The sequence below is a fragment of the Oncorhynchus clarkii genome, chromosome 2 (assembly GCF_045791955.1).
Source record: "Oncorhynchus clarkii lewisi isolate Uvic-CL-2024 chromosome 2, UVic_Ocla_1.0, whole genome shotgun sequence".
In the NCBI taxonomy this organism is placed as follows: Eukaryota; Metazoa; Chordata; class Actinopteri; order Salmoniformes; family Salmonidae; genus Oncorhynchus; species Oncorhynchus clarkii.
Genome location: NC_092148.1, coordinates 96,731,642 through 96,853,496, shown reverse-complemented (window position 1 = coordinate 96,853,496; position 121,855 = coordinate 96,731,642). Strand labels below are relative to the sequence as shown.

The window sequence follows — 121,855 nt, the reverse complement described above, 5'->3', positions numbered from 1 at the left end:
GCATCACTCCTCCATTGAATGCCTGGAGCTGTTTGGCATCACTCCTCCATTGAATGCCTGGAGCTGTTTGGCATCACTCCTCCATGGAACAAAAATATCATCAATGTACCGTTTCCACATAATGATGTCAGGCAATATTTGTTTTATTGAAAGGATTGATAATGGACTGTTTCTCCATGTAACCCACATACACATCAGCATAGTTAGGAGCCATGGGGGATCCCATAGCAGTACCCTTCGTCTGAATAAAGAAATCATGTAGAAACATGAACTAGTTGTGTGTGAGTACCATTTCAGACAATGTTATAATGCAGCATTGGAAGGTAGTTCATTAGGGTCACGTTGCAGAAGAAAATGTTCCATAGCTTCAATACCGCCCTCGTGTGGAATATTAGTGTATAACGACTCAACATCAAAAGTAACTAACAAAGTATTCTCAGGGAGAGGATCAAGAGATTCAATAATATAGTTCATAATACTGGTGTCCTTTAAGAGGGGAGCTATTCTGAGACCATACTGCTGGTGTCCTTTAGGGAGGGGAGCTGTTCTGAGACCATACTGCTGGTGTCCTTTACAAAGGAGGAGAGCTGTTCTGAGACCATACTGCTGGTGTCCTTTAGGAGGGGAGCTTTTCTGAGACCATACTGCTGGTGTCCTTTAGGAGGGGAGCTGTTCTGAGACCATACTGCTGGTGTCCTTTACAAAGGAGGAGAGCTGTTCTGAGACCATACTGCTTGTGTCCTTTAGGAGGGGAGCTGTTCTGAGACCATACTGCTGGTGTCCTTTACAAAAGAGGGGAGCTGTTCTGAGACCATACTGCTGGTGTCCTTTAGGAGAGGAGCTGTTCTGAGACCATACTGCTGGTGTCCTTTAGGAGGGGAGCTGTTCTGAGACCATACTGCTGGTGTCCTTTACAAAGGAGGAGAGCTGTTCTGAGACCATACTGCTGGTGTCCTTTACAAAGGAGGGGAGCTGTTCTGAGACCATACTGCTGGTGTCCTTTAGGAGGGGAGCTGTTCTGAGACCATACTGCTGGTGTCCTTTAGGAGGGGAGCTGTTCTGAGACCATACTGCTGGTGTCCTTTACAAAGGAGGGGAGCTGTTCTGAGACCATACTGCTGGTGTCCTTTAGGAGAGGAGCTGTTCTGAGATCATGCTTCTACACCTGCATTGCTTGCTGTTTGGGGTTTTAGGCTGGGTTTCTGTACAGCACTTTGAGATATCAGCTGATGTACGAAGGGCTATATAAATACATTTGATTTGATTTGATTTGATCATACTGCTGGTGTCCTTTAGGAGGGGAGCTGTTCTGAGACCGTTATTGCACCAATGATAGAGGGGCCGTTACTGCACCAATGATAGAGGGGCCGTTACTGCACCAATGATAGAGGGCCGTTACTGCATCAATGATAGAGGGGCCGTTACTGCATCAATGATAGAGGGGCCGTTACTGCATCAATGATAGAGGGGCGTTACTGCATCAATGATAGAGGGGCGTTACTGCATCAATGATAGAGGGGCGTTACTGCATCAATGATAGAGGGGCGTTACTGCATCAATGATAGAGGGGTGTTACTGCATCAATGCCCGCTACAATAGGACACCCTGGAGGTTTTGTAACATTCTTGATTAATTTCGGCTATGTATAAAAAGTGGCAATTTTAGGGTGTCATGTAATTTTTTGGTGATTTGACCAGAACTTAAAAACCCATCTAGAACAGTAAAGATCGTCTTCTGAAATTGGGCAGTGGGGCCACTTCTGAGTTGTGTTATAGCCTGAATTCAAAATGGATTAAGTCTGTTTTTTTCTCACCCATCTACTCAAAATATGTTTAAAAACATATTTGCAAATGTTTTAAAAATGTAATACAGAAACATCTACTTGACATAAGTATTCACACCCCTGAGTCAATACATGGTACAATCACCTTTGGAAAGGATTACAGCTGTGAGTCTTTCTGGGCAAGTCTTTAAGAGCTTTGCACACCTGGATTGTACAATATTTACAGATTATTCTTTTAAAAAAATGTCAAGCTCTGTCAAGTTGGTTGTTGATCATTGTTAGACAACCATTTTCAAGGTCTTGCCATAGATTTTCAAGCCAATTTAATGTTGAAACTGTAACTAGGCCACTCAGGAATATTCAATGTTGTCTTGGTAAACAGTGTATATTTGGCCTTATGTTTTAGGTTATTGTCCAGCTGATAGGTGAATTTGTCTCCCAGTGTCTGTTAGAAAGCAGACGGAACCAGGTTATCTCTAGGATTTTTGCTGTGCTTAGCTCCATTCCATTTCTTTTTACCCTAAAAAACTCTGTAGTCCTTGCCGATGGCAATCATACCCATAACATGATGCAGCCACCAGCATGCGGAGAGTGGTACTCAGTAATGTGTTGTATTGGATTTTCCCCAAACACAACACTTTGTATTCGGGAAATAAAATGTATTTCTTTGCCACATTTTTTGCATTTTTTCTTTAGTGCCTTATTGCAAACAGAATGCATGTTTTGGAATATTTGTATTCTGTACAGGCTTCCTTCTTTTCACTCTGTCAATTAGGTTAGTATTGTGGAGTAACTACAATGTTGATCCATCCTCAGTTTTCTCCTATCACAGCCATTAAACTCTGTAACGGTTTTTAAATCACCATTGGCCTCATGGTGAAATCCCTGAGTGGTTTCCTTCCTCTCCAGCAACTGAGTTAGGAAGGACGCCTGTATCTTTATAGTAACTGGATGTATTAATACACCATCCAAAGTGTATTGTTTGGGGTACAGACATGAGGTAGTCATTCAAAAATCATATTAACACTTTTATTCCACACAGAGTTTTTCCATGCAACTTATTATGTGACTTGTTAAGCACATTTTTACTCCTGAACATATTTAAGCTTGCCATATTGACTTAAAACATTTCAGCTATTACATTTTTATTAATTTGTCTCTAAAAGCACAATTCTACTTGGATGTTATGGCATATGGTGTGTAGGTCAGTTACACACATCTCAATCCATTTTAAATTCAGGCTGTAACACAACTAAATGTGAAAAGAATCAAGGAGTGTGACTACTTTTGAAGCAACCTTTCTCTCCTTTCTGGTCCAGTAACATTGCCTTCAGTTAGAAATAAATCTTAATTTTACAATTACATTTTTGTGATTTAGCAGATGTTCAAAATAACCAGAGTGACTTACAGTAGTGAGGGCATTCATGTTCATACTGGTCCCCTGTGGGAATCGAACTCTCAACACTGTTGCAAATTGCTAAGCTCTACCAACTGAGTCGTACAGGACCCCCAATTACTATGGAGATATATATGTAGCCTAGTAACTGGTTATGTGGCTATCTTATTGGTTTTTGATAGAGGCTACTTGAAAGGTAAGCCTACCTATTAGGAACTTGGTCCACCAGTGACTTATGTCTCTCTAGGCTTGTTGGTGCTCCATCACAGGGAGTCTCTCCCTGATTGAGAACTATAATGTACAGTGCTTTCGGGAAAGTATTCAGGTCCCTTGACCTTTTCCACATGTTGTTATGTTACAGCCTTATTCTAAAATGGATCAAATAAAAACAAATTCCACGTCAATCTACACACAATACCACATAATGACAAACGAAAACAGGTTTTTAGAGATTTCAGATTTCATTTATTAAGTATTCAGACCCTTTGCTATGAGACTCGAAATTGAGCTCAGATGCATCCTGTTTCCGTTGATCATCCTTGAGATGTTTCTACAACTTGATTGGAGTCCACCTGTGGTAAATTCCATTGATTGGACATGATTTGGAAAGGCACACACCTGTCTATTTAAGGTCCCACAGTTGACAGTGCACATCAGAGCAAAAACCAAACCATGAGGTTTAAGGAATTGTCCGTAGAGCTCAGAGACAGGATTGTGTCGAGGCACAGATCAGGGGAAGGGTACCAAACAATGTCTGCAGCATTGAAGGTCCCCAAGAACATAGTGGCCTCCATCATTCTTAAATGGAAGAAGTTTGGAACCATCAATACTCTTCCTAGAGCTGGCCGCCCGACCAAACTGAGAAATTGGGGGGAAAGTATGTTTTTACCTGCTATGTTTACACTATCTGTATGAATATTGATAGCTACTAATCCTGTGCTTCTGTAAAGGGATTATTCTCCTCTAGCTCCCTGCAGCTGGTGTGGGTGTATAGCCAAGGACATGGTGTGACCCGAGATGGAGAGAGCCTGGAGGAGTAGAACAAACCCCTATTTGTTCCTAATCATGTTTGCTTCTGAGAAACTAAGCCAGGGAGGGGTAAACAACACCTGGTGCACATAACCACAAGATGAACCCAAGGTGGTTTATGATGCCTCGATCTGCATGGAAGGGGCCCCTGAGGACCTGGGTTAACCGTGCACAGGGGCGCCTGAGGACCTGGGTTAACCGTGCACTGGGGCCCCTGAGGACCTGGGTTAACCGTGCACAGGGGCGCCTGAGGACCTGGGTTAACCGTGCACAGGGGCGCCTGAGGATCTGGGTTAACCGTGCACTGGGGCCCCTGAGGACCTGGGTTAACCGTGCACTGGGGCCCCTGAGGACCTGGGTTAACCGTGCACAGGGGCCCCTGAGGACCTGGGTTAACCGTGCACAGGGGCCCCTGAGGACCTGGGTTAACCGTGCACAGGGGACACCAAGTGGCTCAAGGAAACCTGCCCTCCACTGAAGGAGAAGCCCGAACTGAGACAGATATATAGGGTGAGTTCCGAGCGAACTGCAGACCTGCCAACATGCAGGTATTTTGCATACCAACTACTCAATACACAGGTACGAGATCAAAGTTAAAAGTATGCAGAAATGAATAGGGATTTAAAAAAATAAATAATTAAAAACATTTGAATAAAAAATAATTCCACTGAGTAAACCTAACATCTCGATTCTCGAGCTGCAACACACAGACATATACAGAGTTTGTGTCAACAGACATGGAGATGAATATCATCATTATTATTGGACGTAGCTACCCCGTAGCTCCCCCTGTTGTGATGGTGAGTTTGCCGACTGTCAGCTGTACATAAACACATGGACAAATCCCTTTTCGACTCCGTGTGTTGGGGAAAGGTTAACACTAATTGTTTCAAGCTAATGTTAGCGAACATAAGATGGACATTCAGTGGGCTCTAAAAGTGCCAGCAGTTCACTCGCAATTGCTAGTGAAAGAAATGAAATGCAAATATGAAAAAGAACTGGTCTCATTTGTGCGAGTGTGATTTACATTTAATTCTGCGTCCCATTAGTTGTATTTTCCACGTAACAATACGAGGATCATGCCACCTGAAACAGTAATTATGATCCACGTCAAAAGCATTACAAAAGTAAAATGATAAATAAACATCTTGGCATTAAATGGAGTCGGGAGTTTAGAAGACTGCGCGACGAAGAGTGAATGAGTGTCCGGTATTAGCTACAGAGTCAATGCTTCTAAAATGTCTTCTCACTAGATTTGCCAGTTGAATCTCCAATTTGCCCCGTGCCTCTGGTACTCTAAAAAGTTGGACAGGGTTGGCAGGTCTGGAACTGCCATCTAACGTTAACATCCAAACCTGGGTGAACCGGATGAACATCCAAACCTGGGTGAACCGGATGAACATCCAAACCTGTGTGGACTAAAAACGCTATAGAAATGAAGAGAATGCATTACAATGATATACTGTATATACAGTTGAAGTCAGAAGTTTACATACACTTAGGTTGGAGTCATTAAAACTCGTTTTCAACCACTCCACAAATTTCTTGTTAACAAACTATACTTTTGGCAAGTCGGTTAGGACATCTACTTTGTGCATGACACAAGTAATTTTTCCAACAATTGTTTACAGACAGATTATTTCACTTATAATTCACTGTATCACAATTCCAGTGGGTCAGAAGATTACATACACTAAGTTGATTGTGCCTTTAAACAGCTTGGAAAATTCCAGAAAATTATGTCATGGATTTAGATGCTTCTGAAAGGCTAATTGACATCATTTGAGTCAATTGGAGGTGTACCTGTGGATGTATTTCAAGGCCTACCTTCAAACTCAGTGCCTCTTTGCTTGACATCATGGGAAATTCAAAAGAAATCAGCCAAGACCTTAGAAATAAATTGTTGACCTCCACAAGTCTGTTTCATCCTTGGGATGCCTGAAGGTACCAAGTTCATCTATAAAAACAATAGTACGCAAGTATAAACACCATGGGACCACGCAGCCGTCATACCGCTCAGGAAGAAGACACGTTCTTTCCCCTAGAGATGAATGTACTTTGGTGCGAAAAGTGCAAATCCATCCCAGAACAACAGCAAATGACCTTCTGAAGATGCTGGAGGAAACAGGTCCAAAAGTATCTATATCCACAGTAAAACAAGTCCTATATCAACATAACCTGAAAGGCCGCTCAGCAAGGAAGAAGCCACTGCTCCAAAACCGCCATAAAATAACCAGAGGTTTGCAACTGCACATGGGGACAAAGATCATACTTTTTGGAGAAATGTTCTTTGATCTGATGAAACAAAAATAGAACTGTTTGGCCATAATGACCATTGTTATGTTTGGAGGAAAAAGGGGGAGGCTTGCAAGCCAAAGAACACCATCCCAACCGTGAAGCACGGGTGTGGCAGCATCATGTTGTGGGGGTGCTTTGCTGCAGGAGGCACTGGTGCACTTCACAAAATAGATGGTGACATGAGGGAGGGAAATTATGTGGATATATATATTGAAGCATCATCTCAAGACATCAGTTAAAGCTTGGTCGCAAATGGGGCTTTCAAATGGACAATGACCCCAAGCATACTTCCAAAGTTGTGGCAAAATGGCTTGAGGACAACAAAGTGAAGCTATTAGAGTGTCCATCACAAAGCACGGACCTCAATCCTATAGGAAATGTGTGGGCAGAACTGAAAAAGCATGTGTGAGCAAGGATGCCTACAAACCTGACTCAGTTACAACAGCTCTGTCAGGAGGAATGGGCCAAAATTCACCCAACTTATTGTGGGAAGCTTGTGGAAGGCTACCCAAAATATTTGTCCCAAGTTAAATAATTTTAAGGCAATGCTACCAAATCCTAATTGAGTGTATGTAAACTTCTGACCCACTGGGAATGTAATGAAAGATATTAAAGCTGAAATAAATCATTATCTCTACTATTATTCTGACATTTCACATTCTTGAAATAAAGTGGTGATCCTAACTGACCTAAAACAGGGACATTTTACTAGGATTAAATGTCAGGAATTGTGAAAAACTGAGTTTAAATGTATTTGGCTAAGGTGTATGTAAACTTCCAACTTCAACTGTGTATATTAGTCATGAATCAATTGGACATTTTTAATAAGAAAGGAAGATGTTCCTAACCAAATAGAGTTTGTTTTGTGTGTTGTTTTTGTTTTCTCAGTGTGTATTAAAGAGAGCAGATTAGGTGGAAGTAGTAGGGCAACTAAGGAAATTAATGAGAAACTGGTGATTAAGTGAAATGTTTTTGTTTCATAGAAGAAGGTGGATAGGATTTAAGTAAGACTTTGAAATAGGTTTCAACAATATTATGAAAATTCAATTAATTAAGTAAATTGAATGACTGTAAAGGAATTGAGTAAGAATGGGAGAACGTCATAACTTAAATAATTTCTGTAAGAAAAGAGGAAGGATAACTGAACTCGTAGAACACGAAGCCTGTAGACTACTGGACGAATGAAAAATAATGACATGATACGCGACAATTAGTTGAAGGAGATTCTAAAAGTATGAAGGATTGACATGAATTGCGCCTGAAAGAAATCTAAAACTACTCTGGAAGTGGAACGCGCAAAACGAGATAATAATGTCGAGAGTATGGGTTTGCCTAAAATATCATTATTTGGGCTATACCGTTGCATGATGAGCGAGGAAGAGGGCTGGTAAAACGAATACATGGAAAAGAAGAAACTGAACTGGGCCGGCAGTGGAAGTATCTGGAAGAGAAATGTATTTTTTGATTATTAACGAGACGAGGACGTGAAGCTGAAAGCTGAAGACGGATATCTTACTAACTAGGCTTGCGTGTGGAGTTCCATTTTACAATCAATTGGATTGATTAAGTGAAGTTTAGGAAACACAAAAAGCGTGTGGGTGCTGTGACCATTCTTCCCAAAGTTCCTGACTGAAATAAATGGCAAAGGTATGTAGAAAATGAGCATTAACCACCGGTGTAGTAATGATGGGAGAATTATTTATGGGTTATATTAGCGGGATATAGTTGTTTAAGGTTGCTTTACATTATATTTATTTTGATGATTGTTTTGTAAGGGAGATGTACTGCTTGAAAAATATTTTCAAATATTGTTTTTTTGTAAGACAATTAGAGTTGAAGTATGTGAAATTTGTTTAAGGGGTATTAATAAAATTATTGTTGTATCTCAGTAGACTCTTTTAGACCTTCCTAAATTTGATAAGATCTACAATTGCTGTAGACTGAAGTTTTACAAAAACTATAACTAAGCTACTGACTGGAGGAGTTGATTTCCAACAATACCATTTTCTGTCTGCCTGCTAGTTGTAGCAGTATTGTAACCGCGATCCTTTGCTTCACGGCACTACCGGTAAAGACTTTAGAATTCTAAGTTTTAACCTCTTGAGTGTAGGGGGCAGTATTTTGATGTTTGGATGAAAAACCTACCCATATTAAACTGCCTATTTCTCAGGCCCTGAATCTAGAATATGCATATAATTGTCAGATTAGGATAGAAAACACTAAAGTTTCCAAAATGGTCAAAAATATTGTCTGTGAGTATTACAGAACTGATATTGCAGGCGAAAACCTGAGGAAAATCAAACCAGGAAGTGGCCTCTATTTTGAAAGCTCCATGTTCCATAGCCTGCCTTCGCTCCATTTAAAGGGATATCAACCAGATTCCTTTTCCCATGACTTCCCCAAGGTGTGAACAGTCTTTAGACATAGTTTCAGGCTTTTATTTTGAAAAATGAGCGAGAAAGATCACATCCCGTCATTGTATGGCTGGGTGCCAGCAGCATTTGTATGTACTACAGCTTGGAGCAGCCATTTTCTCTCTCTCTCCTATTGAAGAAGCTACAGTCCCAGTTGATATATTATTGATTATATATTGTAAAAACAACCTGAGGATTGATTATGAAAAACGTTTGACATGTTTCTGTGGACATTACGGATACTATTTGGAATTTTCCTCTGCTCCGTCGTGACCGCTCGAGCCTGTGGATTTCTGAACATAACGCGCCAAACAAATGGAGGTATTTTGGATATAAAAAATAATCTTTATGGAACAAAAGGAACATTTATTGTGTAACTGGGAGTCTCGTGAGTGCAAACATCCTAAGTTCATCAAAGGTAAGCATTTTAATTTATTGCTTTTCGGACTTTCGTGACCAATCTACTTGGCTGCTAGCTGTTTGTAATATTTTGTCTACTGAGAGAGATGTCCTTACATAAACACTTGGTATGCTTTCGCCGAAAAGCTATTGAAATCTGACACGCCAGGTGGACTAACAACAAGCTAAGCTGTGTTTTGATATATTGCACTTGTGATTGCATGAAAATTAAATATTTTTTGTAATTTCATTTGAATTTGGCGCTGTGCAATTCAGCGGTGGTTGACGAAAATGATCCCGCTAACGGGATGGGTGCATCAATAATTAAAAGTTAATGCTTTGAGCCTTGTGTAGAGAAGGCCTGTGTACAAGATGTGAAAAGGTCTTCCTGATGTAACTGATTCCTGGTTTTCAAGTGAGTTGACACATGTAGTAAGAATAAAACACCCCTGAGGGGCCCTAGTGTTGAGGATCAGCGTGGCAGATGTGTTGTTTGCCTACTCTTACCACCTGGGCGCGGCCCGTCAGGAAGTCCAGGATCCAGTTGCAGAGGGAGGTGTTTAGTCCCAGGGTCCTTAGCTTTGTGATGAGCTTCGTGGGAGCTATGGTGTTCCTTAGTCCTCTCCTGTACTCTCTGTTCACCCACGACTGCGTGGCCAAACACTACTCCAACACTATCATTAGATGTCAATGATAAATCACATCTATTACTCTGATATTTTTGAGTCATACTGAGGACGGTTATTATATTATATTCCTTCGACGATAAACGCAAATCCGACCATCACCCCTGGTGAGACAAAACCACGACTCGTCAGTGAAGAGCACTTTGCCAGTCCTGTCTGGTCCAGCGACGGTGGGTTTGTGCCCATAGGCGACGTTGTTGCCGGTGATGTCTGGTGAGGACCTGCCTTACAACAGGAATGCACAGCCCTCAGTCTAGCCTGTCTCAGCCTATTGTGGACAGTCTGAGCGCTGATGGAGGGATTGTGCATTCCTGGTGTAACTCGGGCAGTTGTTGCCATCCTGTAACTGTCTCGCAGTTGTGATCGGATGTACCGATCCTGTGCAGGTGTTACACGTGGTCTGAGACTGCGAGGAAGATCAACTGTCTGTCCTGTCTCTCTGTAGTGCTATCTTAGGCGTCTCACAGTATGGACATTGCAATGTATTGCCCTGGCCAAATCTGCAGTCCTCATGCCTCCTTACAGCATGCCTAAGGCACATTCATGCAGATGAGCAGGGACCCTGGGCATCTTTCTTTTGGTGTTTTTCATAGTCAGTAAAAAGGCCTCTTTAGTGTCCTAAGTTTTCATAGCTGTTAGTGTCTTAACGACCATTCCACACGTGCATGTTCATTAATTGTTTAGGATTTATTGAACAAGCATGGGAAACAGTGTTTAAACCCATTACAATGAAGATCTGTGAAGTTATTTGGATTTTTACAAATTATCTTTGAAAGACAGGGTCCTGAAAAAGGGACGTTTCTTTTTTTTCCCTGAGTTTATTTGTATTTATTATGGATTCCCATTAGCCAAGGCAGCAACTACTCTATGGTTAGCTGATACAGTGCCTTGCGAAAGTATTCGGCCCCCTTGAACTTTGCGACCTTTTGCCACATTTCAGGCTTCAAACATAAAGATATAAAACTGTATTTTTTTGTGAAGAATCAACAACAAGTGGGACACAATCATGAAGTGGAATGACATTTATTGGATATTTCAAACTTTTTTAACAAATCAAAAACTGAAAAATTGGGCGTGCAAAATTATTCAGCCCCTTTACTTTCAGTGCAGCAAACTCTCTCCAGAAGTTCAGTGAGGATCTCTGAATGATCCAATGTTGACCTAAATGACTAATGATGATAAATACAATCCACCTGTGTGTAATCAAGTCTCCGTATAAATGCACCTGCACTGTGATAGTCTCAGAGGTCCGTTAAAAGCGCAGAGAGCATCATGAAGAACAAGGAACACACCAGGCAGGTCCGAGATACTGTTGTGAAGAAGTTTAAAGCCGGATTTGGATACAGAAAGATTTCCCAAGCTTTAAACATCCCAAGGAGCACTGTGCAAGCGATAATATTGAAATGGAAGGAGTATCAGACCACTGCAAATCTACCAAGACCTGGCCGTCCCTCTAAACTTTCAGCTCATACAAGGAGAAGACTGATCAGAGATGCAGCCAAGAGGCCCATGATCACTCTGGATGAACTGCAGAGATCTACAGCTGAGGTGGGAGACTCTGTCCATAGGACAACAATCAGTCGTGTATTGCACAAATCTGGCCTTTATGGAAGAGTGGCAAGAAGAAAGCCATTTCTTAAAGATATCCATAAAAAGTGTTGTTTAAAGTTTGCCACAAGCCACCTGGGAGACACACCAAACATGTGGAAGAAGGTGCTCTGGTCAGATGAAACCAAAATTGAACTTTTTGGCAACAATGCAAAACGTTATGTTTGGCGTAAAAGCAACACAGCTGAACACACCATCCCCACTGTCAAACATGGTGGTGGCAGCATCATGGTTTGGGCCTGCTTTTCTTCAGCAGGGACAGGGAAGATGGTTAAAATTGATGGGAAGATGGATGGAGCCAAATACAGGACCATTCTGGAAGAAAACCTGATGGAGTCTGCAAAAGACCTGAGACTGGGACGGAGATTTGTCTTCCAACAAGACAATGATCCAAAACATAAAGCAAAATCTACAATGGAATGGTTCAAAAATAAACATATCCAGGTGTTAGAATGGCCAAGTCAAAGTCCAGACCTGAATCCAATCGAGAATCTGTGGAAAGAACTGAAAACTGCTGTTCACAAATGCTCTCCATCCAACCTCACTGAGCTCGAGCTGTTTTGCAAGGAGGAATGGGAAAAAATGTCAGTCTCTCGATGTGCAAAACTGATAGAGACATAGCCCAAAGGACTTACAGCTGTAATCGCAGCAAAAGGTGGCGCTACAAAGTATTAACTTAAGGGGGCTGAATAATTTTGCACGCCCAATTTTTCAGTTTTTGATTTGTTAAAAAAGTTTGAAATATCCAATAAATGTCGTTCCACTTCATGATTGTGTCCCACTTGTTGTTGATTCTTCACAAAAAAATACAGTTTTATATCTTTATGTTTGAAGCCTGAAATGTGGCAAAAGGTCGCAAAGTTCAAGGGGGCCGAATACTTTCGCAAGGCACTGTATGTTAAACACCTGTCCAGGTGATGCAAGATCTGGCAGACGAATGCAGTGTCTGAGCAGAGGCATGCGCCCATTGAGATGAGCACCATGCAAGACCTTAATAGACCAAAAAGCTAAATGACTGCTTGCTCCACACGTCTAAACTTAATTAGACCAAACAGCTCATTTCTGGTTATATTAATTTTGACAATAATTTAGTGGTAAACCCCCCCACCCCCACATACGCTACTTTCTGTTCCTAACTGTAACAAAGACGCTGTGAGTGGAGAAGCAGGCGAAACGTTTAATAAAACAACAACCATTGAACCAGACAACATAACAGTAGCTTCATATCACAGCATCAATACTGCCTGCGGACCTAAGGGAGTGGCGGATAAAGGGGAGGTAATGGAGGTTCATGATGACATGTAGGTGCACGTAATGATGGATCCCAGGACCGGTGGTTGGTAAACCGGCAACGTCGAACTCCAGAGGGGAGTAGACGTGACACTAACATTAAAACTGAAACTAAATAACATGAAAACGAAATAAAATTTTGTATAAAACTAAATATAAAATAGGAAATCGGATCTGAATATGAACTGAAACTGAATTTCAAATAAAAATCTTAAAACAAGTATAAATAACCTTGATACTGAGTGAGAACAGTAGCTTTTCACTGTACATCTATTATTCAACTGCCTTGTTTTCTACTTGGGCTTTTATCACGTTACTTAAAGCAATAAAGTCATTGTTGGTAATAATATTATATTATTCATAAAATAAATAATACATCTCGTTTCACTACTCGCACTTCTTTATACTTAGGTCAGCATTTCTGAAAGTCAAAACCAGACATTTTTAAGTGATTGAAATTCGGCAACATCTCAATTAACATTGTGACTGTGTTGCCAGTCAGAGAGCCTCGGATAGTCATAATCCACTAACAACTCAATGTAGACATTGCTACAGCTTTTAGAAATCAAATGATTGGGATATTTCGATGATGCATTCAAAGGTCCATCGAGCCAGACAGAGACAGGGCTGTTAAGTGCGACCAGTTTGATGGCATATGAAATATTTTGTTGTATGACCAGTAGTTTTATTTTGGGAGCGACTAGGAAAAGAATCTCCCAGATAATAATTGTAATGGTCAGGCTTCTCTGTACCATAGTTTCAGAGTGCCCTAGAGAACAAAGTGAGAACAGATTAGTTAGCGTCATGGTTATATCATTACTACAGGGAAAACGGCCTGCTTCTAGCCCAACCAGGTCAAAATATCTTCTGTGGTTTAACCCAACGAGAGAATGTCACAAGTTGTCTGAGTTAAAACATCTTCTACTGTACAATAAAGTGAATAGCTTAATGTGTTGTTATGGTTCTGGATGGCCAGACAGCTAGCTACAATGACGAGAAGCTGCCATGTGGCGAATAGTAAGTGATTCGTTTCAGCTAGTTTGACCTTGTTATTGATACCATGTCTTGTTTTGAGGTGTTTTCTAATAGAGGTGTCTATTCTAATATGGCTAAAATTTGCTAGCTAGCTAGCTTCATTTATCTTTTCAATAAACATTGGAGACTAAATATTGTTAACATGTTGTCAACAATCTAAGTCAGCCCAGTCTGTTTTGCCCCATATTTGGGCATGTGTCGGTTTTGTTGCGAAACAACCAACTTGTCTATAGCTGATCGCAGGGACCACATTTTACATTCTGAAATTATGTCTTGGGCCATTCTAAAACTACTTGTGCGTCGTTAACCATTTGTTTATACTTCGTTCAGTCATGTAACCTCATTGGCTAGCTAACAACCTGGTAACTTCACCAGTATATACGAACATCTGAGGACACAGAAAGAAAGGAAGAGGGATATCTTCTTCAGGAGGTCAATGATCACAGCAATGAATGAATGACAGATCTCTTGCATGTTGTCATCACAAACCTGAAGTGTTTAAAGGGACAGCGTACAATTTCCAATTCAATGTATCTCAATAGGAAAATTGTGCTTTACACAATGCAGAAACCTAATATTACCAATACTAAAAAATAACTTTTGTAATGTCAATGACAGGTATTAGTATCAACATTTTAGCTTTTATAATAAACACATTTCTTTACCGTGTTACATATTAGTTTCTAGGACACAACACATGCTTCAAAAGTAGAATTCATAAAAGCCTAATATAGGCTGTATCTCTGAATTAAACACATCCTGTTTTCTGGTGCTCCTAAGTTTCATGTGGTGCTCCTAACTTTTTAAAGTTGGGAGCACCAGTGCTACCAATGAAAAATGTTGAAGGGATACTTCTGGATGTTGGCAAAGAAGCACTTTATGTACTTCCCCAGAGTCAAATGAACTCATGGATACCATCTGTATGTCTCTGCATCCAATATGAAGAAAATTAGAGGTAGTTCCGTGAGCCAATGCTAACTAGTGTTAGCGCAATGACTGGACGTCTATGGTATCTACTTGCAAATGCTAGTTAGCGACTTTCTTTAAACTGAAGTATCTATTTAATTTGGAACCATGCCTATAGACTCATCTGGTCAGACACCATGCTGGACAAAAGAGAGGCCTCACACAATCAGCCCCAAAAGAGAGGCCTCACACAATCAGCCCCAAAAGAGAGGCCTCACACAATCAGCCTCAAAAGAGAGGCCTCACACAATCAGACTCAGATGGAAACAGAGCATAATGACTTGATCCTCCAGCATGTGTGTGTATGTTTCTGTGTGTGTGTGTGTGTGTGTGTGTATGCATTTGTGTGTGTGCGTGTACGTTTGGGTGTGTGCGTTTGTGTGTGTGCACTTAATTAGTACAATTTCCTAATAAACATTATCTCATGTTATGAAGCAAACTATTTTGTGGAGGTGTCACCGGCTGAAGCGCCCATATGTATTTGACAAATTGTCAAATTCAATCAATGATAACTCTGTCCTCTAGCAGAACACTCAGCACCAGGAAGACAATAGTGTCAGATGGACACAGGACAGATGATAACTCTGTCCTCTAGCAGAACACTCAGCACCAGGAAGACAAAATAGAGAAGGAACATGGTAGATCCCAGCATCTTGTTCATCCTCCACTTACACACAGCAATACTGATGATGACGAAGAGGAGCATGAGGAAGAGCAACACAATGGCACAGAACAGGCCGTTGGAGCTGACGGGCACCGGAGCAAAACCATGGAACGACGACCACAATAACCACGGGACTGGCAGGCTGGGGAGGGGGGAAGAAAGATATTATTACCTTGTACAGCTAGGTCGACAAATTTTAATCAATTGGACTCATAAACCCTTTTCTCCATAGTCATTTAAGCCTCTTTCTCAGAGCCTCAACCAGTTACAGGATGTTAGCCCATAGTTCTGGGGACTAGTGAACTACATCTAGGAATGTGAATACATTTTGGAGTAGCTTGGTGGTAGTTGAACTGAATTCAAATGTTGGTAGTGTTTTCAGTAGTTAACAGCTGTTTTACCATGTAGTGGTGTATCTAACTACTGGAACTACACACTACTGTTTTACCATGTAGCGGTGTAGCTAACTACTGGAACTACACACTACTGTTTTACCACGTAGCGGTGTAGCTACCTACTGGAACTACACTCTACTGTTTTACCATGTAGCGGTGTAGCTAACTACTGGAACTACACTCTACTGTTTTACCATGTAGCGGTGTAGCTAAGTACTGGAACTACACACTACTGTTTTACCATGTAGCGGTGTAGCTAAGTACTGGAACTACACACTACTGTTTTACCACGTAGCGGTGTAGCTAACTACTGGAACTACACACTACTGTTTTACCATGTAGCGGTGTAGCTACCTACTGGAACTACACTCTACTGTTTTACCATGTAGCGGTGTAGCTAAGTACTGGAACTACACACTACTGTTTTACCACGTAGCGGTGTAGCTAACTACTGGAACTACATACTGTTTTACCATGTAGCGGTGTAGCTAACTACTGAAAATGCATACTACCCATAAATAAAATATGGGTGAACTAAGCAATAATTAATTTTATTTTTCTGCAACAGACCTTCCTACTTCTCACTTAAAACATCGTTTTTGTGTTTAATAGGCCAAATTACACATTTGGTTAACATCTGAATCCAGAGCAGGGGTGTCATGCCCTTAGGGGGCACATGCTCCCTCAAATAGGACAGCCGGTAGCCTAGCGGTTAGCGCGTTGGGCCAGGAACTGAAAGGTTTGTCTGGAATACCCTAGCTGAAAATGTGAACACTATGTGGATGTGCCCTTGATCAAGGCACTTGAGCATAATATCACTGGATAAGAGCGTTGACTAAAATGTAATTTGACCTGTTTTTTTGTTACATTTTTTAATATTTCTCTGTAATAACACTAACCACATAGCAATTTTATGAAGTTGGCTTTAGCTCGATAGGTTCCCAACCTCATAAGTAGCTACCAAGAAGACATTTCATGTTATCAATCAAGTTAGAGTAGCTATCTTGTCTAACCATCTTAACTGGCATTCCTGCTGGAAAGGTTCATAGACTTTAGAAAGCGGGCAATAACTACATGAACTGAATAAGACTCACATTCCTTTCAATCTTTTACCCAGATATTAGCAGAGTTTAGTTTCTTTATATAAAAAAAATAACCACCAGTCAGGAAGATACAGACAGCTCATGAGGTATGCTTAGATACGCATAAAAATATACATTTTTTAAAAATAGTATGAAGCATGATTATGGCTCCAGATTGCAGGGAAAATCCCCAGCTCCAGAGTAATCTGGAGTAATCTTTGTAGTCTGACATTCCAGATTGAGATATGGTAATTTATAACTAAGTAGTTTGGGATGTAGGGAACTAGCTTTTAAAATGAATTTGAGTTAAGTAAACTTAATTTTTCTTAAGGGTAGCTTTAGTGTAGTTTAACATCATTCAGTGTGAAGGTGATGGCACTCACCCCATGGTGATGTCGAAGATGTTGGAGCCCACAGAACTGGACACAGCCATATCCCCCAGTCCTTTACGGGCCACAATAACACTAGTGATGAGGTCAGGGATGGACGTTCCTGCAGCCAGGATGGTTAGGCCCATGATCTCCTCTGAGATGCCTATGGTCTCTCCCACCTGACAGAAACAGGGTGTTGTGTTAGGTTCTAATAGGAACAGTTTGTTATATTTGACTCAGTAGTGGTAGTGAGAGGAACACTGGGTGTTGGTTCTAATAGTGTTCTATTTGACTCAGTAGTGGTAGTGAGAGTAACACTGGGTCTTGGTTCTAATAGTGTTTGACTCAGTAGCGGTAGTGAGAGTAACACTGGGTGTTCGTTCTAATAGTTTGTTCTATTTGACTCAGTAGTGGTAGTGAGTAACACTGGATGTTGGTTCTAATAGTTTGTTCTTTTTGACTCAGTAGTGGTAGTGAGAGTAACACTGGGTGTTGGTTCTAATAGTGTTATTTGACTCAATAGTGGTAGTGAGAGTAACACTGGGTGTTGGTTGTAATAGTTTGTTCTATTTGACTCAGTAGCGGTAGTGAGAGTAACACTGGGTGTTGGTTCTAATAGTGTTCTATTTGACTCAGTAGTGGTAGTGAGAGTAACACTGGGTCTTGGTTCTAATAGTGTTTGACTCAGTAGCGGTAGTGAGAGTAACACTGGGTGTTCGTTCTAATAGTTTGTTCTATTTGACTCAGTAGTGGTAGTGAGTAACACTGGATGTTGGTTCTAATAGTTTGTTCTTTTTGACTCAGTAGTGGTAGTGAGAGTAACACTGGGTGTTGGTTGTAATAGTGTTATTTGACTCAATAGTGGTAGTGAGAGTAACACTGGGTGTTGGTTGTAATAGTTTGTTCTATTTGACTCAGTAGCGGTAGTGAGAGTAACACTGGGTGTTGGTTCTAATAGTGTTCTATTTGACTCAGTAGTGGTAGTGAGAGTAACACTGGATGTTGGTTCTAATAGTTTGTTCTTTTTGACTCAGTAGTGGTAGTGAGAGTAACACTGGGTCTTGGTTCTAATAGTGTTTGACTCAGTAGCGGTAGTGAGAGTAACACTGGGTGTTCGTTCTAATAGTTTGTTCTATTTGACTCAGTAGTGGTAGTGAGTAACACTGGATGTTGGTTCTAATAGTTTGTTCTTTTTGACTCAGTAGTGGTAGTGAGTAACACTGGGTGTTGGTTGTAATAGTTTGTTCTATTTGACTCAGTAGCGGTAGTGAGAGTAACACTGGGTATTGGTTCTAATAGTTTGTTCTATTTGACTCAGTAGCGGTAGTGAGAGTAACACTGGGTGTTGGTTCTAATAGTTTGTTCTATTTGACTCTATTTGACGGTAGTGCCAAAAGGAAGACTACCTCTTCTACCAGCCTTCTTTAATTATTCTACTATTCTTGTTCATTAGACTCATACAAAAGCCTGGGGATGCAGTTAGTATAACTTACCTGATGTGCCCACCACACCATGAGGTAGGAGAAGACGGCGATCCATAGGATAGACCCCAGGAAGGTGATCACAAAAAACCTCTTATATATCTGCAGAACAGATAGAGAAAAACAATGTCTTCTGTCACTGCCTAACTGAGGTATACTTCCACCATACAGTTTGAAAGACTCAGGGACAGTAAATGACAACATCAAATACAGGCAAGGATTATAGGAATTTGAGTAAGTCACTTCCACCAGTTCTATCAGTTCCACCAGTTCTATCAGTTCCACCAGTTCCACTAGTTCTATGAGTTCTATCAGTTCCATCAGTTCCATCAGTTCCATCAGTTCCACTAGTTCCATCAGTTCCACTGGTTCCATCAGTTCCATCAGTTCCACTAGTTCCATCAGTTCCACTAGTTCCATCAGTTCCACTAGTTCCATCAGTTCCACTGGTTCCATCAGTTCCATCAGTTCCACTGGTTCCATCAGTTCCACTAGTTCCATCAGTTCCACTAGTTCCATCAGTTCCATCAGTTCCACTAGTTCCACTAGTTCCATCAGTTCCACTAGTTCTATGAGTTCTATCAGTTCTATCAGTTCTATCAGTTCTATCAGTTCCATCAGTTCCACTAGTTCCATCAGTTCCACCAGTTCCACTAGTTCCACTAGTTCCACTAGTTCTATGAGTTCTATCAGTTCTATCAGTTCCATCAGTTCCATCAGTTCCACTAGTTCCATCAGTTCCACTAGTTCCATCAGTTCCACTGGTTCCATCAGTTCCACTAGTTCCACTAGTTCCATCAGTTCCACTAGTTCCATCAGTTCCATCAGTTCCACTAGTTCCATCAGTTCCACTAGTTCCACTAGTTCCATCAGTTCCACTAGTTCCATCAGTTCCATCAGTTCCACTGGTTCCATCAGTTCCATCAGTTCCACTGGTTCCATCAGTTCCACTAGTTCCACTAGTTCCATCAGTTCCACTAGTTCCATCAGTTCCATCAGTTCCATCAGTTCCATCAGTTCCACCAGTTATTTCAGTTCCACTAGTTATTTCAGTTCCACTAGTTATTTCAGTTCCACTAGTTATTTCAGTTCCACTAGTTATTTCAGTTCTATCAGTTCCACCAGTTCCACTAGTTCCATTAGTTCCATTAGTTCCATCAGTTCCACTAGTTCTATCCGTTCCATCAGTTCCTTTAGTTCCATCAGTTCCACTAGTTCTATCTGTTCTATCAGGTCCACTAGTTCTATCAGTTCTATCAGGTACACTAGTTCCACCAGTTCCATCAGTTCCACTAGTTCTGTCAGTTCCATCAGTTCCACTAGTTCTATCAGTTCCAAAAGTTATCAGTTCCACTAGTTCTATCAGTTCTATCAGTTCCACTAGTTCTATCAGTTCCACTAGTTCTATCAGTTCCACTAGTTCTATCAGTTCCACTAGTTCCATCAGTTCCACTAGTTCTATCAGTTCCACTAGTTCTATCAGTTCCACTAGTTCTATCAGTTCCACTAGTTATATCAGTTCCACTAGTTATATCAGTTCCATCAGTTCCACTAGTTCCATCAGTTCCACTAGTTCCATCAGTTCCACTAGTTCCATCAGTTCCATCAGTTCCACTAGTTATTTCAGTTCCACTAGTTATTTCAGTTCCACTAGTTATTCAGTTCTATCAGTTCCACTAGTTCTATCAGTTCCACTAGTTCTATCAGTTCCACTAGTTCTATCAGTTCCACTAGTTCTATCAGTTCCACTAGTTCTATCAGTTCCATCAGTTCCACTAGTTCTATCAGTTCCATCAGTTCCACTAGTTATTTCAGTTCCACTAGTTATTTCAGTTCCACTAGTTATTTCAGTTCCACTAGTTATTTCAGTTCTATCAGTTCCACTAGTTCCATCAGTTCCACTAGTTCTATCAGTTCTCAGTTCCACTAGTTCCATCAGTTCCACTAGTTCTATCAGTTCTCAGTTCCACTAGTTCTATCAGTTCCATCAGTTCCATCGGTTCCACTAGTTCCATCAGTTCCACTAGTTCCATCAGTTCCACTAGTTCTATCAGTTCCATCAGTTCCACTAGTTCTATCAGTTCCAAAAGTTCTGTCAGTTCTATCAGTTCCACTAGTTCCATCAGTTCCACTAGTTCTATCAGTTCTCAGTTCCACTAGTTCCATCAGTTCCACTAGTTCTATCAGTTCTCAGTTCCACTAGTTCCATCAGTTCCATCAGTTCCATCAGTTCCACTAGTTCTATCAGTTCTCAGTTCCACTAGTTCTATCAGTTCCATCAGTTCCATCAGTTCCACTAGTTCCATCAGTTCCACTAGTTCCATCAGTTCCACTAGTTCTATCAGTTCCATCAGTTCCACTAGTTCTATCAGTTCCAAAAGTTCTGTCAGTTCTATCAGTTCCACTAGTTCTATCAGTTCCACTAGTTCCATCAGTTCCACTAGTTCCATCAGTTCCATCAGGTCCACTAGTTCTATCAGTTCTATCAGTTCCACTAGTTCTATCAGTTCCACTAGTTCTTTCAGTTCCATCAGTTCCATCAGTTCCATCAGTTCCACTGGTTCCATCAGTTCCATCAGTTCCACTAGTTCCATCAGTTCCACTAGTTCCATCAGTTCCACTGGTTCCATCAGTTCCATCAGTTCCACTAGTTCCATCAGTTCCACTAGTTCCATCAGTTCCACTGGTTCCATCAGTTCCATCAGTTCCACTGGTTCCATCAGTTCCACTAGTTCCATCAGTTCCACTAGTTCCATCAGTTCCATCAGTTCCACTAGTTCCATCAGTTCCAATAGTTCCATCAGTTCTATCAGTTCCACTAGTTCTATCAGTTCCACTAGTTCCATCATGTCCATCAGTTCCACCAGTTATTTCAGTTCCACTAGTTATTTCAGTTCCACTAGTTATTTCAGTTCCACTAGTTATTTCAGTTCTATCAGTTCCACCAGTTCCACTAGTTCCATTAGTTCCATTAGTTCCATCAGTTCCACTAGTTCTATCCGTTCCATCAGTTCCATTAGTTCTATCTGTTCTATCAGGTACACTAGTTCCACCAGTTCCATCAGTTCCACTAGTTCTGTCAGTTCCATCAGTTCCACTAGTTCTATCAGTTCCAAAAGTTATCAGTTCCACTAGTTCTATCAGTTCTATCAGTTCCACTAGTTCTATCAGTTCCACTAGTTCTATCAGTTCCACTAGTTCTATCAGTTCCACTAGTTCTATCAGTTCCACTAGTTCCATCAGTTCCACTAGTTCTATCAGTTCCACTAGTTCTATCAGTTCCACTAGTTCCATCAGTTCTCAGTTCCACTAGTTCCATCAGTTCCACTTGTTCCATCAGTTCCACTAGTTCCATCAGTTCCATCAGTTCCACTAGTTATTTCAGTTCCACTAGTTATTTCAGTTCCACTAGTTATTCAGTTCTATCAGTTCCACTAGTTCTATCAGTTCCACTAGTTCCATCAGTTCCACTAGTTCTATCAGTTCTCAGTTCCACTAGTTCCATCAGTTCCACTAGTTCTATCAGTTCTCAGTTCCACTAGTTCCATCAGTTCCATCAGTTCCATCAGTTCCACTAGTTCTATCAGTTCTCAGTTCCACTAGTTCTATCAGTTCCATCAGTTCCATCAGTTCCACTAGTTCCATCAGTTCCACTAGTTCCATCAGTTCCACTAGTTCTATCAGTTCCATCAGTTCCACTAGTTCTATCAGTTCCAAAAGTTCTGTCAGTTCTATCAGTTCCACTAGTTCCATCAGTTCCACTAGTTCTATCAGTTCTCAGTTCCACTAGTTCCATCAGTTCCACTAGTTCTATCAGTTCTCAGTTCCACTAGTTCCATCAGTTCCATCAGTTCCATCAGTTCCACTAGTTCTATCAGTTCTCAGTTCCACTAGTTCTATCAGTTCCATCAGTTCCATCAGTTCCACTAGTTCCATCAGTTCCACTAGTTCCATCAGTTCCACTAGTTCTATCAGTTCCATCAGTTCCACTAGTTCTATCAGTTCCAAAAGTTCTGTCAGTTCTATCAGTTCCACTAGTTCCATCAGTTCCACTAGTTCCATCAGTTCCACTAGTTCCATCAGTTCCATCAGGTCCACTAGTTCTATCAGTTCTATCAGTTCCACTAGTTCTATCAGTTCCACTAGTTCTTTCAGTTCCATCAGTTCCATCAGTTCCATCAGTTCCACTGGTTCCATCAGTTCCATCAGTTCCACTAGTTCCATCAGTTCCACTAGTTCCATCAGTTCCACTGGTTCCATCAGTTCCATCAGTTCCACTAGTTCCATCAGTTCCACTAGTTCCATCAGTTCCACTAGTTCCATCAGTTCCACTGGTTCCATCAGTTCCATCAGTTCCACTGGTTCCATCAGTTCCACTAGTTCCATCAGTTCCACTAGTTCCATCAGTTCCATCAGTTCCACTAGTTCCATCAGTTCCAATAGTTCCATCAGTTCTATCAGTTCCACTAGTTCTATCAGTTCCACTAGTTCCATCATGTCCATCAGTTCCACCAGTTATTTCAGTTCCACTAGTTATTTCAGTTCCACTAGTTATTTCAGTTCCACTAGTTATTTCAGTTCTATCAGTTCCACCAGTTCCACTAGTTCCATTAGTTCCATTAGTTCCATCAGTTCCACTAGTTCTATCCGTTCCATCAGTTCCATTAGTTCTATCTGTTCTATCAGGTACACTAGTTCCACCAGTTCCATCAGTTCCACTAGTTCTGTCAGTTCCATCAGTTCCACTAGTTCTATCAGTTCCAAAAGTTATCAGTTCCACTAGTTCTATCAGTTCTATCAGTTCCACTAGTTCTATCAGTTCCACTAGTTCTATCAGTTCCACTAGTTCTATCAGTTCCACTAGTTCCATCAGTTCCACTAGTTCTATCAGTTCCACTAGTTCTATCAGTTCCACTAGTTCCATCAGTTCTCAGTTCCACTAGTTCCATCAGTTCCACTAGTTCCATCAGTTCCACTAGTTCCATCAGTTCCATCAGTTCCACTAGTTATTTCAGTTCCACTAGTTATTTCAGTTCCACTAGTTATTCAGTTCTATCAGTTCCACTAGTTCTATCAGTTCCACTAGTTCCATCAATTCCATCAGTTCCACTAGTTCCATCAGTTCCATCAGTTCCACTAGTTCCACTAGTTCCATCAGTTCCACTAGTTCCATCAGTTCCATCAGTTCCACTGGTTCCATCAGTTCCATCAGTTCCACTGGTTCCATCAGTTCCACTAGTTCCACTAGTTCCATCAGTTCCACTAGTTCCATCAGTTCCATCAGTTCCATCAGTTCCATCAGTTCCACCAGTTATTTCAGTTCCACTAGTTATTTCAGTTCCACTAGTTATATCAGTTCCACTAGTTATTTCAGTTCTATCAGTTCCACCAGTTCCACTAGTTCCATTAGTTCCATTAGTTCCATCAGTTCCACTAGTTCTATCCGTTCCATCAGTTCCTTTAGTTCCATCAGTTCCACTAGTTCTATCTGTTCTATCAGGTCCACTAGTTCTATCAGTTCTATCAGGTACACTAGTTCCACCAGTTCCATCAGTTCCACTAGTTCTGTCAGTTCCATCAGTTCCACTAGTTCTATCAGTTCCAAAAGTTATCAGTTCCACTAGTTCTATCAGTTCTATCAGTTCCACTAGTTCTATCAGTTCCACTAGTTCTATCAGTTCCACTAGTTCTATCAGTTCCACTAGTTCCATCAGTTCCACTAGTTCTATCAGTTCCACTAGTTCTATCAGTTCCACTAGTTATATCAGTTCCATCAGTTCCACTAGTTCTATCAGTTCCACTAGTTATATCAGTTCCATCAGTTCCACTAGTTCCATCAGTTCCACTAGTTCCATCAGTTCCACTAGTTCCATCAGTTCCATCAGTTCCACTAGTTATTTCAGTTCCACTAGTTATTTCAGTTCCACTAGTTATTCAGTTCTATCAGTTCCACTAGTTCTATCAGTTCCACTAGTTCTATCAGTTCCACTAGTTCTATCAGTTCCACTAGTTCTATCAGTTCCACTAGTTCTATCAGTTCCATCAGTTCCATCAGTTCCACTAGTTCTATCAGTTCCATCAGTTCCACTAGTTATTTCAGTTCCACTAGTTATTTCAGTTCCACTAGTTATTTCAGTTCCACTAGTTATTTCAGTTCTATCAGTTCCACTAGTTCCATCAGTTCCACTAGTTCTATCAGTTCTCAGTTCCACTAGTTCCATCAGTTCCATCAGTTCCATCAGTTCCACTAGTTCTATCAGTTCTCAGTTCCACTAGTTCTATCAGTTCCATCAGTTCCATCAGTTCCACTAGTTCCATCAGTTCCACTAGTTCCATCAGTTCCACTAGTTCTATCAGTTCCATCAGTTCCACTAGTTCTATCAGTTCCAAAAGTTCTGTCAGTTCTATCAGTTCCACTAGTTCCATCAGTTCCACTAGTTCTATCAGTTCTCAGTTCCACTAGTTCCATCAGTTCCACTAGTTCTATCAGTTCTCAGTTCCACTAGTTCCATCAGTTCCATCAGTTCCATCAGTTCCACTAGTTCTATCAGTTCTCAGTTCCATCAGTTCCACTAGTTCTATCAGTTCTCAGTTCCACTAGTTCCATCAGTTCCATCAGTTCCATCAGTTCCACTAGTTCTATCAGTTCTCAGTTCCATCAGTTCCATCAGTTCCACTAGTTCCATCAGTTCCACTAGTTCCATCAGTTCCACTAGTTCCATCAGTTCCACTAGTTCCATCAGTTCCACTAGTTCTATCAGTTCCATCAGTTCCACTAGTTCTATCAGTTCCAAAAGTTCTGTCAGTTCTATCAGTTCCACTAGTTCTATCAGTTCCACTAGTTCCATCAGTTCCACTAGTTCCATCAGTTCCATCAGGTCCACTAGTTCTATCAGTTCTATCAGTTCCACTAGTTCTATCAGTTCCACTAGTTCTTTCAGTTCCATCAGTTCCATCAGTTCCATCAGTTCCACTGGTTCCATCAGTTCCATCAGTTCCACTAGTTCCATCAGTTCCACTAGTTCCATCAGTTCCACTGGTTCCATCAGTTCCATCAGTTCCACTAGTTCCATCAGTTCCACTAGTTCCATCAGTTCCACTAGTTCCATCAGTTCCACTGGTTCCATCAGTTCCATCAGTTCCACTGGTTCCATCAGTTCCACTAGTTCCACTAGTTCCATCAGTTCCATCAGTTCCACTAGTTCCATCAGTTCCAATAGTTCCACTAGTTCTATCAGTTCCACTAGTTCTATCAGTTCCACTAGTTCCATCATGTCCATCAGTTCCACCAGTTATTTCAGTTCCACTAGTTATTTCAGTTCCACTAGTTATTTCAGTTCCACTAGTTATTTCAGTTCTATCAGTTCCACCAGTTCCACTAGTTCCATTAGTTCCATTAGTTCCATCAGTTCCACTAGTTCTATCAGTTCTCAGTTCCACTAGTTCCATCAGTTCCACTAGTTCTATCAGTTCTCAGTTCCACTAGTTCCATCAGTTCCATCAGTTCCATCAGTTCCACTAGTTCTATTAGTTCTCAGTTCCACTAGTTCTATCAGTTCCATCAGTTCCATCAGTTCCACTAGTTCCATCAGTTCCACTAGTTCCATCAGTTCCACTAGTTCTATCAGTTCCATCAGTTCCACTAGTTCTATCAGTTCCAAAAGTTCTGTCAGTTCTATCAGTTCCACTAGTTCTATCAGTTCCACTAGTTCCATCAGTTCCACTAGTTCCATCAGTTCCATCAGGTCCACTAGTTCTATCAGTTCTATCAGTTCCACTAGTTCTATCAGTTCCACTAGTTCTTTCAGTTCCATCAGTTCCATCAGTTCCATCAGTTCCACTGGTTCCATCAGTTCCATCAGTTCCACTAGTTCCATCAGTTCCACTAGTTCCATCAGTTCCACTGGTTCCATCAGTTCCATCAGTTCCACTAGTTCCATCAGTTCCACTAGTTCCATCAGTTCCACTAGTTCCATCAGTTCCACTGGTTCCATCAGTTCCATCAGTTCCACTGGTTCCATCAGTTCCACTAGTTCCATCAGTTCCACTAGTTCCATCAGTTCCATCAGTTCCACTAGTTCCATCAGTTCCAATAGTTCCATCAGTTCTATCAGTTCCACTAGTTCTATCAGTTCCACTAGTTCCATCATGTCCATCAGTTCCACCAGTTATTTCAGTTCCACTAGTTATTTCAGTTCCACAAGTTATTTCAGTTCCACTAGTTATTTCAGTTCTATCAGTTCCACCAGTTCCACTAGTTCCATTAGTTCCATTAGTTCCATCAGTTCCACTAGTTCTATCCGTTCCATCAGTTCCATTAGTTCTATCTGTTCTATCAGGTACACTAGTTCCACCAGTTCCATCAGTTCCACTAGTTCTGTCAGTTCCATCAGTTCCACTAGTTCTATCAGTTCCAAAAGTTATCAGTTCCACTAGTTCTATCAGTTCTATCAGTTCCACTAGTTCTATCAGTTCCACTAGTTCTATCAGTTCCACTAGTTCTATCAGTTCCACTAGTTCCATCAGTTCCACTAGTTCCATCAGTTCCACTAGTTCTATCAGTTCCACTAGTTCTATCAGTTCCACTAGTTCCATCAGTTCTCAGTTCCACTAGTTCCATCAGTTCCACTAGTTCCATCAGTTCCACTAGTTCCATCAGTTCCATCAGTTCCACTAGTTATTTCAGTTCCACTAGTTATTTCAGTTCCACTAGTTATTCAGTTCTATCAGTTCCACTAGTTCTATCAGTTCCACTAGTTCTATCAGTTCCACTAGTTCTATCAGTTCCATCAGTTCCACTAGTTCTATCCGTTCCATCAGTTCCACTAGTTCTATCAGTTCCATCAGTTCCACTAGTTCCATCAGTTCCACTAGTTCCATCAGTTCCACTAGTTCTATCAGTTCCATCAGTTCCACTAGTTCTATCAGTTCCAAAAGTTCTGTCAGTTCTATCAGTTCCACTAGTTCTATCAGTTCCACTAGTTCCATCAGTTCCACTAGTTCCATCAGTTCCATCAGGTCCACTAGTTCTATCAGTTCTATCAGTTCCACTAGTTCTATCAGTTCCACTAGTTCTTTCAGTTCCATCAGTTCCATCAGTTCCATCAGTTCCACTGGTTCCATCAGTTCCATCAGTTCCACTAGTTCCATCAGTTCCACTAGTTCCATCAGTTCCACTGGTTCCATCAGTTCCATCAGTTCCACTAGTTCCATCAGTTCCACTAGTTCCATCAGTTCCACTAGTTCCATCAGTTCCACTGGTTCCATCAGTTCCATCAGTTCCACTGGTTCCATCAGTTCCACTAGTTCCATCAGTTCCACTAGTTCCATCAGTTCCATCAGTTCCACTAGTTCCATCAGTTCCAATAGTTCCATCAGTTCTATCAGTTCCACTAGTTCTATCAGTTCCACTAGTTCCATCATGTCCATCAGTTCCACCAGTTATTTCAGTTCCACTAGTTATTTCAGTTCCACAAGTTATTTCAGTTCCACTAGTTATTTCAGTTCTATCAGTTCCACCAGTTCCACTAGTTCCATTAGTTCCATTAGTTCCATCAGTTCCACTAGTTCTATCCGTTCCATCAGTTCCATTAGTTCTATCTGTTCTATCAGGTACACTAGTTCCACCAGTTCCATCAGTTCCACTAGTTCTGTCAGTTCCATCAGTTCCACTAGTTCTATCAGTTCCAAAAGTTATCAGTTCCACTAGTTCTATCAGTTCTATCAGTTCCACTAGTTCTATCAGTTCCACTAGTTCTATCAGTTCCACTAGTTCTATCAGTTCCACTAGTTCCATCAGTTCCACTAGTTCCATCAGTTCCACTAGTTCTATCAGTTCCACTAGTTCTATCAGTTCCACTAGTTCCATCAGTTCTCAGTTCCACTAGTTCCATCAGTTCCACTAGTTCCATCAGTTCCACTAGTTCCATCAGTTCCATCAGTTCCACTAGTTATTTCAGTTCCACTAGTTATTTCAGTTCCACTAGTTATTCAGTTCTATCAGTTCCACTAGTTCTATCAGTTCCACTAGTTCTATCAGTTCCACTAGTTCTATCAGTTCCATCAGTTCCACTAGTTCTATCCGTTCCATCAGTTCCACTAGTTCTATCAGTTCCATCAGTTCCACTAGTTATTTCAGTTCCACTAGTTATTTCAGTTCCATTAGTTATTTCAGTTCCACTAGTTATTTCAGTTCTATCAGTTCCACTAGTTCCATCAGTTCCACTAGTTCTATCAGTTCTCAGTTCCACTAGTTCCATCAGTTCCACTAGTTCTGTCAGTTCCATCAGTTCCACTAGTTCTATCAGTTCCAAAAGTTATCAGTTCCACTAGTTCTATCAGTTCTATCAGTTCCACTAGTTCTATCAGTTCCACTAGTTCCATCAGTTCCACTAGTTCCATCAGTTCCATCAGTTCCACTAGTTATTTCAGTTCCACTAGTTATTTCAGTTCCACTAGTTATTCAGTTCTATCAGTTCCACTAGTTCTATCAGTTCCACTAGTTCTATCAGTTCCACTAGTTCTATCAGTTCCATCAGTTCCACTAGTTCTATCCGTTCCATCAGTTCCACTAGTTCTATCAGTTCCATCAGTTCCACTAGTTATTTCAGTTCCACTAGTTATTTCAGTTCCACTAGTTATTTCAGTTCCACTAGTTATTTCAGTTCTATCAGTTCCACTAGTTCCATCAGTTCCACTAGTTCTATCAGTTCTCAGTTCCACAAGTTCCATCAGTTCCACTAGTTCTATCAGTTCTCAGTTCCACTAGTTCCATCAGTTCCATCAGTTCCACTAGTTCTATCAGTTCTCAGTTCCACTAGTTCTAACAGTTCCATCAGTTCTATCAATTCCTCTAGTTCCATCAGTTCCACTAGTTCCATCAGTTCCACTAGTTCTATCAGTTCCATCAGTTCCACTAGTTCTATCAGTTCCAAAAGTTCTGTCAGTTCTATCAGTTCCACTAGTTCTATCAGTTCCACTAGTTCCATCAGTTCCACTAGTTCCATCAGTTCCATCAGGTCCACTAGTTCTATCAGTTCTATCAGTTCCACTAGTTCTATCAGTTCCACTAGTTCTTTCAGTTCCATCAGTTCCACTAGTTCTATCAGTTGACCTAGTTCTTTCAGTTCTATCAGTTCCACTAGTTCTCAGTTCCACTAGTTCTCAGTTCCACTAGTTCTCAGTTCCACTAGTTCTATCAGGTACACTAGTTCTATCAGTTCTATCAGTTCCCCCCATTCTATCAGTTCCCCCTTCTATCAGTTCTCAGTTCCACTAGTTATTTCAGTTCCACTAGTTATATCAGTTCCACTATTTCTTTCAGTTCTATCAGTTCCACTAGTTCCATCAGTTCCACTAGTTCCATCAGTTCCACTAGTTCTATCAGTTCTATCAGTTCCCCCCATTCTATCAGTTCCCCCCTTCTATCAGTTCTCAGTTCCACTAGTTCTTTCAGTTCCACTAGTTTTATCAGTTCCATCAGTTCCACTAGTTCCATCAGTTCCACTAGTTCCATCAGTTCCACTAGTTCTTTCAGTTCCATCAGTTCCACTAGTTCTATCAGTTCCACTAGTTCTTTCAGTTCCATCAGTTCCACTAGTTCTTTCAGTTCCACTAGTTCTATCAGTTCCACTAGTTCTATCAGTTTTATCAGTTCCCCCCATTCTATCAGTTCCCCCCTACTATCAGTTCTCAGTTCCACTAGTTCCATCAATTCCACTAGTTCCATCAGTTCCACTAGTTCCATCAGTTCCATCAGTTCCACTAGTTCCATCAGTTCCACTAGTTCCATCAGTTCTATCAGTTCCACTAGTTCTATCAGTTCCACTAGTTCTATCAGTTCCACTAGTTCTATCAGTTCCACTGGTTCCATCAGTTCCATCAGTTCCACTAGTTCCATCAGTTCCATCAGTTCCACCAGTTCCACTAGTTATTTCAGTTCCACTAGTTATTTCAGTTCCACTAGTTATTTCAGTTCCACTAGTTATTTCAGTTCTATCAGTTCCACCAGTTCCACTAGTTCCACTAGTTCCATCAGTTCCACTAGTTCTATCCGTTCCATCAGTTCCACTAGTTCTATCAGTTCTCAGTTCCACTAGTTCTATCAGTTCCATCAGTTCCATTAGTTCCATCAGTTCCACTAGTTCTATCTGTTCTATCAGGTCCACTAGTTCTATCAGTTCTATCAGATACACTAGTTCCACCAGTTCCATCAGTTCCACTAGTTCTGTCAGTTCCATCAGTTCCACTAGTTCTATCAGTTCCAAAAGTTCTCAGTTCCACTAGTTCTATCAGTTCTATCCGTTCCACTAGTTCTATCAGTTCTATCAGTTCCACTAGTTCTATCAGTTCCACTAGTTCTATCAGTTCCACTAGTTCTATCAGTTCCACTAGTTCCACTAGTTCCATCAGTTCCACTAGTTCCATCAGTTCCACTAGTTCCATCAGTTCCACTAGTTCCATCAGTTCCATCAGTTCCACTAGTTATTTCAGTTCTATCAGTTCCACCAGTTCCACTAGTTCCATCAGTTCCACTAGTTCTATCCGTTCCATCAGTTCCACTAGTTCTATCAGTTCTCAGTTCCACTAGTTCTATCAGTTCCATCAGTTCCATTAGTTCCATCAGTTCCACTAGTTCTATCTGTTCTATCAGGTCCACTAGTTCTATCAGTTCTATTAGATACACTAGTTCCACCAGTTCCATCAGTTCCACTAGTTCTGTCAGTTCCATCAGTTCCACTAGTTCTATCAGTTCCAAAAGTTCTCAGTTCCACTAGTTCTATCAGTTCTATCCGTTCCACTAGTTCTATCAGTTCTATCAGTTCCACTAGTTCTATCAGTTCCACTAGTTCTATCAGTTCCACTAGTTCTATCAGTTCCACTAGTTCCATCAGTTCCATCAGTTCCACTAGTTCCATCAGTTCCACTAGTTCCATCAGTTCATTCAGTTCCACTAGTTATTCAGTTCTATCAGTTCCACTAGTTCTATCAGTTCCACTAGTTCTATCAGTTCCACTAGTTCTATCAGTTCCACTAGTTCTATCCGTTCCATCAGTTCCACTAGTTCTATCAGTTCCATCAGTTCCACTAGTTATTTCAGTTCCACTAGTTATTTCAGTTCCACTAGTTATTTCAGTTCCATCAGTTCCACTAGTTCCATCAGTTCCACTAGTTCTATCAGTTCCATCAGTTCCACTAGTTCTATCAGTTCCAAAAGTTCCGTCAGTTCTATCAGTTCCACTAGTTCTATCAGTTCCACTAGTTCCATCAGTTCCACTAGTTCCATCAGTTCCATCAGGTCCACTAGTTCCATCAGTTCCATCAGGTCCACTAGTTCCATCAGTTCCATCAGGTCCACTAGTTCTATCAGTTCTATCAGTTCCACTAGTTCTATCAGTTCCCCCCTTCTATCAGTTCCACTAGTTCTTTCAGTTCCATCAGTTCCACTAGTTCTCAGTTCCACTAGTTCTCAGTTCCACTAGTTCTATCAGGTACACTAGTTCTATCAGTTCTATCAGTTCCCCCTTCTATCAGTTCTCAGTTCCACTAGTTCTTTCAGTTCCACTAGTTTTATCAGTTCCACTATTTCTTTCAGTTCTATCAGTTCCTCTAGTTCCATCAGTTCCACTAGTTCCATAAGTTCCACTAGTTCCATCAGTTCCACTAGTTCTCAGTTCCACTAGTTCCATCAGTTCCACCCCTTCTATCAGTTCCACTAGTTCTATCAGTTCTCAGTTCCACTAGTTCTTTCAGTTCCATCAGTTCCACTAGTTCTATCAGTTCCACTAGTTCTATCAGTTCTATCAGTTCCCCCCTTCTATCAGTTCAGTTCCACTAGTTATTTCAGTTCCACTAGTTCTATCAGTTCCACTATTACTTTCAGTTCTATCAGTTCTCAGTTCCACTAGTTCTTTCAGTTCCATCAGTTCCACTAGTTTTTTCAGTTCGATCAGGTCCACTAGTTCTATCAGGTCCACCAGTTCCATCAGGTCCACTAGTTCCATCGGGTCCACTAGTTCTATCAGTTCTATCAGTTCCACTAGTTCTTTCAGTTCCATCAGTTCCACCCCTTCTACCAGTTCCACTAGTTCTATCAGTTCTCAGTTCCACTAGTTCTATCAGTTCTCAGTTCCACTAGTTCTTTCAGTACTCAGTTCCACTAGTTCTTTCAGTTCTATCAGTTCCACTAGTTCTTTCAGTTCCATCAGTTCCACTAGTTCTTTCAGTTCCACTAGTTCCTTCAGTTCTATCAGTTCCACTAGTTCCATCAGTTCCATCAGTTCCACTTGTTCCACTAGTTCTATCAGGTCCACCAGTTCCATCAGTTCCACTAGTTCTTTCAGTTCCATCAGTTCCACTAGTTCCATCAGTTCCATCAGGTCCACTAGTTCCATCAGGTCCACTAGTTCCATCAGGTCCACTAGTTCCATCAGGTCCACTAGTTCCATCAGGTCCATTAGTTCTACCAGGTCCACTAGTTCTACCAGTTCTACCAGTTACACTAGTTCTACCAGTTCCACTAGTTCTACCAGTTCCACTAGTTCCTTCAGGTCCACTAGTTCCTTCAGTTCCATCAGTTCCACTAGTTATTTCAGTTCCACTAGTTCTTTCAGTTCCACTAGTTCTTTCAGTTCCACTAGTTCTTTTAGTTCCACTAGTTCCTTCAGTTCCACTAGTTCCTTCAGTTCCATCAGTTCTATCAGTTCCACTAGTTCTATCAGTTCCAAAAGTTCCATCAGTTCCACTAGTTCTATCAGTTCCAAAAGTTCCATCAGTTCCAAAAGTTCCATCAGTTCCACTAGTTCTATCAGTTCCACTAGTTCTATCAGTTCCACTAGTTCTATCAGTTCCATCAGTTCCAAAAGTTCCATCAGTTCCACTAGTTCCATCAGTTCTATCAGGTCCACTAGTTCCATCAGTTCCACTAGTTCCATCAGTTCTATCAGGTCCACTAGTTCCATCAGTTCCACTAGTTCCATCAGTTCTATCAGGTCCACTCGTTCCACCAGTTCTATCAGTTCCATCAGTTCCATCAGTTCCACTAGTTCTACTAGTTCCTTCAGTTCCAATTGTTCCATCAGTTCCATCAGTTCCATCAGATCCATCAGTTCCATCAGTTCCACTAGTTCCACTAGTTCTATCAGGTCCACTAGTTCCATCAGTTCCATCAGTTCCACTTCTTCCACTAGTTCTATCAGGTCCACTAGTTCCATCAGTTCTATCAGGTCCACTAGTTCTATCAGTTCTATCAATTCCACTAGTTCTATCAGTTCCACTAGTTCTATCAGTTCCACTAGTTCCATCAGTTCCAAAAGTTCCATCAGTTCCAAAAGTTCCATCAGTTCCAAAAGTTCCATCAGTTCTAAAAGTTCTATCAGTTCCAAAAGTTCCATCAGTTCCACTAGTTCTATCAGTTTCATCAGTTCCAAAAGTTCCATCAGTTCCACTAGTTCCATCAGGTCCACTAGTTCCATCAGTTCCACTAGTTCCTTCAGTTCCATCAGTTCCACTAGTTCCATCAGTTCCATCAGTTCCACTAGTTCCACTAGTTCCATCAGTTCCACTAGTTCCACTAGTTCTATCAGGTCCACTAGTTCCACCAGTTCCATCAGTTCCACTAGTTCTATCAGTTCCACTAGTTCTACCAGTTCCACTAGTTCTATCAGTTCCACTAATTCTACCAGTTCCACTAGTTCTACCAGTTCCACTAGTTCTTTCAGTTCCATAAGTTCCACTAGTTCTTTCAGTTCCATCAGTTCCACCCCTTCTATCAGTTCCACCCCTTCTATCAGTTCCACTAGTTCTATCAGTTCCACTAGTTCTATCAGTTCCACTAGTTCCATCAGTTCCACTAGTTCCATCAGTTCCACAAGTTCCATCAGGTCCACTAGTTCCATCAGGTCCACTAGTTCCATCTTCCATCAGGTCCACTAGTTCCATCAGGTCCACTAGTTCCACTAGTTCTACCAGGTCCACTAGTTCCACTAGTTCTATCAGGTCCACTAGTTCCACTAGTTCTATCAGGTCCACTAGTTCCACCAGTTCCACCAGTTCCATCAGTTCCACTAGTTCCATCAGTTCCACTAGTTCCATCAGTTCCACTAGTTCTTTCAGTTCCATCAGTTCCACTAGTTCTTTCAGTTCTATCAGTTCCATCAGTTCCACTAGTTCCATCAGTTCCATCAGTTCCATCAATTCCACCAGTTCTATCAGTTCCACCAGTTCTATCAGTTCCACTAGTTCTATCAGTTCCACTAGTTCTATCAGTTCCAAAAGTTCCACTAGTTCCTTCAGTTCCACTAGTTATATAATTTCTCAGTACCACTAGGTCTATCAGTTCCAAAAGTTCCATTAGTTCCATCAGTTCCAAAAGTTCTATCAGTTCCACTAGTTCTTTCAGTTCTTTCAGTTCCACTAGTTCTTTCAGTTCTATCAGTTCCATCAGTTCCACTAGTTCTATCAGTTCCACTAGTTCTATCAATTCCAAAAGTTCCGTCAGTTCTATCGGTTCCACCAGTTCCACTGGTTCCACCGGTTCCACCAGTTCCACTAGTTACATCAGTTCCACTAGTTCTCAGTTCCATCAGTTCCACTAGTTCTATCAGTTCTATCAGTTCCACTAGTTCTATCAGTTCCACTAGTTCTTTCAGTTCCATCAGTTCCACTAGTTCTTTCAGTTCCATCAGTTCCACTAGTTCTTTCAGTTCCATCAGTTCCACTAGTTCTTTCAGTTCCATCAGTTCCACTAGTTCTTTCAGTTCCATCAGTTCCACCCCTTCTATCAGGTCCATCAGTTCCACTAGTTCTTTCAGTTCCATCAGTTCCACTAGTTCTTTCAGTTCTATCAGTTCCACTAGTTCTTTCAGTTCTATCGGTTCTATCAGTTCCATCAGTTCCACTAGTTCTATCAGTTCCACTAGTTCCATCAGTTCCACTAGTTCCTTCAGTTCCATCAGTTCCACTAGTTCCATCAGTTCCATCAGTTCCACTAGTTCCACTAGTTCCATCAGTTCCACTAGTTCCACTAGTTCTATCAGGTCCACTAGTTCCACCAGTTCCATCAGTTCCACTAGTTCTATCAGTTCCACTAGTTCTACCAGTTCCACTAGTTCTATCAGTTCCACTAATTCTACCAGTTCCACTAGTTCTACCAGTTCCACTAGTTCTTTCAGTTCCATAAGTTCCACTAGTTCTTTCAGTTCCATCAGTTCCACCCCTTCTATCAGTTCCACCCCTTCTATCAGTTCCACTAGTTCTATCAGTTCCACTAGTTCTATCAGTTCCACTAGTTCCATCAGTTCCACTAGTTCCATCAGTTCCACAAGTTCCATCAGGTCCACTAGTTCCATCAGGTCCACTAGTTCCATCTTCCATCAGGTCCACTAGTTCCATCAGGTCCACTAGTTCCACTAGTTCTACCAGGTCCACTAGTTCCACTAGTTCTATCAGGTCCACTAGTTCCACTAGTTCTATCAGGTCCACTAGTTCCACCAGTTCCACCAGTTCCATCAGTTCCACTAGTTCCATCAGTTCCACTAGTTCCATCAGTTCCACTAGTTCTTTCAGTTCCATCAGTTCCACTAGTTCTTTCAGTTCTATCAGTTCCATCAGTTCCACTAGTTCCATCAGTTCCATCAGTTCCATCAATTCCACCAGTTCTATCAGTTCCACCAGTTCTATCAGTTCCACTAGTTCTATCAGTTCCACTAGTTCTATCAGTTCCAAAAGTTCCACTAGTTCCTTCAGTTCCACTAGTTATATAATTTCTCAGTACCACTAGGTCTATCAGTTCCAAAAGTTCCATTAGTTCCATCAGTTCCAAAAGTTCTATCAGTTCCACTAGTTCTTTCAGTTCTTTCAGTTCCACTAGTTCTTTCAGTTCTATCAGTTCCATCAGTTCCACTAGTTCTATCAGTTCCACTAGTTCTATCAATTCCAAAAGTTCCGTCAGTTCTATCGGTTCCACCAGTTCCACTGGTTCCACCGGTTCCACCAGTTCCACTAGTTACATCAGTTCCACTAGTTCTCAGTTCCATCAGTTCCACTAGTTCTATCAGTTCTATCAGTTCCACTAGTTCTATCAGTTCCACTAGTTCTTTCAGTTCCATCAGTTCCACTAGTTCTTTCAGTTCCATCAGTTCCACTAGTTCTTTCAGTTCCATCAGTTCCACTAGTTCTTTCAGTTCCATCAGTTCCACTAGTTCTTTCAGTTCCATCAGTTCCACCCCTTCTATCAGGTCCATCAGTTCCACTAGTTCTTTCAGTTCCATCAGTTCCACTAGTTCTTTCAGTTCTATCAGTTCCACTAGTTCTTTCAGTTCTATCGGTTCTATCAGTTCCATCAGTTCCACTAGTTCTATCAGTTCCACTAGTTCTATCAGTTCCACTAGTTCTATCATTTCTCAGTACCACTAGTTCTATCAGTTCCAAAAGTTCTATCAGTTCCACTAGTTCTTTCAGTTCTATCAGTTCCATCAGTTCCACTAGTTCTATCAGTTCCAAAAGTTCCATCAGTTCCGTCAGTTCTATCGGTTCCACCAGTTCCACTGGTTCCACTCGTTCCACCAGTTCCACTAGTTCCACTAGTTCCATCAGTTCTACTAGTTACATCAGTTCCACTAGTTCTATCAGTTCCATCAGTTCCACTAGTTCTATCAGTTCCATCAGTTCCACTAGTTCTATCAGTTCTATCAGTTCCACTAGTTCTATCAGTTCCATCAGTTCCACTAGTTCTATCAGTTCCACTAGTTCTATCAGTTCCACTAGTTCTTTCAGTTCCATCAGTTCCACTAGTTCTTTCAGTTCCATCAGTTCCACTAGTTCTTTCAGTTCCATCAGTTTCACTAGTTATTTCAGTTCCATCTGTTCCACTAGTTCTTTCAGTTCCATCAGTTCCACCCCTTCTATCAGGTCCATCAGTTCCACTAGTTCTTTCAGTTCCATCAGTTCCACTAGTTCATTCAGTTCTATCAGTTCCACTAGTTCTTTCAGTTCTATCAGTTCTATCAGTTCCATCAGTTCCATCAGTTCCACTAGTTCTATCAGTTCCACTAGTTCTATCAGTTCCACTAGTTCTATCAGTTCCACTAGTTCTATCAGTTCCACTAGTTCTATCAGTTCCAAAAGTTCCACTAGTTCTATCAGTTCCACTAGTTCTATCATTTCTCAGTACCACTAGTTCTATCAGTTCCAAAAGTTCCATTAGTTCTATCAGTTCCAAAAGTTCTATCAGTTCCACTAGTTATTTCAGTTCTATCAGTTCCATCAGTTCCACTAGTTCTATCAGTTCCACTAGTTCTATCAGTTCCAAAAGTTCCATAATTTCCTTCAGTTCTATCGGTTCCACCAGTTCCACTGGTTCTACCGGTTCCACCAGTTCCACTAGTTCCACCAGTTCCACTAGTTCCATCAGTTCTACTAGTTACATCGGTTCCACTAGTTCTCAGTTCCATCAGTTCCACTAGTTCTATCAGTTCTATCAGTTCCACTAGTTCTATCAGTTCCACTAGTTCCTTCAGTTCCATCAGTTCCACTAGTTATTTCAGTTCCACTAGTTCTTTCAGTTCCACTAGTTCTTTCAGTTCCACTAGTTCTTTTAGTTCCACTAGTTCCTTCAGTTCCACTAGTTCCTTCAGTTCCATCAGTTCTATCAGTTCCACTAGTTCTATCAGTTCCAAAAGTTCCATCAGTTCCACTAGTTCTATCAGTTCCAAAAGTTCCATCAGTTCCACTAGTTCTATCAGTTCCAAAAGTTCCATCAGTTCCAAAAGTTCCATCAGTTCCACTAGTTCTATCAGTTCCACTAGTTCTATCAGTTCCACTAGTTCTATCAGTTCCATCAGTTCCAAAAGTTCCATCAGTTCCACTAGTTCCATCAGTTCTATCAGGTCCACTAGTTCCATCAGTTCCACTAGTTCCATCAGTTCTATCAGGTCCACTAGTTCCATCAGTTCCACTAGTTCCATCAGTTCTATCAGGTCCACTCGTTCCACCAGTTCTATCAGTTCCATCAGTTCCATCAGTTCCACTAGTTCTACTAGTTCCTTCAGTTCCAATTGTTCCATCAGTTCCATCAGTTCCATCAGATCCATCAGTTCCATCAGTTCCACTAGTTCCACTAGTTCTATCAGGTCCACTAGTTCCATCAGTTCCATCAGTTCCACTTCTTCCACTAGTTCTATCAGGTCCACTAGTTCTATCAGTTCTATCAGGTCCACTAGTTCTATCAGTTCTATCAGTTCCACTAGTTCTATCAGTTCCACTAGTTCTATCAGTTCCACTAGTTCCATCAGTTCCACTAGTTCCATCAGTTCCAAAAGTTCCATCAGTTCCAAAAGTTCCATCAGTTCCAAAAGTTCCATCAGTTCTAAAAGTTCTATCAGTTCCAAAAGTTCCATCAGTTCCACTAGTTCTATCAGTTTCATCAGTTCCAAAAGTTCCATCAGTTCCACTAGTTCCATCAGGTCCACTAGTTCCATCAGTTCCACTAGTTCCTTCAGTTCTATCAGTTCCACTAGTTCCATCAGTTCCATCAGTTCCATCAGTTCCACTAGTTCCACTAGTTCCATCAGTTCCACTAGTTCCACTAGTTCTATCAGGTCCACTAGTTCCACCAGTTCCATCAGTTCCACTAGTTCTATCAGTTCCACTAGTTCTTTCAGTTCCATAAGTTCCACTAGTTCTTTCAGTTCCATCAGTTCCACCCCTTCTATCAGTTCCACCCCTTCTATCAGTTCCACTAGTTCTATCAGTTCCACTAGTTCTATCAGTTCCACTAGTTCTTTCAGTTCTATCAGTTCCACTAGTTCTTTCAGTTCTATCAGTTCCATCAGTTCCACTAGTTCTATCAGTTCCACTAGTTCTATCAATTCCAAAAGTTCCATAAGTTCCGTCAGTTCTATCGGTTCCACCAGTTCCACTGGTTCCACCGGTTCCACCAGTTCCACTAGTTACATCAGTTCCACTAGTTCTCAGTTCCATCAGTTCCACTAGTTCTATCAGTTCTATCAGTTCCACTAGTTCTATCAGTTCCACTAGTTCTTTCAGTTCCATCAGTTCCACTAGTTCTTTCAGTTCCATCAGTTCCACTAGTTCTTTCAGTTCCATCAGTTCCACTAGTTCTTTCAGTTCCATCAGTTCCACCCCTTCTATCAGGTCCATCAGTTCCACTAGTTCTTTCAGTTCCATCAGTTCCACTAGTTCTTTCAGTTCTATCAGTTCCACTAGTTCTTTCAGTTCTATCGGTTCTATCAGTTCCATCAGTTCCACTAGTTCTATCAGTTCCACTAGTTCTATCAGTTCCACTAGTTCTATCAGTTCCAAAAGTTCCACTAGTTCTATCAGTTCCACTAGTTCTATCATTTCTCAGTACCACTAGTTCTATCAGTTCCAAAAGTTCTATCAGTTCCACTAGTTCTTTCAGTTCTATCAGTTCCATCAGTTCCACTAGTTCTATCAGGTCCACTAGTTCCACCAGTTCCATCAGTTCCACTAGTTCTATCAGTTCCACTAGTTCTACCAGTTCCACTAGTTCTATCAGTTCCACTAATTCTACCAGTTCCACTAGTTCTACCAGTTCCACTAGTTCTTTCAGTTCCATAAGTTCCACTAGTTCTTTCAGTTCCATCAGTTCCACCCCTTCTATCAGTTCCACCCCTTCTATCAGTTCCACCCCTTCTATCAGTTCCACTAGTTCTATCAGTTCCACTAGTTCTATCAGTTCCACTAGTTCTATCAGTTCCACTAGTTCCATCAGTTCCACTAGTTCCATCAGTTCCACTAGTTCCATCAGGTCCACTAGTTCCATCAGGTCCACTAGTTCCATCTTCCATCAGGTCCACTAGTTCCATCAGGTCCACTAGTTCCACTAGTTCTACCAGGTCCACTAGTTCCACTAGTTCTACCAGGTCCACTAGTTCCACTAGTTCTATCAGGTCCACTAGTTCCACCAGTTCCACCAGTTCCATCAGTTCCACTAGTTCCATCAGTTCCACTAGTTCCATCAGTTCCACTAGTTCTTTCAGTTCCATCAGTTCCACTAGTTCTTTCAGTTCTATCAGTTCCATCAGTTCCACTAGTTCCATCAGTTCCATCAGTTCCATCAATTCCACCAGTTCTATCAGTTCCACCAGTTCTATCAGTTCCACTAGTTCTATCAGTTCCACTAGTTCTATCAGTTCCAAAAGTTCCACTAGTTCCTTCAGTTCCACTAGTTATATAATTTCTCAGTACCACTAGTTCTATCAGTTCCAAAAGTTCCATTAGTTCCATCAGTTCCAAAAGTTCTATCAGTTCCACTAGTTCTTTCAGTTCTATCAGTTCCACTAGTTCTTTCAGTTCTATCAGTTCCATCAGTTCCACTAGTTCTATCAGTTCCACTAGTTCTATCAATTCCAAAAGTTCCATAAGTTCCGTCAGTTCTATCGGTTCCACCAGTTCCACTGGTTCCACCGGTTCCACCAGTTCCACTAGTTACATCAGTTCCACTAGTTCTCAGTTCCGTCAGTTCCACTAGTTCTATCAGTTCTATCAGTTCCACTAGTTCTATCAGTTCCACTAGTTCTTTCAGTTCCATCAGTTCCACTAGTTCTTTCAGTTCCATCAGTTCCACTAGTTCTATCAGTTCTATCAGTTCCACTAGTTCCATCAGTTCCACTAGTTCTTTCAGTTCCATCAGTTCCACCCCTTCTATCAGGTCCATCAGTTCCACTAGTTCTTTCAGTTCCATCAGTTCCACTAGTTCTTTCAGTTCTATCAGTTCCACTAGTTCTTTCAGTTCTATCGGTTCTATCAGTTCCATCAGTTCCACTAGTTCTATCAGTTCCACTAGTTCTATCAGTTCCACTAGTTCTATCAGTTCCAAAAGTTCCACTAGTTCTATCAGTTCCACTAGTTCTATCAGTTCCACTAGTTCTATCATTTCTCAGTACCACTAGTTCTATCAGTTCCAAAAGTTCTATCAGTTCCACTAGTTCTTTCAGTTCTATCAGTTCCATCAGTTCCACTAGTTCTATCAGTTCCAAAAGTTCCATCAGTTCCGTCAGTTCTATCGGTTCCACCAGTTCCACTGGTTCCACTGGTTCCACCAGTTCCACTAGTTCCACTAGTTCCATCAGTTCTACTAGTTACATCAGTTCCACTAGTTCTCAGTTCCACTAGTTCTATCAGTTCCATCAGTTCCACTAGTTCTATCAGTTCTATCAGTTCCACTAGTTCTATCAGTTCCATCAGTTCCACTAGTTCTATCAGTTCTATCAGTTCCACTAGTTCTATCAGTTCCACTAGTTCTTTCAGTTCCATCAGTTCCACTAGTTCTTTCAGTTCCATCAGTTCCACTAGTTCTTTCAGTTCCATCAGTTCCACTAGTTATTTCAGTTCCATCAGTTCCACTAGTTATTTCAGTTCCATCTGTTCCAGTAGTTCTTTCAGTTCCATCAGTTCCACCCCTTCTATCAGGTCCATCAGTTCCACTAGTTCTTTCAGTTCCATCAGTTCCACTAGTTCATTCAGTTCTATCAGTTCCACTAGTTCTTTCAGTTCTATCAGTTCCATCAGTTCCATCAGTTCCACTAGTTATATCAGTTCCACTAGTTCTATCAGTTCCACTAGTTCTATCAGTTCCACTAGTTCTATCAGTTCCACTAGTTATATCAGTTCCACTAGTTCTATCAGTTCCAAAAGTTCCACTAGTTCTATCAGTTCCACTAGTTCTATCATTTCTCAGTACCACTAGTTCTATCAGTTCCAAAAGTTCCATTAGTTCTATCAGTTCCAAAAGTTCTATCAGTTCCACTAGTTATTTCAGTTCTATCAGTTCCATCAGTTCCACTAGTTCTATCAGTTCCACTAGTTCTATCAGTTCCAAAAGTTCCATAATTTCCTTCAGTTCTATCGGTTCCACCAGTTCCACTGGTTCTACCGGTTCCACCAGTTCCACTAGTTCCACCAGTTCCACTAGTTCCATCAGTTCTACTAGTTACATCGGTTCCACTAGTTCTCAGTTCCATCAGTTCCACTAGTTCTATCAGTTCTATCAGTTCCACTAGTTCTATCAGTTCCACTAGTTCTTTCAGTTCCATCAGTTCCACTAGTTCTTTCAGTTCCATCAGTTCCACTAGTTCTTTCAGTTCCATCAGTTCCACTAGTTATTTCAGTACCATCAGATCCACTAGTTCTTTCAGTTCCATCAGTTCCACTAGTTTTTTCAGTTCCATCAGTTCCACCCCTTCTATCAGTTCCACCCCTTCTATCCGTTCCACCCCTTCTATCAGTTCCACCCCTTCTATCAGTTCCACTAGTTCTATCAGTTCCACTAGTTCTATCAGGTCCACTAGTTCCATCAGGTCCACTAGTTCCATCAGGTCCACTAGTTCCATCAGGTCCACTAGTTCGATCAGGTCCACTAGTTCGATCAGGTCCACTAGTTCCATCAGGTCCACTAGTTCCATCAGGTCCACTAGTTCCATCAGGTCTACTAGTTCCATCAGGTCTACTAGTTCCATCAGGTCCATCAGTTCCACTAGTTAATTCAGTTCCACTAGTTCTTTCAGTTCCATCAGTTCCATCAGTTCCACTAGTTCTATCAGTTCTATCAGTTCTATAAGGTCCACTTGTTCCACCAGTTCCATCAGTTCCACTAGTTCCTTCAGTTCTATCAGTTCTATCAGGTCCACTTGTTCCACCAGTTCCATCAGTTCCACTAGTTCTTTCAGTTCTATCAGTTCTATCAGTTCCACTAGTTCCATCAGTTCCACTAGTTCTATCAGTTCCACTAGTTCTATCAGTTCCAAAAGTTCCACTAGTTCTATCAGTTCCACTAGTTCTATCAGTTCCACTAGTTCTATCATTTCTCAGTACCACTAGTTCCATCAGTTCCACTAGTTCTTTCAGTTCCATCAGTTCCACTAGTTCTTTCAGTTCCATCAGTTCCACTAGTTATTTCAGTTCCATCTGTTCCACTAGTTCTTTCAGTTCCATCAGTTCCACCCCTTCTATCAGGTCCATCAGTTCCACTAGTTCTTTCAGTTCCATCAGTTCCACTAGTTCATTCAGTTCTATCAGTTCCACTAGTTCTTTCAGTTCCATCAGTTCCACTAGTTCATTCAGTTCTATCAGTTCCATCAGTTCCATCAGTTCCACTAGTTCTATCAGTTCCACTAGTTCTATCAGTTCCACTAGTTCTATCAGTTCCACTAGTTCTATCAGTTCCAAAAGTTCCACTAGTTCTATCAGTTCCACTAGTTCTATCAGTTCCAAAAGTTCCATTAGTTCTATCAGTTCCAAAAGTTCTATCAGTTCCACTAGTTATTTCAGTTCTATCAGTTCCATCAGTTCCACTAGTTCTATCAGTTCCACTAGTTCTATCAGTTCCAAAAGTTCCATAATTTCCTTCAGTTCTATCGGTTCCACCAATTCCACTGGTTCTACCGGTTCCACCAGTTCCACTAGTTCCACCAGTTCCACTAGTTCCACCAGTTCCACTAGTTCCATCAGTTCTACTAGTTACATCGGTTCCACTAGTTCTCAGTTCCATCAGTTCCACTAGTTCTATCAGTTCTATCAGTTCCACTAGTTCTATCAGTTCCACTAGTTCTTTCAGTTCCATCAGTTCCACTAGTTCTTTCAGTTCCATCAGTTCCACTAGTTATTTCAGTTCCATCAGTTCCACTAGTTCTTTCAGTTCCATCAGATCCACTAGTTCTTTCAGTTCCATCAGTTCCACTAGTTCTTTCAGTTCCATCAGTTCCACCCCTTCTATCAGTTCCACCCCTTCTATCAGTTCCACCCCTTCTATCAGTTCCACCCCTTCTATCAGTTCCACTAGTTCTATCAGTTCCACTAGTTCTATCAGGTCCACTAGTTCGAACAGGTCCACTAGTTCCATCAGGTCCACTAGTTCCATCAGGTCCACTAGTTCCATCAGGTCCACTAGTTCCATCAGGTCCACTAGTTCCATCAGGTCCACTAGTTCCATCAGGTCTACTAGTTCCATCAGGTCTACTAGTTCCATCAGGTCCATCAGTTCCACTAGTTAATTCAGTTCCACTAGTTCTTTCAGTTCCATCAGTTCCATCAGTTCCACTAGTTCTATCAGTTCTATCAGTTCTATAAGGTCCACTTGTTCCACCAGTTCCATCAGTTCCACTAGTTCCTTCAGTTCTATCAGTTCTATCAGGTCCACTTGTTCCACCAGTTCCATCAGTTCCACTAGTTCTTTCAGTTCTATCAGTTCTATCAGTTCCACTAGTTCCATCAGTTCCACTAGTTCTATCAGTTCCACTAGTTCTATCAGTTCCTAAAGTTCCACTAGTTCTATCAGTTCCTAAAGTTCCACTAGTTCTATCAGTTCCACTAGTTCTATCAGTTCCACTAGTTCTATCATTTCTCAGTACCACTAGTTCTATCAGTTCCAAAAGTTCTATCAGTTCCAAAAGTTCTATCAGTTCCACTAGTTCTTTCAGTTCTATCAGTTCTATCAGTTCTCAGTTCCACTAGTTCTATCAGTTCCACTAGTTCTATCAGTTCCTCTAGTTCTATCAGTTCCACTAGTTCTATCAGTTCCAAAAGTTCCACTAGTTCCAAAAGTTCCACTAGTTCTATCAGTTCCACTAGTTCTATCATTTCTCAGTACCACTAGTTCTATCAGTTCCAAAAGTTCCATTATTTCCATCAGTTCCAAAAGTTCCATTATTTCCATCAGTTCCATCAGTTCTATCAGTTCCATCAGTTCCACTAGTTCTATCGGTTCCACTAGTTCTATCAGTTCCGTCAGTTCCGTCAGTTCCGTCAGTTCTATTGGTTCCACCAGTTCCGTTGGTTCTATCAGTTCCACTAGTTCTATCATTTCTCAGTACCACTAGTTCTATCAGTTCCAAAAGTTCCATTATTTCCATAAGTTCCAAAAGTTCCATTATTTCCATCAGTTCCGAAAGTTCTATCAGTTCCACTAGTTCTTTCAGTTCTATCAGTTCCATCAGTTCCACTAGTTCTATCGGTTCCACTAGTTCTATCAGTTCCGTCAGTTCCGTCAGTTCCGTCAGTTCTATTGGTTCCACCAGTTCCACTGGTTCCACCGGTTCCACCAGTTCCACTAGTTCCACTAGTTCCATCAGTTCTACTAGTTCCATCAGTTCCACTAGTTCTCAGTTCCATCAGTTCCACTAGTTCTATCAGTTCTATCAGTTCCACTAGTTCCATCAGGTCCACTAGTTCTATCAGTTCTATCAGTTCCACTAGTTCTTTCAGTTCCATCAGGTCCACTAGTTCTTTCAGTTCCATCAGGTCCACTAGTTCTTTCAGTTCCATCAGGTCCACTAGTTCTCAGTTCTATCAGTTCCACTAGTTCTATCAGTTCCACTAGTTCTATCAGTTCCACTAGTTCTATCAGTTCCACTAGTTCTTTCAGTTCTACTTGTTCTATCAGTTCTATCAGTTCCATCAGTTCCACTAGTTCTTTCAGTTCTATCAGGTCCACTAGTTCCATCAGTTCCACGAGGTCCATTGGTTCCACGAGGTCCATTGGTTCCACCAGTTCCACCAGTTCCATCAGTTCTATTAGATCCACCAGTTCTCAGTTCCATCGGTTCCACTGGTTCCGTCAGTTCCACCAGTTCTATTTAGTTCCACCAGTTCCGTTGGTTCTGTCAGTTCCACTGGTTCCGTCAGTTCCATCAGTTGTATAATTTCCACTAGTTCTATCAGTTCTCAGTTCCACTGGCTCCATCAGTCCTATCAGTTCCATAGAACTATCAGTTCCACCAGTTCCATCAGTTTCTTCAGTTCCACTGGTTCCAATAGTACTTGAGTTGACTTGAACTTTGCTGTCCATGGTCAACTTTCATTTTTTTCCAAACTACATAAGGTGCTGTCTGTGGGTATGTGTGTGTGTTGGTGGGTGTGTGTGTTTGTATGGGTGTGTGTGGGTGTGTGTGGGCCTTACCGGGTTACGGACGTCGGGCACGGTGAGCCACAGAGGGAAGACTATAGGCAGGAGGAACAGATAGGTGGCCTGTTTACATCTGGTGTCCGGCCACACCAAAGACAGAGGCTTGTCATCAAGGTCATCATCTTCCTCATCTTCCTCATCGTCATCTTCATCAGAACTTTCCTCATCAGAACTTTCCTCATCAGAACTATCTTCATCACTGTCGTCATCATCCTCATCATCCTCACTACAAGACGAACCAACTGCTGCCGATTTGTCCTCCTATAAGGAAGGAAGGGGGAGGGGGAAGGAGGGAGAGGGAGGAAGGAGAGGGAGGGGGAGAGAGGGGGTTGGAGGGAGTGGTCAGGGGGGGAGAGATTGATGGAGAGAGGGAAGGAGATGAAGAACGAGAGAGGAGAAAAGAGGTGGAGGGAGAGAGAGGGAGCTGTTACCTTGAGTCCCCCTAGTGATGTACTGTATGTATTGATAGGAAATGTATTGTCATTGTCTTGTACCATCTGACCCTCTGGCTGCTCCTTCTTCGTCTCCTCCTCCTTGGTTGGGGCTGGAGCAGGGGCTGGAACTGGGGCGGCTGAGGGTGCAGGGACAGCTGGTTCTTTGTCTGGACAGATGGTAAAGGGGGGGGGGGGGGGCTGGTCAGAACAGCAGCAGCACTATCCTATCAGTTCAACCAACTCAAACATCATATGTGGGAATTTCCATATTAAAACCCCCCTAGAGTTGATGTCTGCGACTCCGCTTGAATCTAAATAGCATAATAATAAAAATATCCCCATCAAAATCCATCAGTTTAAGCTAGAGAGATGTTTTTTTAATGGGCTGTGTCCACAGCAGCTGCTTATGTCAGCCTTCCGCATCTGAGGTGGAAAGGGACCGAGTTACAGCAACGTTTGTCAGACCATGAGACATCCCGAAAATCAGTCTTCTCAGGAAAAAATCTGTAGTGTCGGAACGGTTTGGTCTATGGACGACCCTCACGACACTAGTCTGAAGGTAACCGGTTACCAGTTTAAAATATGTATGGAAGTACACTGCATTTGGAAAGCATTCAGACCCCTGGACTTTTTCCACATTTTGTTACGTGACAGACATATTCTAAAATGGATTAAATCGTTTTTTCCCCCCTCATCAATCTACACACAATATCGACAAAAGCAAATACATGAACATTTTTTTTTAGCAAATGTATAAAAAATAAAGAACTGAAATATTTCATTTAGTATTCCGACCCTTTACTCAGTACTTTGTTGATGCACCTTTGGCAGCGATTACAGCCTTGAGTCTTCTCCGGTATGACGCTACAAGCTTGGCACAACTGTATTTGGGGAGTTTCTCCCATTCTTCTCTACATATCCTCTCAAGCTCTGTCAGGTTGGATGGGGAGCATCACTGTACAGTTATTTTCAGGTCTCTCCAGAGATGTTTGATCGGATTCAAGTCCCGGCTCTGGCTGGGTCCCTCAAGGACATTCAGAGACTTGTCCTGAAGCCACTCCTGCGTTGTCTTGGCTGTGTTCTTAGGTTCATTGTCCTGTTGGAAGGGGAACCTTAGTCCCAGTCTGATGTCCTGAGTTCTGTACCAGGTTTTCATCAAGGATCTCTCTGTACTTTGCGCCTTTCATCTTTCCTCAATCTTGACTAGTCTCCCAGTTCCTGCCACTTAAAAACATCCCCACAGCATAATGCTGCTACCACCATGCTTCCCCAGTAGGGATGGTGCCAGGTTTCCTCCCGACATGATGCTTGTCTTTCAGGCCAAAGATTTCAATCTTGGTTTCATCTTACCAGAGAATCTTGTTTCTCATGGTCTGAGAGTCCTTCAGGTGCCTTTTGGCAAATTCCACATTTGAGATTCTTCAAAGTAGCCACCCTTTGCATTAATGACAGCTTTGCACACTCTTGGCATTCTCTCAACCAGCTTCATGAGGAATGCTTTACCAACAGTCTTGAAAGAGTTCCCACACATGCTGACCACTTCCTGGCTGCTTTTCCTTCACTCTGCGGTCCAACTCATCCTAAACCATCTCAATTGGGTTGAGGTTGATTGATTGTGGAGTTCGGTCATCTGATGCAGCACTCCATCACTCTCCTTCTTGGTAAGATAGCCCTTACACGGCCTGGAGTTGTATTTTGGGTCATTGTCCTGTTGAAAAACAAATGATAGTCCCACTAAGCGCAAACCAGATGGCATGGCATATCGCTGCAGAATGCGGTTGTAGACTTGCTGGTTAAGTGTGCCTTGAATTCTAAATAATCAGACAGTGTCACAAGAAAAGCGCCATCACACCTCCTCCTCCATGCTTCATGGTGGAAACCACACATGCAGAGATCATCCGTTCACCTACTCTGCGTCTCACAAAGACACGGCGGTTGGAACCAAAAATCTCAAATTTGGTCTCCAGGCCAAAGGACAGATTCCCACTTGTCTAATGTCCATTGCTTGTGATTCTTGGCACAATCAAGACTCTTATAATTGGTGTCCTTTAGTAGTGTGAACTCTTCTGAACAGTTGATGTTGAGATGTGTCCATTACTTGAACTCTGTGAAGCATTTATTTGGGCTGCAATTTCTGAGTCTGGTAACTCTTATGAACTTATCCTCTGCAGCTGAGGTAACTCTGGGTCTTCCTTCCCTGTGGCGGTCCTCATGAGAGCCAGTTTCATCATAGCGCTTGATGTTTTTGCGACTGCACTTGAAGAAACTTTCAAAGTTCTTAATGTTCTGCATTGATTGGCTTTCATGTCTTATAGTAATGATGGACTGTTGTTTCTCTTTGCTTATTTGAGCTGCTCTTGCCATAATATGGACTTGGTCTTTTGCCAAAGAGGGCTATCTTCTGTATACCACCCCTACCTTGTCACAACAACTGATTGGCTCAAACGCATTAAGAAGGAAAGAAATTCCACAAATTGACTTTTAACAAGGCACACCTGTTAATTAAAATGCATTCCAGGTGACTAGCTCATGACGCTGGTTGAGAGAATTCCAAGAGTGTGCAGAGCTGTCATCAAGGCAAAGGGTGGCTACTTTGAAGAATCTGAAATATACTTTCATTTTTTTAAACACTTTTTGGTTACTACATGATTCCATATGTGTTATTTCATAGTTATGCTGTCTTTACTATTGTTCTACAATGTAGAAAATAAAAAAAATAAAGAAAAATCCTTGAATGAGTAGGTGTGTCCAAACTGTTGACTGGTACTGTGTTTTTATTTTATATAAGGTGACCTAAAATTCTAAATTAATTAGCTAAAGGGTCCTTGGCGTGACCACCTTAAAACAATTCCCTATGTTAGGTTGGTAGAACCATCCCCCCCAGGCTTACAATAAAATCAAATGTTTTTTTTTGTGTCACATATGCCAAATACAGCACTTTACAGTGAAATGCTTACTTACATGCACTTAACCAACAATGCAGTTTTAAAAATTACAAAAAAAAAGAATAAGAAATGAAGGTAACAAATAAAGGGCAGCAGTAAAATAACAGTAGCGAGGCTATATACAGGGTATTACGGTACAGAGTCAATGTGGAGGCTATATACAGGGTATTACGGTACAGAGTCAATGTGGAGGCTATATACAGGGGGTACCGGTTCAGAGTCAATGTGGAGGCTATATACAGGGTATTACGGTACAGAGTCAGTGTGGAGGCTATATACAGGGTGTTACGTACAGAGTCAATGTGGAGGCTATATACAGGGTGTTACGGTACAGAGTCAATGTGGAGGCTATATACAGAGTGTTACGGTACAGAGTCAATGTGGAGGCTATATACAGGGTGTTACAGTACAGAGTCAATGTGGAGGCTATATACAGGGGGTATTGGTACAGAGTCAGTGTGGAGGCTATATACAGGGGGTACTGGTACAGAGTCAGTGTGGAGGCTATATACAGGGGGTACCGGTACAGAGTCAATGTGGAGGCTATATACAGAGTGTTACGGTACAGAATCAATGTGGAGGCTATATACAGGGGGTATTGGTACAGAGTCAATGTGGAGGCTATATACAGGGGGTACCGGTACATAGTCAATGTGGAGGCTATATACAGGGGGTACCGGTACAGAGTCAATGTGGAGGCTATATACAGGGTATTACGGTACAGAGTCAATGTGGAGGCTATATACAGGGTGTTACGGTACAGAGTCAAAGTGGAGGCTATATACAGGGTGTTACGGTACAGAGTCAATGTGGAGGCTATATACAGGGGGTACCGGTACAGAGTCAATGTGGAGGCTATATACAGGGGGTACTGGTACAGAGTCAATGTGGAGGCTATATACAGGGTATTACGGTACAGAGTCAATGTGGAGGCTATATACAGGGGGTACTGGTACAGAGTCAGTGTGGAGGCTATATACAGGGGGTACAGGTACAGAGTCAACGTGGAGGCTATATACAGGGGGTACCGGTACAGAGTCAATGTGGAGGCTATATACAGGGGGTACAGGTACAGAGTCAATGTGGAGGCTATATACAGGGAGTACTGGTACAGAGTCAATGTGGAGGTTATATACATGGGGTACTGGTTAGTCAAGGTAATATGTACATGTAGGTAGAGTTAAAGTGACTATGCATAGATAACAGAGTAGCAGCAGCGTAGAAGGGGGGGGGGGGTGAGGTGGAAGTCAGTGTACAGAGTCAGTGTGGAGACTATATACAGGGGGTACTGGTACAGAGTCAGTGTGGAGGCTATATACAGGGTATTACGGTACAGAGTCAATGTGGAGGCTATATACAGGGGGTACTGGTACAGAGTCAGTGTGGAGGCTATATACAGGGGGTACTGGTACAGAGTCAATGTGGAGGCTATATACAGGGGGTACTGGTACAGAGTCAATGTGGAGGCTATATACAGGGTATTACGGTACAGAGTCAATGTGGAGGCTATATACAGGGGGTACTGGTACAGAGTCAGTGTGGAGGCTATATACAGGGTATTACGGTACAGAGTCAATGTGGAGGCTATATACAGGGGGTACTGGTACAGAGTCAATGTGTAGGCTATATACAGGGTATTACGGTACAGAGTCAATGTGGAGGCTATATACAGGGAGTACTGGTACAGAGTCAGTGTGGAGGCTATATACAAGGGGTACTGGTACAGAGTCAATGTGGAGGCTATATACAGGGGGTACTGGTACAGAGTCAATGTGGAGGCTATATACAGGGGGTACCGGTACAGAGTCAATGTGGAGGCTATATACAGGGGGTACTAGTACAAAGTCAATGTGGAGGCTATATACAGGGGGTACAGGTACAGAGTCAATGTGGAGGCTATATACAGGGGGTACCGGTACAGAGTCATTGTGGAGGCTATATACAGAGGGTACAGGTACAGAGTCAATGTGGAGGCTATATACAGGGGGTACTAGTACAAAGTCAATGTGGAGGCTATATACAGGGAGTACTGGTACAGAGTCAATGTGGAGGTTATATACATGGGGTACTGGTTAGTCAAGGTAATATGTACATGTAGGTAGAGTTAAAGTGACTATGCATAGATAACAGAGTAGCAGCAGCGTAGAAGAGGGGGGGGGGGGTGAGGTGGAAGAATCATAATGAGTTGGGTAACATAGATAATTAAGATGTCCTATCTGCATAATATGCTGATGTCAGATACTTATTATAATGTATCCCTTTGGACTCTGGTGTTGGCAGTTGCACTTCTTCGCTCAGCTGGGGCTCAGTCACCTGGGGCCCAGAGAGGGGAGAGGTCAGGCTTGTCTTTCACATGTTCCTGGTGCTATGCAGAATATCATTCTTAAACCACGTGAAGGGAGGTTGTGATTAATGGGGAACCAATTACTGGTTTCCACAATGTCTGTGCGCCAGTCACTCCCTCCTTTGGCCTTGGGGGAGATAAGGTCTGAGACTAGATGTGTGGGGTAGTGTTTGGAGTTGACGTTTTTGTGCTATGAAATACCAGGAACGAGATTAGAACCTCGTCTTAAGGGCCAAACTGAACGATAATTTATAGCGAATGCTATCTGGCTACGGGATACTCCTTTCTCATTTAAAAAGTCTCCCCTTGTGACTCATTCTATGTATATGTTGTTCGTCAAGTAGGTTGAAAGGGGTGTATCCTGGCTCTCAAAGACCTTTGTAGTTTTGTCTTGGGGCTTTTCAACGGATCGTCAGAAACGGTGATTAGTCTAAATGCCATCACTATTGCAAAGCTCTCATTGTTAAAGATTTAGTTTAAGTATAACTGACTTGTGTGATAAGTTTGTCTCTCCTCATTTAATAGTAAAGAAGTGAACTATCACAGGGGGCAAATAGTCTGAGTAGCCATTTTAATAGGTGTTCAGGAGTCTTTTGGAGTCATTCTAGGGGGTTATCAATCTGTCTATGTAACGGATGTGAAACGGCTAGCTTAGTTAGCGGTGCACGCTAAATAGCGTTTCAATCGGTGACGTCACTTGCTCTGAGACCTTGAAGTAGTAGTTCCCTTTGCTCAGCAAGGGCCGCGGCTTTTGTGGAGCGATGGGTAACGATGCTTCGTGGGTGACTCTTGATGATGTGTGCAGAGGGTCCCTGGTTCGTGCCCGGGTATGGGCGAGGGGACGGTCTAAAGTCATACTGTTACATCTACTCTTTCAATTCAGGGTAAATTAGCAATAATTGCCATTTGTAAGAGGGAACATAGTTATACTCTATTGTGTACAGACCTGGACAAAGACAAAACCAGAGTTGGAATGGATTTTCATGTGTCATTTCATGGTCCAAGGCTCTCCTAAAGCAGAATGATTTTATCCAGAGGACAACAGCTCCACCTGCTGGCAGGTAGCAGTAACCTCTCCTACAGCAGAATGATTTTATCCAGAGGACAACAGCTCCACCTGCTGGCAGGTAGCAGTAACCTCTCCTACAGCAGAATGCCTTTATCCAGAGGACAACAGCTCCACCTGCTGGCAGGTAGCAGTAACCTCTCCTACAGCAGAATGATTTTATCCAGAGGACAACAGCTCCACCTGCTGGCAGGTAGCAGTAACCTCTCCTACAGCAGAATGCCTTTATCCAGAGGATAAACACACGTAACCGCCTTTCTGAAGCGTTTTACCCAGTTGCACCACCTAGTGGAGACACTTCAGACTTTGTCTTACAGATCCTCATCTGCTACACACTGAGTGAACAAAACATTAGGAACAACTTCCTAATATTGAGTTGTCCCCCCACCCTCCTTCAGAACAGCCTCAATTGTGCCCAGTTGGCAGGAACTGATGAGTGTGAAATCCTGCAGCGCTGCAGTTCTTAACTCTCCAACTGTCAGCTAAATCTTTTGTTTCACCCTCTGAATGGCACACATACAATTAATGTCTCCATTGTCTCAAGGGTTAAAAGACCTTTAACCTGTCTCCTCCCCTTATCTACACTGATTGAAGAGGATTTATAACAGTTGACATCAATAAGGGATCTCTTCAGCTGGTCTTTCACCTGGTCAGTCTACGTCATGGAAAGAGCAGGTGTTCTTAATGTTTTGTACTCTGTATATCCACCACCTCAGCATCAGAACTCCTCATTTCTTTGTGTCCAGCTCACCTTTAGGTTTGTCTGTCGTTGCTGTCCCCATGGCAATGCCGTTTAGAAAGGTTGCCTTTTCTTTTTAAACTTCACTGCAAACAAGGCAAGCAGACTGTATTTCGGAGAATAACTCGCTAGTCTGCAGTAAAATAACTTTGATGAATGGAATCTTGATGCAACTACTTGATCATTAGCAACACATTACTGTACGTGACAGTCTGAAGACACACTACTCTACGTGACAGTCTGAAGACACACTACTCTACGTGACAGTCTGAAGACACACTACTCTACGTGACAGTCTGAAGACACACTACTCTACGTGACAGTCTGAAGACACACTACTCTACGTGACAGTCTGAAGACGCATTACTGTACGTGACAGTCTGAAGACACATTACTGTACGTGACAGTCTGAAGACACACTACTCTACGTGACAGTCTGAAGACACACTACTCTACGTGACAGTCTGAAGACACACTACTCTACGTGACAGTCTGAAGACACACTACTCTACGTGACAGTCTGAAGACACATTACTGTACGTGACAGTCTGAAGACACATTACTGTACGTGACAGTCTGAAGACGCATTACTGTACGTGACAGTCTGAAGACGCACTACTCTACGTGACAGTCTGAAGACACACTACTGTACGTGACAGTCTGAAGACACACTACTCTACGTGACAGTCTGAAGACACATTACTGTACGTGACAGTCTGAAGACACACTACTCTACGTGACAGTCTGAAGACACACTACTCTACGTGACAGTCTGAAGACACACTACTCTACGTGACAGTCTGAAGACGCACTACTCTACGTGACAGTCTGAAGACGCATTACTGTACGTGACAGTCTGAAGACACATTACTGTACGTGACAGTCTGAAGACACATTACTGTACGTGACAGTCTGAAGACACATTACTGTACGTGACAGTCTGAAGACACACTACTCTACGTGACAGTCTGAAGACACACTACTCTACGTGACAGTCTGAAGACACACTACTCTACGTGACAGTCTGAAGACACACTACTCTACGTGACAGTCTGAAGACACACTACTCTACGTGACAGTCTGAAGACACACTACTCTACGTGACAGTCTGAAGACACATTACTCTACGTGACAGTCTGAAGACACATTACTCTACGTGACAGTCTGAAGACACACTACTGTACTTGAGTCTGAAGACACACTACTGTACTTGACAGTCTGAAGACACACTACTGTACTTGACTGTTACGTACGCCTCTAGGAAGAGGGAACACAATACCCTGCTACAACTAAACTCCCTGTGGAGTGAAAGATGTATGGGACTGTAGGTGGAGGTAAAGAGGTATGGACTGTAGGTGCTAGCACCAACGATGTTGGGATGAAACAGTCAGAGATCACCAAGCGCAACATAGCTTCAGCGTGTAAATCAGCTAGAAAGATGTGTCGGCATCGAGTAATTGTCTCTGGCCCCCTCCCAGTTATAGGGAGTGATGAGCTCTACAGCAGAGTCTCACAACTCAATCGCTGGTTGAAAACTGTTTTCTGCCCCTCCCAAAAGATAGAATTTGTAGATAATTGGCCCTCTTTCTGGGACTCACCCACAAACAGGACCAAGCCTGGCCTGTTGAGGAGTGACAGACTCTATATCCTAGAGGGGTGCTCTCATCTTATCTACCAACATAGACAGGGCTCTAACTCCCCTAGCTCCACAATGAAATAGGGTGCAGGCCAGGCAGCAGGCTGTTAGCCAGCCTGCCAGCATAGTGGAGTCTGCCACTAGCACAGTCAGTGTAGTCAGCTCAGCTATTCCCATTGAGACCGTGTCTGTGCCTCGACCTAGGTTGGGCAAAACTAAACATGGCGGTGTTCGCCTTAGCAATCTCACTGGAATAAAGACCTCCTCCATTCCTGTCATTATTGAAAGAGATCATGATACCTCACATCTCATAATAGGGTTACTTAATGTTAGATCTCTTACTTCAAAGGCAGTTATAGTCAATGAAGTAATTACTGATCATAATCTTGATGTGATTGTCCTGACTGAAACATGGCTTAAGCCTGATGAATGTACTGTGTTAAGAGGCCTCACCTCCTTGTTACACTAGTGACCATATCCCCTGCGCATCCTGCAAAGGCGGGGGTGTTGCTAACATTTACGATAGCACATTTAAATTTACCAACAAAAATGACGTTTTCGTCTTTTGAGCTTCTAGGCATGAAATCTATGCAGCCTACTCAATCACTTTTTATAGCTACTGTTTACAGGCCTCCTGGGCCATATACAGCGTTCCTCACTGAGTTCCCTGAATTCCTATCCGACCTTGTAGTCATGGCAGATAATATTCAATTTTTTTATGACTTTAATATTCACATGGAAGTCCACAGACCCACTCCAAAAGGCTTTTGGAGCCATCATCGACTCAGTGGGTTTTGTCCAACATGTCTCTGGACCTACTCACTGTCACAGTCATACTCTGGACCTAGTTTTGTCTCGTGGAATAAATGTTGTGGTTCTTAATGTTTTTCCTCATAATCCTGGACTATCTGTCCACCATTTTATTATGTTTGCAATCGCAACAAACAATCTGCTCAGACCCCAACCAAGGAGCATCAAAAGTCATGCTACAAATTCTCAGACAACACAAAGATTCCTAGATGCCCTTCCACAGGACACTGTGGCCCCATCCGACAATAACCCGGGACAGGGCCAAACATGTAGGATATAACCCCACCCACTTTGCGAAAGCACAGCCCCCACACAACTGGAGGGATATCAACAGACCACCAACTTACTACCTGAGACAAGGCTGAGTATAGCCCACAAAGATCTCCTCCACCACACGAGCCTGAGGGGACGGACCGGATAGGAAGATCATTTTTTTCCAGATTTTTGCAATGTTACGAAGAATCAAAAAATTGTCTGTGAAAAATTATTGATATGTTTGCCAAAAGAGAGATCACGGTCCAGAGTAATGCAGAGGTCCTTCACAGTTTTATTTGAGACGACTAATTGATTAATTGTCAGATCCAACAGTAGAACTCTTTATTTCTTGGGATCTAGAACTTGCGTGTCTATTTTGTCTGTTTAAAAGTAAAACATTTCCTGTCATCCACTTTGTTATGTCTGAAACACATGCTTCCAGGGTAAGACATTTTTGGGCTTCACCATATTTCATCGAAATGTACAGCTGTGTGTCGTCCGCATAGCAGTGAAAGATGTGTTTCCAAATGACATCAACAACAGGTAGAAAATACAGTGCCTTTAGAAAGTATTCAGACCCCGCAAAATAAATGTCCTATGCTACACACAATAACCCATTATGACAAAGCAAAAACAGTTTTTTAGAAGTTTTAGCAAGTGTATTAAAAATTAAAAACAGAAGTCCCTTGTTTACATAAATATTCAGACCCTTTGCTATGAGACTCAAAATTGAGGTGCATCCTGTTTCCATTCATCATCCATGAGATGTTTTTACAACTTGATTGGAGTCCACCTGTGGTAAATTCAATTGATTGGACACCATTTGGAAAGACACACACCTGTCTATATAAGGTCCCACAGTTGTCAGTGCATGTCAGAGCAAAAAGCAAACCATGAGGTCAAAGGAATTGTCCATAGAGCTCTGAGAGAGGATTGTGTTGAGGCACAGATCTGGGGAAGAACCTTCCAGAAGGACAACCATATCTGCAGCACTCCTCCAATCAGGCCTTTATGGTAGAGTGGCCAGATGGAAGCCACTCCTCAGTAAAAGGTGCATGATTTTCTGGTCTGCTGAAACCAAGATTGAACAACTCTTTGGCATGAATGTCAAGCGTCACGTCTGAAGTGAACCTGGCACCATCCGTATGGTGAATCATGGTGGTGGCAGCATTATGTTGTGGGGATGTTTTTTAGCGGCAGAGACTGGGAGACTAGTCAGGATTGAGGCCAAGATGAACGGAGCAAAGTACAGAGAGATCCTTGATGAAAACCTGCTCCAGAGCGCTCAGGACCTCAGACCCGTCCGAAGTTTCACCTTCTGAAAGGACAATGATCCTAAGCACACAGCCAAGACAATGCAGGAGCGGCTTTGGGACAAGTCTCTGACTGTCCTTGAGGGGCCCAGCAAGAACCCGGACTCGAACCCGATTGAACATCTCTGAAGAGACCTGAAAATAGCTGTGCAGCAACGCTTCCCATCCAACCTGACAGGGCTTGAGAGGATCTGCAGAGAAGAATGGGAGAATCTCCCCAAATACAGGTGTGCCAAGCCTGCAGCGTCATAACCAAGACGTCTCGATGCTGTAATTGCTGCCAAAGGTGCTTCAACAAAGTACTGAGTAAAGCAGTGGTCACCAACCTTTTCTAAGTCAAGATCACCTTCACAGTCGAAAAGCAAGCTGAGATCTACTGCTCAGACTTTTTATTTTTTATTTTTTACATTAACCTCACACAAAGAGTTTTGTAGGAATGAGGTTTGGGCAGTAGGCCTAGTACATTAACACAGCATATTGGCTATGTGATCGGCCTTCCAATATTGTTAATCAGACCATATTATATTTCAAAACTCAAGCTTTGATAACAAAATAGATCAGTTGGTTTAGCACTTGTGAGGCCCTGTGGAGCCTGAATTGAAATAATTTGCCTTTTAATTTAACTGGACTGATGGTACCTGCATCTGATGGTCAACGAGGTCAACTCACGACGTCAGTGATCTTCAGGTCAAAAAGTCAGAGCTCTAGAAAGATGCCTGAGATTCTGACTTGGAATTCCGAGTTGGATTATCGTTCAAAATGATTTTTCCCAACCACCTCTCACGGCCCCTGCTCCCTCCTTCCTTTCCTCTGGTGAGATTGTATATTCTACAGAAATATTTGGGGATCTACTAGGAATGCCTTGAAGATCGACCGGTTGGCGACCACTGGAGTCAAGGGTCTGAATACTAATGTAAATGTTATATTTCATTTATATATATGTGTGCAATAATGTATAAAAACCTATTTTTGCTTTGTCATTAGGGGGCAGATTGAGGTGATGAGGGAAATCTGTTTTTTAATCCATTTCAGAATAAGGCTGTAAAACAAGAAAAAAGAGGTCTGAATACTTTCCAAAGTACAGGGAAAACAATAGTGGTCCTAAAACGTATCCTTGAGGAATGCCGAAACGTACAATTGATTTGTCAGGTGACAAATCATTTACAGAGACAAACTGATATCTTTCCGACAGATAAGATCTAAACCAGGCCAGAACTTGTCCGTGTAGACCAATTTGAGTTTCCAATCTCTCCAAAATAATGTGGTGATTGATGGTATCAAAAGCAGCACTAAGGTCTGGGAGCACAAGGACAGATGCAGAGCCTCAGTCTGATGCCATTAAAAGGTCATTTACCACCTTCACAAGTGCAGTCTCAGTGCTATGATGGGGTCTAAAACCAGACTGAAGCATTGTTTGTTTTCAGGAAGGAAGTGAGTCGCTGCGCAACAGCTTTTAGATTTTTTTTGAGAGGATTGGGAGATTCAATATATGTCGATAGTTTAAAAAAAAACATTTTCTGGGTCAAGGTTTGGCTTTTTCAGGAGAGGCTTTATCACTGCCACTTTTAACGAGCTTGGTCCACATCTGGTGGAGAGGGAGCCGTTTATTATGTTCAACATACAAGGGCCAAGCACAGGAAGCAGCTCTATCAGTAGTCTAGTTGGAATTGGGTCCCTATCTGAGCGCTGGTGGTCTACTGTACTGCTGTATGGATAATCAAGGGATTGAAATGACATCAAATCAAATTATATTTGTCACATGCGCCTAATACAACAGTGAAATGCTTACTTACAAGCCCTTAACCGACAATACAGTTTAGAAGAGAATTGAAAAATAACAAATAGTTAAAGTGCAACAATAAAATAACAGTAACAAGGCTATTTTCAGGCTGTTACGGTACAGAGTCAATGTGGAGGCTATATACAGGGTATTACGGTACAGAGTCAATGTGGAGGCTATATACAGGGTTTTACGGTACAGAGTCAATGTGGAGGCTGTATACAGGGTTTTACGGTACAGAGTCAATGTGGAGGCTGTTACGGTACAGAGTCAAGTGGAGGCTATATACAGGGTGTTACGGTACAGAGTCAATGTGGAGGCTATATACAGGCTGTTACGGTACAGAGTCAATGTGGAGGCTATATACAGGGTATTACGGTACAGTCAATGTGGAGGCTATATACAGGGTGTTACGGTACAGAGTCAATGTGGAGGCTATATACAGGGGTACCGGTTAGTCGAGGTAATTTAGATAATATGTACATCTAGTTAGAGGTAAAGTGACAATGCATAGATAATAAACAGAGAAGTGCAGGGGGGGGGGTCAATGCAAATAGTCCCGGTAGCCATTTGATTAGCTTGTGGGTAGAAGCTGTTAAGAAGCCTTTTGGACCTAGACTTGGCGCTCCGGTACCGATTGCCGCGTGGTACCAGAGAAAACAGTCTATGACTAGTGTGGCTGGAGTCCATTTTTAGGGACTTCCTCTGACACCGCTTGGTATTGAGGTCTGAAAGCATGGCAGGAAGCTTGGCCCCAGTGATGTACTGGACTGTACGTACTACCTTCTGTAGTGCCTTGCGGTCGGAGGCCGAGCAGCTGCCATACCAGGCGGTGATGCAACCAGATGCTCTCGATGGTGCAGCTGTATAACATTTTGAGGATCTGAGGACCCATGACAATACTTTCCAGTCTCCTGAGGGGGAATAGGCATTGTCGTGCCCTCTTCATAACTGTCTTGGTGTGTTTGGACCATGATAGTTCGTTGAAGCTCTCAACCTGCTCTACTGCAACCCCGTCGATGAGAATGGGGGTGTGCTCGGCCTAAGTGACGCATACACATCCCCAACCACCCATACTCATCCCCAACCACCCATACTCATCCCCAACCACCCATGCTCATCCCCAACCACCCATGCTCATCCCCAACCACCCATGCTCATCCCCAACCACCCATGCTCATCCCCAACCACCCATGCTCATCCCCAACCACCCATGCTCATCCCCAACCACCCATACACATCCCCAACCACCCATGCTCATCCCCAACCACCCATACACATCCCCAACCACCCATGCTCATCCCCAACAATCAATACTCATCCCCAACCACCCATACTCATCCCCAACCACCCATACACATCCCCAAACACACACACACACATCCCCAACCACCCATACACATCCCCAACCACCACAACATCCCCAAACAAACACACACATCCCCAACCACCCATACACATCGTCTACCAACCAAAGTGTTAGTTTTGTCTGTGTTACTGGATAGTGTTGTGTTGTCTGTGTTACTGGATAGTGTTTCCTGTGTTGTGTTTGCTGTTTCACTATTCTGATGTGGATCCTGATTGTCTGGTTGCGTCCCAAGTGTTAACCTATTCCCTACCTAGTGTATGTCAGATGTAGTGCACTGTTTAGGGAATAGGGTGCCATTTCTGTCCCTATGTGACCACTTGTCTACTATACTGTAGTGCTGTATGAATGAGAGCCTTGTTGAGGTGATAAACTGACACAGGCATTAATCTGCTTAGGACCAATCTGGATTTAGTGCTAGCCAAAGCTTAACGTGGAACACTTTGATAATTAATCACACTGACTGACTGAGAGAAGGACAAAGGCACTCCGTCTATATCAACAGGTTTCACTGTTTTGGTATGGGTCAGAGTGAACAAATATCATACTACAGTATATACTGTTTAATGTTAATATAGAAACATTGTAAGAAGTTATCATACTATTGATAGCTGTAGTGGCAGGTACAAAGTCATTTCTTATGCCACTTTTAAATTGACACAGTTTACCCAGCAAGCTAAACTGTTTACAACACATTTAAAATGTGTCCAAAAATAAACACAATGTCAATTTGAAATATTTCAAACACTTATTGCATGTGATTAAGACTGCTTGGAGTGAAAGATAAGGGATCTGGTCCATTCAATTGGGTCCATTGCACCAGACGATCTCAGTCAAGCCCAGCTAAACTATTTGAAATGATGTGTGATAGTATTTGAACTCATGTCTGTTGTCTTTTCTAGAAGGTAACCTACTGTTTCCCAGGGGGTCTAGTGTGTGAATCATCAGCTTGTACATGGTGTTCCTCATGGTGGAGTTGTGAAGAGAGGCTGAACTTCCTCCTCTCTGGAGGACAGGCTTCAACTGGGGGGAGATCAAGAGAGAGAGAGAGAGAGTGGTGAGACCAAGAGCGAGAGAGAGAGAGATAGAGAGAGGGAGGGGTGAGACCGAGAGAGAGAAGGGTGAGACCGAGAGAGAGGGGTGAGACCAAGAGAGAGAGAGAGAGGGGTGAGACCAAGAGAGAGAGAGGGGTGAGATCAAGAGAGAGGGAGGGGTGAGAGCAAGGGAGAGGGAGGGGTGAGCTCAAGGGAGAGGGAGGGGTGAGCTCAAGGGAGAGGGAGGGGTGAGCTCAAGGGAGAGGGAGGGGTGAGCTCAAGGGAGAGGGAGGGGCGAGCTCAAGGGAGAGGGAGGGGCGAGCTCAAGGGAGAGGGAGGGGTAAGCTCAAGGGAGAGGGAAGGGTGAGCTCAAGGGAGAGGGAGGGGTGAGCTCAAGGGAGAGGGAGGGGTGAGCTCAAGGGAGAGGGAGGGCTGAGCTCAAGGGAGAGGGAGGGGTGAGATCAAGAGAGAGGGAGGGGTGAGCTCAAGAGAGAGGGAGAGGTGAGACCAAGAGAGAGGGAGAGAGAGAGAGAAGGGTGAGACCAAGAGAGAGAGGGGTGAGATCAAGAGAGGAGTGGTGAGAGCAAGAGAGAGGGAGGGGTGAGCTCAAGGGAGAGGGAGGGGTGAGCTCAAGAGAGAGGGAGGGGTGAGCTCAAGAGAGAGGGAGAGGTGAGACCAAGAGAGAGGGAGAGAGAGAGAGAAGGGTGAGACCAAGAGAGAGAGGGGTGAGATCAAGAGAGGAGTGGTGAGAGCAAGAGAGAGGGAGGGGTGAGATCAAGAGAGAGGGAGGGGTGAGATCAAACTTTGTGAAATATGTTGTAGCGTAAGTTCAGTAAGTGTGGTGTTCAGTAAGTGTGGTGTTCAGTAAGTGTGGTGTTCAGTCAGTGTGGTGTTCAGTAAGTGTGGTGTTCAGTATATACAGTGCCTTGCGAAAGTATTCTGCCCCCTTGAACTTTGCACGCCCAATTTTCAGTTTTTGATTTGTTAAAAAAGTTTGAAATATCCAATAAATGTCGTTCCACTTCATGATGGTGTCCCACTTGTTGTTGATTCTTCACAAAAAAATACAGTTTTATATCTTTATGTTTGAAGCCTGAAATGTGGCAAAAGGTCGCAAAGTTCAAGGGGGCCGAATACTTTCGCAAGGCACTGTATGTGACAAGCAACCATCAAAATTAGATGAAAAAACAAATAAAACAGCACATCACAGCACAACGCTGACAATGTGAGACTCAGGATATCAGGGCCTCAGGAAAGCAAATTATTAGTGACGTATGGAATGGTAGGCTGAAGTGTATACAGGGTTTATTCTTATTTTAAAGTGTATTTTTTTAATGTATAGTGTATTCGGAAAGTATTGAGACCCCTTGACTTTTTCCACATTTTGCTACGTTACTGCCTTATTCTAAAATGGATTAAATTGTTTATTTTCCTCATCAATCTACACCGTGTGGTGCCAGGACAACAACCTCTCCCTCAACGTGATCAAGACAAAGGAGATGATTGTGGACACCAGGAAAAAGAGGATCGAGCACTCCCCCATTCTCAGCGACGGGGTTGCAGTGGAGCAGGTTGAGAGCTTCAAGTTCCTTGGCGTCCACATAATCAACAAACTAACATGGCCCAAGCACACCAAGACAGTCGTGAAGAGAGCTCGACAAAACCTATTCCCCCTCAGGAGACTGAAAAGATTTGGCATGAGTCTTCAGATCCTCAAAAGGTTATACAGCTGCACCATTGGTTGCATCACTGCCTGGTATGGCAACTGCTCCGTCTAGGTCCAAAAGGCTTCTAAACAGCTTCTACCCCAAGCCGTAAGACTCCTGAACACCTAATCAAATGGCTACTCAAATGACTATAATGACAAAGAATAAAAGGTTTTTAGACATTTTTGCAAATATGTAAATGTGATATTACATTTTTTCAATTTTAACACAAGTATTCAGACCCTTTACTCAGTACTTTGTTTAAGCACCTATGGCAGCGATTACAGACTCGAGTCTTCTTGGGTATTACGCTGCAAGCTTGGCACACATGTATTTGGGGAGTAGCTCCCATTCTTCTCTGCAGATCCTCTCATGCTTTATCAGGTTGGATGGAGAGCGCCACTGCACAGTTATTTTCAGGTCTCTCCAGCGATGTTTGATCATGTTCAAGTCCGGGCTCTGGCTGGGCCACTCAAGGACATTTAGAGACTTGTCCCAAAGCCACTCCTGTGTTGTCTTGGCTGTGTGCTTAGGATTGTCGTCCTGTTGGAAGGTGAACCTTTGCCCCAGTCTGAGTTCTGAGCGCTCTGGAGCAGGTTTTCATCAAGGATCTCTCTGTACTTTGCTCCGTTCATCTTTCCCTTGATCCTGACTATTCTCCCAGTCCCTGCCGCTGAAAAACATTCCCACATCCCCATGCTGCCACCACCATGCTTCTCTGTAGGGATGGTGCCAGGTTTCCTCCAGACGTGATGCTTTGCATTCAGGCCAAAGAGTTCCATCTTGGTTTCATCAGACCAGAGAATCTTGTTTCTCAGCGTCTGAGAGTCCTTTAGGTGCTTTTTTGGCAAACTCCAAGGGGGCCATGTGCCTTTTACTGAGGAGTGGCTTCTGTCTGGCTTCTGTCTGGCTACTACTCTGTACCATAAAGGCCTGATTGGTGGAGTGCTGCAGAGATTGTTGTCCTTCTGGAAGGTTCTCCCATCTCCACAGAGGAACTCTGGAGCTCTGTCAGAGGGACCATCAGGTTCTTGGTCACGTCAATGACCAAGGTCCTTCTCCCCCGATTTCTCAGTTTGGCCGGGCGGCCAGCTTTAGGAAGAGTCTTGCTGGTTCCAAACTTCTTCCATTTAAGAATGATGGAGGCCACTGTGTTCTTGGAGACCTTCAATGATGCAGACACTTTTTGGTACCCTTCCCCAGATCTGTGCCTCGACACAATCCTGTCTCTGAACTCTACGGACAGTTCCTTCAACCTCATGGCTTGGTTTTTGTTTTGACATGCACTGTCAACTGAGGGACCTTATAGACAGGCGTGTGCCTTTCCAAATCTAGTTGTAGAAACTCCAAACAAGTTGTAGAAACATCTCAAGGATGATCAATGGAAACAGGATGCACCTGAGCTCAATTTCGAGTCTCATAGCAAAGGGTCTGAATGCTTATGTAAGTAAGGTATTTCTAATTTTGAATACATTTGTAAACATTTCTGAAAACCAGTTTTAGCTTTGGCGTTATGGGGTCTTGTGTGTAGAGTGTGAAAAAAGCATTTGATCCATTTCAGAATAAGGCTGTAACGTAACAAAATGTGGAAAAAGTCAAGGGGTCAAGGGGTTCTTTCCTTGAGTGTATACCTACGTATGTACTGATCTGTATGTGTGTGGTGGATGCTGCTGGATGTGAATATGATGTAGGGGATGAGAATGGAAATGGAAGACCAGCTGTTCAGGTGAAAACCATTAAGTTTATTCTTTAGGAGGAAACTAAAGGTTACTGCGTTCACGTCTGTTAACTCTGATCATGGTGGTTGAGGTGAAAGCCTCAGTGGGAGCCAAGAACCTCAGGTGAAACTTCTGATTCATTATATATCAGCAGGAGACTAACAACTCAATCAGATTCTGATTCATTATATATCAGCAGGAGTCTAACAACTCCAGCTGATTCTGATTCATTATATATCAGCAGGAGACTAACAACTCAATCTGATTCATTATATATCAGCAGGAGTCTAACAACTCCATCTGATTCTGATTCAATATATATAAGCAGGAGTCTAACCTGTTACACTGTACCTTTTAGATAACCCTTTAGGGGTGGTAGACTGGAACCCGTTACACTGAACCGCAGGTAATCCATTAAGGGCAATTGACATTAACAAGGCAAAACATTCCAGGCCTGGTTATTTTATGTTAATGAATATTTCATTCACCGTTAGAAAAACCATTGCGGGTGGCTACTGTGAACACTCTACCCCAGGATACCCATTACGGGAGGAAACTATCTGAATCAAATGATTATGGAGGCATTCATACATAAAAGCGTTCATACTTATTTTAAATGTTTGTTGTTCTGTTCTTGTCTATGAATCTTCTGCATTATGTAATGTAGCTGCTGCTTTTGCATCATAGGATCCTGATAAACTACCCCTGGGGATCCTAGTAAACTACCCCTGGGGATCCTAGTAAACTACCCCTGGGGATCCTAGTAAACTACCCCTGGGGATCCTACTAAACTACCCCTGGGGATCCTACTAAACTACCCCTGGGGATCCTAGTAAACTACCCCTGAGGATCCTAGTAAACTACCCCTGGGGATCCTAGTAAACTACTACTGGGGTTCCTACTAAACTACTACTGGGGTTCCTACTAAACTACTACTGGGGATCCTACTAAACTACCACTGGGGATCCTACTAAACTACCACTGGGGATCCTACTAAACTACTACTGGGGATCCTACTAAACTACTACTGGGGTTCCTACTAAACTACTACTGGGGTTCCTACTAAACTACTACTGGGGTTCCTACTAAACTACTACTGGGGTTCCTACTAAACTACTACTGGGGTTCCTACTAAACTACTACTGGGGTTCCTAGTAAACTACTACTGGGGATCCTAGTAAACTACCCCGGGGATCCTACTAAACTACTACTGGGGTTCCTACTAAACTACTACTGGGGATCCTAGTAAACTACTACTGGGGATCCTAGTAAACTACTACTGGGGATCCTAGTAAACTACCCTGGGGATCCTAGTAAACTACCACTGGGGATCCTACTAAACTACTACTGGGGTTCCTACTAAACTACTACTGGGGTTCCTACTAAACTACTACTGGGGTTCCTACTAAACTACTACTGGGGTTCCTACTAAACTACTACTGGGGTTCCTACTAAACTACTACTGGGGTTCCTACTAAACTACTACTGGGGTTCCTACTAAACTACTACTGGGGTTCCTAGTAAACTACTACTGGGGATCCTAGTAAACTACCCCGGGGATCCTACTAAACTACTACTGGGGTTCCTACTAAACTACTACTGGGGATCCTAGTAAACTACTACTGGGGATCCTAGTAAACTACTACTGGGGATCCTAGTAAACTACCCTGGGGATCCTAGTAAACTACCACTGGGGATCCTACTAAACTACTACTGGGGTTCCTACTAAACTACTACTGGGGTTCCTACTAAACTACTATTGGGGATCCTACTAAACTACTACTTGATCACTGCCTAGTTGTTTACCTTTAATAGTTTCTTGTCTTCTGGGGCAGGAGGGCTACTATTCTGACCTGCTGTCTCATCCTGTGGACAACAAGAGTTCACCAGATCTTAAACATTCCAGAACACGCCGCCCCTTATATAAAGGAGGGGCAGTAGAGCTCACAGCTACAGTGCATACATAATGTTTTGGTTGTAATAAGGGAATTAGGTATTGGGCGCAACAACAACCCCTGATGAAGCATTACCCTATGTAAATCTATATGATGCTCATTCACCATTACAGGAGTTAGGTGTATACGTTGAAGCTTCAAGAAAAAGGGTGTGTATCACTGCAGCCCCTCAGGCTTGTAAGGGTTTCGTGATCAGCTTTGGTTCTACAAGGGCCTAGGTAAGAATCCTCCCACTCCTAACAACACACTGATATCATTCCCATGGCAGATCATCTCAAGTGATACTCTTAGGCTCAGCTCTCCCTTATTAAAGAACCAGAACTGCCCACGCTGCACTTGGGTTGCTGATGAACCAGAAAGGACGATCACGATCACCAGTGAGTGAATGACTCATCAGTGAGTGAATGAGTGAATGTCTCATCAGTGAGTGAATGTCTCATCAGTGAGTGAATGACTCATCAGTGAGTGAATGTCTCATCAGTGAGTGAATGTCTCATCAGTGAGTGAATGACTCATCAGTGAGTGAATGACTCATCAGTGAGTGAATGACTCATCAGTGAGTGAATGACTCATCAGTGAGATCAGTGAGTGAATGACTCATCATGTTTGATCAACAACATCTGTTTTTGAATGAGGTATGGCTGTATCATTTGCTTTGAGAACATGCTTTAACTTTAAAGGAAATATGGCTGAATTAGAGCCTATGATCAACAACATGTGACTTAAAAACTTGGATTAAGTTTATGAAGGGATTTTAAAGGAGATATATGGCTTAATCAGGTCCTCCATGTATGTTTGAGGGAACCAGATGAATAATGAGCTGTATGACATGATTCTCCTTACACAGGAGCCAGCCTCCATGTCTGTTCTCACAAAATGACCTTCATTATCGACCCCTGACGTGCAGATATCCCTCCCAATTGCTACTATTTATTTTTTTATTTTACCTTTATTTAACTAGGCAAGTCAGTTAAGAATACATTCTTATTACAATGACAGCCTAGGAACAGTGGGTTAACTGTCTTGTTCAGGGGCAGAACGACAGATTTTTACCTTGTCAGCTTGGGGATTCAATCTTCAACCTTTCGGTTACTAGTCCAACGCTCTAACCACTAGGCTACCTGCCTCTAACCACTAGGCTACCTGCCTCTAACCACTAGGCTACCTGCCTCTAACCACTAGGCTACGCTGCCTCTAACGACTGGGCTACCTGCCTCTAACCACTAGGCTACCTGCCTCTAACCACTAGGCTACCTGCCTCTAACCACTAGGCTACGCTGCCTCTAACCACTAGGCTACCTGCCTCTAACCACTAGGCTACGCTGCCTCTAACGACTGGGCTACCTGCCTCTAACCACTAGGCTACCTGCCTCTAACCACTAGGCTACGCTGCCTCTAACCACTAGGCTACCTGCCTCTAACCACTAGGCTATCTGCCTCTAACCACTAGGCTACGCTGCCTCTAACCACTAGGCTACCTGCCTCTAACCACTAGGCTATCTGCCTCTGACCACTAGGCTACGCTGCCTCTAACCACTAGGCTACGCTGCCTCTAACCACTAGGCTATCTGCCTCTAACCACTAGGCTACGCTGCCTCTATGTTGGGGTTTTGGTATAATTCCCAATTAGAGGCAGCTGGCTATCGTTGTCTCTAATTGGGGATCATACTTAAGTAGAATTTTTTTCCACCTGTGGGTTATGGGATATTGTTTATGTTTGGAGTTAGTGCACATAGCACCTCAGTAGTCACGGTTTGTTCGTTTATTGTTTTGTTTTGTTTCACTAATATTAAAGTATGTGGAACTCATATCGCGCTGCGTCTTGGTCCGACCATTATGACGAACCTCGTGACAGTATCTGTAACAAAGGAACACTATACCAAAAATAGTTAAAATACACACTACCATTCAAGAGTTTGCGGTCACTTAGACATTTCCTGCTAATATTTGTCCATTATAATAACATCAAATGGATCAGAAATACAGTGTAGACATTGTTAATGTTGTAAATGACCATTGTAGCTGGAAACTGCTGATTTTTAATGGAAAATCTAGATAGGTGTACAGAGGCCCATTATCAGCAACCATCCCTCCTGTGTTCCAATGGCACATTGTGTTAGCTAATCCAAGTTTATAATTTTAAAAGGCTAATTGATCATTAGAAAACCCTTTTGCAATTATGATAGCACAACTGAAAACTGTTGCTCTGATTAAAGAAGCAATAAAACTGGACTTCTTTAGTCTAGTTGAGAATCTGGAGCATCAGCATTTGCGGGTTTGATTACAGGCTCAAAATGGCCAGAAACAAATAACTTTCTTCTGACACTCATCAGTCTATTCTTGTTCTGAGAAATGAAGGCTAATCCATGAGAGAAATTGCAAAAAAAACTGAAGATCTCGTACAATGCTGTGTACTACTCCCTTCACAGAACAGCGCAAACTGGCTCTAACCAGAATAGAAAGAGGAGTGGGAGGCCCCGGTGCACAACTGAGCAAGAGGACAACTGCAAATACCTAGGTGTCTGGCTAGACTGTAAACTCTCCCTCCAGACTCATATTAAACATCTCCAATCAAAAATTAAATATTGAATTAGCTTCCGATTTTGCAACAAAGCCTCCTTCACTCATGCTGCCAAACATACCCTCGTAAAACTGACTATCCTACCGATCCTCGACTTTGGCGATGTCATTTACAAAATAGCCTCCAACACTCTACTCAGCAAACTGGATGCAGTCTATCACAGTGCCATCCGTTTTGTCACCAAAGCCCTTATACCACCCACCACTGCGACCTGTATGCTCTCGACGGCTGGCCCTCGCTACATATTCGTCGCCAGACCCACTGGCTCCAGGTCATCTATAAGTCTCTGCAATGTAAAGCTGCGCCTTATCTCAGCTCACTGGTCACGATAACAACACCCACCCATTGCACGCGCTCCAGCAGTTATATCTCACTGGTCATCCCCAAAGCCAACACCTCCTTTGGCCGCCTTTCCTTCCAGTTCTCTGCTGCCAATGACTGGAACAAATTGCAAAAATCGCTAACTTTAAGCATCAGCTATCTGAGCAGCTTACCGATCGCTGCAACTGTACACAGCCCATCTGTAAATAGCCCATCTGTAAATAGCCCATCCAACTACCTACCTCATCCCCATATTGTTTTATTTACTTTTTTGCTCTTTTGCACACCAGTATTTCCAGTATTTCTACTTGCACATCATCATCTGCTCATCTATCACTCCAGTGTTAATCTGCTAAATTGTAATTACTTTGCTACTATGGCCTATTTATTGCCTTGCCTCCTTACGCCATTTGCACACACTGTATATAGACTTTTCTATTGTGTTATTGACTGTATGTTTGTTTATTCCATGTGTAACTAACGCTGTGTTGTTTGTGTCACACTGCTTTGCTTTATTTTGGACAGGTCGCAGTTGTAAATGAGAACTTGTTCTCAACTGGCCTACCTCGTTAAATAAAGGTGAAATTAATACATAACTAAAAATTAGAGTGTCTAGTTTGAGAAACAGACGCCTCACAAATCCTCAACTGGCAGCTTCATTAAATAGTACTCGCAAAACACCAGTCTCAACGTCAACAGTGAAGAGGCGACTCCCGGATGCTGGTCTTCTAGGCAGAGTTCCTCTGTCCAGTGTCTGTGTTCTTTTGCCCATCTTAATCTTGTATTTTTATTGGCCAGTCTGAAATATGGCATTTTTCTTTGCAACTCTGCCTAGAAAGCCAGCATCCCGGAGTCGCCTCTTCACTGTTGACGTTGATCTTTCATTTCTCAGAACAAGAATAGACTGACGAGTTTCAGAAGAAAGTTATTGGTTTCTGGCCATTTTGAGCCATAATCAAACCCACAAACAAGGACGTTTCTAAGTGACCCCAAACTTTTGAACAGTATTGTAAGTCCTGTATACTCGTAAGAATTTGTTCTTAACTGACTTGCCTAGTTAAATAAACAAATGCAAATAAAATGTACCTTATCAGGTTCATCCTCAACAGCCACAGTGATGATATTAATGATGTGCTGGTGTTTCCTGAGCTGGTTCTTGAATGCTGCCTCCAGCTGAACGTTGTACTTCATGAAGCAGACATAGGAGCTGTAGCCAGCCACCAGCATTATACTCTCATACCACATGATGGTGTTGTCCAGGAAGAAGATTATCAACATGATCAGGTCTGAAAACAATATAGATGTTAATTCATCAATAGTAAGGGGTTAGAGGACACAGCAAGAGGTTAGAGGACACAGCAAGAGGTTAGAGGACACAGCAAGAGGTTACAGGACACAGCAAGAGGTTAGAGGACACAGCAAGAGGTTAGAGGACACAGCAAGAGGTTAGAGGACACAGCAAGAGGTTAGAGGACACATCAAGAGGTTAGAGGACACATCAAGAGGTTAGAGGACACATCAAGAGGTTAGAGGACACATCAAGAGGTTAGAGGACACATCAAGAGGTTAGAGGACACAGCAAGAGGTTAGAGGACACAGCAAGAGGTTAGAGGACACAGCAAGAGGTTAGAGGACACAGCAAGAGGTTAGAGGACACAGCAAGAGGTTAGAGGACACAGCAAGAGGTTAGAGGACACAGCAAGAGGTTAGAGGTTAGGTAAATGATCATGTTGTGAATAATAGTTGCATCCCAAATAGCTTCAATTGCAATTATATGCCAGTGAGTGCTGGCCTTTATATTATATGCCAGTGAGTGCTGGCCTTTATATTATATGCCAGTGAGTGCTGGCCTTTATATTATATGCCAGTGAGTGCTGGCCTTTATATTATATGCCAGTGAGTGCTGGCCTTTATATTATATGCCAGTGAGTGCTGGCCTTTATATTATATGCCAGTGAGTGCTGGCCTTTATATTATATGCCAGTGAGTGCCAGTGAGTGCTGGTCTTTATATTATATGCCAGTGAGTGCTGGCCTTTATATTATATGCCAGTGAGTGCTGGCCTTTATATTATATGCCAGTGAGTGCTGGCCTTTATATTATATGCCAGTGAGTGCTGGCCTTTATATTATATGCCAGTGAGTGCTGGCCTTTATATTATATGCCAGTGAGTGCTGGCCTTTATATTATATGCCAGTGAGTGCTGGCCTTTATATTATATGCCAGTGAGTGCTGGCCTTTATATTATATGCCAGTGAGTGCTGGCCTTTATATTATATGCCAGTGAGTGCTGGCCTTTATATTATATGCCAGTGAGTGCTGGCCTTTATATTATATGCCAGTGAGTGCTGGCCTTTATATTATATGCCAGTGAGTGCCAGTGAGTGCTGGTCTTTATATTATATGCCAGTGAGTGCTGGCCTTTATATTATATGCCAGTGAGTGCTGGCCTTTATATTATATGCCAGTGAGTGCTGGCCTTTATATTATATGCCAGTGAGTGCTGGCCTTTATATTATATGCCAGTGAGTGCTGGCCTTTATATTATATGCCAGTGAGTGCTGGTCTTTATATTATATGCCAGTGAGTGCTGGCCTTTATATTATATGCCAGTGAGTGCTGGCCTTTATATTATATGCCAGTGAGTGCTGGTCTTTATATTATATGCCAGTGAGTGCTGGCCTTTATATTATATGCCAGTGAGTGCTGGCCTTTATATTATATGCCAGTGAGTGCTGGCCTTTATATTATATGCCAGTGAGTGCTGGCCTTTATATTATATGCCTGTGAGTGCTGGCCTTTATATTATATGCCAGTGAGTGCTGGTCTTTATATTATATGCCAGTGAGTGCTGGCCTTTATATTATATGCCAGTGAGTGCTGGCCTTTATATTATATGCCAGTGAGTGCTGGCCTTTATATTATATGCCAGTGAGTGCTGGCCTTTATATTATATGCCAGTGAGTGCTGGCCTTTATATTATATGCCAGTGAGTGCTGGCCTTTATATTATATGCCAGTGAGTGCCAGTGAGTGCTGGTCTTTATATTATATGCCAGTGAGTGCTGGCCTTTATATTATATGCCAGTGAGTGCTGGTCTTTATATTATATGCCTGTGAGTGCTGGCCTTTATATTATATGCCAGTGAGTGCTGGCCTTTATATTATATGCCAGTGAGTGCTGGCCTTTATATTATATGCCAGTGAGTGCTGGCCTTTATATTATATGCCAGTGAGTGCTGGCCTTTATATTATATGCCAGTGAGTGCTGGCCTTTATATTATATGCCAGTGAGTGCTGGCCTTTATATTATATGCCAGTGAGTGCTGGCCTTTATATTATATGCCAGTGAGTGCTGGCCTTTATATTATATGCCAGTGAGTGCTGGCCTTTATATTATATGCCAGTGAGTGCTGGCCTTTATATTATATGCCAGTGAGTGCTGGCCTTTATATTATATGCCAGTGAGTGCTGGCCTTTATATTATATGCCAGTGAGTGCTGGCCTTTATATTATATGCCTGTGAGTGCTGGCCTTTATATTATATGCCAGTGAGTGCTGGTCTTTATATTATATGCCAGTGAGTGCTGGCCTTTATATTATATGCCTGTGAGTGCTGGCCTTTATATTATATGCCAGTGAGTGCTGGCCTTTATATTATATGCCAGTGAGTGCTGGCCTTTATATTATATGCCAGTGAGTGCTGGCCTTTATATTATATGCCAGTGAGTGCTGGCCTTTATATTATATGCCAGTGAGTGCTGGCCTTTATATTATATGCCAGTGAGTGCCAGTGAGTGCTGGTCTTTATATTATATGCCAGTGAGTGCTGGCCTTTATATTATATGCCAGTGAGTGCTGGCCTTTATATTATATGCCAGTGAGTGCTGGCCTTTATATTATATGCCAGTGAGTGCTGGCCTTTATATTATATGCCAGTGAGTGCTGGCCTTTATATTATATGCCAGTGAGTGCCAGTGAGTGCTGGCCTTTATATTATATGCCAGTGAGTGCTGGCCTTTATATTATATGCCAGTGAGTGCTGGCCTTTATATTATATGCCAGTGAGTGCCAGTGAGTGCTGGCCTTTATATTATATTCCAGTGAGTGCTGGCCTTTATATTATATGCCAGTGAGTGCTGGCCTTTATATTATATGCCAGTGAGTGCTGGCCTTTATATTATATGCCAGTGAGTGCTGGTCTTTATATTATATGCCAGTGAGTGCTGGCCTTTATATTATATGCCAGTGAGTGCTGGCCTTTATATTATATGCCAGTGAGTGCTGGTCTTTATATTATATGCCAGTGAGTGCTGGCCTTTATATTATATGCCAGTGAGTGCTGGCCTTTATATTATATGCCAGTGAGTGCTGGTCTTTATATTATATGCCAGTGAGTGCTGGCCTTTATATTATATGCCAGTGAGTGCTGGCCTTTATATTATATGCCAGTGAGTGCTGGCCTTTATATTATATGCCAGTGAGTGCTGGCCTTTATATTATATGCCAGTGAGTGCTGGCCTTTATATTATATGCCAGTGAGTGCTGGCCTTTATATTATATGCCAGTGAGTGCTGGCCTTTATATTATATGCCAGTGAGTGCTGGCCTTTATATTATATGCCAGTGAGTGCTGGCCTTTATATTATATGCCAGTGAGTGCTGGCCTTTATATTATATGCCAGTGAGTGCTGGCCTTTATATTATATGCCAGTGAGTGCTGGCCTTTATATTATATGCCAGTGAGTGCTGGCCTTTATATTATATGCCAGTGAGTGCTGGCCTTTATATTATATGCCAGTGAGTGCTGGCCTTTATATTATATGCCAGTGAGTGCTGGCCTTCATCCTTACATTTTCTTGTGATTAAAATCGACTGCTGGCTCCAAGCACACTATGATTTATTTATGAGTGGAACCTCTTCTCTCCCGTCCTCTGGACTCAGAAACGATCTGGCCTTGATGGCCACATGTACTCTTAATCTCCACCTGGTACAGCCAGAGGAATATAGCCCCTCTGAGCCAGGTTCCTCTGTACAGTAGGTTTCTTCCTTCTAGGTAGTTTCTCCTGGCCACTGTGCTCTCGCTTCTACCTTTGCTCTCTGAGGCCAGAGCCGAGTTACTGTTAGGCACTTTGACAACTGCTGATGCAAAAAGCGCTGAGGTGCAGCATCTGCCTTCACATGTGATAGTATATTATTACCTATGATATAGAAGGAGACGTCCCTGAACAGGGGCCACCAGGTGAGGTGCAGCATCTGCCTTTACATGTGATAGTATATTATTACCTATGATATAGAAGGAGACGTCCCTGAACAGGGGCCACCAGGTGAGGTGCAGCATCTCCCTGGAGAAGATGGCACACATGCCGATGACGAACAGGATATTGAACACCGCCGACCCCACGATCGTCCCGATGCCCACATTGCTATGAGAGATGAACACGCCAATCAGCGAGGTGAACAGCTCCGGAGCGGAGCCTCCTGCCGCCATGAAGGTTGCCCCGGCCACGTCGTCGGAGATGGCCAGCTGGTCTGTGATGACGCCGAGCGCAGGGACAAAAAATTCGTCACACACAATGGCGAGTGAGACGAACATGTACATCATCCCGAAGATGTGGAGCGACACCCAGCCTCGTCTCCGGTCCTCCACAGAGAAGATATCAGTCGGGTACTCTCCTTTCTGATGAGGGGCGTCCCCCGGGTCGGCAGGGGAGGATTGGGTGGTGTTGGGGACTAGATGGGTGGGTGGTGGGTTGGGAAGGGTGGGGATCTGAATGGGAGGCTCCAGGTCTACATATATACAGTGAACGATACTCCGGATTGTAGTCAATGATGATGATGATGATGATGATGAGACCTCAGTGGTAGTGGATGGTGTGACATCATCTGTAGTCGTCTCAGAGTAATAATCGGACACTTCAGTTGTCACCAAATCTATAATTTCCTCCTCTTGTGTGTCAACACTGTGTCCCCCCTCCCTTAAGGTCTCCAATGCAACCTCCTCCAGGAGGGCCCCTGTCAGTCCCTCTCCATCCCCAGACCCCTCACCTATTTGGGGCAGGGCATGGGGCCAGGGTCCTGGGGAGAGCTTGGAGGTGATAGACAGCTGGTAGAGACAACACAGTAGAACAACAGACAGGAGGAATATGACTCGGCTCAGCTGCAGTCTCTTCCTTTGGGTACAATACATTTATGAAGAGATGGTGATTGTGGTGTTATTTAACAGGTATGGATTTGTAAACTCACTCCTCAGCCTGAGAAGTCGTTAATTGCACCATTGAATTGGATTCAGAATACAGGGTTAGGGTTAGGGTGAGATGAGTAATGGCAGAGTGATTCAGAATACAGGTCCCTGGCAGAGTGATTCAGAATACAGGTCCCTGGCAGAGTGATTCAGAATACAGGTCCCTGGCAGAGTGATTCAGAATACAGGTCCCTGGCAGTGATTCAGAATACAGGTCCCTGGCAGAGTGATTCAGAATACAGGTCCCTGGCAGAGTGATTCAGAATACAGGTCCCTGGCAAAGTGATTCAGAATACAGGTCCCTGGCAGAGTGATTCAGAATACAGGTCCCTGGCAGAGTGATTCAGAATACAGGTCCCTGGCAGAGTGATTCAGAATACAGGTCCCTGGCAGAGTGAATCAGGGAAGAATCCAGCTCCTCCCCAACCTGTTGTAAAGGGAAGGAAACACCAAGTTTGAATGAATCAGGTTCCGTATGCATAAAGCGTCCATTTAATCTTATTTCTTATGGTCTAAATGGCTAAACTGACCCCAGATCAGTTTCCTACTACTCTGAGACTGGTTTATGGTCTCAATGGCTAAACTGACCCCAGATCAGCCCTCCTACTACTCTGAGACCTGTTTATGAATATGTGCCCAGAGATGACAGGTTAAGCAACAGGTGACAACAGTCTTTTGAATAATAAATCCTCCGTCTCTTTAATGTCAGGATAATTATTATCACATTGAGCCATGAGTGTCTGGGGATAAGGAGCAGGCCATACATGTACATGTTACTATGAGTCATTAGGCTATTGCCCCCTGTTGTATTCAATAAATATGTGGCTATAGTGAGCAATAGAAAGAAGTAAAGATCACTACTAAGGACTGTGTGGGCTCTCCTTCTCCGTGGCCGACCTGAGAAAGACATTTAAATGTGTTAACCCTCGCAAGGCTGCCGGCCCAGACGGCATCCCCGGCCGTGTCCACATGCTTCGAGATGTCCACCATTGTTCCTGTACCCAAGAATGCAAAGGTAACTGAACTAAATGACTATCGCCCCATTGCACTCACTTCTGTCATCGTGAAGTGCTTTGAGAGACTAGTCAAGGATCACATCACCTCCTCCTAGACCCACTTCAATTTGCTTACCGCCCCAATAGGTCCACAGACGATACAATCGCCATCACACTGCCCTATCCCATCTGGACAAGAGGAATACCTATGTAAGAATGGTGTTCACATGACTAGAGCTCAGCATTCAACACCATAGTACCCTCCAAGATCATCATTATGCTTGAGACCAAGGGGCTCAAACCCCGCCCTCTGGAATTGTGTCCTGGACTTCCTGACGGGACGACCCCAGGTGGTGAAGGGAGGAAACAACATCTCCACTTCACTGATCCTCAACACTGAGGCCCCACAAGGGTGCGTTCTCAGCCCATCCTCTACTCTCTGTTCACCCATGACTGCGTGTCCATGCACTCCTCCAACTCAATCATCAAGTTTGCAGACGAAACTACAATGGTAGGCTTGATTACCAACAATGACGAGACGGCCTACAGGGAGGAGATGAGGGCCCTCGTGTGGTGTCAAGAAAATAACCTCCCACTCAACATCAACAAATCTAAGGAGATGATCGTGGACTTCAGGAAACAGCAGAGGGAGCACCCCCCTATCCACATCGATGGGACAGTAGTGGAGAGGGTAGTAAGTTAAGTTCCTCAGCGTACACATCACGGACAAACTGAATTGGTCCACCCACACAGACAGCGTCGTGAAGAAAGCGCAGCAGTGCTCTTCAACCTCAGGAGGCTGAAGAAATGTGGTTTGTCACCAAAAGCACTCACCCGATGTCACAGGAAGGCCATAAAGATCATCGAGGACAACAAACACCCGAGCCACTGCCTGTTCACCCCGCTATCATCCAGAAGGCGAGGTCAGTACAGGTGCATCAAAGCAGGGACAGAGAGACTGAAAAACAGCTTCTATCTCAAGGCCATCAGACTGTTAAACAGCCACCACTAACATTGAATGGCTGCTGCCAACACACTGACCCAACTCCAGCCACTTTAATAATGGGAATTGATGGAAATTGATGTAAAATATACTGTATCACTAGCCACTTTAAACAATGCTACTTAATATAATGTTTACATACCCTACATTACTCATCTCATATGTATATACTGTACTCTATATCATCTACTGCATCTTTATGTAATACATGTATCACTAGCCACTTTAAACTATGCCACTTTGTTTACATATCCTACATTACTCATCTCATATGTATATACTGTACTCGATACCATCTACTGCATCTTGCCTATGCCGTTCTGTACCATCACTCATTCATATATCTTTATGTACATATTCTTTATCCCTTTACACTTGTGTGTATGAGGTAGTAGTTGTGGAATTGTCGGAACTAGAAGCACAAGCATTTCACTACACTCACATTAACATCTGCTAACCATGTGTATGTGACAAATAAATTTTGATTTGATTTATAAATGTTGACAACATGAATATACAGTAAAACAATGTCTTCACATAATATATACAGTATTCTGTATCATTTTCTAAAATCACAAATGTTGCTATCATGCATAATATTTCCAATCTCTTATCAAAATGTTAACATAAAATGGACAACTTTCTAGGTCCGAAAAAGGAAGTTATCTAGAAGTACACTCAGTCCTACCTGAAGTTATCTAGATGTACACTCAGTCCTACCTGAAGTTATCTAGCTGTACACTCAGTCCTACCTGAAGTTATCTAGAAGTACACTCAGTCCTACCTGGTACCAGATGAGGAGGTGTAATTTCTCCACAGCTGGGGTGCATTGGCGCAAACAGTGGAGAGGTTCACCGTAGAGCTGTAGGGTACGGTTCACGGCAGGTTCACATAGGACACACTGGGGGACAGATAGAGGTCTTCACAGTGGATCAGAATTATAACTAATACCCCTCTGTACCTGAAGACTTCTAATAGGATTATCCCTATTGTCACTCTCGTGTTGATTGTCACTCTCACTCTCATTAAGCCTATAGCTATATCAACCATTTCATTTCAATTGTTTTGATAGCATAATGCAAATGTTTTAATGGGTGGTATTTATTTGATTCCAACACCGAGATAAATTGTCAGTTTGACATTTTTTGAAGGGGGTTTAATATAATTATTGGTTTCATAATACTTTAAAGAGATTATTATATAGCTTCAACTACTGATTGAAGATTGGAGCTAAGACAAGTTGAAAAATAACTACAAGCAGCAATGTAACAGGGTGCTGGATGATGAGCAGGCTGATGAGCAGGCTGATGAGCAGGCTGATGAGCAGGCTGAGGAGCAGGCTGAGGAGCAGGCTGAGGAGCAGGCTGATGAGCAGGCTGATGAGCAGGCTGAGGAGCAGGCTGAGGAGCAGGCTGAGGAGCAGGCTGATGAGCAGGCTGATGAGCAGACTGATGAGCAGGCTGGGGAGCAGACTGAGCTGCAGGCTGAGGAGCAGGCTGACAGCAGGCTGAGGAGCAGACTGAGATGCAGGCTGAGATGCAGGCTGAGGAGCAGGCTGAGGAGCAGGCTGAGGAGCAGGCTGAGCTGCAGGCTGAGGAGCAGGCTGAGGAGCAGACTGAGCTGCAGGCTGAGGAGCAGGCTGAGGAGCAGGCTGAGGAGCAGGCTGAGCTGCAGGCTGAGGAGCAGGCTGACAGCAGGCTGGGGAGCAGACTGAGCTGCAGGCTGAGGAGCAGGCTGACAGCAGGCTGAGGAGCAGACTGAGATGCAGGCTGAGATGCAGGCTGAGGAGCAGGCTGAGGAGCAGGCTGAGGAGCAGGCTGAGCTGCAGGCTGAGGAGCAGGCTGAGGAGCAGACTGAGCTGCAGGCTGAGGAGCAGGCTGAGGAGCAGGCTGAGGAGCAGGCTGAGGAGCAGGCTGAGCTGCAGGCTGAGGAGCAGGCTGACAGCAGACTGAGGAGCAGACTCAGGTGCAGGCTGAGGAGAGATGTTAGGGTTGGTAGCTCCATTAGGGTAACATTGTGGCACCAGCAGGAGTAGTAAGTACACTGCATTCAGAAAGTATTCAGACCACTTGACTTTTTCCACATTTTGTTACGTTACAGACTTATTATAAAATGGATTCATTTGTTTTTTTCCTCGTCAATACCCCCTCCTACACAATACCCCATATCGAAACAGCAAAAACTTTTTGGCAAATGTATATAATTTATATATAGTATATACCAGGTCCATCTACTACTACTATCCTTCTGACCCTATGTAGCCAGGTCCCATCTACTATCCTTCTGACCCTATGTAGCCAGGTCCCATCTACTATCCTTCTGACCCAGGTCCCATCTACTATCCATCTGACCCTATGTAGCCAGGTCCCATCTACTATCCTTCTGACCCAGGTCCCATCTACTATCCATCTGACCCTATGTAGCCAGGTCCCATCTACCATCCTTCTGACCCTGTGTAGCCAGGTCCCATCTACTATCCTTCTGACCCAGGTCCATCTACTACATTTTTTATTTCACCTTTATTTAACCATGTTGGCCAGTTGAGAACAACTACGCATGCGACCTGGCCAAGATAAAGCAAAGTATTGCGACAAAAACAACAACACAGAGTTACACATTGGATTAACAAATGTACAGTGAATAACACAATAGAATAATCTGTATACAGTGTGTGCAAATGTCGTAAGATTAGGGAGGTAACGCAATAAATAGGCCATAGTTGCAAAATAATTACAATTTAGCATTAACACTGGAGTGATAGATGTGCAGATGATGATGTGCAGGTAGAGATACTGGGGTGCAAAGAGCATAAATAAATAACAATATGGGGATGAGGTAGTTGGGTGGGCTATTTACAGATGGGCTGTGTACAGGTACAGTGATTGGTAAGCTGCTCTGACAGCTGATGCTTAAAGTTAGAGAGGGAGATATAAGACTCCGCTTTCAGTGATTTTTGCAATTCGTTATAGTTACTGGCAGCAGAGAACTGGAAGGAAAGGTGGCCAAAGTAGGTGTTGGCTTTGGGGATGACCAGTGAGATATACGTGCTGGAGCGTGTGCTACATTTGGGTGTTGCTATGGTCACCATTGAGCTGAGATAAGACGGGGCTTAACCTAGTAAAGACTTATAGATGACCTGGAGCCAGTGGGTTTGGCGACGAATATGAAGCGAGGACCAGCCAACGAGAGCATACAGGTCGCAGTGGTGGGTAGTATATGGGGCTTTGGTGACAAAACGGATGGCACTGTGATAGACAGCATCTAATTTGCTGAGTAGAGTGTTGGAGGCTATTTTGTAAATGACATCATCGAAATCAAGGATCGGTAGAATAGTCCGTTTTACAAGGGTATGTTTAGCAGCATGAGTGAAGGAGGCTTTGTTGCGAGATAGAAAGCCGAGTGGGAGGAGTGGGAGGCCCCGGTGCACAACTGAGGGCCTCAACTGAGGAAGAGGACAAGTACATTAGAGTATCTAGTTTGAGAAACAGAAGCCTCACAAGTCCGCAACTGGCAGCTTCATTAAATAGTACCTGCAAAACACCAGTCTCAACGTCAACATCGAAGAGGCAACTCCGGGATGCTGGCCTTCTTGGCAGAGTTGCAAAGAAAAGGCCATATCTCAGATTGGCCAATAAAAAGAAAAGATTAAGGTATGCAAAAGAACACAGGAAGCCCCAGTGACTCTGTCTATAACAAAGATGAAGCAGATGATAAACTACTGGACTGTTTTGCACAGACTGGAACATGTTCCGGTATTCTTCCAATGGCATTGAGGAGTACACCACATCAGTCACTGGTTTTATCAATAAGTGCATCGATGACGTTGTCCCCACTGTGACTGTACGTACATACCCCAACCAGAAGTCATGGATTACAGGCAACATTCGCACCGAGCTAAAGGGTAGAGCTGCCGCTTTCAAGGAGCGGGACTCTAACCCGGAAGCTTATAAGAAATCCTGCTATGCCCTCCGACGAACCATGAAACAGACAAAGTGTCAATACAGGACTAAGATCGAATTGTACTACACCGGCTCCGATGCTCGTCAGATGTGGCAGGGCTTGCAAACTATTACAGACTACAAAGGGAAGCACAACCGATAGCTGCTCAGTGACACGAGCCTACCAGACGAGCTAAATAACTTCTATGCTCGGTTCGAGGCAAGTAACACTGAAACCTGCATGAGAGCATCAGCTGGTCAGTATGACTGTGTGATCACTCTCTCCGCAGCCAATGTGAGAAATACCTTTTTAACAGGTCAACATTTACACGGACTGATTTCCAGGACGTGTGCTCCGAGCATGAGCTGACCAACTGGCAAGTGTCTTCACTGACATTTTCAACCTTATGCTATCTCGATTGCACCCCACACTGCTCTTTCTAACCTGGACAAAAGGAACACCTATGTGAGAATGCTATTCATTGACTACAGCTCAGCGTTCAACACCACAGTGACCTCAAAGTTCATCACTAAGCTAAGGACCCTGGGACTAAACACCTCCCTCTGCAAATGGATTCTAGACTTCCTGATGGGCCACCCCCAGGTGGTAAGGGTAGGTAACAACACATCCGCCACGCTGATCCTCAACACGGGGGCCCCTCAGGGGTACGTGCTCAGTCCACTCCTGTACTCCCTGTTCATTCATGACTGCATGGCCACGCACAACTCCAACACCATCATTAAGTTACTCTTAGCCAAGATGGCATAGCAGTCAGACGTCTTTTGTCCTTGTCTTGTCGTGTCCCGTATATATATATATATTTACAACTTTCTTCGCATACCTTTTTATATATATTTTTTTTTTTCTCCATAAACTCATCTTCAAAACACTCTCCTGCAACCCGCCTCACCAATTTATATATTTTTAAAAAATGAAGTATTATTTACCTCATCTGTAATCCTCCATAGAAGCTAGCCAGGAAGCTAACCAGAAGCTAACCAGAAGCTAGCCAGGAAGCTAACCAGAAGCTAACCAGAAGCTAGCCTGAAGCTAACCAGAAGCTAATCAGAAGCTAGCCAGAAGCTAGTTAGCTTCTTTACTGGCTAATCGTTAGTATTCAGCTAACCACGGTTTGTGGTCATCAGCTATCCTGTAGCTCAAAAATCTATCGGCAGTTTTGTACGGCGCGGCTCGGACTGAAACATATCGGACCTATTTTCCTCTCCATGTCCCTGGATTTCAACCACAAGCTCTGGACATTTATACCTGGATTTCGCAGCTAGCTAGCTGCTATCTGTGTGACTATCGGCTTACGTCGATTCCGGAGCAAACATCAATTATTTCGGAGCTAGCCAGCTGAAGAGTTCCATCAGTCACTCCTGGCTACAATCACCTATCCGGACCCGTTTTACTGCCAACGCGGAGCCCCACCAGGCCTTCACAACTGGACTACCGACGTTATCTGCCCGAGGGAGTTATCCAGCTGGCTCCTCCGTCGCGACGTTACCTGAACGCCCATCTGCGGTCCGCTAATCGTTAGCTGTCTTATCGGCTGCTATCTGAATAGACCTATCGGACAATTTTTTTCTTGGGCCTCTATAACTATATCTAATTTTTTTTGCGAATTGGATTGATCCCCTCTACCACACGGAACCCCACTAATCCTACCGACGGAAACGCACAAGGTGGCTGAAAACAGACCTCCATCCCATGCTAGCTTGTGACATCTCCTGGTTTCAATGATGTTTCTAGAGACAATATCTCTCTCATCATCACTCAATACCTAGGTTTTCCTCCACTGTATTCACATCCTACCATACATTTGTCTGTACATTATACCTTGAAGCTATTTTATCGCCCCCAGAAACCTCCTTTTACTCTCTGTTCCAGACGTTCTAGACGACCAATTCTCATTGCTTTTAGCCGTACCCTTATCCTATTCCTCCTCTGTTCCTCTGGTGATGTAGAGGTGAATCCAGGCCCTGCAGTGCCCCCAGCTGTGCTCTGGACACCATATGTGAACTGATTGCCCCCCCATCTATCTTCAGAGCTCGTGCTGCTAGGCGACCTAAACTGGAACATGCTTAGCACTCCAGCCATCCTACAATCTAAGCTTGATGCCCTCAATCTCACACAAATTATCAATGAACCTACCAGGTACCTCCCCAAAGCCGTAAACACGGGCACCCTCATAGATATCATCCTAACCAACTTGCCCTTTAAATACATCTCTGCTGTCTTCAACCAAGATCTCATCGATCACTGCCTCAGTGCCTGCATCCGTAATGGGTCAGCGGTCAAACGACCTCCACTCATCACTGTCAAACGCTCCCTGAAACACTTCAGCGAGCAGGCCTTTCTAATCGACCTGGCCGGGGTATCCTGGAAGGATATTGATCTCATCCCGTCAGTAGAGGATGCCTGGTTATTTTAAAAAAATGCCTTCCTAACCATCTTAAATAAGCATGCCCCATTCAAGAAATTTAGAACCAGGAACAGATATAGCCCTTGGTTCTCCCCAGACCTGACTGCCCTTAACCAACACAAAAACATTCTGTGGCGTTCTGCAATAGCATCGAACAGCTTTTCAGGGAAGCTAGAAACCATTATACACAGGCAGTTAGAAAAGCCAAGGCTAGCTTTTTCAAGCAGAAATTTGCTTCCTGCAACACTAACTCAAAAAAGTTCTGGGACACTGTAAAGTCCATGGAGAATAAGAACACCTCCTCCCAGCTGCCCACTGCACTGAAGATAGGAAACACTGTCAATACTGATAAATCCACTATAATTGAGAATTTCAATAAGCATTTTTCTACGGCTGGCCATGCTTTCCACCTGTCTACCCCTATCCCAGTCAACAACACTGCACTCCCCACAGCAACTCGCCTAAGCCTCCCCCATTTCTCCTTCTCCCAAATCCAGTCAGCTGATGTTCTGAAAGAGCTGCAAAATCTGGACCCCTACAAATCAGCCGGGCTAGAAAATCTGGACCCTTTCTTTCTAAAATTATCTGCCGAAATTGGTGCCACCCCTATTACTAGCCTGTTCAACCTCTCTTTCGTGTCGTCTGAGATTCCCAAAGATTGGAAAGCAGCTGCGGTCATCCCCCTCTTCAAAGGGGGGGACACTCTTGACCCAAACTGCTACAGACCTATATCTATCCTACCCTGCCTTTCTAAGGTCTTCGAAAGCCAAGTCAACAAACAGATTACCGACCATTTCGAATCTCTGCTATGCAATCTGGTTTCAGAGCTGGTCATGGGTGCACCTCAGCCACGCTCAAGGTCCTAAACGATATCTTAACCGCCATCGATAAGAAACATTACTGTGCAGCCGTATTCATTGATCTGGCCAAGGCTTTCGACTCTGTCAATCACCACATCCTCATTGTAAAAAGGACCCTCGGAGAATCTCATCTACGAAGGATTGGAAGACGGCTGGAGCATTCTTCAACCCATATGGCATGACGCGGTACTCATAATGACCAGATGTAGTACTAAATGCGGTTTTCCACTCATCTCCTCCCCGGATACGCACCAGATTATACGCACTCATCAGGTCCAGTTTTGTGAAGAAGCGCGCCCCGTGAAATGATTCCACCGCCGTAGCGATGAGAGGTAGTGGGTAACTAAACCCCACTGTGATGGAATTTAGACCTCTATAATCAATGCACGGACGCAGACCTCCATCCTTCTTCTTCACAAAAAAGAAGCTCGAGGAGACGGGTGATGCGGAGGGCCGAATGTACCCCTGTCCCAGTGATTCAGCAACATATGTTTCCATCGCTACCGTCTCCTCCTGGGACAATGGATACACGTGACTCCTAGGAAGTGCAGCGCTCTCCAGAAGGTTTATCGCGCAGTCCTCTCGACGATGGGGTGGTAATTGGGTCGCCCTCTTTTTACTGAAGGCGATAGCCAAATCGACATATTCAGAGGGAATGCGCACGGTGGAAACCTGGTCTGGACTCTCCACCGTAGTCGCACCAACGGAAACTCCTATACACCTGCCTGAACACTCCTCTGACCACCCCTTAAGAGCCCCCTGTCGCCAGGAAATCACCGGGTTGTGTTGAGCTAGCCAGGGAATTCCCAACACCACTGGAAACGCAGGTGAATCTATAAGGAACAGACTAATCTGCTCCTTATGATCTCCCTGCGTTACCATGTCCAGCAGCACCGTAGCCTCCCTAACTACCTCTGACCCTAATGGTCGGCTATCTAAGGAGTGCACGGGGAAAGGTAGGTCTAACGACACCAGGGGAATCCCTAGCCTTAACGCGAGCCCACAATCCATGAAATTCCCAGCTGCGCCTGAATCGACTAGCGCCTTATGCTGTAGAGAGGGAAAAAACCCAGGGAAAGAAGTCAACATATACATATGACCGACAGGAAGCTCTGGGTGAGTCTGGTGCTTACTCACCTGGGGTGATTGAGTAGTGCTCCGCCTGCCCTCCCGACTCCCAGACGAGTTCCTCCAGCACCGGTCGGCCATGTGCCCTCGTCGACCATAACTGGTGCAGGAGGACACTCCTCCTCCGGTCCCCCTCGAAGTCGCCCCTCCTAATTCCATAGGGATAGGGGCAGGAGGGCTGGGAAGTGGAAACGACAGGACCTGATCCGGACGCCCGCGGGAGCCAGCAGGTTGTCGAGACGGATAGCCAAGTCAATGAGTTCATCCAGTGTGAAGGTGGTGTCCCGACATGCCATCTCCCTGCGGACGTCCTCCCTGAGACTGCATCGAAAATGATCTATCAAGGCCCTGTCGTTCCACCCTGCTCCTGCGGCCAAGGTCCTGTACGCTCCTCGTCTCCTGACGCGGGTGGAACAGCCGTTCATCCGCCGCCCGACCCTCTGGTGGATGGTCAAACACAGCTCGGAATCGGCGGGTGAACTCTGGGTAATTATCCCTCGCCGAGTCCGGACCATTCCACACTGCGTTGGCCCACTCGAGGGCTCGCCCAGTCAAACAGGAGACGAGGACGCTCACGCTCTCCTCTCCGGAGGGAGCAGGACGCACGGTAGCCAGGTACAGTTCCAGTTGGAGAAGGAAACCCTGGCACCCAGCCGCCGTTCCGTCATACTCCCGTGGGAGCGTCAGCCGAAGAGCCCCGGAGCCAGATGTGGTTGCAGGAACTGGAGGTGCTGAAGGAGGGGGTGCTGGAGATGAGGTGGGAAGGCCACTCCTCTCCCATCGATCCATCCTCTCCATCATTTGGTCCATGGCCGAAACAATCCTGTGAAGCACGCTGGTGTGATGGAGGACCCTCTCCTCCATCAATGGGAGAGGAGACGCGGCTGCTCCTGCTGATTCCATTGTAGTGGTGCGGGATTCTGTCACGAGATACTAGGAGTGGTGGGTGGAATCAGGCGCAGAGAGCAGGGTTCAGTAGATTGACAATTTATTCTCCGGCGCACAAAAACGATCACACCAACACACAGGGCGCATACAATTGACCAGCCCAAACACAGGACCAAAATAGTCCGGAGAATACACACACGAAAACCACCATACAACAGAGTAACAAAAAACAATCCCGCACAAAACAAGGGCGGGACAACGTACTATATATAAGGGCGCTAATTAAACTAAAATACACACAGGTGAAACTAATAAGACAAAACCAACAGACAAACGAAAAAGGGATCGGTAGTGGCTAGTAGGACGGTGAGGACGACCACCGAGCACCGCCCGAACAGGCAGGGGAGCCAACTTCGGCGGAAGTCGTGACTCACCTCATTTGCTCACATCATACATCAACTTGTTTCTACTGTATTATTGACTGTATGTTTGTTTTACTCCATGTGTAACTCTGTGTTGTTGTATGTGTCGAACTGCTTTGCTTTATCTTGGCCAGGTCGCAATTGTAAATGAGAACTTGTTCTCAACTTGCCTACCCGGTTAAATAAAGATGAAATAAATAAATAAAAATAAATAAAAAAGTTTGCAGATGACACAACAGTGTCACCGACAACAATGAGACAGCCTATGGGAGGAGGTCAGAGACCTGACCGTGTGGTGCAAGGACAACAACCTCTCCCTCAACATGATCAAGACAATGGAGATGATTGTGGACTACAGGAAAAGGTGGACCAAGCACGTCCCCATTCTCATTGACGGGGCTGTAGTGGAGCAGGTTGAGAGCTTCAAGTTTCTTGGCGTACACATCACCAACAAACTAACATGGTCCAAGCACATCAAGACAGTCGTGAAGAGGGCACGACAAAGCATATTACCCCTCAGGAGACTGAAAAGATTTGTCCTCAGGGTCCTCAGATCCTCAAAAGGTTCTATAGCTGCACCATCGAGAGCATCCTGACGGGTTGCATCACTGCCTGGTATGGCAACTGCTCAGTTGCCGACCGCAAGGCACTACAGAGGGTAGTGCGTTCGGCCCAGTACATCACCGGAGCCAAGCTTCCTGCAAACCAGGATCTCTATACCAGGTGGTGCCAGAGGAAGACTCCAGCCACCCTAGTCATAGACTGTTCTCTCTGCTACTGCACGGCACGCGGTACCGGAGTGCCAAGCCTTGGTCCAAGAGGCTTCTAAACAGCTTCCACACCCAAGCCATAAAACTCCTGAACAGCTAATCAAATGGCTACCCAGACTATTTGCATTGCCCCCCCACTTCTACGCTACTCTCTGTTATTATCTGTTATTGTATATGCATAGCAACTTTAATAACCCTGCCTGCATGTTCATAATTACCTCGACACCGGTGCGCCACACTTTGACACATTGACTCTGTACCGGTACCTCCTGTATATAGCCTCCACATTGACTCTGTACCATAATACCCTGTATATAGCCTCCACACCGACTCTGTACCGTAATACACTGTATATAGCCTCCACATTGACTCTGTACCGGTACCTCCTGTATTTAGCCTCCACATTGACTCTGTACTGGTACCCCCTGTATTTAGCCCACTATTGTTATTTACTGCTGCTCCTTAATTATGTGTTATTCTTATCTCTTACTTTTTTTGGGGGGTGGTATTTTCTTGAAACTGCATTGTTGGTTAAGGGCTTGTAAGTAAGCACTTCACTGAAAGGTCTACACCTGTTGTATTTGGCGCATCTGTTCTATTCGGTGTGTGTGTGTGTGTCATTCATTCATTCATTCATTCATTCATTCATTCATTGTTGGTCTGAAGCTCAGCCTCCTCCTGAACCTGTCCTGCTGCTATTGGCTGAGCTGACTGTAGCCACACACACTGTAACTTCTATTCGGAGAGACTAGTGCGTCCCAAATGACACCCTATTCCGTATATAAGGCACTTATTTTGACCAGAGCCAATCGGTAGTAGTGCAACAGAAGTCCACCCTAAAGGGAATGGAGGGCCATTTGGGACACAGCCCAAGAGCATTACATCAGCCAGAGAGGAGTGACATTATAGCTCTGATAACACTGTGTGCATGCGTAGGAGTGAAATTATAGCTCTGATAACTCTGTGTGTATGTGTAGGATTGCCTGCCGTTCAGCTAAAGGGACAACTGTCTTCAGCTTCAGGAGTTTACTGTCTGTCCTTGGCTTTGGTTAGTTGGAGGTCATGTCAGATAAATTGTGTGCTTCTGGAAAGTGAGACGATGTGGGAGTGTCAGGACTGTACTGACATAGAAAGACAAAATTGGTAACTTCTTCTCAGCCAACCTCTTTTGCAGGCTTTTTTTGGTAAAATATATCAATCTTTTAGGAAAATGGAATAGATGGAATGTAACAGTAGATCATGTTGAATGGGAAGATAATGCCACCAGTACTGTTGAATGGGAAGATAATGCCACCAGTACTGTTGAATGGGAAGATAATGCCACCAGTACTGTTGAAATGGGAAGATAATGCCACCAGTACTGTTGAATGGGAAGATAATGCCACCAGTACTGTTGAAATGGAAGATAATGCCACCAGTACTGTTGAAATGGGAAGATAATGCCACCAGTACTGTTGAATGGGAAGATAATGCCACCAGTACTGTTGAATGGGAAGATAATGCCACCAGTACTGTTGAAATGGAAGATAATGAGACCAGAACTGTTGAATGAATTAAGTCAAATTGCCAGCTGACCACTGACACCTTAGGGATTAAGTGACAAATTGATAAACAAACTTTCCAATGATTCTTCCAGGCAGCACATATACAAACACACCAATAATAGTAGATAAGGTTATCCAAGCAATAACACAAACAATAACAATAACACAAGCATCAAAAATCTATCAATAAATACACATTAAGATAACAAAAGACAATGGATATGAAGACAGGAAACGATATGGTGAAAGGAGGATATCTCATAAACACCATTGACACCTCTAGGACTTCTCCATGGGGGTTATGTCTTACCCTGGTGCATGGAGGGAGGCAGGGAGGGAGGGAGAATGTGTGTGTGCGTGATGGCTGATGTAACTCCCTAGCAGTGTGAGCTCACGTCAGCTAACTGACACTGGGTGTTTTCTACCTTGTTTCCGAACCTGCAGTGACATAACACACCATCTGATCACCTCTTCTCTATGGATAAGTAGTAATCAGATGGTGCTCCACCCATTCATCTTTGTTCTTGTAGATTGTGATAAGCATGAGCTGACACACACTCAGAAAAGTTGGTAGAGGTTCAGGGTGAACAAATGCTTGAACCAGGTTATGTACAGTGCAATTAGTGCAACCAATGACAATAGTGAGGGGTGTGTCATAGTTATCAAGATGATGAGAATTAATTACCATATTGCAACAAGATTAGATGTTGTACATAGTATTAACATCAACATCCAATACTATTTCCTATACAGTGCCTTCAGAAAGTATTCATACCCTATTACATTCCCCAGTAAGAACAGAAAGGGGAAATAAAGAGTCACTGACAACAACCAAAACAAAACAGGTGTGGTTCTAGGAGGGGTTCTGAAAGACACTCATGGGGGGGTCCACTGAAAGTTGACTAGCAACAACAACTGGGACCTAAAAGACACCCAACATGAGTGCCCACTTAAGAAAAACCCGCACCAAACTTAAAGACAGGAAGCAAACCAAAGAGGTGGAGCATTACAAAACCAGGGAAATCAGATAAAGGATTGTGTGTCTAGAGATTAAAATAGGGAGAGCCAACTAAAGGTGTTAACCCTCCACATCTCTCAAGACAACTGGAGCACTGGGCCAGACACTCTTAAATAACACCTCAACCAGCACAGGTTGAAACACCTTCCCACTAAAGAGATGGAGAAGCCAGCACAGGTGTAAAACATACTGCTTAACGAGATGACATCAATCAGTGCGCCCAGCGCTCTAACATCCAACCTCAATAAATGGAAAAAACAAAGCCTGTAACAGCTCCTGGACTTATTGTTGTTGTGTTACGGTCTGAATTCAAAATGGATTACAGATTTTTTTCTCAACCTTCTACACGTAATATTGCATAATGACAGTGAATTTTAGCAAATGTATGGAAAATTAAATACAGAAATATGTCATTTAAATAAGTATTCACACCCCTAAGTCAATACTTTGTAGAAGCATCTTTGGCAGCAATTACAGCTGTGAGTCATTTTGGGTAAGTCTCTAAGAGCTTTGCACACCTGGATTGTACAATATTTGGCCATTCATGTTTTTTAAATTCTTTAAGCTCTGTCAAGTTGATTGTTGATCCATTGCTAAACAGTCATTTTCATGTCATGCCATAGATTTTCATAGATTTGTAGATTTGGCCTTGTATTTTAGGTTATTGTCCTCCTGAAAGGTGAATTTATTTCCGTACCTGTTGAAAAGCAGACAAGCAGGTTTTCCTCTAGGATTTTGCCTGTGCTTTTTGCTGTATTCCATTTATTTTTACGCAAAAAAACCTCCCTAGTCCTTGCCGGTGACGAGCATACCCATAACATGATGCAGCCACCACCATGCTTGAAAATATGAAGAGTGGTACTCAATAATGTGTTGTTGGATTTGCCCCAAACATTTTGCCATGTATTCAGGACATGAAGTTAATTTCTTTGCCACGTTTTGTGCAGTATTACTTAAGTGCCTTCTTGCAAACAGGATGCATGTTTTGTAATATTTATATTCTCTGAAGGCTTCCTTCTTTTCACTTTTGTTTATGTTAGTATTGTGGAGTAACTACAATGTTGTTGATCCATCCTCAGTTTTCTCCTATTACAGCCATTAAACTCTGTAACTGTTTTAAAATCACCACTCTCCGTCAACTGAGTTAGGAAGGAAGCCTGTATCTTTGTAGTGACGGGGTGTATTGATACAACATCCAAAGTGTAATTAACCTAGAGGGACATTTTTTTTTTTTTTTTTACACATCCACCTTCTTAGTGAGGCATTGAAATGCTGTCCTGGACTTTGTGGTTGATTAATTACTATATTGAGGGACCTTACAGAAAATTGTAAACTCAGCAAAAAAAGGAACACCCTCCATTGTCAACTGCGTTTATTTTCAGTAAATTTAACATGTGTAAATATTTGTATGAACATAACAAGATTCAATAACTGAGACATAAACTGAACAAGTTCCACAGACATGTGACTAATAGAAATTGAATAATGTCTCCCTTAACAAAGGGGGGGGGGGGGGGGTCAAAATCAAAAGTAACAGTCAGTATCTGGTGTGGGCCACCAGCTGCATTAAGTACTGCATTGCATCTCCTCCTCATGGACTGCACCAGATTTGCCAGTTCTTGCTGTGAGATGTTACCCCACTCTTCCACCAAGGCACCTGCAAGTTCCAAGATATTTCTGGGGTGAATGGCCCTAGCCCTCAACCTCCGATCCAACAGATCCCAGATGTGCTCAATGGAATTGGGATCCGGGCTCTTCGCTGGCCATGGCAGAACACTGACATTCCTGTCTTGCAGGAAATCACGCACAGAACGAGCAGTATGGCTGGTGGCATTGTCATGCTGGAGGGTCATGTCAGGATGAGCCTGCAGGAAGGGTACCACATGAGGGAGGAGGATGTCTTCCCTGTAACCCACAGTGATGAGATTGCCTGCAATGACAACAAGCTCAGTCCGATGAGGCTGTGACACAACGTCCCAGACCGTGACAGACCCTCCACCTCCAAACCGATCCCGCTCCAATGTACAGGCCTCGGTGTAACGCTCATTCCTTCAACGATAAACATGAATCTGACCATCACCCCTGGTGAGACAAAACAGCAACTCGTCAGTGAAGAGCACTTTTTGCCAGTCCTGTCTGGTCCAGCGACGGTGGGTTTGTGCCTATAGGCGACATTGTTGCCGGTGATGTCTGGTGAGGACCTGCCTTACAGGTGAACTTAAGCCGTCAGTCCAGCCTCTCTCAGACTATTGCGAACAGCCTGAGCACTGATGGACAGATTGTGCGTTCCTGGTGTAACTCGGGCAGTTGTTGTTGCCATCCTGTTCCTGTCCCGCAGGTGTGATGTTCGGATGTACCAATCCTGTGCAGGTCTTGTTATACGTGGTCTGCCACTGCGAGGACGATCAGCTCTCCGTCCTGACTCCCTGTAGCGCTGTCTTAGGCGTCTCACAGTATTGACATTGCAATTTATTGCCCTGGCCACATCTGCAGTCCTGATTTATCCTTGCAGCATGCCTAAGGCACGTTCACGCAGATGAGCAGGGACCCTGGGCATCTTTCTTTTGGTGTTTTTCAGAGTCAGTAGAAAGGCTTCTTTAGGTCCTAAGTTTTCATAACTGTGACCTTAATTGCCTACCGTCTGTAAGCTGTTAGTGTCTTAACGACCGTTCCACACGTGCATGTTCATTAATTGTTTATGGTTCATTGAACAAGCATGAGAAACAGTGGTTAAAACCTTTACAATGAAGATCTGTGAAATTATTTGGATTTTTACGAATTATCTTTGAAACACAGGGTCCTGAAAAAGGGGCGATTATTTTTTTGCTGAGTTTATGTTTGGGTTACAGAGATGGGGTAGTCAATCAAAAATCATGTTAACCACTATAATTGACCACGGAGTGAGTCCATGCAATTTATACAATTTGTTAAGCGCATTTTTACTACTGAACTTAATTAGGCTTGTCAAAACAAAGAGTTAGAATACTTATTGACACAGTCACACGCTGATCTGATTGTGCTTGTCTCTAAACCTCCTCCAGGTGTTGCGCATCTTCCCCATGTATCCCCTGTGCATTTATACCTGTGTACTCTGTTTGTCTGTTGCCAGTTCGTCTTGTCTCATCAAGCCTACCAGTGTTTTTCCTGTACTGCTGTTTTCTGTCTAGTCCCAGTTCTCTCTAGTCCCTGTCTTCCCTCTAGTCCCTGTCTTCCCTCTAGTCCCTGTTTTCCCTCTAGTCCCTGTTTTCCCTCTAGTCCCTGTTTTCCCGCTAGTCCCTGTTTTCCCTCTAGACCCTGTTTTCCCTCTAGTCCCTGCTTTCCCTCTAGTCCCTGTTTTCCCTCTGGGCAAAACCCGGAAAACAGGGACTATTCTGCCTGCCCTGACCCTGCCTGCCATTCTGTACCTTGTGACACTGCCCTGGATTACTGTCCTCTGCCGGCCCTTGACCTGTCATTTGCCTGCCCACTGTCTGCACCTGGGTCTTATCCCGAGGTCTGATAGACACTAGACTTTGCAGCTTGTAATAATGTAATCCATTTTCAATTCAGGCTGTAACACAACAAAATGTGGAACAAGTTCAGGGATGTGACTACTTTCTGAAGGCACTGTACATGTTTCATAATTTAATTTGAAACTTGTCATCGTTTGGTTCAAACGTAATGCATATTTAGCATCATCAACAAAGGGAATATCTTGGGTGGGAAGCTGAATCTATTAATTCATAAGACTCATGCCCTTATGAATAATTGTTCATAAAAAGGGCCTGAGGTCAAAGTTAATATTCAGACCACTAGGGGTCAATGTTTTTGGATAGGAAATCCAGTAAGCCTTCTGTAGTAGTGAGGTCTAAATGTTACCTCCTTGTTGGGGTAACATGCTCCATGCCTCTGTACATAGCTGCTGGAAGTAGAGGTGCTGAGGGTACTGAGGCACCCCTATAAAAAAAATGATTTTCTCAACCAGCTTCATGAGGTTGTCACCTGGAATGCATTTCAATTAACAGGTGTGCCTTGTTAATTTGTGGAATTTCTTTCCTTAATGCGGTTGAGCCAGTCAGTTGTGTTGTGACAAGGTAGGGGTGATATACAGAAGATAGCCCTATTTGGTAAAAGACCAAGTCTATATTATGCCATCACCAACTGAAATAAGCAAAGAGAAACGAAAGTCCATCATTACTTTAAGACATGAAGGTCAGTTAATCCGGAAAATTTCAAGAACTTTGAAAGTTTCTTCAAGCACAGTTGCAAAAACCGTCATGCGCTATGATAAAACTGGCTCTCATGAGACCGCCACAGGAAAGGAAGTTCATTAGAGCTACCAGCCTCAGAAATTGCAGCCCAATGTTATTTGACCAAGAAGGAGAGATGGTTTGTGATGAGTTGTTCTGCAGAGTGAAGGAAAAGCAGCCAGAAAGTGCTCGGCATATGTGGGAACTCCTTCAAGACTGTTGGAAATATCGTGGTAATATCGTCTGATATTATCCTCAGTAAATTTCTATCCAAGTTGTCAGACCCCTGTGGATTGTCATTGTTGATAGACAACAATAATTTCACCTCTTCCACACTCACTTTACGGAATTCAAAATTACAATAATTTATAATTTTTTTTCATAATTTGGTCAGATATACTTGGATGAGTAGTGTCAATAAATGTTACACCCACAGAGCTGCAATAGTCTCGTAGCCAGGTTGTCACGTTCTGACCTTTGTTCCTTTGTTATATCTTTGTTTTAGTATGGTCAGGGCATGAGTTGGGTGGGTTGTCTATGTTCGTTTTTCTATAATTTGGGATTTCTGTGTTCGGCCTAGTATTGTTCTCAATCAGAGGCAGCTGTCAATCGTTGTCCCTGATTGAGAATCATACTTAGGTAGCCTGGTTTCACTTTTGAGTTGTTGGCATTTGTCTTCCGTGTCAGTGCTTGTTGCCACACGGGACTGTTTTGTTTATTCACGTTTATTGTTTTGTTCCAGTGTTCTGTTGTGTTTTGATTAAACATTATGGACACTTACGACGCTGCGCATTGGTCCTCCGATCCTTCTCGCTACTCCTCCTCAGAAGAGGAGGATGAGATCCGTTACACAGGTTACGGAGGGATAAAAGTCTGCTGAACCGTTCAATGCCATGATTTGGGGAGGGCAGAGGGACAGATATTATGGGGTGTTTGTTGGTGTCAGGTAGAGACCCAATCAGTTCTTTAAAATACATTTTCAGCTGTTCTGAGCTGCCGCTCATAATGTCATTTGACCCCACATGAACCATGACAGTGTTGGAGTCGTGCTTGGTCTTTCAGTCATGGGTGAACATGGAGTACAGAAGGGGACTAAGCACGCACCCCTGAGGGGCCCCCATGTTGAGGATCAGCGTGGCAGATGTGTTGTTCTTTTTGTCCTCCATCCACTTTTATGTAATTTCCTAAACATTCTAAATGCCCCATTCTGACATCATTACTTCCCACATTCCATTCACTGCAAATGCAACATTTTCACAAATTAGCTATTTTGACCACTTTTCCAACAACTTCAAACCCTTTGTCCAAGTTATAACAACTTTATAATCTTCCCTGCTATTCAAATCTGAAATCGGAACAGAATTATCTGGTACCAATGCAATGTTACAGCTGTGTTAGTAACCGCATCAACAACATTTTCTGTAACTTTTTATAAACAGCTGAAATTGACCACTTTCCCAACAAATCAGACAAAAAGTTAGAGGGTGGTATGCTGCTGGCCATAACCCCACAACTTCTGACCACAACAAAACTACTGACCACAAATAATGACCACAAATACTGAACCACACAACTACTCACAAAACAACTGCTGAAAACAACTACAGAACACCAACACAAAACAACTGACCACAACTACTGACCACAACTACTGACCACAACTACTGAACACCACCACAAAACTACTGACCACAACTACAGACCACTACTACTGACCACAACAAACTAACCACACAACTACTAACTAAAACTACTGACCACAACAAACTAACCACACAACTACTAACCAAAACTACTGACAACAACCACACAACTACTAACCACAAAACAACTGCACCACACAACTTATGACCACAACAACGCAACTACTGACCACAATAACCGACAACACAGCTACTGACCACAACTGCTGGCCATAAATACTGACCACAACAACTGCTCTGGTCTAGCTCTGGTCCTGGGTGTAGCTAGCTAGCACTGATCACACCAGCTCTGGTCTAGCTCTGGTCTAGCTCTGGTCCTGGGTGTAGCTAGCTAGCACTGGTTCGCACAAGCTTGGGTCTAGCTCTGGTCCTGGGCGTAGCTAGCTAGCACTGGTTTGCACTAGCTCTGGTCTAGCTCTGGTCTAGCTCTGGTCCTGGGCATAGCTAGTTAGCTCTGGTTCACACTAGCTCTGGTCTAGCTCTGGTCCTGGGCATAGCTAGCTAGCACTGGTTCGCACTAGCTTGGGTCTAACTCTGGTCCTGGGCATAGCTAGTTAGCTCTGGTTCACACTAGCTCTGGTCCTGGGCGTAGCTAGCTAGCACTGGTTCGCACTAGCTTGGGTCTGGCTCTGGTTTGCACTATAAATTATGAGTACTTAAATGTGATATATTAGCATATAATACTTACCAACAACACTTGTAACTCTTGAACCCTTCAAGCTAGAGACACAAAAACAACAATCACATGATCAGGCTATCCTATCAATCAATCTAATTATCTACCTACTTATACAACTATAACTATCACCACCATTAACGACAACTATCACCACCATTAACACCACCATTAATACTGCAGACACTATCACTACTATAACTATAAACAGTCACTACGCCAGCAAAAACTACAACCAGACCCTACCATTACTACTGAAGACATGACTATAACGATAACCAGTCACTACCACTACTATAACCAGTCACTACCATTACTACTGTAGACACTACCACTACTATAACCAGTCACTACCATTACTACTGTAGACACTACCACTACTATAACCAGTCACTACCATTACTACTGTAGACACTACCACTACTATAACCAGTCACTACCACTACTATAACCAGTCACTACCATTACTACTGTAGACACTACCACTATTATAACCAGTCACTACCACTACTATAACCAGTCACTACCATTACTACTGTAGACACTACCACTACTATAACCAGTCACTAACATTACTACTGCAGACACTACCACTACTATAACTATAACCAGTCACTACCATTACTACTGTAGACACTACCACTACTATAACCAGTCACTACCATTACTACTGTAGACACTACCACTACTATAACCAGTCACTACCACTACTATAACTATAACCAGTCACAAACTATAACCAGTCACTACCGTTACTATAACCAGTCACTACCGTTACTATAACCAGTCACTACCACTACTATAACCAGTCACTACCATTACTACTGTAGACACTACCACTACTATAACCAGTCACTACCACTACTATAACCAGTCACTACCATTACTACTGTAGACACTACCACTACTATAACCAGTCACTACCACTACTATAACCAGTCACTACCATTACTACTGCAGACACTACCACTACAATAACCAGTCACTACCATTCCCACTGCAGACACTACCACTACTATAACCAGTCACTACCACTACTATAACTATAACCAGTCACTACTATAACTATAACCAGTCACTACCATTACTAATTTAGGAACTACCACTACTATAACCAGTCACTACCACTACTATAACCAGTCAAATCAAATCAAGTTTATTTGTCATGTGCGCCGAATTCAACAGGTGTACAGTGAAATGCTTACTTACAGGTTCTAACCAATAGTACAGAGAAAAAAAAGTGTGTGTGTGTAGGTGTAGGTAAGTGAAGAAGTAAAACAACAGTAAAAAGACATTTGAAAATGAGAGTAGCAAGGCTATATACAGACACCGGTTAGTCAGGCTGATTGAGGTAGTATGTACATGTGGGTATGGTTAAAGTGACTATGCATATATGATGAACAGAGAGGAGCAGTAGTGTGAAAAGAGGGGTTGGTGGGTGGTGGGACACAATGCAGATAGCCCAGTTAACCAATGTGCGGGAGCCCTGGTTGGTCGGGCCAATTCAGGTAGTATGTACATGAATGTATAGTTAAAGTGACTATGCATATAAGATAAACAGAGAGGAGCAGCAGCGTAAAAGAGGGGTTGGGGGAGGCACACAATGCAAATAGTCCGGGTAAACATTTGGTTACCTGTTCAGGAGCCTTATGTCTTGGGGGTAAAAACTGTTGAGAAGCCTTTTTGTCCTAGGCTTGGCACTCCGGTACCTCTTGCCATGCGGTAGTAGAGAGAACAGTCTATGACTGGGGTGGCTGGGGTCTTTGACAATTTTCAGGGCCTTCCTCTGACACCGCCTGGTGTAGAGGTCCTGGATGGCAGGCAGCTTTGCCCCAGTGATGTACTGGGCAGTACGCACTACCCTCTGACCCATGCCAAATCTTTTTAGTTTCCTGAGGGGGAATAGGCTTTGTCGTGCCCTCTTCACAACTGTCTTGGTGTGTTTGGACCATTCCAGTTTGTTGGTGATGTGGACACCAAGGAATTTGAAGCTCTCAACCTGCTCCACTACAACTCCGTCGATGAGAATGGGGACGTGCTCGGTGCTCCTTTTCCCGTAGTCCACAATCATCTCCTTAGTCTTGGTTACGTTGAGGGATAGGTTGTTATTCTGGCACCACCCGGCCAGGTCTCTGACCTCCTCCCTATAGGCTGTCTCGTCGTTGTCGGTGATCAGGCCTACCACTTGTGTCATCAGCAAACTTAATGATGGTGTTGGAGTCGTGCCTGGCCATGCAGTCGTGGGTGAACAGGGAGTACAGGAAGGGACTGAGCACGTACCCCTGGGGAGCTCCAGTGATGAGGATCAGCGTGGCAGATGTGTTGCTACCTGCCCTCACCACCTGGGGGCGGCCCGTCAGGAAGTCCAGGATCCAGTTGCAGAGGGAGCTGTTTTGTCCCAGATTCCTTAGCTTAGTGTTGAGCTTTGAGGGTACTATGGTGTTGAACGCTGAGCTGTAGTCAATGAATAGCATTCTCACATAGGTGTTCCTTTTGTCCAGGTGGGAAAGGGCAGTGTGGAGTGCAATAGAGATGGCATCATCTGTGGATCTGTTGGGGCGGTATGCAAATTGGAGTGGGTCTAGGGTTTCTTGGATAATGGTGTTGATGTGAGCCATTACCAGCCTTTCAAAGCACTTCATGGCTACGTACGTGAGTGCCACGGGTCTGTAGTCATTTAGGCAGGTTGCCTTTGTGTTCTTGGGCACAGGGACTATGGTGGCCTGCTTGAAGCATATTGGTATTACAGACTCAATCAGGGACATGTTGAAAATGTCAGTGAAGACACCTGCCAGTTGGTCAGCACATGCCCGGAGCACACGTCCTGGTAATCCATCTGGCCCTGCAGCCTTGTGAATGCTGACCTGTTTAAAGGTCTTACTCACGTCGGCTACGGAGAGCATGATCACACAGCCGTCCGGAACAGCTGATGCTCTCTTGCATGCCTCAGTGTTGCTTGCCTTGAAGCGAGCATAGAAGTAATTTAGCTCGTCTGGTAGGCTTGTGTCACTGGGCAGCTTTCGGCTGTGCTTCCCTTTGTAGTCTGTAATAGTTTGCAAGCCCTGCCACATCTGACAAGCGTCGGAGCCGGTGTAGTATGATTCAATCTTAGCCCTGTATTGACGCTTTGTCTGTTTCATGGTTTGTCGCAGGGCATAGCGGGATTTCTTGTAAGCTTCTGGGTTAGATTCCCGCACCTTGAAAGCGGCAGCTCTACCCTTTAGCTCAGTGCGAATGTTGCCTGTAATCCATGGCTCCTGGTTGGGGTATGTACGTACAGTCACTGTGGGGACGATGTCCTCAATGCACTTATTGATAAAGCCATTGACTGATGTGGTGTATTCCTCAATGTCATCGGAAGAATCCTGGAACATGTTCCAGTCTGTGATAGCAAAACAGTCCTGTAGTTTAGCATCTGCTTCATCTGACCATTTTTTTTATAGACCTTAGTCACTGGAGCTTCCTGCTTTATTTTTTGCTTATAAGCAGGAATCAGGAGGATAGAGTTGTCGTCGGATTTACCAAATGGAGGGCGAGGGAGAGCTTTGTACGCTGTGTGTGGAGTACAGGTGATCTAGATTTTTTTTCCCTCTGGTTGCACATTTAACATGTTGATAGAGATTTGGTAGAACTTCGCTTCTTTTTGCGAATGATTGGGATGTCTGCCCTGTGGGGTGTTTGGAGAATGTCGTGTGAGTCCTGCTTCCTGCTGTTGTTGTTGTTGAAAAAAATCTTTGTCTAATCCGAGGTGAGTGATCGCTGTCCTGATATCTAGAAGCTCTTTTCTGCTGTAAGATACGGTTGCAGAAACATTATGTACAAAATAATTTACAAATATCGCGAAAAAACAAACACATAATAGCACAATTGGTTCGGAGACCGTAAAATGGCGGCCATCTCCCCCGGTGCCGTTGATGAAGTCACTACCATTACTACTCTATACACTACCACTACTATAACCAGTCACTACTATTACTACTGTAGACACTACCACTACTATAACTATAACCAGTCACCACCATTAGTACTGTAGACTCTCACTACTATACCCAATCACTACCATTACTAATGCAGTCACTACCATTACAATAACTATAACCAGACACTACCATTACAATAACTATAACCAGTCACTACCACTACAATAACTATAGCCAGACACTACCACTACTATAATGTATTTCAAAATCATACATACTTTAAAACAAGCTAGCAATCACACCACAGTTTCAAAAAATGTGTTACAGCTAGCTATCAGCAGGTCTAAATACAAAGCTATTGTCACTGCCGTTAAAAGAAGAGGACCAAAGTGCAGCGTGGTCAGCGTACATTGTCTCTTTATTTGGAAAATGACACCGAACAAAACAATAAACACTACAAAAACAAACCGTGAAGCTAAAGGCTATGTGCCCTAAACAAAGTCAACCTCCCATAGAAATACAAATAATAGAACCTAGAATACCCACCCCAAATCACACCCTGACCAAACCAAATAGAGACATAAAAAGGATCTCTAAGGTCAGGGCGTGACAGTACCCCCCCACCCCCCCCAAAGGTGTGGACTCCGGCCGCAAAACCTGAACCTATAGGGGAGGGTCTGTGTGGGCATTTATCCGCGATGATGGCTCAGGTGCAGGACGCAGACCCCACTCCACCACTGGCTCTCCCAACTTTGGTGGCACCTCTGGTGCGGGGATCCTCGTCGCCGACCCCGGACTGGGGACCCTCATTGCGGGCCCCGGACTGGGCACCCTCGCTGCGGGCCCCGGACTGGGCACCCTCGCTGCGGGCCCCGGACTGGAGGCCGTCTCTGGAGGCTCCGGACTGGAGGACGTCTCTGGAGGCTCCGGACTGGAGGACGTCGCTGGAGGCTCCGGACTGGAGGATGTCGCTGGAGGCTCCGGACTGGAGGACGTCGCTGGAGGCTCCGGACTGGAGGACGTCGCTGGAGGCTCCGGACTGGAGGACGTCGCTGGAGGCTCCGGACTGGAGGCTTCTTGCCATGGATCATCACTGGAGGCTTCTTGCCATGGATCATCACTGGAGGCTTCTTGCCATGGATCATCACTGGAGGCTTCTTGCCATGGATCATCACTGGAGGCTTTGTGCCATGGATCATCACTGGAGGCTTTGTGCCATGGATCATCACTGGAGGCTTCTTGCCATGGATCATCACTGGAGGCTTCTTGCCATGGATCACTGGAGTGGAGAGACACACAGGAGGCCTGGCTCTGGGAGCAGGCACAGGACTCACCAGGCTGGGCAGACATACAGGAGGCTTCTTCCTTGGCCGAGGCACCGGATACACTGGGCCGTAGAGGCGCACTGGCAGTCTTGAGCGCAGAGCTAGCACAACCTGTTCTGGCTGGATGCTCACCCTAGCCCGGCAGATGCGGGGAGCTGGAATGTAGAGCACCGGGCTAAGAACGCGTACTGGAGACACCGTGTGCTCCACCGCATAACATGGTGCCTGACCAGTATGACGCTCGCCGTGCCATGGGGAGTTGGCTCAGGTCTCCAACCTGACTCTGCCACACTCCCCGTGTGCCCCCCCCCAAATTTGTTTGGGGGCTGCCTCTCGGGCTTCCTTGCTAGCCGTGTTCCCTCATAACGCTGCTGCTCTGCTTTAGCTGCTGCCTTCGCCTTCCTCTCTGCTTCTACCTTCTCCCAGGGCAGGCGATCCAGGAGCTCCTCCCACGTTCTTCCTTACCACGCCGCTTGGTCACGTCATCATTCAACTAAAATCATACTTTATTCTCACTGAACATTTTTCAAAAGTAAATGGTGCATCTATTTATCTGAAACACACAGCATGATTGACTCAGAGTTGCTTTGTTTTCCTACGAGTGTTATCCACATGATCCTACCTTTTATTCCCATCTCCTGACAGAATATCTCTTTGTCCAATCTTTCTTCTATCAGTTTTCACAGGCAACAACTGTAGTTTAGACATTTTTGGGATGTAACTGCCCACAATCCAAAGTAATAATGTTGACATAGTAGTCTATCAAAGTAATCAGATCAATTATTTTACTACATTTAACTTTGACTATAATGTATTTAACTGCTTTGCTTTATAGAGTAAAGTAAAACTGTACCACAAATACTTTTAATGAGCTTTAGATAGCCCCACAACTTTACTTGTCAAGTTACCATCTAGTTCTTTAATGATCTATAAGTCCAGAGAGTTTATTTTTCTCTCATCAGTCTCCATTCACAGCTCTTATTCAGCAGACTTTGGATTTCATTCCTGCTGACTTCCTTCTCAGAGCAGAGTTTAGGTCGTGCTGATTTCCTTCTCAGAGCACAGTGTAGGTCCTGCTGACTTCCTTCTCAGAGCACAAAGACATCATCTATGTACCTCTTCCATGATTGGTGATGATGAGGATGATTTTAGACAGAAGGGGATGAAACGAGGCACAAGAACCGGCAACCCCAAGGTACATCACGTTCTAGTTAGTTGTCAATACATTCTCTGTCCTATATAGTGCACTACTTTTGACCAGGGCCCATCAGGCAAAAGCAGTGCACTATATAGGGAGTTGGGTGCCATTTGGGACGCAGTAAGCTCCATCTGAAACACCCTGGGGGGTAATTATGTTATTATTGTCAAGATTTTGATTGACAGCGCTGCATTCCCTCTAGGGTGATGCCACCTCATGTCTGTTTACACACACACACACACACACACACACACACACACACACACACACACACACACACACATCCAGCCTCCCCTCTCCCAAGCTATACGATACCCTATAGCATAACTCTTACCGTTGAACCCCATCAGAAGGGATGCACTTGAATAGAATGGATGTCGATTGATGCTCTAAACTGATGGAAGATATGAACCATCAATAAATACTCTATAAGGAAGCGGCTCTCTTAGTGGCCGGGGACTTTAATGCAGGCAAACTTAAATCAGTTTTAACACATTTTTACCAGCATGTCACATGTGCAACCAGGGGAAAGAAATCCTAGACAACCTTTACTCCACACACAGAGATGTATACAAAGGTCTCCCCCGCCCTCCATTTGGTAAATCTGACCATAATTATATCCTCCTGACAAACAAAAACTAAAGCAGGAAGTACCAATGACTGGCTCAATACGGAAGTGGTCAGATGACGCGGATGCTACATTACAGGACTGTTTGGCTAGCACAGACTGGAATATGTTAGAGGATTCATCCAATGGCATTGTGTAGTACACCACCTCAGTCACCGGCCTCATTAATAAGTGCATCGATGACGTCATCCTCACAATGACTGTACGTACATATCCCAACCAGAAGCCATGGATTACAGGCAACATCCGCATCGAGCTAAAAGCTAGAGCTGCCGCTTTCAAGGAGCGGGAGACTAATCCAGATGCTTATAAGAAATCCCACTATGCTCTCAGATGAACCATCAAACAAGCAAAGCGTCAATACAGGATTAAGATTGACTCCTACTACACCGGCTCTGACGCTCGTCGGATGTGGCAGGGCTTGAGAACTATTATGGACTACAAAGGGAAACCCAGACTCGAGCTGCCCAGTGACACGAGCCTACCAGACGAGCTAAATGCCTTTAATGCTCACTTCGAGGCAAGCAACGCTGAAGCATTCACGAGATCACCAGCTGTTCTGGATCACTGTGTGATAACGCTCTTGGTAGCCGATGTGAATAAAAACTTTAAACAGGTCAACATTCACAAAGCCGCTGGGCCAGACGGATTACCAGGACGTGTACTCAAAGAATGCGCGGACCAATTGTCAAATGTGACCGAGTCTGTAATACCTACATGTTTCAAGCAGACCACCATGGTCCCTGTGCCCAAGGAAGCGAAGGTAACCTGTCTAAATGATTACTGCCTCGTAGCACTCACGTCAGTAGCCATGAAGTGCTTTGAAAGGCTGGTCATGGCTCACATCCACACCATCCTCCCGGACACCCTAGACCCACTCCAATTCGCTACCGCCCCAACAGATCCACAGATGACACAATCTCAATCACACTCCACACTGGCCTTTTCCACCTGGACAAAAGGAACACCTATGTGAGAATGCTGTTCATTGACTACAGCTCAGCGTTCAACACCATAGTGCCCACAAAGCTCATCACTAAGCTAAGGACTCTGAGACCAAACACCTCCCTCTGCAACTGGATCCTGGACTTCCTGACGGGTCACCCCCAGATTGTAAGGGTAGGCAACAACACGTCTGCCATGCTGATCCTCAACACTGGGGCCCTTCAGGGGTACATGCTCAGTCCCTTCCTGTACTCCCTGTTCACCCACGACTGAGTGGCCAAACATGACTCCAACACCATCATTAAGATTGCTGACGACACAAGAGTGGTAGGCCTGAGCACCGACAACGATGAGACGGCCTATGGGGATAAGGTAAGGGAACTGGCAGTGTGGTGACAGGACAACAACCTCTCCCTCAATGTGAGAAAGACAAAGGAGCTGATCGTGGACTACAGGGAAAAGGAGGACCGAACAGTCCCCCATTAACATCGACTGGGCTGTGGTGGAGCGGGTCGAGAATTTCAAGTTCCTTGGTGTTCACATCACCAACGAACTATCATGGTCCAAACATACCAAGACAGTCGTGAAGAGGGCACGACAAAACCACAAAACAACAGCTTCTACCCCCATGCCATAACACTGCTGAACAATTCATAAAACAATTAATGAACAGATTACCTCAACTAGCCTGTACCCCCGCACGCTGACTCAGTACCGGTGCCCCCTGTGTATAGCCTCGTTATATTTATTGTGTTACTTTTTATTATTACTTTTTTATTTTAGCCTACTTGGTAAATATTTTCTTCTTCTTGAACTGCACTGTTGGTTAATAAGGGCCTGTAAGTAAGCATTTCAATTCTAAACTTGTTGTATTCGGCGCATGTGACAAATTCAATTAGATTTGAAATATTACGAATAAATATGACTTATTTTAAACAGTTGGTAATCCACAAAATACCCTTATATAAGTCTGTGTTCCAATAACAGGATGATCTAACATAATTAATATTACTGTAGGCTGTCTATTGTTCTATATGTCTAGCCTGCCACTCCCACTGGCTGTCTATGTTCTATGTGTCTAGCCTGCCACTCCCACTGGCTGTCTATGATCTATATGTCTAGCCTGCCACTCCCACTGGCTGTCTATGTTCTATGTGTCTAGCCTGCCACTCCCACTGGCTGTCTATGATCTATATGTCTAGAATGCCACTCCCACTGGCTGTGTTCTATTGTTCTATATGTCTAGCCTGCCACTCCCACTGGCTGTCTATGATCTATATGTCTAGCCTGCCACTCCCACTGGCTGTGTTCTATTGTTCTATATGTCTAGCCTGCCACTCCCACTGGCTGTCTATGTTCTATGTGTCTAGCCTGCCACTCCCACTGGCTGTCTATGATCTATATGTCTAGACTGCCACTCCCACTGGCTGTGTTCTATTGTTCTATATGTCTAGCCTGCCACTCCCACTGGCTGTCTATGATCTATATGTCTAGCCTGCCACTCCCACTGGCAGTGTTCTATTGTTCTATATGTCTAGCCTACCACTCCCACTGGCTGTCTATGATCTATATGTCTAGCCTGCCACTCCCACTGGCAGTGTTCTATTGTTCTATATGTCTAGCCTGCCACTCCCACTGGCTGTCTATGATCTATATGTCTAGCCTGCCACTCCCACTGGCTGTGTTCTATTGTTCTATATGTCTAGCCTGCCACTCCCACTGGTTGTCTATGATCTATATGTCTAGCCTGCCACTCCCACTGGCAGTGTTCTATTGTTCTATATGTCTAGCCTTGAACATTTAAAGGAGAGCCGCACGCTCTAAGAGCTCAGATGCAATAATTGAATAACCTAATATACAAAGTTTCAACAGACCAGCTGTCTTCATCAGGATATAATGACAAACACTGCGGGGTGACTAGTTTATATAGTGTCAAAGGACACACACAGTTGTCTGTAATCATGTTCAGATGTGGCTTGATATCATTGGTTAATTCTCAGATATAAAAAATAACATACCAAAAACATGAATGGATAGCATACGATTATAGAAACAATTTGGCTACATAAGCCTATAGACATTTACAATAGCAAAATCACAATAATCACAAGAATGGCTTCAGATCAAAGTCTATCTTGAGACCGAGACGAGCAAGGGTTTTTAAATTAAAGATCCAGGCAGCTTCTCGTTTTAACAATAAATCATAGCGGTCACCCCCTCTCCTAGGGAGGGTGACACGTCCGATGCCGATATAACGTGTGGACGAAATCGGGTGGTTCACTTCCAAAAAGTGGGCCGCAAGTCGGGTAAGTCGGGTTTTGCACTTAATGGTGCTACGATGCTTTGTTTTACCCACATCATTTTTAAGGACAAGGACATTTCTAAGGACAAGTTATAACTGCCTTAGTGGACCAAGTGATAACACCTTTGATTAGGATCTGCTTCCTTATTTGAGGGTGTTTAAAGGATCTACATTTATAAGTGTCATTGCATTGAGGACAGCCATTACACTTGTAGTTTCCATCCAGTAGGGGCGCAAATAGACTTTGTGCAGGGATATCTTGGGATGGTAAATCAGAGTTTACCAATGGATCTCTGAGATTTCTGCCCCGCGAGAATACGACCGAAAACGTCCGAAAACACATTACAGAGACTGTCATCGGATCTTAGAATGTGCCAATGTTTGAATAATTCTCTTAATTTGTTCAAAGCACTTTGAATAGAGGGTAGAATGCAATAATGTTTCTTTTTTGCGAGACTGTCCTTGAAAAAGATCATGTCTTGGTTTGTTTTTCGAATTCTCTCAACTGCTGTATTAATCTGACCATTTTTGTACCCCCTCTACTTGAATTTTCTTTGCGTCTCAGCCATATTTCTATCGAAATGTGATTGATTTTTGCAAATTCGTTTGATTCAGCAGAATTGGCTGTAGGGCAAACTGTTTTTCAGGGGAAGCTGGTGACAACTATCAGCTCTCAACACACTGTTACGATCAGTAGGTTTCCTGTAAAGATCAGTGTATAGAACATTATCTTCACACAAGATCAGAAGATCAAGGAAACTGATTTGACGTGTATCAGATTACATAGTAAATCTCAGATGCTCAGAACAGGAGTTAAAAAAAGCATTGAATGCCTGGAGCTGTTTTGCATCACCCCTCCATAGAACGCCTGGAGCTGTTTGGCATCACTCCTCCATGGAACGCCTGGAGCTGTTTGGCATCACCCCTCCATGGAACGCCTGGAGCTGTTTGGCATCACTCCTCCATGGAACGCCTGGAGCTGTTTTGCATCACCCCTCCATGGAACGCCTGGAGCTGTTTGGCATCACTCCTCCATGGAACGCCTGGAGCTGTTTTGCATCACCCCTCCATAGAACGCCTGGAGCTGTTTGGCATCACTCCTCCATGGAACAAAAATATCATCAATATATCGTTTCCACATAATTATGTTAGGCAAGAAAACATTTTTGAGAGGATTAAAAATTGACTGTTTTTCCATGTAACCCACATACAAAAAGTACTCACACACATACTTCATGTTTCTAAATGATTTCTTTATTCAGACAAAGGGTACTGCTATGGGATCCCCCATGGCTCCTAACTATGCTGATGTGTATGTGGGTTACATGGAGAAACAGTCCATTATCATTAATCAGGCCTACTGTTGTGCCATCTGCAAACTTTATGATTGAGTTGGAAGCGTGCATGGCCATGTCGTCATGGGTGAACAAGGAGTACAGGAGGGGACTGAGCATGCACCTTTTGTGGGGCCCCTGTGTTGAGGATCAGCGAAGTGGAGGTGTTGTTTCCTATCTTTACCACCTGGGGGCAGCCCGTCAGGAAGTACAGGACCCACTTGCACAGCGCGGGGTTCAGACCCATGGCCTCCAGCTTAATGATGATCTTGGAGGGTACTATGGTGTTGAATGCTGAGCTGTAGACAATGAACAGCATTCTTACATAGGTATTCCTCTTGTCCAGATGGGATAGGGCAGTGTGATGGCGATTGTATCGTCTGTGGATCTATTGGGGCTGTAAGCAAATGGAAGTGGGTCTAGGGTATCAGGCAAGGAAGAGGTGATATGATCCTTAACTAGTCTCTCAAAGCACTTCATGATGACAGACGTGAGTGCTACGGGGCGATAGTCATTTAGTTCAGTTACCTTCTTGGGTACAGGAACAATGGTGGACATCTTGAAGCAAGTGGGGACAGCAGACTGGGATAGGGAGAGATTGATTACGTCCGTCAACACTCCAGCCAGCTGGTCTGCACATGCTCTGAGGATGCAGCTAGAGATGCCGTCAAGGCCAGCAGCCTTGCGAGGGTTAACATGCTTAAATGTCTTACTCACATCAGCCACGGAGAAGGAGAGCCCACACTCCTTGGTAGCGGGCCGTGTCGGTGGCACTGTGTTATCCTTAAAGCGGGCGAAGGTGTTTAGCTTGTCCGGGAGCAAGACGTCGGAGTCCGCGACGTGGCTGGCTTTCCCTTTGTAATCCGTGACTGTCTGGAGTCCCTGCCACATACGTCTCGTGTCTGAGCCGTTGAATTGCAACTCCACTTTGTCTCTATACTGACATTTGTCTGTTTGATTACCTTGTGGAAGGAATAACTACACTGTTTGTATTTGGCCAAACTCCCAGTCACCTTTCCATGGGTAATTGTGGTGGTTCGCACTTTCAGTTTTGCACGAATGCTGCCATCTATCCACGGTTTCTAGGGTAGGGTAGGTTTTAATAGTCACAGTGGGTAGAACATTTCCTGTTCACTTCCTGATAAACTCAGTCACCGTGTCCGTGTATTCCTCAATGTTATTCTTAGAGGCTACGCGGAACATATCCCAGTCCCTATGGGGTGCCAGGAAAATACCCTCTTACTCAATGTTGACAAAACAAAGGAGCTGATTGTGGACTTCAGGAAAGAGCAGAGGAAGCATGCCCCTATCCACATCAATGGGACAGCAGTGGAGCAGGTGGAAAGCTTGAAGTTCCTTGGTGTGCACATCACCAACGATCTGAAATGGTCCACCCACACAGACAGTGTGTTGAAGAAGGCGCAACAGAGCTTCTTCAACCTTAGAAGGCTGAATAAACTACACCTGCAAAGACATCAAATCAAATCAAATGTATTTATATAGCCCTTCGTACATCAGCTGATATCTCAAAGTGCTGTACAGAAACCCAGCCTAAAAACCCCAAACAGCAAGCAATGCAGGTGTAGGTGCACGGTGGCTAGGAAAAACTCCCTAGAAAGGCCAAAACCTAGGAAGAAACCTAGAGAGGAACCAGGCTATGTGGGGTGGCCAGTCCTCTTCTGGCTGTGCCGGGTGGAGATTATAACAGAACATGGCCAAGATGTTCAAATGTTCATAAATGACCAGCATGGTCAAATAAATGACATCTGCTAAAAATGTGTATGTGACCAATAAAACGTGATTTAATTTGATTTAGTTTCAGCCATTACACATGTAAGAGAATCCTCTTGTTGCACTAAAGGAGAGCACAGCAGAGCCCTCCCAGTAGTATTCAGGCATTACATTTATTGTAAAACTTCTCTATTGTTTTATAGAATGCACTCATACAGTATATACATGTTCCTACTGTATAAAGTATTTTGTTATATTTTGTGATAAAATATATTTTATTTATGTGTGCTACATTTGCATAAATACAACAGGCATATTTGCATATATGAATACATGTATGTTAAAGTGGAGGATCTGTCTACTGGCGTCCAGGCAGCCTTTCTATCTGCTTTCTTTCAGCGCATCTCATTTGTAAACATTTCAACTGTATATTTACTTTTTTCAATTCCACAAAAAATGAACACCCATCAAAATACCCATGAAAAACACCTCTCAAACACAGGAAATAAATGGCTGAAAAACACCTCTCAAACACAGGAAATAGACAGCTGAAAAACACCTCTCAAACACAGGAAATAGATGGCTGAAAAACACCCCTCAAACAGGAAATAGATGGCTGAAAAAGACAGATCCTCAAGTGGGCGGGGCATGCGCGTTGCTAGAACGTCTATTGAGACTGAAACCTTAGTACAATAAACTCCATGAAATGAAACGCCATCAAGATCACCAGTGTGCTTTTTATCCTAGTTTGCACAACCTTTTGAAGAAGGTAGTGTCTGTTTCCCCAGCACATTTCAAACAAAAATAGACAGGGGTAGGCCGTCAATGTAAATAAGAATTTGTTCTTAACTGACTTGACTAGTTAAATACAATAAAATGTATGGCATTGTATAAGTGGTATGTTCTTGCTGGTGAATGAAGAGGGTAAGGGTACTATCATTTCAATGTTGTGTAATGAGGCTACCTCATAGATGTGTCCCAAATGGCACCCTGTTCCCCATGGACCCTGGTCTAAAGTTGTGCATTATAAAGGGAAAAGGGTTCCATTTGGAACACCCCCCAGGGTTCTCAGTGGGTCATGCATTGTGTTGGTTGGCCCTCAGGGTTTGGTACCATGGTAACTGGAGGTTGGCCCTCAGGGTTTGGTACCATAGTAACTGGAGTTGGGCGAGATGCTAGAGAGTTCTCTGAAGGGACTGACAGCTTCCCTTCTCCTTGTGCTCATCCCTATACTCAACAGTCCAGGGGGACTGGCGGAAGACAGACACACGGATGCAAGGATATGTGAATACACACACACACACACACACACACACACAGCCACACACACGCATGGACAGACGGTCACACACGCACTCAAGCACACACCTTTTTCCCAAAGGGCTGACAGAAGACCAACTAGTCTAGACAACACTGGTACCATCCCTCAGGATAGACTGTGTGTGTGTGTGTGTGTGTGTTAACATGTGTACTTTGACTAGTATGATGCAACTGTGTCAAGACATTAACTCAGTCGCTAATCAAGGAATCACACTAAGAGCTAAAGAGAGTTATTAAGAACATAGAGTTAGAAATATGTTTTAAAGTGGCACTGCACAATAATACATTCATTGACCAAAAAACACATTGCAGACTACTAAGATAGCTTTTTGAGACACTAGGTAGACAAAGTAGGCAAGACAGTACATTGAAAAGTTTAGAACACCTACTCATTCAAGGGTTTTACTTTATTTTTTAAAACTATTTTCTACATTGTAGAATAATAGTGAAGACATCAAAACTATGACATTTTATTTTACCACGTAAGTCAGTAAAGAACAAATTCTTATTTACAATGACAGCCTAGGAACAGTGGGTTTAACTGCCTTGTTCAGGGGCAGAACGACAGGGTCAGTACCTTTCGGTTACTGGCCCAACGCTCTAACCACTAGGCTACCTGCCTCCCTGTAACGCTCCGGGTGTCGTGGGTGTGGAGTCAGACGCAGGAAACAGAGAGTGCAATGCTGTGCTCTTTAATGCACAAATGCACCACAGGGTGCTCAAAACCAAAATGCCCCAAACACGGGGGACGAAAATAGTACAACAGAATACACGACCAGGAACAAACACGTTCCTCTACTACAGAACCGAAGGTCACAATAATTAATCCCGCACAAAGAATAAAGCCCAACTAATGATTCACTAACAGGTGCTAACAATAAACATACAAGGAGGGGGAGGAAAGACGATCAGTGGCAGCTAATAGGCCGGCGACGACGACCGCCGAGCGCCACCCGACCGGGAAGGGGAGCCACCCTCGGTCGGACTTGTGACACTCCCCCAAATAACACATATGGAATCATATAGTAACCAAAAAAGTGTTAAACAAATCAAAATACATTTTATATTTGAGATTCTTCAAATAGCCACCCTTTGCCTGGATGACCGCTTTGCACACTCTTGGCATTTTCTCAACCAGCTTCATGAGGTAGTCACCTGGAATGCATTTCAGTTAACAGGTGTGCCTTCTTAAAAGTTCATTTGTGGAATGTATTTCCTTTTTAATGCGTTCGAGCCATTCAGTTGTGTTGTGAGGTAGGGGTACAGGTAAGGGTGGTATACAGAAGATAGCCCTATTTGGTAAAAGACCAAGTCCATATTATGTCAAGAACAGCTCAAATAAGCAAAGAGAAATGACAGACGTGAAGGTCAGTCAATAAGGAAAATTTCAAGAACATTTAAAGTTTCTTCAAGTGTAGTCCCAAAAACAATCAAGCGCTATGATGAAACTGGCTCTCATGAGGACTGCCACAGGAAAGGAAGACCCAGAGTTACCTCTGCTGCAGAGGATAAGTTCATTAAAGTTACCAGCCTCAGAAATTGCAGCCCAAATAAATGCTTCACGGAGTTCAAGTAACAGACACATCTCAACATCAACGGTTCAGATGAGACTGTAAATCAGACCTTCATGGTCAAATTGCTGCAAAGAAACCACTACTAATGGACACCAATAATAAGAAGAGACTTGTTTGGGCCAAGAAACACGAGCAATGGACATTAGACCAGTGGAAATTTGTCCTTTGGTCTGGAGTCCAAATTTGAGATTTTTGGTTCCAACCGCTGTGTCTTTGTGTGACGCGGTCTGGGTGAATGGATGATCTCTGCATGTGTATTTCCTACCGTAAAGCATGGAGGAGGACATGTGATGATGCTTTGCTGGTGACACTGTCTATGATTTATTTAGAATTCAAGACACATTTAACCAGCATGGCTACCACAGCATTCTGCAGCGATACACCATCCCGTCTGGTTTAAGCTTAGTGGGACTATCATTTGTCATTTTCAACAGGACAATGCCCCAACACACCTCCAGGCTGTGTAAGGACTATTTTACCAAGAAGTAGTGTGATGGAGTGCTGCATCTGACCTGGCCTCCACAATCCCCCGACCTCAAACGAATTGAGATGGTTTGGGATGAGTCGGACCGCAGTTAAGGAAAAGCAGCTAACAAGTGCTCAACATATGTGGGAACTCCTTCAAGACTGTTAGAAAAGCATTCCAGGTGAAGCTGGTTAAGAAAATGCCAAGAGTGTGCAAAGCTGTCATCCAGGAAAAGGGTGGCTATTTGAAGAATCTCAAATATAAAATATTGTTTGATTTGTTTAACACTTTTTTGTTACTAGTGATTCCATATGTGTTATTTCATAGTTTTGACGCCTTCACTATTTTTTAACAATGTAGAAAATAGTAAAAATGAAGAAAAATCCTTGAATGAGTAGGTGTTCTAAAACTTTTGACCGGTAGTGTACATGTGAAGAATGAGGTAACCCATTTCTTATCAAGACAGTAGATATTGTTTTCATTCTTATTTCATTCTTTGGATAAAAAGATTGGCATAAATATCTGTCACGGGTCAAACTTTCTCCCTTTACAACAAGTTAAATATCTGTCACGGGTCATACTTATGGGTCACGTGATGTATTGTTGTCTCTACCTTCTTGCCTTTTGTGCTGTTGTCTGTTGCCCAATAATGTTTGTGCCATGTGCTGCTACCATGTTGTGCTGCTACCATGTTAATGTCATATTGTGTTGCTACCCTGCTGTGTTGTCATGTGTTGCTGCCTTGCTATGTTGTTGTGGTGTCTCACTTGTCATGATGTAAGTTTTGTCCTATATTTTTTTTATTATTTTTAATTCCAGCCGACTTCTGCCATTGTAAATACTTTGTCCTTTTACAACAAGTCAAATATCAAAATCCTGAATGCACACACACACGCACGCACGCAAACACATGCACGCACGCACACACACACACACGTGCATAAACACACACACATGGGCGTCTCCTGGATAGTATACATTTTAACGTGCCATTACAGAAGGAAATCTTAAATCCACTGTTGTGGTATCGTATCTCAGATAGGACTGTAATACATGAAGTAAACAAGAGAGAGTAATACCAGCTCTCCCTGTCCATGGTCAACCATTAACTATATTAGGATGAAATAAGTTGAACAATACCAGCTCTCTCCCTCCATGGCCAACCATTACCTATATTAGGATGAAAGAAGCTGATTAACTAAAGACTATGAACTGTCTGTGACACCGTGTGTCAGCGTGCGTGCTAGCTTGCATGTGTGAGGACGTTTTCAACTTTGACACTGTAATCCAAAGTTCTCCCGGCCAGTTCAGTCAACATGTCTGACACATATTTTGGGATAGGACAACATCATGTAGTGTGGATCAAACTAAAGACAATTCTACAACAATCATAACACCTCCTCTGTCTCCTTATTCAATTCGACAAGACAAAGCTGCCCTTCCTCCCGGGGAAGTCCTGCCCGCTCCAAGACCGTTGACAACTCCACGGTGTCTCCCACCCACAGTGCAAAGAATTTTGCCGTGACCCTGGACAACACCCTGTCATTCTCCACAAACATCAAACCAGTGACTCAGTCCTACAGGTTCTAGCTCTACAACATCCGTAGAGTACGACCCTCCCTCACACAGGAAGAGGAACATCCATAGAGTACGACCCTCCCTCACACAGGAAGAGGAACATCCGTAGAGTACGACCCTCCCTCACACAGGAAGTGGAACATCCGTAGAGTACGACCCTCCCTCACACAGGAAGAAGAACATCCGTAGAGTACGACCCTCCCTCACACAGGAAGAGGAACATCCGTAGAGTACGACCCTCCCTCACACAGGAAGTGGATCAGGTCCTAATCCAGGCACTTGTCCTCTTCCATCTGGACTACTGCAACTCGCTGTTGGCTGGGCTCCCCGCTTGTGCCATCAAACCCCTGCAACTTATCCATCTCTGGTCTATTGGTCCTCCCACCCAAAGGGAGGGCAGCTCCCATTCAGCACAAAAGTTCAAAGTTGTTCTCTGTCCTGGCAGCCCAGTGGGGAAACCAACTTCCCCCTGAAGCTAGGACAGCAGAGTCCCTGCCCATCTTCCCCCTGATGCTAGGACAGCAGAGTCCCTGCCCATCTTCCCCCTGATGCTAGGACAGCAGAGTCCCTGCCCATCTTCTGAAAACATAGAAAATCAAATCACATTTTGTTTGTCACATGCTTGGTGCTTGTACACCTGCATTGCTTGCTGTTTGTGGTTTTAGGCTGGGTTTCTGTACAGCACTTTGAGATATCAGCTGATGTAAGAAGGGCTATATAATACATTTAAATACAAAACAATAAAACCACAAACCAAACAGTCCTGAACGGCGAAACAAAACACAGAACAGAAAATAAGCACCCACAACTCAAAAGTGAAACCAGGCTACCTAAGTATGGTTCTCAATCAGGGACAACGATTGACAGCTGCCTCTGATTGAGAACCATACCAGGCCAAACACAGAAATCCCAAATCATAGAAAAAAGAACAAAGACAACCCACCCAACTCACGCCCTGACCATACTTAAAACAAAGACATAACAAAAGAACTAAGGTCAGAACGTGACAATGTCTAATCTTTTCATTCAAATGTATTTATAAAGCCCTTTTTACGTTAGCAATTGTCACAAAGTGCTTATACAGAACCAAACTTAAAACCCCAGAAAGCAAGCAATGCAGATGTAGAAGCACGTTGGCTAGGAAACACAAATGTATATATATATTTTCGACAGATACGATCTAAACCATGCAAGAACTTGTCTGTGTCGACCAATTAGAATGTGGTGCTCTGTGGTGTCAAAAGCAGCACTAAGGCCTAGAAGAACAGATGAAGAGCCTTGGTCTGACACCATTAAAAGGTAATTTACCACCTTCATGAGTGCAGTCTCAGTTCTCGGATCTAAAACCAGACTGAAGCGCTTTGTATACATTATTTGACCTCGGGGAGGCAGTAAGTTACTGAACAACAGCTGTTTCAAAACATTAAGAGAGGAATGGGAGATTCGATATAGGCCAATTCATTTTTTAAGTTTTTTATTTGGGGTCAAGGTTTGGCTTTTTCAGGAGAGGCTATATTACTGCCACTTTTCAGCCTCCTGAGAGGGAAGAGGCGTTGTCGTGCCCTCTTCACAACTGTGTAGGTTTGTTTGGACCATGATAGATCCTTGGTGATGTGGACACCGAGGAACTTGAAGCTCACAACCTGCTCCACTTCAGCCCATCAATGTGGATGGTGGCGTGCTTGGCCCTCCATTTCTTGTAGTCCATGATCAGCTCCTTTGTCTTGCTCATGTTGAAGGACAGGTTGTTGTCCTGGCACCACACTGTCAGGTCTCTGACCTCCTCTCTATGGGCTGTCTCATCATCATCAGTGATCAGGCCTACCATCGTCGTGTCGTCAACAAACGTTGTATTTGTAGGCAGCAGCTACTCTTCCTAGGGTCCAGCAAAATGAAGGCAGTTATACCATTTTTAAAAGATTACAATATATTCATAACAGAATTAACAACACACTAAGTGTGTATCCTCAGGCCCCTACTCCACTACCACATATCTACAACACAAAATCCACGTGTTCGTGTGTGTATAGTGCGTATGTTATCAGGTGTGTGTATGTGCCTCTGTTTGTGTTGCTTCAGAGTTCCCGCTGTTCTATAAGGTGTATTTCCACCTGTTTATTAAATCTGATTCTACTGCTGCATCAGTTACCTGATGTGGAATAGAGTTCCATGTAGTCATGTCTCTATGTTGTACTGTGTACCTCCCATAGTCTGTTCTGGACTTGGGGACTGTGAAGAGACCTCTTGTGGCATGTCTTGTGGGGTATGCAGGGGTGTCTGAGCTGTGTGCTAGTCGTTCAAACAGATTTCTCTGTGCTTTCAACATGTCAATACCTCTCATAAATACAATGAAGTGATGAAGTCAATCTCTCCTCCACTTTGAGCCAGGAGAGATTGACATGCATATTATTAATATTAGCTCTCTGTGTACATCCAAGGGCCAGCCGTGCTGCCCTGTTCTGAGCCAATTGCAAAGTCCCTCTTTGTGGCACCTGACCACACGATTGAACAGCAGTCCAGGTGCGACAAAACTAGGGCCTGTAGGACCTGCCTTGTTGATAGTGCTGTGAAGAATGCAGAGCAACACTTTATTATGGACATACTTCTCCCCATCTTAGCTACATGTTTTGACCATGACAGTTTACAATCCAAGGTTACACCAAGCAGTTTAGTCACCTCAACTTGCTCAATATACATATGATTTATTCCAAGATTGAGTTGTAGGTTTAGGGTTTAGTGAATGATTTGTCCCAAATACAATGCTTTTAGTTTTTAAAAATATATATTTTGGACTAACTTATTCCTTGCCACCCATTCTGAAACTAACTGCAGCTCTTTGTTAAGTGTTGCAGTCATTTCAGTCACTGTAGTAGCCAATCGCACGTCTTTAGTAAAGATTGAAAAACGTAAGGAGCATAAACAGCTGCCCTGGGGAATTCCTGATTCTACCTGGATTATGTTGGAGAGGCTACCATTAAAGAACACCCTCTGTGTTGTGTTAGACAGGTAACTCTTTATCCACATTATAGCAGGGGGTGTAAAGCCATACCACGTATGTTTTTCCAATAGCAGACTATGATCGATAATGTCAAAAGCTGCACTGAAGTCTAACAAAACAGCCCCCACAATTTTTTTATCATCAATTTCTCTGAGCCCAATCATCAGTCATTTGTGTAAGTGCTGTGCTTGTTGAATATTCTTCCCTATATGCATGCTGAAAGTCTGTTGTCAATTTCTTTACTGTAAAATAGCATTGTATCTGATCAAACACAATTTTTCCCCAAAAGTTTACTAAGGGTTGGTAACAGACTGATTGGTTGGCTATTTGAGCCAGTGAAGGGGGCTTTACTCTTCTTAGGTAGTGGAATGACTTTAGCTTCCCTCCAGGCCTGAGCGCACACACTTTCTAGTTGGCTTAAATTGAAGATATAGCAAATAGGAGTGGCAATATCGTCCACTATTATTCTCAGTAATTTTCCATCCAAGTTGTCAGACCCAGGTGACTTGTCATTGTTGATAGACAATAAAAAATGTTTTAACTCCTGCACACTCACTTTACGGAATTCAAAATTACAATTCTTGTCTTTCATAATTTGGTCAGATATACTTGGATGTGTAGTGTCTGTGTTTGTTGCTAGCATGTTATGCCTCAGTTTGCTAATCTTGGCAATGAAATAATCATTAAAATATTTGGCAATATCAGTTGGTTTTGTGATGAATCAGCAATCTGTTTCAATGAATGATGGACCTGAGTTGTCCTTTTTTCCCCAAATTGTATTTAAGGTGCCCCAAAGCTATTTACTATCGTTCTTTATGTCATTTATCTTTGTTTCATAGTATAGTTTCTTCTTTTTATTCAGTTTAGTCACATGATTTCTCAATTTGCAGTGTGTCAAGTGCAGCGACTGTTTGCTCCTCAATACACACCACGAACTAACAAATATTCTTTACATCAACAACATTGGAATCACTACAAAACCTATTGTATGACCTCTTATACACTATATTAGGCCCAGCCTTTGGAACTTTGGTTTTCCTAGATATAGCTACTATATTGTGATCACTACATCCAAAGGATCTGGATACTGCTTTATAACAAATATCTGCAGCATCAGTAAAGGTGTGGCCAATACATGTTGATGATATCATTCCTGTGCTGTTTGTAACTACCCTGGTAGGTTGACTGATAACCTGAACCAGGTTGCAGGCACTAGTTACAGTTTGAAGCGTGATGCAGCTTGATGAAAGTTAGTCAATATTTCAATTACCCAGAAAATATACTTCTCTGTTCATACGATGTACAATATCAAGCATTTCACACATATTATCCAGATACTGACTGTTAGCACTTGGTTTATAGCAGCTTCCCACCAGAATGGGCTTTAGGTGAGGTACAGTGCCTTGCGAAAGTATTCGGCCCCCTTGAACTTTGCGACCTTTTGCCACATTTCAGGCTTCAAACATTTTGTGAAGAATCAACAACAAGTGGGACACAATCATGAAGTGGAACGACATTTATTGGATATTTCAAACTTTTTTAACAAATCAAAAACTGAAAAATTGGCTGTGCAAAATTATTCAGCCCCTTTACTTTCAGTGCAGCAAACTCTCCAGAAGTTCAGTGAGGATCTCTGAATGATCCAATGTTGACCTAAATGACTAATGAGGATAAATACAATCCACCTGTGTGTAATCAAGTCTCCGTATAAATGCACCTGCACTGTGATAGTCTCAGAGGTCCGTTAAAAGCGCAGAGAGCATCATGAAGAACAAGGAACACACCAGGCAGGTCCGAGATACTGTTGTGAAGAAGTTTAAAGCCGGATTTGGATACAAAAAGATTTCCCAA

General features: G+C 43.4%; 1 protein-coding gene across 1 annotated transcript; it reads right to left on the bottom strand.

The window, feature by feature from the left end:
• Nucleotides 1–15,222: 15,222 nt before the first annotated feature.
• LOC139383345 (sodium/potassium/calcium exchanger 1-like) lies at nucleotides 15,223–79,972 on the bottom strand. Its single transcript, XM_071127854.1, has 11 exons — nucleotides 79,868–79,972; nucleotides 76,108–77,512; nucleotides 75,933–75,939; nucleotides 71,930–72,129; nucleotides 67,793–67,852; nucleotides 62,443–62,551; nucleotides 47,335–47,441; nucleotides 46,835–47,101; nucleotides 18,910–18,999; nucleotides 17,429–17,595; nucleotides 15,223–15,710 (listed from the first exon to the last, which is right to left on the bottom strand). Exons 2-11 carry the CDS (start codon nucleotides 77,029–77,031, stop codon nucleotides 15,461–15,463), a joined length of 2,181 nt encoding a protein of 726 aa, XP_070983955.1. The 5' UTR covers nucleotides 77,032–77,512; nucleotides 79,868–79,972; the 3' UTR covers nucleotides 15,223–15,460.
• Nucleotides 79,973–121,855: the final 41,883 nt, after the last annotated feature.

Coding starts and splice junctions, on each gene's coding strand:
- LOC139383345 (XM_071127854.1), bottom strand. CDS start 77,031: ATGTATTGTACCCAAAGGAAGAGACTGCAGCTGAGCCGAGTCATATTC. Junction 47,102..47,334: donor AGCAGCCAGAGGGTCAGATG/GTACAAGACAAT, acceptor CCTTCCTTATAG/GAGGACAAATCGGCAGCAGT. Junction 15,711..17,428: donor ATCTTCGACATCACCATGGG/GTGAGTGCCATC, acceptor CCCCCTCCCCAG/CCTGCCAGTCCCGTGGTTAT.